Below are 105,484 nucleotides of genomic sequence, written 5' to 3'. Positions count from 1 at the left end.
CCATGCAGAGGATGGCTTAGTGTTCCAGGCAGAGGCACAAAAGCCTTGGAGAGCTGTAGTAAGAGGCGCCCCGCGGGCCACTTCTACATCACAATCACTCCCTTCTCCTTTGCTTTCACCAACTTTCTATTTGGTTTTTGTTTTGTTTTGTTTCGTTTTGAAACAAACAGCCATCAAAATATCTTCATTTCAAAGCCAAACCATTTTTCAAGACTTGACTCAAATTCTACCCATTGTGCATTCTTTTTTTTTTAAAGACTTTTTAAATAAGCACCTCTGGGCGCTTATTTTGTGCCGACTCTGGGGATACAAAGATGAGGACAATTCTATCCCTCTTAAGTTACAGGCACCTCAAACTCAGCAAAATCAAACTCTTGGTTCTCCTCTAAACCCACTCCTCCCTTGGTGTTCCCCGTTTCAGTAAAGGCACCAGTCTTCATCCAGGTGTCCAGAGTCTGTGTTGATTCTTCTCTCTTGCAGCCCACATCCAGTCCTATTGACCTTACTTTCAAAACTCTATCCTGAACCTACTCTTCTTACCACCCCTGGCACTACCATCCCACTTCAAGCCACATCACCTTTCTTCCGGACCCCTGCAACCACTTCCCCTTCCAACCTGTTCTCCAAAGAGCAGCGAGGGTGATCTTTCTAAAGAGCAAATCTGAATTCAGTGCTCTACTGAGAACCGTTGAAAAGATGTCTGTGCCTTCACCATGAACTCCAAGCCCCTTGCCCTGACCTACCAGATCTGAGTGATTTGGCCCCTGCCCACTCTCCACCCCATCCTGCCCCACTGCCCCTTGCTCTCTGGGCTCCAGCCTCGCTGGCCTTTGTTCTGTTTTTCTAAAACCCTCCTTAAAAGAGCTGTGCCCCCCTCTGCCTCAGGGCCTTTACTAAAGACCACTTCCTCGCAGAAGTCTCTCTGACTCCCACTCCAGCTCTATGCTGTTCTCCTTGCTTTAGGTACTTTTCCTGGAGAGCATCTAGAAGAGTCTGTAATTATGTGTGTGTGTGTAAGATTTTTGTGACTGATATCTGTTTCCCACCAGACCAAGCCGCTAAGGAAAAGGACTTTGTTTTTCCACCATCAAATCTCACCACTTTGTACAATGCCTGGTTCATTGGAAGTACTCACTGAATATTCCTGGAATATTATTTATGGAAAGAACAGATAAATGAAGCCACACGGATTCCACTTTGTATAACAGTTAAGCATTCAGGCTCTGGAGTCACACAGATCCAGGTTCAAACCTAGATTCTGCTTCCCTTGTAGCTGTGTGACTTAGGGTGAGTTGCTTGACCTCTCTGAATCTTAGTCTTCAGCTGCAAAAGGAGATACTGATACGAGCTACTATACAGGGCCGTTGGGAGAAATAAATTTCAACAATGCAGGTAAAGTGCTTGGCACATTTAAGTGGTTAGTGATGCTAGCAGGTATTATTATAGCACATCATAGGTGTATACCATGTGTTTGTTGGATTTAAATCTTTAGGACCATGTAGGAGCTCAGACTGGAGTAACTGCAGAGACTGCCCTGAAAATGTGCCAGAGAGGAGGCTGGAAAGGACCATCCCTGGAAAGAGGCCTGGGACGCAAGGTCTTTGGGGGAGAGATTGAGGAGCCTACTTCTGGGGCCAAAACCTCCTCACAGGTCAAAGTCCGGTCCAGGTCCTGGTTGATCCTCATTTATTTCTTTCTTTAAAAAATACTATTCCTACTCTTTGACATAAATCACAGCAAGATTTTTTTTGATCCACCTCCTAGAGTAATGGAGACAAAAACAAAAAAGAACAAATGGGACCTAATGAAACTTAAGTTTTTGCAAAGCAAAGGAAACTACAAACTAGATGAAAAGACAACCCTCAGAATGGTAGAAAATATTTGCAAATGAATCAACAGACAAAGGATTAATCTCCAAAATATATAAACAGCTCATGCAGCTCAATATTAAAAAAACAAACAACCCAAGCAAAAAATGGGCAGAAGACCTAAATAGACATTTCTTCAAAGAAGACGTACAGATGGCCAAGAAGCACATGAAAAGCTGCTCAACATCACTAATTATTAGAGAAATGCAAATCAAAACTATACTGAGGTATCACCTCACACCAGTCAGAACGGGCATCATCAAAAAATCCACAAACAACAAATGCTGGAGAGGGTGTGGAGAAAAGGGGACCCTCCTGCACTGTTGGTGGGAATGTAAATTGACGCAGCCACTATGGAGAACAGTATGGAGGTTCCTTAAAAAACTAAAAATAGAATTACCATATGATCCAGCAATCCCACTACTGGGCATATACCCAGAGAAAACCATAATTCAAAAAGACACACGCACCCCAATGTTCACTGCAGCACTATTTACAATAGCCAGGACATGGAAGCAACCTAAATGCCCATTGACAGACGAATGGATAAAGAAGATGTGGTACATATATACAATGGAATATTAGTCAGTGATAAAAAGGAACAAAATTGGGTCATCTGTGGAGATGTGGATGGAGCTAGTCTGTCATACAGAGTGAAGTAAGTCAGAAAGAGAAAAACAAATATTGTATATTAACACATATATGTGGAACCTAGAAAAATGGTACAGATGAACCAGTATGCAGGGCAGAAATAGACACACAGATGTAGAGAACAAACATATGGACGCCAAGGGGAGTGGTGGTGGTGTGATGAATTGGGAGATTGGGATTGACATATATACACAAATATGTATAAAATAGATAACTAATAAAAGCCTACTGTGTAAAAAATAAATAAAATAAAATTCAAAAAATATATTATTCCTTGGGAAATCTCCATATGAGCCATTCTTACCGTTAGTGTGGGGCATGGGGAGAAAAGCAGTTCATTAGGGAGAGAGTGGAGTTTGCTTCAATGGATGCAGACCCCTTCCTAGTTAAGGAGGTTGGGGGTGTGGGAAGACCCTCTAGGAGCTGACTCAGGGTGTGTACTCAGGGTAAGACTGAAAGGAAGGGCCTCGGAGGAGCTGGGAGTAGAGATTCTAAGGATGAGTATTCTGGCAGCCCAGCCATAATCCCACCCAACAGATTTACTTCCTGCCTCAGGGCCAGGTCAAACACCTCCCGTTTTATCCTTTTAGCAAACCTTCATTGAGTCCCTACTTTGGGCTGGGAGGCAAGTGAGACAGGGTCCTTGCCAGTGGAGGAGACAGATGAATCAAACAATAATTATAATGTCAATTTGCATTTCATTTCTGCACCACAGCCTACATAATATCTTCGGTATTTTTTTTCCTATCTTAGTATGTGAACAGCTGAAGAAGAAAGAGTAATAATTTCAGCACAGTGCTATGGTTACTGGACCAACAACACAGCTGGATGTGAGGCTGTCTGGCCGAGGGTGGGGGAGGTAGGGGCCAAAAGAGGATTCCTCAAGGACTTGTCCTGGGTGAGGTGTGCTAGGAAGGGCATCCATGCATGTGCGACCACAGCCTGGTGTGTTTGTTTACCACGGACACATCTTTATGAAAAAAGTACACGTCAGAGGGAGAGAAACTAGAAAATGCGTTTAAAACAGGGAGCATCAAGGGGCAGGCCCTGGGGCGAGCTGGAGGGCCTCACCCATGTTTATGAGGGGCACGCTCCTGGGGCGTCCTCTGCCTTAGAGAGATACAACTCTTTTCCTCATTATCCTGCCAAGGAGCTGGCTGCACCCCCCCACAATATCCAGTCCCAGTCAGCAGCCCTGCTCCAGGTCAAAACCACCTGAGCCAGGGCAGAATGACAGAGCTGGTGGACACCTTAGGGAAGTCACTGAATCCCGGCCTCAAAATGTCCCGCCTCAGTGCAGAGACCAGAGGCCGTGGGAATGTGGCCTCAACCTTCACGAATCTGACAACCCAATTGCGGAGCAACAGACCAGGCACCTCTTCTACTGGGGCCCCTAACCATTCCTGGGCAGCCTGGGAAGGCTTCCTGGAAGAGGTGACATCCTGGGCCTCAGGAGGCCTGGGGCTAGAGGGCAGTCAGCGAGGTGGTGGGGTGAGAAGTTTCCAGGCAAAGGGAGGGCACGATGTGTGAAAAGAAAAGATGGGAGAGAGAGAGAACTGGGAACCTGAGGGAACTACACTACCACGTGGTTGGACCTTATTGCTCTGGAGTGACAGGATGCCAGATCCAGCAGGACCTTGTAGCCTTATAAGAAATTGGATTACATTTAGATGAGAATAAAATGGTTCTAAGGAGGGTTGACAGGATCAGATTTTCACTTTGGAAGATTTGCTGTTTGGAGAATGTATTGGAGGACCACCAAGGGAGAGGGCAGTAATCTGTCCTACCTGTGGGTGGAGGACCCCCATTTGTCCTGGAGTTTTCAGAACTTTTTTCTGTCTATGACCTTCTCGGCCCCAACTGTTAGCATGGAGAAAAGTAGTATGGAGATTCCCTTTTTACAGCTGAGGTCCAGAAAGGCGTGTGTGTTGGGGTGCGGGTGGGGGATTGCTGCAAACAAACAAACAAAAAACCCAAACAGAGAGCATCATCACCTGGAAAACTCACTGCTAACATTTTAGTGTATATCCTTGCCAGTGCTTCTCTCATTTACAAAGGCCTTAAGGAACTGTCAAAATACAAATCCTGATTCAATAGGTCTGGGGTGGGGCCTGAGATTCAGTTTCTAAAATGCTCCCAGGTGATGCAGATACTGATGGTCTCCATATTCACTTGAGCAAGGCTGTAGACTTTATTTATGTGTGTGTGTATATTTGGGGTTGTTTCTAACTTTTCAGTATTATAAACAATGCTGCCATGAATCTTTGCCCAGAGATTTTTAAAATATTTGCACGGTCGTTTCCTTTATATACATTCTTAAATGTGTATCACTGGGTCACAGGTAAAGTATATTTTAAGGCTTTTGATAGATATTCCGAGTATTCCCCCCAAAGGGTAGAACCAGATTATATCCCCACTAGCAATATACGAGTGCTCAGATCCCCACATCATATTAACACATAACTTTTGCCAAATTGATAGTCGCACAATAGTACCTCAGTGTTCTTTCAATTTGCACTTTGATTAATAGAGAGACTGAGTATCTTCCCCAGTTTTACTGGAATTTGTGTATCTTCTTTTGTAAATTGCCTATTTGTGTCCATGCCCGTTTTCCTATTAGGGTGTTTACTTTTGTTCTTATTGATTTGAAAGCTTTGGATTTAACCCCTTGATTGTTACAAAGGTTTAGCATGGTGTGCTTAAGAAACCACGGTATTTAGGGGCTTCCCAGGTGGCCCAGCAATTAAGAATCTGCCTGCCAATGCAGGGGACATGGGTTCGAGCCCTGGTCCGGGAAGATCCCATATGCCACGGAGCAACTAAGCCCGTGCACCACAACTACTGAGCCTGCGCTCTAGAGCCTGCAAGCCACAACTACTGAGCCTGCATGCCACAACTACTGAAGCCCACGCCTAGAGCCCATGCTCCGCAACGAGAGAAGCCACCGCAATGAGAAGTCCCCGCTCGCCACAACCAGAGAAAAGCCCACGCGCAACAACGAAGACTCAACGCAGCCAAAAATAAAAATAAATAAAATTAATAAATTTATAAAAGAAAGAAAAAGAAACCACGGTATTTAGATAAACCTCGAGAACAGGATTCAAGGAGAGATGAGCCAACTGTTGAAGGAAAGCATCACGGTCTGAAGTGCCAGGCTGTGGCCCCTGGGGATGCTAAGAGGCTGCATTGTATGCGTTATAGCCCTCATTCTAGAAGCTGGGATGGCTGCACACGTCAGACAGCATGTCCTCCCTCTCAGCAGGGCTGGATGAGCAAGTCTACTTCTGATCCCAAACTTTCGGCTTCATTTAGACTCCAACTAGCTTTTCTTTCTTTTACGTTAACATATATTCTTCAGATACATCGCTGTCAATTTTATCTGCAACCAAAATCGAGGATGGAATTTTCAAAAAATACTATCTAGTGGAAGAAAAACAGGGAACTAGCACTAATTAGTTTTAACAGAAAAATATAATGATGGGGGACTAGCTGTATCCGGTAGGAAAACAAAGCCACAAAAGTTAAATGAGTAGTTCTGGCTTTGACTAGACAGACAGATGAATGAAACAGACTTGAGGCCCAGAAGTAGATTCTGTACTTATAATAACTTCATATGTGATTAAAAAGGAGGCATTACAAATCAGTACAGGGAGAAAGGTGATCTAAACAAATAATTATTGGGGGGAAAAACCAGTTTAGATACTCACATTAACCATACACAAAAGTATTTTCAAACATAAAAATTCCAAAGATAGTAAGCAGATGAACTCAGATTGATGGAGAAATCAGGGCTGAGAAAACCACAGCCCAAGATCCTTGAGTCAGGGGTCATTCTTCCCAAGAGAAGCCTGGACTGGGTTTAAGTTCAGAATTTACAAATAAAAAATCGAAGTGGGAGACCAGGCAAACATCAGGGTAACTTGATAAAGAAACCCATTAGCAAAACATCAACAGTGTCATATAACCCTCCTCCTTCAACAACTGTTTCATACAGAACTAGAAACAGTATCTTTAAAAGTTTCTGGGGACAATTTTTTTTTTTTTAATAAAGAAGCCCTTGCTAGACAAAGTTAAAACTGAGAGTGAATGTAAGACAAAGATATTGTGAGGAATACAAAAATCAGAAAGTTTATAATCCTATGAGAAAAACTTTTGTGAGAGGTACTCCACCAAAGTAAAGAAAAAGGCTCAACACGCTGTGTAAGAAACTGTGGCAGTTGAGTGTCCTCCAGGAGGGAAGGAAATAAAGAAAAAAGCAGAGAAAGATTTATTTGAAATTGAACCTATTTATAGGTTCTCGATGTTAGGATGAAAGACTTAATTATACTAACAGATCAGAAAATATTGTAAGCCTTGACAATGTGAAATAAAAAATGGTACTTGGACGAGAGAGAATCAAGGAAAGTGAGCTAACGTTCTCGTTCCTCATAGAGGGCAATCAGTAGGATGCTGCTTAGGGTGATAAATCAGGAAATAAATGTTTAAATATATTGTTTAAAGTAATGAGGGAGTTCCCAAAGAATTAAAAGTAATAATATATGTAAGAAAATCAGGAGCAACAGGTGGGAGTTCACATAAATTGACCAAATTCCACAGGTTTTACTGTGAGGACTCACCAGGTATATCTACTAAAGGTGCAACTTTAGTTGAAGGTGCAACTCTTCAACTGTTTGAAGATGTACTGCTTACACCCGAAAAACTAAAATCAGAAGCTCCAGGAGGGACTTCCCTGGTGGTCCAGCCGTTAAGACTTCACGTTCCCACTGCAGGCAGCCAGGGTTCAATCCCTGGTCAGGGAACTAGATCCCGCATGCTAAAGATCCCACATGCTGCAACTAAAGATCCCACATGCTGCAACTAAGACCCGGTGCAGCCAAATAAATAAATATTAAAAAAAAAAAAGAAAGAAAAAAAAAGAACTCCAGGAAATGAAACTGGAGTTGAGGGAAGAGGGAGGAAAGCATAACGTTTTTATTTTTTTGAAAGCATAACTTTTGTATCCTTTAAGACTGTTTGAATTATTTTTATTAAAGAAGATGTGTGCATCCACTTTTTCTTTAATAAAAAACGATATCGATAACCATTTAAAAAATTATGGCACATCTATAACAGAAGAGTATGTAGCAGTTTAAAAAATGTTAAAAAAACGAACATGTTTAAGTCCCCAATATACTTAAATGAAAAGGGCAATTTGCAGAAAGATATGAACAATACGACTATAGTTGTATAAAAAATAGTTTATATACACGTTTGCATATTCATAGAAAACACACAGAAGAATACAGACTAAATTGGGACTCCCTCCAGGGAGTTGGGGGGCAGGGAGAGGATGGGGACTTTAATGTTTTATACTTCTATGTGGAAGATTTTTGTTGTTTTCAAAAATGAATTATTGGTGGTACCATTTTAAAACTTTGTTCTATTAAAAATTAGAGTAATATTAATTCTTTACAGATTATTTGGAAAATTATGAAGAAAATATATCGCCCGACCTCACAACTCTTGGTGTATTTCCTTCCAAATATTTTTTTTCTCTGTGCATCTGACTCTGTCTCTAGCTATGGGCAAGTAGCAGTGGGGAAAGAGCCCTGGAGTCAGGCAGATCCACCAATTCCAGTTGGGAGCCTGGAGTAAGTTACTCAGCCCTCACGCACAGCTTCCGCATCTTGGTAAATGACAACTTCATCCTTCCAGTTGCTCAGGCTGAAACTGTGGGGTCAACCTTGACTCCTTTCTCTCATCCAGTCCAGAAGCAAATCCTCTTAGTTCTGCCTCTAAGACAGAACCAGTATCTGCTGGCCACTGCTCACCATGCCTGGATTTCCGCCAAAGTCCTCCCATTGGCCTACAAGCTGTCCCATTTCCTCTCCGACCTCATCTCCCGCTGCTCTCTCACGTCCTGCTCACAGTGTCATGGGCACACCCGCCTCAACCCATCAGGCACGTTCCCACCCAGGGCCTCCGCCCCAGGTGCTCCTTCAGCCTGGATGCTCATCTCGAAGTTTAGGCAAAATCCCTCACCAGCTTCAATTCTTTCCTCAAATTCCATCTTTTCAATGATGCTTCCTCTGGCCACCCTGATTAGTAACAAAACCTTCCCCATGTGCCTGTTCTAGTTCCCCCCCCACCTCGTGACACACCACTTTCTAACAAACTATATATGCATTTATTATTTTTTGTGTGCATCACATTTCCTCCGGCTAGAGTATAAACATTACAAGGGCAGGAGTCTTTGCACTGAAGTGACTCACCCTTCCCAAAGGCTCAAGTATTTGTTGAATGAGTGGATGAGACCTGATTTCTCTCATCTACAAAACAGGCATAATAGGACCCACCCCACACATTGTTTTGATGATTCCATGAAAAATATGTATTTCAAATATCTGGCACAGCAGGGTCACCTACCCTCATTTAGGATGTGGCTCCTCAAAGAACCACTAAGGACCAGGTTAGCCAGCTAGAGAGGTGTGGAGGGGGAGATGCTCCAGAATAGCTCATGTGAAGCTCTGGAGCTGAGAGAGTGCTGAGGCAAGCACCAAGAGTAGACCGGGGGAGAGTGGGAGGGAGGGAGACGCAAGAGGGAAGACATATGGGAACATATGTATATGTATAGCTGATTCACTTTGTTATAAAGCAGAAACTAACACACCATTGTAAAGCAATTATACCCCAATAAAGATGTTTAAAAAAAAAAAAAAAATGACTGTAGCGATCTCATAATAGCAAAAAAAAAAAAAAAAAAAAAAAAGTAGACCGGGTCATGACTGGAAAGGCGGGGGCCAAGGGTGAGGAGGAATGGTAAGGCTGCAGAGGCTGGGTCCTGCAGCCTCGGAAACCTGTGGAGTCTGGGCCGATTCTGAGGCCCTGGCAGGGTCTCCTCAGGACAGTGCCATGGTCACATCTGCCAACAGAATCACTCTGGTTGCAGTGCTGAGGATGGGCTGGCTGGAGCAAGGCCTGGGGGCAGGCAGACCAGGGAGCAGGCATGGCTGCAGGAGAGGGTGGTCCTGGGAATGCAGAGGACGGAACAGGTGCAGAAGAGGCCAAATGGGCAGGGTTTGGCGATTAGCTGGATGTGGGGGTGAGGGAGGAAGGGATGCCTGATTGGGGACCGGTGGATGGGGAGCCTTGGAGGAGTGGGTTGGGAGGAGGGGGGTGGTGACAGCCTAGGGGAGGGGGGCAGACACCAGCCGGCGGAAAGGGCAGGGACTCTGGAGCAGGCATAACCAGGTGCGTGTGGGTCCCAGCACCGGCGCTTACCTGCCCTGTGGTCTGCCTGCCTGGTGCAGTTTGTATGCTGTCGCTCAAGTGATAATCTGATAGCTACCCTCACTTGCAAATGTTTAATGGCTCATTTTTTCACGAAGAAATATTTATTCAAATTTAATATCATCAAGTAATGCAATGATGGTGTTGTTTTTCTCAACAAAGAGACATATGCCCGGCAGTGAGCTAGGAGCTAGGGAAGCCAAGAAGAGCCCCGATCCCAGGCCTTGGTCACTCAGGGCCCCCAGGGAGACAGCTGGCAACACTAGAGTGCAGTGAGGGCCTCGAAGGAGGCGGCAGAGCGCAGTACAGTGGCATGTCACCCAGCAGGGACACCTGCATCCCGTTCTCAATCACCTCAAACCCGTCAGCTGCCTCCAGCCTACCTCTGGCCTTATGTCTTCCTACCCGGATCATGTGCGTTCCTTGTAGTTTCTCGTATTTGTTGGTCTGTTTCATGCTTCCAAGCCCTTGTACAGGTTGCTCTCTCCATTGGAAATGCTGTTCCCATCTTTTGAAAGTAGCCCCTACTCACCCTATGAAACACTCAGAAGCCAGCTTACGTCACCTCCTCCAGGAAGCCTTCCCTGATCCTGCCGCAGGGTGAGGTGCTGCCTCAGTGCACCCACAGCACCTGTGTGTTGGGCTCATCGTGGCACTCTCTATAGTCTGGTCACTGCTGACTACATGTATTTTTCTTCCTCACTTGTTCTGGGTTTTGCTTGTCTTCTGTCCCCAGAAGTTCCATATGGTTTGACAACCTGGTAGGACTTATCTGATCACCAGTGGAGAGACCACTGCAGATGTTGCTGTGTGTCCAGGGGCCAGACGGCCACACTGTATCCAGTACCCACATTGCAAGAATTACCAGAGTCCTCACTAACCAATTTCCATACCTTCTCGGCCTCCACTGCCACAGTGCCATCCTTCTCCTTATGGCAGGGGAGGAAGAGAGGGAGGAGGTGACGGAAGGGGATGTGTGTGGTCTGGGGAGTCCTGGTACCCACCATGTGGCGACCCAGAACATGGTGGGGGTGAGGAGAGGCAGGGGTTGTGCTTCTGGCCCGGGGAGTCGCAGCCCATGGTAGGTGCTCCTTCCACGCACTGTGGCTCAGTCTTCAGGCTCCCATCAGAAAGTGGGCACCAGGCCAGGAGCCCGTCTTCTCACAGGTCCTCAGGACAGCCTCGCTGTCTCCTGAGGAGCAGGAAATCGGCAGAACCTACCCCTAGGGACTGACTTAGAGAGCCCAGACTCTGGTTCCGCAAAGAGCCGAGACAGAGGCCCGGTTTGTAAGAAATCTGATTATTCAAATTTATTACCATCAAGAATTATGCAATGATGCTGTAGTTTTCTTAACAAATAGAAAACAGACTGTGTACAACAGTGAACTCTACAGCACTAGCATCCACAAGGTAAAAATGAATGTCTCATTCAACATTACCAACCCTGGATTGTTGATCCTGACCACCTACTTAGATCTGGGGACATCTGCCTCAGAGTCCCTCGGCTAAAACAGCTATGCACCCTTCCCGCCCCCACTTACCTACCTAGATAGTGCTGCCCAGAGGAAGAGGCCGCTCCCTGCCCCTCAGCAAGCCGAGATAATAAGGATTGAGTATAGTACCACTGAGAGAAGTCCAGTAGTCTTGCCACATTGGTTTAGGAGGGCATCTTTGAAGGAGTGGAAAAGAGCGATTCTCAGGGGCTTTGAAAACAGCTGCAAACCAGGGAGGGGAGTCATCTGGCCCCTGCTCCGAGGACAGATGTGTGCTATGAGGCCCACTGGCATGCACCTGAAGGGCCAGCTGCACCCCTGCTTGGCCCAGAGGTGTGTGGGGCATGGCACACACCCTGACTGGTGCCCATCACCTTGGCCACACGGCCAGACCCACAGCCTACCAACACCACGCCATCCCACAATGCTGGGGACAAAAAGCAAGGCTCTGCGGACCCAGAGGGAATCCCAGGCACTCAGAGCCGCCTCCCCTCTCAGGGGTTTGAAGCAGAGGCCAGGGGATGACTCTTTTTTTCTTGTGTTTTTTTTTTGTTTGGATTTTTTTGTCTGTTTTTTGTCTTTGCTTTATCTTTAAACTTTGCAAACGATGGTGATGAGGAATGCCTTTCCAGGCTCCCCCAGACACGTCTGTGGTTCTGGGCTGTGAATGTTAAACACACACTGGAATAGACGACTGGGGATGAGTGCTTCCTACCTCCGCCCCGCCCACCACTGTCTATGGGGCCCAAAATAAGGCTCTTACGGAAAAACAAAACAGAAATTAAACCAAAAAAAAAAAAAAACTGTTTCCCTGCATTTGGCTAAAACAGGATCTTGTCTGAAGGGCTGGAAGAGCAGCTGGATCAGCGATGCCTCTGCGCAGGCTGGCGGCCCCAGCTCCACACACACGAGGAAGGCACACCCCATCCTTCAGCAGTGAAAGTCGTACCAAGAAAGGGTCCAGAGCGAATTCAAAAGAGAACACAAGCTACACCGCAACCCCATTCTGCAGTTAAGAACTTGCAAAAGGAAAAGTCAGAGGGAAGAGGCTAGAATCCCTGTCTACCCCACTTAAAGTATAAAAAAAGGAGGCTTTGCTCCCATCCCCCCCACGAGAAGAAGCATGAGAAACGCGGCAGCGGAACAGAGAGCTCGCAGGGGTTCCGGGGCGGGCCTGGTGGACAGAGACGTGGCCTCAGTGCACGCCTGCCGGCCCACCCCCTCGCCCAGGGCAGTTCTGGGCTCTCCGTTCGGTGTGGCAATGTTCCTGAAACGCTGTGATCCCGGTGGGCTGTGCTCTGCCAGCAGCAGCACCTGTGCAGGAGGGCTGGATGATGGTCGGTATGGCTCAGAGGAGCTGGGTCCCCTCCGGAGCCCCCAGGTGGGGGCAGCGGAGGAGAGGGGGGCGGTGGTTACGTTGCATAGTGGTCAAAGCTGCCGAGGTACTCCAGGGCCGCGCGGTAGCACAGCTGGTACTGGTCCTGCCGGGACAGGGGTCTGGTCAGCGCAGACAGCGATGGAGGATACCCCGACACACAGCCAAGGGCACTCACACTGCAGCCAGTGGGTCATGGACTTAGCCTCTGCCTCTGCTGGCCAGCAGCAGGGGCCAGATCCAGACATCTGCCCAGGCTTCCCCCGGCCACCCCCACTCTGCCCCTAGATCGTGTACCCTGTAAGGACCGACACGTGCAACCCCAGCTGGGAGCCACGCACAACACTGGCGTCCAGTGCACAGCTGCCAAGCGGGGAACCCGTCCGGCTCAGCCTTCCCCAGCATGTGTCTGTGAGGAGCTGGCTTTGGCATGGCCAGTGGCCTGCATACCTCCGTCTGCACCATGGCTGGGCGCTGTGTGCGCAGGGTCTTCACGGTCTGGAACATGTCGACCACGCCCTCGTAGCGCATCCGCTCCAGGACGATGCTCAGCGTGATGAACACCCCGGTGCGGCCGACACCGGCACTGCCCAGGGACAGTGCTGGGTCAGGGCTCCTGCCCCTGAACCCCCAGCCCCCCACACGCCCAGACCTCCATGGGGTCGGCCCCACCTGCAGTGCACCGTGATGGGCCCATCCTGCCCGAACTGCTCCTTGGTCTTGTGCACCTGCCCGATGAAGTCGATGAAGCCCTCGCCCGTCTTGGGCACGCCCTGCTCTGGCCAGTCTGTGAACTGGAACTGCCGGATCGTCCTTGACTGCCCATCCTGGGAGAGGTGGCAGAGGCCGGGGTCAGGGCTGGAGCTTCAGGCGGCAGCCCCCCAGGGCAGGCGGACAGTGCGGTAGCACAGGTAAGCACCCTGAGGTCGTTACACCGAGGCCACCCTGGGAAATGGGCTTGCACGCCCACAGCTCACCTTCGATTCCTGCAGCTGGAGCTGGGGCACCACAAAGGCAGCCCCACCACAGGGGCTCCGGCAGCGTTACAGACAAGCTTTCGTACAAATATACACACTCCCCTGTCCACTCACCCTGGCATCTGTGACCTTGAATTCACGCAGGATATACTGGGGCATGTTGTACTCAGCCATCGGGTCAACGACAAAGTACTGGTAGCGAGCAGAGCGCTCTGCGGGCCAGTACTGGTGGCACTTCTCCTGTGGACAGAGGGCCCGGCCCCATGGTCAGGTGGGGAAAGAGTGGGGAGGGGAGCTCCGGGTTTCAGAGGTTTCGGGGACAGGATGCCACAGGTGGTGATAATGGGGTCTGAGGCTACGCTGACAGGGCCGGGAGAGGAAGGACACGATAGAGAAGGGGTGGCTGGCGTGCTCACCCTGCCCATCTCCCGAAGCCTGGTAAGCATGACGATGATGGTGGAGTTGTGCTCCCACAGCATGCGCCAGAAGTCCTCGGTGCTCTCCGCCAGAGGCCCCTGTGTGGCTATGTAGGCCTTCTGCTGTCTGGGGTGGACATAAGACTGGACATGCTGGAGGTGCTGCTGTCCCCCGAGTCTCCCCATGGCTGCCTAGTCCCTTGGGGCCCCGCTCAGATCACCCCTCCTCCAGGAAGCCCACCCTGGTCTTCCAGGCTGGCCCTACTCTGTTGCGCCTCCAGCCGGCCAGGAGCAGGCCTGGCTACCCGTGGGCGTGGTGGGCAGTCACAAGTGTGCTGACCTATAGCCATCCAGGAAGCTGGCGTTGATGTAGTCGGAGCCCTCCACGCCGCGGATGGGTTGCAGACACACACGGGTCAGTTCGTAGGGCATGATGTTCACCAGGCGGTTCTTGAACTTGTTGCAGGGCAGGTTGGCACTGATGAAGCGGGATGTGTGGGCCTTGGAGCTGGCCAGCAACTAGCGAGAGGGAGAGGCTGGTCAGGCCTGGCTTCCTGAAGGACGGTCCCCGGGACCCAGTCCAGGCCCTGGAGCCAGGCAGGCCCAGCCCTGAGCCCACCTTGAACTCCAGCTCCATGGCGGTCACACTTTCCCCAGGAGGTACTTGGCCCAGCTTCTGGATGTGGGCATAGAGGTTGCGAGCAGGCACCTCCGTGTGTCCACACGTGGCGGCCTCCAGCAGGGCCTCATGGATGAACACGTACTGGTCCTCGGTCTGCACCATGTAGTTGCGCTGTGACCGCATGCACGTCACGTGGCCGTAGATGTCCACCGTCTTCTCATGCTTCATCCGCTCCAGCATGGCGTCGATGACGATGAAGCAGCCCGTGCGGCCCACGCCCGCACTGCAGGACACGGACTCAGCCTGGGCAGGGGCCCACCCCGCCTCTGCCCCACCCCCCGGTGGCGTGGCACTCCCTCACCTGCAGTGCACCACCATGGGCCCGGCGTCCAGCGGGTTGCAGGCCTTGACCCGCCGCAGGAAGGCCAGGATGGGGGTCGGGTACTCGGGAACTCCGTGGTCTGGCCAGGCCATGAACTGGAACTGACGCAGCTCCCGCTTCTCACTGGAGCCACTCTGGGGAGGAGAGCGGGGAGGGACGGTGTGACCAGGGAGTGTACCCTCTACAGACTCAGGGCAGGATGCCCCAATGCTGAGGCCAGACCCCGGCTTTCCAACGGGACTCAGAAGCCACACGGGGCAGCCTGAAGGAGCTCGGGTGCTGCTTCCATCCATGCCGCCCATGGCACCGGCTGTCATGGTGCGCTCACACCTCCAAGCCCCGACCTCCAACACCGGGCTCCCACTCGCCCCCTTCCCCGCCAGCACACCACGTTCAGACCATTGTCCTCATAGGTCCCGGCCGGGGGACAAGCACGGGGGCAGGACCATACCTTGTGGAGCGCAAAGGTGCGCACAGTGTAGGTGGCCAGCTCCACTGTGTCCAGCAGGGTCACCTGGATGAGGCCGTAGGTCTCGGTGCCACGGGGTGGCCAGTACTGATCGCACTTCACCTGCAGAGGGACAGCAGGGCAGGGTGTCTGGAGGTACCCAAAGGCTCAGGCGGGCAGAAGCAGGGTGGGAGGTCTAGCCCTCAGCCCCGAGCTCTCAGATCCATTATGCCACCCCTCACCAAACCCTATCATGGTCTCACGATACGCCTCCACCCCTGCCCTCACCAGGGGAACGAGGGACGTAATTGAAAATTGTTTATTCATGACCAGATTTCACCAGGCACATTTTCTGCCAAATTTACCCATAACGTTTATGCACCATTTTCAAGCTCTGTAAATTTTACGTTCCAGTCAACGCTTTGCTGTGCATAAACAGATAACAGCAGCTCTTTCCACTAATTAACTTAGGAGACGTGTTAATGCCCCAGCTACACTCCAGCATCTGGGGAACATGCGAACATCCCAGAAACATGCCAGCAACTGGGGAGCATTATTAACATTCTTGGAAAATGACAGCATCTGGGGCAACATAGTAACATGCTGGGAACCCACTAGTATATGGGGAACATGCCACATCCCAGGAACGTCCAGCAGCTGGGAAACGAAGACACCCCAGGAAAACAACAGCACTTGGCAAGTCCCTTGAGGAGCTTCTTCCCACAGGGATGGGAAAAGGTGTCTGAAGTCACCTGGTGGCTGAGTATCCGCTGCCACCCTCCTCCCCCGCCCTGGGCAGGGCTCTGCACAGCCTTACCCGGGACTTTTCCTCCAGCCGTGTCATCATGACCACAGTGGCTGTACGCTGCTCCCACACCATCCTCCAGAAATCGCCCATGGTCTCAGGCAGCGGGCCCTGCGTGGCAATGTAGGCATTCTGCTTGCGGTAGCCATCGATGTAGTTGGCGTTGATGTAGTCACTCCCCGGGACACCTATGAACAGGCAGGAAGGGACATGGGAGAGCATTATCCTGGGGCCTCCAACCCAGTCCATCCATACCTCCTCGGTGCACCCTGGGACCTGTGGGCCTCTCCTGGAGGATGAAATGTCCCCCAGCGAGGAGGAGATCAAGGGGATGGGAGGGGGGCCCCGCCCTCGGCTCACCATCAATGGAGGTAAGGATGACTCGAGAGTGGTCGTAGGCAATGACGTTGGCGTAGCGGTTCTTGGGCTTGTTCACCTCCAGGTTTGAATTCTCCCACGTGAACTGCTGTCCAGGGTCAATTGACTGCAGGGAATGGAGGAGGCAGGTGGAGTGGGGCAAGAGCTGACTACCTAGTGCCTCCAGGGAGACCCAGCCTTCCAGGTGGTGTCCACATCCGGCCTTCACTCCCGGTTCACAGCCAGCCGCTCTACTGCATGGTGCCGGTGAAGGCGGAGCACCAGCTCCCCTGGCCACGGAGCGAAGAGGCTGGCACGGCACCCATCAGCAAGGCGATGGACCGAAGACTCCTCTGACCGAGGTACCACAAATCCCCTCGCCCAGGAGAGTGGTCCGGGGTGGGGTGGGGACTAGGGAAGTCCCTCAAGCCCTGAATCCAGCTAATGAATGAGTGCAGAAGCAACGGCGGCCAGCTGCGCACGACCCAGTGCTGCTGGGGCTCTGGCCAATGCTGCACGGCCTCGCCCAGCTCTCCTCTTCCCTCTCTGGCTGTTCCTTCCCATAGGCAGGACGCAGTGCTCCTCCGGAGTTCATTCCTGGGCCCTCTTTGCACTCTCCAGCCCTTCCTGGGTGAGTTCACTTGTTCTCAGGACCTTACGCCCACATGCTGGAGCTGCCGTAACCCCAGCCGGAGCCCGGAGTCTCCCCTGAGCTCCCAGTCTGAATAGCCAGCAGCCCCTTGGACATCCCACCTGGACATCCCACACTCCTTCGGTCTCAACCCTTGCCAAGCTGAGCTCATCAGCTCCCCCTGCAAACCCGGCTCTGCTGCTGGGGCTCCATCTCAGTGAAGGGCACTGTCCTCATTTACCCCAAAGCCCCGGCCACAACCTGCAAGTCGTCCTCAAAACTCCTCTGTGCCCCATCCCATCGCTCCCAGCCCCTCAGCTCTCTCCAACCTGCTGCCAGGGCCTCAGCCAGGCCACCTGTGCTCAGACTTGGCATCTCCCTGCCTCTTCGCTTGGCCCCACTCCGTCCTGCAGCCGGAAAAGTCCTTATAAAATGCAGATCTGTGATCAATTCCCTGCTTAATGTCTCCCATGGCTCCTCATCGCCTCAGATGATAATAGTCACAGCTGAGGCTCAGCGAAAACTTACCATGTGCTTGGCACTGCTCTCAACACTCTGCGTGTGTTCCCTCATCTAATCCTCCCACGAAATAGGTTCTATTACCACCCTCCTTTTACAGACGAATACCACCCGAAGTTCTCAGCATAGCACACCGTGTCCTCCAGGTTTTGGCGCCAGCCTGTTACTCTCCACGGGTCAGCGAGCACTGCTTCCGTGAGACCCCAGCACACCCCACCCCTAGCCTGCTTGCTTCGGTGCTGTCGGCCGGCCGACCTTCTCCGCACGTCTGCATGTTTAACCCCAGGGTATGAGGTCACATTCAGTGTCTCTCATCTGTCGGCACTTGTCTCCCCGCCGGCTGAGCTCCCTGTGGGCACTTGCCTCCACACCCCCAAAACCCAGCACAGGCTAAGTGCCTGACGATGCCAGATGAGCGACTGGCTGACCGCTAAAGGTAACACAGCTATGGGATCCTGGCTGCAGGAAAGCTCTCGGCAGGCCGGGTGGCCAGAGGAGGCTTCCTGGAGGAGGAGGCTGTGGTGAGGAAAGCGCAGACTGGAGCAGAGAAGAGGCAGAAGGTGCACGGGGGACACCGAGTCTAGTCTGGACAGTGAGCCGCAGAGCCCCATGGGAGGAAGGGTGGTGTGGGACGTGGGACTGGATGAGTGTGGGCGGGAGACCAGGCCAGGTAAGGAGCTGGAGGCAGGGAGCCCCCGCTTAGCGGCTCTGTCCCCCCCATGGCGGGGCTGTGCAGAGCAGGCCCCCAGTGGGCGCTCTGCAGGGAGAAGTGGCACGCCTCCCTCGCGGCACAGGTGATCATCAGTTCCCCGGCCAAGCTCAATTTCCTCTGTGGAAACCTGGCTCACAGCCCTTGAAGGGGAGCCCTGGTGCCCACGATAGCAGCCCAGCTGAGGGTGGACACCTGACTGGAGCGGGGCGGGCTCACAGGCAGGGTGGAGCCAGCCCGTCAATCACCCATCCATCCACCCGCCATCCTGTGCCAGCGCTGCGCTTCGGGAGGAGCGGGGAGGTTGGAGGGGCCGAGTGGGGCAGAGGTGGAAGATGCCTTAACAACACCTCCGCCGTGCTCCTTAGAGGAGGTGGGGCTCTCCTTATCACCTCCTTGACACCCCTTTCACTAGCAAAGCACCTCCCCAGCCCGGCGCCTGGAAGCCCTGACTCTGGGCAGGAGCAGTGCTCTGAAGTCTGAGCCCCCATTAGATAGGGTCCAGGCCAGAGTGAAGGGAGTACCTGGAGGGCCCTGAGCAGGAGGGTTTGTGCAGCCCAAGTGGCAAGATTCAGGCCCCCCAGCTCCCCATCTCTGTGATCTGTACTCTGAGAACACCCGTGAGCACATGCATGTGCAGGGTACAGGCTGACAGACACATTCCACTACTCATCAGCTGTGTGACCTTGGGCAAGTCACTTCCCCTCCTCTAAGCCTCAGCTTCCTCATCTGTAAGATGGGATAACACCAGTATCCGTTTCACAGGGTGTGGGGAGGGCAGGATGGTATGCAAAGTACCTAGCCTAGAGCTGGCCTGCAGGAAGCTCTCCATAAATGCCAGCTGTTATTACTGAGCTGGGTGTGTGTGTGTGTGTGTGTGTGTGTGTGTGTGTGTGTGTGTGTGTGCAGGAAGCTCTCCATAAATGCCAGCTGTTATTACTGAGCTGGGTGTGTGTGTGTGTGTGTGTGTGAGACAGAGAGAGGGAGAGAGAGAGAGAGACCTGTCTGCCTCTGTTAGCATCAGGGCATGTGACTGAGTGTCCTGACCCGGGGATCTGGAAGGGCCTCTGTCAGGCCCAGAACCTGAGACCTGAGGAGTTGAGTTCCCTGCTGGCCACTGCTGACCCCTCCAGTGTGTGTTCTGGAGAAGCCTGGAGCCCGAGGCAGGAAAGGAGCCAGTCTGGGGCCAGGCACATGGTGGGGGATGTGAAGCGGGGGTGAGGGGAGAAGTCTCACCTCGTATTCCTGGGAGAACTTGAGGCCGTCGTTGGCTTTGAGGCGCTCGATGTTGTCCGCCAGGTCGGTGATAGGGATGGGCGGGTGGTCTCGCATACCTGGAAGCAGGGCACACACAGGCAGAATTAGCGTGAGGCCTGAGAGGGGTGGTGGAGACAGCCCCAATGCATGTATGTGCACATGTGGACACGTGTGACCATGGAGCACTCGTCACTGGTGGCATGGAGACGGCGGCACATGCGGCGACAGGGATGGCGGGGCACACAGTGGCTGGGGGTGGGGGCGGGAGAGGACAGAGGTGGAAGGGTGTGTGGTGTGAGCACGAGTGAGCATGTCCGTGTGACACGGTGCTGAGTGGCGGGTTCTCCACAGGCATGGGAGGCCTCCCCGCTCCCAGGCCGGGGCCGGAAGCCCAGGTGGAAGGCAGTGGACAGGATGGGGCTGGGCTGCTTCAGCCTGCACCCCGCCTGCGGGTCCTGCCTCTGGACAGCGCTCCTGCCCTCACTGGCGCCAGTCACCATGGGAGGCTGGGTGATGTCCCTGTCCCAGCACCCAGCATGTGGATGGAGTGATCATGATGTACATGGCAGAGACGTGGAAGAACTCGGAGGGAGAAGCAAAGGGGAGGAGGGAGATGTGGGGAAAGGGAGGCAGGGAGACAGGAGAGGAGTCGGACTGAGACCGGAGAGGGGTCGGACTGAGACGGGAAAGGGGTCGGACTGAGACCGGAGAGGGGTCGGACTGAGACCGGAGGCGAGAGGCAGAGACAGAGTGGCGGGAAGGAAAACAGGGCGGGAAGAAGGGGGCAAGGTGGGGAGAGAGCGGGATGGACAAAGAAAAGATGGGGCAGTGAGAAGGTAGAGAAAAGAGAGGAAGAACTCAAGGAAGGAGGGCGGCGATGGGTGAGAGAAGTAGAGGAAACACACAGAAGCCAGAGTGGGCCCCAAACACGGGAACGCAGAAAACTAACTTGAGATATTCGGGCAACTGGGGACACTGGAACCTGCAGAGAGAAAGAACAAAAACAGGGGGGCAAGAGAAGGAAACCCGTTAACCTCTGGTTACACTGCTGCTGAGCACCGTGCGGGGCGGGGGGCTCGCAGGGGCAGTCCCACCGCAGCCCCCTCTGCCCCCCGAGGAGCAGATGCATCTCCCACCCAGAGCCTGGCGGTCTCAGGGGCCTCCTTCTATGATGGAAGTCTAGGTCCAAGCCAACCTCGTGCCCTCTGGTATCAAAGTTTGACCCTGACTATTTCCAGATGAACTGGCAAAAGGGAAGTGTGCTTTCAGAGAGAGAGATGAGGCACGTGCGGTGAGAAACAGAAGGGTGAGTCCATACGAGGATGTGCAGATGGGGACGGTATCACTCTCTCAGCTTTTCTGTGCGTTTGAAGCACTTTCAGAAGAAGAGTTAAATTATGAGAGAAAATAATAAACATTTGCTGAACGAAAAAACCGAGAAGGAAACCCTCAGCCGTGGACAGTGCTGCCATCGCCGCCACCCCTTCTGGTCACCGGTTCCCTCCCAGACCACCCCTGTGCACAGACACCTCTCCCCGCCAGCAGTCCTGTTCCCTGATCTCGGCACCTCGGGTGACCCTCACTGTGCCCCTCCCCACGGTCCGCCCGGAGCCACAGCCTCCTGTCCTTTTGGACCCCCATCCCTTTTAACACCACCTCTGACTGCCTGTGCTCCACCCCGCCTCCTCCTCTCAGATCCCTGCCCTTTCCCCCGGGCCCTGCAGCCACAAGGATCCAGACCCCAGCAGGGCCTTCACGCCCACTTGCTCATTCCCCACTCACTGCGCCTCAGCCCACGGAAATGCTCCTGCCCCCAGGACCCGCCCACCACACGCTCTCCAAGGTCCCAACTGCCGGAGCCAAAGGCCTCTGCCTGGGTCCTCCTTGCACAGCCCTCCCCATCTGGCCTCTGGGACACTCCTCTCCCCGAGTTCTCTCTCCCTCTGGCTCCTCCTCCTTGGCTATCCTTCACCCATCCTTCCTCAACATTTCACCTCCTTCCCTGGCTGCCCTTCATCTGCTCTCTTCCCCTGCCCCCTCTTCCTGGGAGAGCCCATCTATTTGCAGGCGTTGACCACTGCGTGCTCCTTGGCATGCCCCACGCCCGTGGTTCCAGCCAGGATGTTGGTGCGGAGGTCTCCCTGGACCCTCCCACCCCAATGCTCAGCCAGCAACCACAGAGGCATCCTGGGACCCCTGCCCCCATTTCCTCACCCCACATGGAATCAAGCCTGAGCCCTGCTGCTTAGGTCTCGCTCATGTCTCCCCACTGCCACCCGCCTCGTCCAGGTCCTCAGCACCTTCTCAACGGCCTGCCTCCCCAAGTTCTCCCCTTCCAATCTGCCTTCCACATGGCAAACAGAGCTATGTTTCTACAGCACAATTCTGACCCTGTTGCTGCCCTGCTGAAAACCTTTAATGCCTCCCTGGAACCCTCAAGACAAAGTCCAAACCCCTTAGCCTGGCGTGCAGGTCCCTCTGTGACGGGACCTCGGCCTAGCCCTCCAGACTCATCTCTGGGCTCTCAACAACCCCAGCTCCAGTGCCGCAGGACACAGTGCCTGAAAGCTGCTTCCCCACATGCTACTGCCATAGAAGCGAGTTCCCTCCGTTCCCTCCCACCCCCTCCCTGCCCGACTAAGGCCCACACGGCTTGGCATCCCTCTCAGAGGAGGCTTCTCTGCCCTCCAGGCCCCGGCTTTGATTCCTTGAAGATCTGATCACATCTGGTTGCAACAGCCTGCTAAGTCAGCCTGGCTCTCTCTCTTTCAGGAAACGTGCCCTTGGAACTCAGTCAGCATGTTGTCAGGGAGCCCAGGCCACAGGATGAGAGCCGAAAACCTCAGGTGAGCTCACAGCTGACTGCAGTGTCAACCATAAGACATGAGAATGAATGAGTCTCCAGAATTCTGGGGTCAGCAGACTTTTCTATAAAAGGCCAGCTAGTAAATATTTTTGGCTTTGTGGACATATGGTGTCTATCACACCTACTTAGCTCTACTTTGTAGTATGAAAACAGCCACAGACAATACATAAATGAATGGGCGTGGCTGCGTTCCAATAAAACTTTATTTGCAGAAACAGATGGTGGGCTGCATCTGGCCTCGGGCCATAGTCTGCTGACCCCTGGTCTGAACGATTCTGGCTCCCAGCTTTTGAGTCTTTCGGCCGAGGGCCCAGACATTCTGGAATAGAGACAAGCTGCTCCTGCTACACTCCCGTCTGAATTTCTGACTCAGGAAGACGGTGACAATAGTACATAATTGTTGTTTTCAGCCACGAAGTTTTGCGGTAATTTAACACGCGGCAATGAGCAGCTCGTGTACACACAAACCCTGTGTGTCGTAGTTCACTCATTCATTCAGCTGCCTTGTGTTTGTTTCACAGGCGCTCAACAAGAATCCACCGTGGGAGAGGAAGAAGACAGTTCCTGGCTCCACAGAGCTCTGTCACTGAGGCAGTTCCAGCCCAGGGTGGGAGGTGTCACGATGGAAGCAGCATCTGGGAGCCGAGGAACGACCCTGCCCACAGGGAAGAGGTCTGAGCTGTGTCTGCTGGGGCACAGGGAGGGAGTGACAGCTCAGGTAGAAGGGGCAGCCAGAGAGCCCCGTAACAGTGGCGGGGAAGGAAAGGCAGGCACCAGGTCCTGTGCGGGGTCTCTGTACTCGCACAGAATATCTGCGGCCAGCCACCAGAAGGGCCAGATGTGGGCACCCCATCCCGCCACAAGGGTCCGATGGGCCGTTTCCCACTAACAAACCTCTCGTGTGCAGGGACCAGAGCACGGGTGCAGAGGCTGGCCACCCCGGGGCTGGGATGTGGCTCTGTGTGGGTCCCGGGCCCATACTTGGAGGGCGTGACCGAAGACGAGGTCGGGTCTGAGCAGCTAGCTGCCCCCCACCCCCAGAGGCTCCCGGGCCCTGGGGTGCCTGTCCAGCTCTTGATACAGGGGTTCCTCGGTCACTTCATCAAAGTGGATGGGTACAGGGAGAAGGGCAGAAGGGAGGAACAGGAAATGGGGGCCAGGGTGAGGCCAGGGTCCCTCGGTGGAGACCGGCAGGCTTGGGTGGGGCAGGCAGGCAGGCCGAGGGAGCCACCCTACCTGGGGTCTGGTAGTTGAGCCGCCGCATCTCCACGGGGTCGGAGGAGTGGGCCAGCAAGGAGTCCTTCAGCCCAATTGACTGCTCATCCTTGGACGATGGGGAGTGGGTCCTTTTCCTGGAGAGGCAGAAGGGCGGTTGGTGAGAACTGAGGTCCAGGTGGAGAACAGAGATGCATGGCATAGCCTGCCACCACAGAGGCCCTGTGTCCACGGCCCTGCTCCTGCCACCCCAGCCTGGGGTCTCTGAGTGCAGGGGAGCCAGGGCCGGAGCAGCTTCACGTGAGAGGACACAGGGCGGAGGGTGCGGAGACAGCCGGAATAGGGGGTGGACAGAGGGCCAGCCCAGTGAGAAAGGAAGGGGCCGCAGAGGCTGTGGCTCCTTCCCGTAAAGGGCAGGTCACTGCCGGGCAGTAGCTGTTGTCTGCAAGGGCCCCACGGCTGAGGCAACAGGAGCCACCAGGAGGAAACATGCAAACGACACCTAAGATATGCAAACATCACAGAGAGCTGGGCCTCAGCTATCTGGCTCTCGGTACAAGGGTAGAGGTGCAGAGCAGCAGGGGAGGGACGGGGAAGACGTCCCCCTAGCTGGGCAGAGTCCTCCCTTGCTGGCCTCGGCTCCCCGGGCTACAGGGACAGGATGAGAGACAGACTGCAATGTCCAGCTGCTGGCAAGTATCCAGGGGCCGCTTCTGCTCGGTGGACACAGGTGTGCTTGGGGAAGAAACTTACGCGAGTGTGCATGAGTGTGCAGTACACACTTCCCCGCTGCCCTGCAGCCAGTGCTCTTTGCACACAGGCCAGACTCTGTCCCCTGCAGCGCTCAGGTAACCTCAGAGACCTGGGAGCCTGGGGGAAGGCTCTGGTGAGCTCAGAGTCTGTGCCTGCAGGGGAAGTGGTGGAGGTCTGTGCTTTGCCTGTGCCCGGAAAAGGGGCATCCCCTGTGCGGAGCACCAGTCGAGAGAGTGACAGAGCCTGTCCCATCGCCTGCCAAGCTGACCAGACAGCCGCAGGCCAGGAGGCTTCTGGCCCAAGCAGCGCCCCTCCCTGCTGGGCCCGCAGTGTGCATGGGGATAAGAAGTGAAGGGGGAAGCGTGTGAAGAGAGAAGGAAGGACTCCTACCTTTCTTGTTTACTAGGTCCCGAAAGACAGGCAAGGACAGAAGAAAGGAACGGTCACTGTTTCCGCCAAGCACTCAGACCCTCTCACGACATGGGGGACACTGCGGACCCATCTATGGCACCCATGTGGCATTCACGGGGAGGGGTTGCCTCTCCTGGCAGACACCAGGACCCAGAGGCAGTGGGGGGAGGATGAATGGGTGTGTGGAACCCTCCTCAGGTTCCCCACCCATGGGTCTCCAGGCCCTGAACCAGGCGAGACTGTCCCTATTCACCCTGGGAGGAAGGAGCTAACTTCAGGAAGGAGGCACCAGGTCCAGGTCAAGGGTCAGGGGCAGGGGCAGGGAGAGATGGGGTACTGGGGACAGGAACTCGTGTGTGAACATGTTCAGACATACGGACCAACAAGCGTTCACCGACAGCCTTGCGCTGGGTGCTGGAAACAGGCCCAGCGCCGTTCCCGTGGAAGAACCACTGGACGACAGTGGGGGACAGTGTGGCGAAGGGGTATAGGAGGGGCCCGGCAGAGCCTCGTGGGCACCAGAGCCTGGAAAGTAGTCTTGAAGGATGAGATGGCAGTTGCCCGGGCAGGGGGAAGGAGAGCGGCAGAGCGGAGGGGCTCAGCCCGGGCTGGCCGGGAGCTGCACTGGTTCAGTGACGATGTCGGGATGTCGGCAGGGGCCAGACCGACCAGGCATTTGATGGACCTCAGGCTACAGAGATCGGACTATAAAACTCTTCAGTTAAAACTGAGAAGTGTTAAGCTGAGGGTGACAAACTAAATCTTTGGAAACACCTTTCAGGCTGGGAGGAGGATGGAGAGGAAGGGGAGACTCCAAGATCAGGACACTGCAGCTACCCGAGAGAGGACTGAGGCGTGCCGTGCGCACGTGCGTTACCTCGTGGGGAGCCTACGGTGGGGAGCGGGGAGCAGGTCCAGTGATATCCAGGGCAGGACTCACGGGAGACCGGGTGGAGGGAGAGAGAGGAGGGGAGAGGGTGACACTCAGGTTTCCGGTTGGTAACTTGGTGGATGGGCCCGTCCCCTGTGATGGGGACCCTGGGGGAGGGCTGTGGGAAGGGTCAAGACACCCTGAGTCTGGGACAGCTGCAGGTGCTATGGTCACAGCAGGCACTCAATAAACGTCTGCCAAGTGAATGTCCACGGGCACACGGCCCTGGAGCTGGGTCTGGACCTCTCAAGGCCCGAGCAGGAGATCCAGGCAGGGAGTCATCTAGGGATGGTGGCAGAGGGGGTGCTGAAGGGAGGAGACCAGGAGAAGGCCGTGTCTTGAAGCTGAGAGACACACAGGCTCACATTCACTGAAAACACAGAGACGGACACACAGACATGCCCGGGGATGCACGTGAACAAGCCCGCTGTGAAGCTGAGGCTGCTCATCGCACCTGGGCCACACCCATGGGTGTGCACACGCACTGCTTCTGCTCTCCTGGCTTCCCACCGAGCCCAGGGGTGCGCCCTGGGGCGCAGGCCAGTGTGGCTGCCCCAGGCCTGTATGCACCCGGCCAGGGAGCGCCTGAGAGTCCGAGGGCAGGTGGCCGTCCACCAGAGCACTCACCTCTTGAACAGGAGAATGGCGATGACAATGAGAATGATGAGGATGACTGCCAGGACGGGGCCCGTCACCCACAGCATCTCGGGCTCCTCCTGCTGCTGGGCTGGTGTCACCTGGACCACGATCTCGTCGGAGTAGGGGCTGGAGGCATAGCGCTTCTGTGGCCCAGTGGAGGAACAGCACAGGTGGTGAGCCCGGGTGAGATCTCCCACCCTCTGCCCCGCCAACCTGGAGAATGGGCTCTGGGCCTGGTCTCCCAGAACTAAGAGGCTGACCTGGGCCTGGTCAGCTGACTGGGTCCCTAGGGCTAGGTTGGGTCTGGCGTTCTGGGTCTTAGGGGTTAGGGCCTTGAGACCCCAGTGCAGGCATGGGGCCCCTGGGGTGTTTGAGACTGGCCTGGGGTGTGTGTGGTCAGGGCTTGGGCCTTAGGCAGACCTGGTCCACGGGTTCCTTCAGGGAGGCAAGCACAAAGCACTGGTAGCTCAGGTCTGGAGACAGCGGCCGGTTGTAGAAGCCCCGGTAGCTCTTCTTGTCCCCCAGGGTGAAAGTCTCAGGGAGCACGTCCACCTGAGCGGCCACGTATGGCTTCAGCCGCTCTGCCTGCCGCCGCTGCCGCAGCTCCCCACCGCCCTGCTCGATGGCCTCCAGAAGCTGACAGAGCAGAGGACGGGAGTCACGCAGGGGCCTTGGAGCACATGCTCCTGGGCCCGGGGCCTGGGACATAACCCCCTGAGGTTAGGCTCACCTTCCACGTAAGGGGCTCAAGGACTCAGAGTCCTCGGAGAATCATGCTGAATGCCAGACAAGGCAATGCCCCTCCTCCTAGCCAGCCTGATAAGAAGGGGCCCTCTGGGTAACCTGCCCCAGCCTAACCTGAGAGGGCTGGCTGCACACCACTGCGAGAAGAGGACGGCAGATTCCAAACATGCTGGGGCTCCACTCTAGCCCCTCTGCGGCCTCCAGACCCTGCGGACCCCGACGCCTACAGGGCCCAGGATTCTCTAGATCTGAGAGATGTCTCTGCCACTTCCCACCCCAGGGGATCCTCCTCAAACCCCTTTGGGGGAAGTCTCTGTAAGCCCTCCAGGAGTTCTCTGAAAGCGCCCAGCTCAGCATCTGTCTCCCTAGAGATGAGGGCAGGCTGCCAATCAGAGAGTGACTCCAGTTTGGGGGGGGGGGGCGTGGTCCCTGGGGCCACAGCCAATAACCTCAATGGGACTGTCATCAGTGCTACCCTTTCTGGTCCCCAGGCACCTCGTCCAGCTCCAGCTCCTCGGGCGTGCTCCATCGCGGTGCCAGCACACTCCCTCCTACACGGTCAATGGGCACCACCATGATGTAGAACCACCTGGGCGGGCAGAGGGGGGAATCGGGACCGTCATCGCCTGCGCTCGCATGGCCAGCCCTGCCCTCCCCCCGAGGCCTCGTCCGCACACCTGACGAGCGAGGGGTCCTGCACGTGGGGCATGGAGAGAGTGAAGCGGCCGTCCGCTGTGTAGGCAGAGGCAGGCAGCGGCTTGTGCGGCAGGAGGTCGGGGGCTGTGCGAATGGACACGAGGTGCTGCAGGCCCCCCGCACTGCTGCCACGGTTCGTCAGCACGAACGAGTACTCTGTGTTCGGCTGCAGGTCTGCAACCAGCTTGCGCATCGAGTGCCCATCCACCTCCACGCTCTGCCCGTTGTACAGAATCTGCGCGGGACGGGGGCAGGCGGCACGTCTGAGTGAGGCTTCCCATCACGGGCCTGCGGGGCAGAGCACGCACCCACGCCCCACCGGGATCCGGCATGACAAACACACGCGCAGAGGCCGGGACTGCGACGAGGGACTGCAGCAGTGTGTGTGTGCCAGGTGCGGCTGACTTCACCCACCTTGAAGGGTACAGCTGACTTGTAGGAGTCAGGGACCTCCCAGCTGAGCAGCACAGATGTCTTCATTGCAGCCTCCACACGGAAGTTCTTGGCAAACACTGTTGGGATATAAGGAGGGAGTCAGCTCTGGCTGTGTAGCTGGGGTGGATGGACCTCAAGGTTTCCTGGCCAGGAAGAGACACCGCGCGGGGGCCCAGGGGGTTAGGAAAGGCTGCAGAGGACCAGGCACCCCCCACTCCCGCCAGCTTCAACCGCACACAGTTCAGCTCCCAGCCCCGGCTCTTCCTCGCAGTGAGTACCGAGCGGGGCAGACGCCACAGGACCCGTGGGCAGGATCTCCAGAAGTGCTTGGGTGAAGCTGGAGCTTACAGACACCAGGTCAGTGACCACAGGTCAGTGGGACTCAGTCAGAAGCACAAGGCCGCACACCAGAGCACAGTGGGCTGTGGTCACTAGAGGTCAGGGGGTCATGGCCCCAGGAGATTAGTGTTGCATACCCAAGAGTGGTGATGCAGTCAAAAGATATCAGTGGGTCAAGGTCACGAGAGACTGGAGAGTCACGCAGCAGAGGTCAGTAGGTCAAGGACAGCAGAGGTCAGGGGTCACACACCGAGAACGTGGCACCCCTTCACTAGAGGTTAGTGGTCATGGACATGAGAGACTGGAGTGTCACACACCAGAGGTTGGTGGATCACAGCTGCCAGAGGTCAGTGGGCCAAGGAGAGCAGAGGTCCCCAGGCGCAGCCACGTGCGCACAGCACACACCTTGCTCCACGGGCATGGTCCGGGACTGGATGCTGGGGCTGAGCGGGCCGGCGCCTTTGCTGGTGCGTGCACGGACCTTGACGTCGTAAGTGGTGTCTGGCTTGAGGCCGGAGAGCGTCAGGTGGGTGTCGGCAGTGATGTTGTGCAGCTCCTGCTGGCTGTTGATGTCACGGTACACCACGGTATAGTTGGTGATGCGCCCGTTCCTCTCCGCCAGCACCGGGGGCTCCCAGGTCAGTTCCGTGGTAGATGTGGTCAGCCCTACCACGCGCAGGTTTTGGGGGAAACCGCTGGGAGCATCCTCGGGGGTCGTGATCTCCTTCTCGAACTCCTCGCCTGGGCCGGCCCGGTTCTTGGCAGCAAGCCGGAAGATGTAGGTGGCCCCTCTGTGCAGGCCAGTGACCGTAAAGTGCTGGTCGTCCTTGCCAAAATCGATGGTGTTGGGCCGCGCCTCGTCGGCCCGGTGGTACTGCAGCCGGTAGCCCAGCAGCTCCCCAGGCAGCTCCTTGGGTGGGTGCCACTGGAGCAGCGCGGTGTTCATGGCCGTGGTGCTGACCATCATGGTGGGCCGGCCTGGGACTGAACAACCACGCACTGGGCTCTGGCCCTGCCCCCCCCCTTGGCCCCCCCTCAGCTCCGTCCCCGACCCCTCACTCACCTGCTCCCGTGGTCGTGACAATTTTGGGCTTGCTGCGGGCACCGTCCCCCTTGGTGGTGTAGGCGGCGACGGTAATGGAGTAGGTGGTCTCCGGGGTCAGGCCGCTGATGGTGGTTTCCTAAGGCAGGAGGAAGGGCCCATTCCCATCACGGGAGAGCAAGGAGGGACCAGAGCAGGCCAGCCACCTCAGGACGTTAGCCGGCGGGGCCCCCCAGGGCACACAGGGCCAGAGGTCCCCGGAGAGGGGGCTGTGAGCTGCTGGACTCTGCAGAAGGCAGGACAGGCAGGTGGATGTGTGCCCAGGAGGACCCAGCCCATGCCGGGAGCACCAAGCCTAAGGCAGACAGTCCGCTCATTCTTCCTTTCAGACAAGAACAAAGTACCACACTGTTCCTTCGCTCCATTGTACCATGAATGACACCTCGTGAGGTCTGGGCGCGTGTGCCGCACAGAGCACACAGCCGCGCATGCACAGAGCACCTTGCGTGGCTCTCGGCACACACATGCATGCAGCCTACAGCTCCTCCTGCACCAGCAGGCGGAGGGCCACCTGTAGATACTAACGCGTGTGCACGCACACCACAGAGCGAGGTGGAGGGGTGGGCCGGGGTGCCATCCTGCAGGACCAAGTCGGGACCCCTCCTGTTCCCCTCTAGGCACTGGCTCTGTGAGCACCTTACGCCCTGCAATGCTTCCTGAGCCAGGGAGGGGAGACGAGGAGGACAGAGAAACCCCACCCTGGGCAGCACACTGCCCCCAGCAATGCCTGAGAAGTCAGCCAGGGCAGCGTCCCCCTGCCTTGGCAGGCCTTGCCCACACGCCCATCTCCAGCCAAGGCATCATTTCTGGACATGCCGAGAAACACCACGGGAGGCCAAGCCACACCACACAGAGGGAAAAGTGGGGAAAAGGGAGGGGAGCACCACGCAGTGGGAACAGAGCTGTCACCACCAACCCTGGTGTCCCTCCAGCTCTGAGCCTCGGGTGGGGCCACCGCAGCTGCCACCAACCTCTCGCAGGTCCCCTCCTGCCCTGGCTGGAGGGTCTCCCAGGGCTGGGGCTCCGGAAGACACCGATGCTGGAACCCAGCCCCCAGACTCCCTTCCCAGCCTGGGCCTGGAGCAGGTGATTTTTCACTCCAGGGATCAATAAGGCCTAACGATCGGGATCGGATTTAACTCCATCTCCATCTGGCTAGAGCAGGGGCCAGGCGCTGGTCGATCTTGAACACAGGCCTGAAATTGCCCCTCGACAGGTGAGAAGTAAGGATTAGAGGATATGCCAATCACTGCTCAGCTCGGGGCTCGTGCCTAAGCGCCAGTTTTCTCTGGACGTGGCTGGTGCCCTGTGGAGCTCGGCGGCTCAGGCTGGGAGGAAAGGCGGGGGAGGGGGAGTGTCCCACGAGCCCAGCCTGACCCAGGTCTTGCCCGCGCTCGCACACCTCTTACTTACATAGTCCTCGGACTCCTCTGGCCGCCACTGACCGCGGGAGAGGGAGAGAAAGGGAGACAGGATGTGAAGGACTCTGGCTCTGATGGGGCCTGGCCAGGGAGGGCAGATGGCGGGCACGGGCCTCTGAAGTGCCCTGGGGGGTGGCAACCCAGGACCACTCCCCATTCAAGGATCCCAGCCCCTGCCCCACGAGCCCAAATGTGTGTGGGCCCACCTGTGGGCACCAGGGCTGAGGAGGTGAGACCTGGAAAGCGGAGGGCCAGAGCGAGAGGGCTCCCTGACACTGAGGGGTCGTAGGGCGCCACCTGGAGGTACTTCGAGGGAAAGGCTGCCAGACTTGAGGGGTGGGCTCCACAGCTCAGGCAGAGGGGAGAGAAGACGCCGAGGGCAGTACATCTGTTTTGCCGGGGCCAGTCCTGGCCTAGGCTTGCCAACCAACCTGGTATGATTATTCACAATGTCTCCTCTCACTCTCAAAAGTATCCCAGTTGGGAAGACAGATTACCAGTGGCCCTAGGCAAGGAGGGTTGCCCTAGGAACAGCAGGAGCTATACCGTGGCTGGAAGGGGCCCAGGCAGGATGGCCAGCAAGATGGTAAGGGCCGTGAGTGCCAGCTCAGAGCCTGGACCCTGCCCCACAGGCAAAGGGGAAGCCCTCAGACCCCTGTTCCTTCCTGGGATGCTTGAAAATCAAGGTAGGAAGGCATATTTCTGGGCTGGCGCTGCTGCTCATTCTTGGTACATTCTTCTTCAGGCCATGGTGCATGTAGGTTTACTAGCTGGACAGGTAGAGGGAGGGAGGTTCTGTGGCACTGGAGGGCTGGCGGCTGGCAGCTGTCCAGCACAGCACAGGGAGATGGTCCATGCCATCCCCAGGATAGACGTGCCATGGGGTCCTCCGGCCCAGCGACCCTCACAGTGCTGGTCTGGTCTCTGTCCAATGGCCCCAGTGCCTCTGTTCTGGGAAGCTCTCTTGTAAAGTCCTTGCGAGCAGTGTGGGACAAGTATGGGAGGAGGCCATCAACTGTCCCTCCTGGCCACGGCCACTTTCTAGGGTGTGGCTGGGCCCAGCGCTGCTCTAGGTTCCTTGCCTGGGGTATCCTGCCATGTCCAAACCAGGCCTGGGAATGGAGGTGCTCACGAGGAGGAGAGTGAGAGAGAAGAACGGAAAGACAGAGGCTGAAGCAAAACAGAGGGAGAGAGGATGGAAGGGATTAGAGGACAGGAAAGAGAAGAGAACGAGACAGACAAAAACACTCTCAGGGAGAGGGAGAGAGAGGAAGGAAAAACAGACCATGGGAAAGGGACAAAATGAATGGATAAAGAAGATGTGGCACATACACACAATGGAGTATTACTCAGCCATAAAAAGCAACGAAATTGAGTTATCTGTAGTGAGGTGGATGGACCTAGAGTCTGTCATACAGAGTGAAGTAAGTCAGAAAGAGAAAAACAAATACCATATGCTAATGCGTATATATGGAATCTAAAAAAAAAAAAAAAAGGTACTGATGAACCTAGTGGCAGGGCAGGAATAAAGACGTAGACATAAATAATGGACTTGAGGACACGGGGTTGGGGGGAAGGGGGACCTGGGGTGAAGTGAGAGTGGCATGGACATACACACACTACCAAATGTAAAACAGATAGCTAATGGGAAGCAGCCGCATAGCACAGGGAGATCAGCTCGGTGCTTTGTGTCCACCTAGAGGGGTGGGATAGGGAGGGTGAGAGGGAGGCTCAAGAGGGAGGGGATATGGAGATATCTGTACGCATATGGCTGACTCACTCTGTTGTACAACAGAAACTAACACAGCGTTGTGAAGCAACTAAACTCCAATAAAGTTGTATTAAAATAAAAAAGGAGACGGGAGGTGGAGTCAGAGACCTGGAAAAACAGACAAGCTTGAGATGGAGACACACATGACAGGAGACAGGTCTGGCCACACAGCGGTGGAGGCACGCCCCCCACGGTTCTTTCAGAACTGACAGGGCCTGGACTGAGCAGATGGTGCTGTGGGGAAGGACAGGCCGTGGTGTCCTTGACCAGGTGCTCGGGGGACAGCTGGGCCCTGTGGCCAGGCTGGGGACCGGGCCCCATCTGCTCTTCTCCTAGCTTGGAGCAGAACAGTCCACTCCCGGCGGAGCTGCAAGGGCAGGCCCTCCGCCTTCACTCGGCTTCCCTAGAGGCCGGGCTCGTGTTTACCTCCTGTCACAGGTTGTTTGTGGCCAAGAGGACAGTGTCCCTCATCCTATGGCCCAGCTCCCTCCAAACCACTTAGGACCAGAAGGGGGCACCCGAAGTGAAGTGGCTTCTTTGGAACCCCACTGGCTGCAGCTGTGCTGCTGGCCCCCTGGGGCAGGAGGGGCCAGAAGGAGCTCATTCCCAGGATGTTTCTGGGTGGGTGTGTCTGCTGAGACTCCAGGAAGAGCCCTCAGCCTGCCCCAGGAATGCAGGAGGGTCCAAAAGCCCACTTCCTCCACCCCATTCCCTCAGCACCAGGCAGGCCAGAGGAGGAAGAGGGCACCCTCTGGGCAGTGGGCTGAGTCCAGCCGGAGAGACAAAGGCCCTCGTCTGCCTGTGGGTAAGTTCACCTCTAAGCGCAGCATGTAGAACACAGGATACGTGCTTGCACCTATCCTGGACAGGCGGGGGAATCAGGCTCTACCCCGCCACGGCCCCGATTCTGGATGGAAAGCCCTTGAGCACAGACACACCAGGTATTGTGAATCTTCGGCAGAATATTTTGGGTGGTAACTCGTGGTAGCAATTACAGCCCTTTCCCAGGAATCCTGAGACCAGGCTTCTTATCTGAGCTCAGCCACCCCTTATTGGGAAATTCAGGCCCCCTCGCCTAACCTCCCAGTACCCCAGGTTTTCCATCTGGGTAGCCAACCAGTGCTGAGAATAGCCCAGGGACTTCAGCCCAAGCTCACGGGCAAAATCCTCCTCCTCTGAGGACAAAGGGCACAGAGTGAGGTGTGCCACTGGGCGCAGGCCCAGCCCTCGAGAGCAAACATCAGGGGCTGTGCCATCCCCCTGCGTACCAGCCACAGAGCAACATCCCAGCCCGGCCATTCACAGAACTCTGCAATGCCACGGGCCAAGTCGGGGGAGATGACCACCCGGCTGGGGGAGCTGCCGAGGAGGAAAGTACATCTCGACAGCCCAGCCCGACGGCGAATGCACTTTCCGAAAACCACAAAGGAGGGCTGGAGGGGGCTGAGGCCTGGGTCTGTGCAGACAGTCCTCCTCACTGCTAGTGCTGGTGGCTGAGCCACAGCAGTGGCTGCCAGGCTGGGACTGTCACCAGGGCAGATGGGGCTGGCCGAGCCCGGACTGGCACAGCTCAGGCAGACCTAAGACAAGAGGAGGGAGTGTTCCGGGCACCTGGCCCTAACCTCCTGGTCTCAGCGCTTTCCTAGCCCGATAACAGCAGGGTGTCTTGGTGTCACAGTCCCTCTGAGGGCAGGTAGGGGAGGGGAGCAAACCTGGGTTCCAAAGAGCGAGTGGAATATTCTGGTCTCGCCCACCCGCCCACCTCCCGGTGTCACACCTGGGCCTCGGCCAGCATGACGTCCTGGATGATGGGTGGGCCGCGGGGCTCGCCATTCTCTAGCCGCACATAGGTGACCTGGTAGCCGCGGATCTGACCGTGCTGCTTGCTGGGGACGGGCAGCTTCCAGGAGACGCGCACGGCAGTGGAGTTCAGCGGCTCCACCTCCACCTTCCGTGGCGGCCCGCTGGGCACTGGGGACCAGGTGGAGAAGGAAGTTAGGTGCGTGGTATGGATCCGGGCACAGCATGCTCCAGGGCCTTGCCTTCGCACCCCACTGCCCCAGGAAAGGCCCTGATGCGGTTTCCTTAGACTGTCTGCCCTGGAGAGGAACGTGGAGGGCTCCCTCTGCCTGGCATGGGGAAGAGCCCGGGACCCTGTGACCCCTCTGGCCCAGGGCTGCCTCACTTGGTGGGGAGGGCTGAGGTGGGGAACAGGTGGAGGCGGGGCACCAGGCCTTCGACCACCCCAAGTCAGCACAACCTGGACTATCTCCTGGGCCCCACATCACGCCAACGTCTAGAGAGGCAGAGCCTCAGTGACTCTCCTGAGTGATTCTACTAGCCTCCCCAGTCCTCCTCCTTTCAAATCTTGGGTGGGCTGCCTCTTCGGCCTTAGCCTTTTAAGGCTCCAGCTGCCTTAAGGAAGCCCCGCAGCTGGGATTTGGGCACAGGTTGTCCCACAAGCTACACCTCCCTAGCTGGGGCCATTAAGCCTGCACTGGGAAGACAGCAAGTCCTTCTGGGCTTCCGGGAGGCCAAGGCCCTGGGAGCCCGGCGCGGGGGTCCAGCGGCACGGCGGCCCCCGCCCCCGCCTGCCCTCGGCGCTGCCTACCGTCCTCGTCGGTGCGCACCAGCACCGGGCTGCTCTCGGGGCCGGGGCCCACATCCGTGTGCGCCCGCACCCACACCCGGTATTCCGTCCACTTCTCCAGGCCCACCAGGTCCCAGCTGGAGTGCTCGCGGCCGATGCCGCCCACCACGTGCCGCTCGCGGTCCTCGCCGTCCACCGCCTCGTAGGCCACCGAGTACTGGGTGATGACGCCGTTGCGGCTGTCGGCTGGCGGTGGGACCCAACTTACCCGGACCGTGGTGGAGCCCACGCTCACGCACGTCACCTTCTGGGGAGGGGCGGAGGGGGCTGGGGAAGACAAATGGGGGGAAGCAGGCAGATGGAGGGTGGGGGTCAGAGACATGGCGACCAGTCACAGAGGACGGGAAACTCACCCAGGCAGGCTACTCCCCAGGTGCGTCATGGCTATCCCAGGGCCCCTCCAGGCAGGCTACCACCGCCACTGCCGCCAGACAGCCCGGCTCCCTCTGGAGCATAGGCTCTTCTCTCTCTCTCTCTCTCTCTCTCTCTCTCACACACACACACACACACACACACGCACACACAGCTCTAACACAGCATCTCACACACATACACTGTCTCACAACGCACAGGGCATCAGACACACACAAGCACGGGGCCACGCCACCCTCACTCCTGGTCACACCCACAACCACACACGGAGACCCTCCCCAGCTGCTGTGCTCACAGCTCTCGCTCTTCCCGGGACAAGTGACCTGATGGCTCTTCTGGTGCGAGGCTGCCTCGACAGGGTGTCTGCGGCTGAGCCACAGGAAACCACAGAGACTGGAGGCCCCCAGGCAGTTTGAAGGGAAAGTGCCCATTGGAGGGGCTCTCACTCATCAGGCTCCTTGCGTGTCAGGAGGTGGGTCTGTGCCCTCCTCGTTCCCAGTGATGTTTCCGGCTCCTATGCCCACTGAGGACTCTGCTGCCATCACCCGGGCTTTCTCATCTCGAGTTCTGCCACCGCCTCCTGCTCAGGTGACTCCAGCAGCCCCTCGATCCACTGGCTCCCAAGCCCCTCATCTTCAGAGCTTTCTCCTCCCCTGCGCTGCTGTGGTCCTGCCCCAGATGCGGCCACTCTCTCTAAAACTGTGGCCTCCGATACCCCCTCGCAGGCCCTCACCTCTTGGCCCAGCTCAGCGGCTCAGGGCCCCCAGCACTGCACCTGCTCTTCCCCCCCGGGGACCTCGTCCATTGACCTTCCTCCTTACTGCCCTCGATACTTACCAACACCCCAAATTCCCCTCTCTGAGCTCCTGCCCAGCCCGTCCCAAGCTCTGAATGAACCCACCCCCCATCTCCTCCAAGGTGGCATGGGGGTGGGTAGAAAAAGCCACCAAGGCAGGTTGGCACTCTGTGAGCACCCCATGGCCTCCCCCGGGCCGTCCATGCTGCCGGCCGGTCTCTGCTCTCTGCCCGGCTCCCTCTGCCACTTAATACAAAGTACCTTCCACCTCCTCCACGCTCCTCAAACCTCCAGCTCCTGTCGCCTCCCTTCGTCTCAGCAAGTGACCCCATCTCCTACTTTGCAGAGAAAACCTTAGCCTCCCAACAGCAGCTCCTCCGTCTCTTGCTACCAAACCCACCAGCCTGCATCGGCTCCGAGTCTCCCCTTCCCTCCCCTGGGAAGGGAGAGGGGTGCCCTCCCGTCCAAGGCCAATCTCTCCCATCGCCCGTGCTCTGCCCTCTTCCCCACCCCGAGCCTCCAACTGTCTCTCTCTTTTCCATATTTCTTACTTCTCCTCGTTGACACATTCCCAAGAGCATTTAAATACGCTCAAGATTTCCCCATCTTAAAAGACGCATCCCATCATCAGCCCCAGAGCTTCCCCCCACTGACTGCACCGGCCACAGTGTTCCCTCCCCCCAGCTAAGCTCTCTGTCTCTACTTCCTCAGCCCTCATACACGCTTCGTGGAACTCCAGTCAGCTTCGGCCCCTCATGCCAGGTCCACCCTCCACACTCCTAGACCTAGAGGACACGCCTGCGTCCCTCTGGCCCTGATCGCTCAGCAGCAGCATCTGGTCTCCTTCTTGGAAACCCTCTTCTTCCAGCCTCCAAGACCCCCCTCTCCTGGATTTCCTCCCACCTCTGGTCCTCCTTCCCACAGTCCCCCTCCAGCCCCGGGCCAGGACTCCAGCAGCCTGCCAAGCATCAGCACCTGGAGGGCACACAGCAGTCTGAGCTTGGGGGGCTTAGAACCAGGTGCGCCCCTCGCACCTGCTTCTGTCCCGTTTCCCGTCCTAGGGAGCGGCACCGCTCTCCTCCCAAGTCTCCACACCACGTACAAGGCTTCACCCCACGTGTCCCTCTCTCTCAGTCCCCCACACCTAACCCAGCCCCAAGTCTGGCCAGCGGCATCCCAGAGAGCTTTCAGATCCACCCCGTCACCTCGCCCGAGCCGTCGTCTCTTGCCTAGACTGATGCACCACCTCTTCACTGGTCTCCGGTGTCCTGTCGGGCTGGCCCGTGCGTTTGCACGCGGTAGGCAGGCAGCCCTCCTGCCTGTCCTGTGTCCCCGAGGCCCTGAATGCTGTGGTCCGGCGGCTGCTCCAGCCACATTGGCCAGTTGCTCGTCCCTGACCACAACCAAGTGCCTTCCTGCTTCTTGGTCTTTTGCACCTGCTGACCCCCTGCATGGGGCTTCTGGGTCACCCAAGGAAGCCCTCCTCGACCCTTCACATCAGATGAGGTTCCTGTCACATCACCTCTCCGCTGTCTCCCCTGCAGCACTTCACACAAAGATAATGAAAAGCTCATTGGATAGCTGTGGGTTTAATATCTGTCTTCCCCACCAGACTAGGACCGCCTTGGGCAGAGGCTGTGTCAGGGTTGTGCTGCTGGCCCTGCAGTGTGCGTGGGCCCCTAACAGGAGCATGGCAGGTGCTCACGGAATGAATCTATGAACGTCGGGTCACACATGGCACATTCACACAGTCCCGTGTGACATGGACAGCCTCAGAAGACCATCACGTGTCATCACATGTGCTCACTGTCTCAATGCCACGATCCCAACCAGCCACACACACACGGCCCCCTTATCACATACAGCCTCACAGACAGTGGCCCACTGTGGCCACGTGACCAGACAGCCTGTGGGCTCACGGTCTGCCACTGGGACAGCTGCAGGGATCCCGGACACCCCGAGACACACTCGCTGGACCCCACACAGACCCGACCACAGTGACATACACGTTCAGGTGCTGCAGCTGGCTGCTCGAACGTGCACACACCCACGGCATCAGGGTCCCACTCACACGGGAACGCAGGAACACACCGCGCCACAAAGTAGGCTCACACATGGCCTCACGACAGTCCAACACACGGGTGGCCACACAGTCCCAACGCGGGTCACACGGTCTCATCTGTCCTGCGTGCAGCTGGCTCAGTGTGATTGCGTGGCTCACACAGATTCCCATGGAGGCGGGGGGGCAAGAGGTAGGAATATGGGTAACAGGGAGATGAGATGTGGGGATATGGGGAGGGAAGACGCCCACCAAAGCTGGTCTGGGACACAGTGAGCACAGCGGTCCCTCCACTGAGGGTGGCCCAGGGGGCTAGTGTGACCAGCACAGACCGGGTGGTAAGAGGAGACGAATCAGAGACATAGAACTTACCTGGGCGGGGGTGGGGCTGAGGGAGGGCAGGAGTCGGGCAGGGAGCAGCGAGGGCAGCAGCCGCCTGGATGCAGACTAGAGGGCACTTACCTGCCCCTCACTGGGGGTCCAGACTGAGCCCAGGGCCCAGCAGATCTGACCACCCACCTGGTCGAAGGGAAGGGGTATGTGTGTGTCCGTGTCCCGCCCAGCCGTAGCAGACAGTGGCCCCGGGAGACACTCACTGGATTGTGCCGTGCGAGCCTCAACGGTGGGGGTGAACACGCCCACCCCCATCTCGGAGCGGGCAGCCAGCTGGAAGCGGTACAGGGTGTCGGGCTTCAGGTCCTCTACAGTGTAGGAGGACGTGGGGTCGAAGGTCACCTTGTGCTGGAAGAGCAAGGAGCACTCACCGACTGCCCTGACCTGAAAGGCCACTCAGAGGTCACCCCCAACGTGGGCTGACGCTGATCCCTGGGGACCCACCGTGGCTGCAGGGCTGGCTCCCTGCCACGTGGCCACCTGGACCGCGCAAGGGCACCTCACCGACAACATGGCCATGGGAACACCAGGGACACGTGGCCCCAGGGAACCTTAGGGCTCTACTGGAGCCACATGAGCCACAGAGCCTACGAGACCCAGGACAGACCTAGGACCTTTGTCCCTGGCACAGGGGTGACAAAGACTACAGAACCACACAGGCCACGTGGGCCCCGGAGCCTCAAGGGGCTGTGCCCACACAACCACAGAAATCGAGAAGAGCCTGCCTGGGTGAGCCCACCACAGATCGCCAGGGACCAGGCGGAGCCCTGCCACCTCTGGCCCTGCTGAGCGCTCACCTGCTGGCCCGCGTCCTCCGCCGCCCAGTACACCAGCTCGTACTTGATGATCCGCTCCTGCGGGGGCAGCAGCCACGAGAGCTGGATCCTGGTGTCGGAGTCCGCGTCGGCCTGGAAGTCCGCGGGCTGGGCGGGCACTGCAACACCCCGTGCCCGGCGCCGTCAGCCTCGCCAGTCACCCCGAGGGCAGGGGCACCCGGGGGAAGGAGGCAGGGGAAGTCAGGGTCTCACCCCCACGCCCACCCCGCCTTCCCCAGTGGCCGTGTGGGCGGACACGGGCCCCAAGCTCATGGCTGAGGGAGGAGGCGCCGCCCAGCCCTGTCCACCCCGAGTCTGCCCGGCCGGCCGGCGCCTACCTCCCTGCTGTGTCTTGACCTGGATGGTGGGGCTGGGGGGGCCGTCACCCACGGCGGTGAAGGCCAGCACGCGCAGGCTGTAGGTGATGCCGGGCAGCAGGCTGCCCACGGTGGTGAGGAGCCCGGCGTCCGTGTTGTGTTTGTGCCAGGCGCTCAGGGGGCGGCGGGAGTCGGGGGTGTAGTAGACACGGTAGCCCCGCACCAGGCCGTTGGGCTCCTCAGGCGGCTCCCACTGCACCAGCATGGTGCTGGCGCTCAGCATTCGCGCCTGCACGCGGCGCGGGGGGCTGGAGGGCGCCTGCTCCCCCGTGCGCGCCCGCACGGCCTCGCTGGGGGGCCCGCGCCCGATGCTGTTCACCGCCAGCACGCGGAAGGCGTACTCCGAGAAGGGGCTGAGGCCGCCGATGCTGTAGCGGGTGGTGGCCACGCCGTCCACCTCCTGGAAGGGGCCCTCTGCACCCGCCGGACGGTACTGGATGCCGTAGTAGGACACGGGCTCTGAGTTCCCAGAGTCCCAGGTCAGGGTGACACTGGTGGCAGTTGTCTCTGTCACCACAAGGTCAATCGGAGGCTTCGGCAGAGCTGGGGACAAAGTGGAAAGCTCAGGGCTTCCTGAGGTCATGACTCTAGGAGCCAACCCTGCCCTTGGGATTCATCCAACCGGAGTGTGGTTGAGCCCCACAGCCCACCCTGAAGAATGGCCTGGAAGGCCCTTGGTGACCTCTGAGTTCACTTAGTGGGGGCTGGTGGCCTTGGGTCATTCACTGTCTACCCAAGTCACTCCTAGGACTCCCTGGATCCTCACATCAGCCCTGGTAACTCATCTAACAAACAGACCCAGAGGGGGCCTGCCCACGCCCCATGCAGATGGGAGGCACACAGGCTGGGGAGCAGAGATCTCTGCCTCTGCAGCATGTCTGGGCTCCTCCACTGGCAAGAATGTGTAACAGGGGCTGGGAGAGGGACTTCCTTAGGGAATGGCCCTGGATTTGAGAAGGAGTGACGGGCTACTGGCCCCACAGACCACGTGGCTTGGCTCAAACTGAAGGTGAGGTCCCAGGTCCACAACCAATCACTCAACAAATAATACTGAGTGCCGACTCTGTGCCAGGCACTGTGCTAGGGCTGAGGACACACTGTCACACGGTCACGTCCCTGCCTCGTGGGGTTTACACTCCAGCGTTAAGAGAGAAACGATCAGTGAGTTGATAATCACGGTTCTGGTACGGGGAAAGACAGCAGAAAGCAGGGTGCTGAGATGGAGAAAACTCCAGGGGTGTTCCTGGATGGGGTGATCGGGAAAAGATTCACAGAACTGAGACCTGGAGAGTGAGATGGAGCCAGCGACGGCAAGGGAGGGGTGCGGGCATGGCGAAACTGAGGACTGTCAGCCTGCTCGGTTCATGGCAGTGAGGATCCTGGTCTTTATCCTAAAAGCAGCCGGAAGCCACTGGAAGGTGCTTCTCCCTTTCTTTAAAGGGGGTAACGTGATCCTGCTTTTTTTACCTTTTGAAAAAGACGATTCCAGCTGCAGAATGGGGGTGTGTTGGAAGGGAGAGTGGAAGCAGGACACCCCAAGGAGTCTGCTCTACATGCGCCTGTCCCAGGGCTCCGGGCGGGGAGAACCCACCCTCCTTCTACTGTTTCCCATCCTTCTTGCCAGGAGGCTGGTAAAGCCGAGGGCCTGGTGCTATGCAGTGGTTAGAGTGGTGTGCGGTGGAATCAGACGCCCAGGGTTCAAGTCCCTGCTCCATCATTTACCTCCGTGTGACCCTGCACCTCAGTTTCCTAACTTAAAAAATAAAATTGGGACAATGAGAGCACCTATCTCCAAGCGTGACACCACCTGAACAAAATAATCTTTGCTTACTAACCAGCACAGCGTCTGCCCCCAGGGACCTAACACCAGTTAGCTATAAGGATTAAGATAATTTCTGACAGAAGCCCCTCCCTCCACCAACTAAGGGCCAGGAGGACCCCGAGGCCGGGCACCAGGAGAGCAACGACCCTCAGCCCTGCCTGTGCCTCGGCAGCCACACTCGCCTGCCACGTCCCCTGCTACAGGGAAGGCCACGGGCCACGGCAGGCACACCAGTGGCACTCACCTTTCACGGTGACCTGGGCCGTGGCCTCAATCATGCCCAGCGAGGAGATGGCCACGCAGGTGTAGTTGGCGGAGCGCACCACGTTGCTGAGCTCCAGCACGTTGCGGCCGACTGGCATCTCATCCTCCTTGGTGAGCTCCTCGGCCCCCATCATCCACTTCACATAAGGCATGGGTGCACCCACGGCGACGCATGTCAGGTTCACGCTGCCGCCCGGCATCACCTCCTGGCTGCTGGGAGGGATGGAGAAACGAGGAGCCACGCGGCGCACTGCGGGAGGAGGGAGAGAGGCACTCACAGCCGGGGCAGGACACGTGGGGGGATGCAAGCGCAGGGGCCCCTCATCCAGGAAGCCCCTCTCATCAGAGCCAAGCCCACCTCAGAGACAGGAGGGGCGGAGTCCCTGGGTCCCGGCTGACCACCTCCCACCCCGCTCTCAGGGACTGTCTGGAACACGAGAGATTCCACAACCAAGCTCCCATTATACAGCCTAGGAAACTGAGGCCCAGGGTCACACAGGGATACACTGCAAGGCCTTGTCAGGGCCACATCCCAGGTCGCCTTCCAGTGCCCGCCCCTACCTGCTCCTGACCCCCCAGGGGTCTCCAGAGGGGCTAGCTGGGGCACTAGTGAAAGAGATCCAGGCACCCCAGGGTGGAGGGTCCTCAGAGCATGAGTGGGGCAGGGCAGAGGGTCAGCCTGGAAGTGACACGGCCACCCTCTCTCGAGCCACTGCCTCCACCTCCAGACCACGGTCCCAGGGGAAGAGATGAGGGCAGTGGCATGACCACCTGCCAGGACCTCAGCCATGCTCAAGGCACAGCCTGAGAACCCAGGAGTAGGGGCGGCCTCCAGGAGGGACTGGGCAGGGGTTTGGGTTCGGGGCGGGCCAGGGACGTGGTCCGCGGGCAGGATGGGCATGACGATGGCAGTAACATGATGAGGGTGCCAAGCAGACGGCCTTCAGCACCAATGAACGAGGATCTCAAGGGGGAGGGTGGCTGTGCCTGGCCACGACCTCCGGCCTTGGGCTCCCCGGGTCAGAAGCTGTTCTGAGCCTCTCAGTTCAAGGTGCAGCCAGGACCCCCCCACCCCCCTGCCAAAGTCGCGAGCTCGGCACAGACTTCCGGAACATGCAGAGGGAGGGAAGGCAGGCAAGACCTAGCCGTGGGCAGGCATGCTTGGCATGCAGGCGGGGCATGCAGCTGGTGGGCAGAGGCTGGGGTGTGTCCTTCCTGGGCAGCCCTACACACGGGGCTGGAGAAGGCAGGCAGCGAGCCTAAGAGGCCAGAGGGGACCACTCCGAGTGTGGGTCTCTGAGGGCCCTTGCTGGGGAGCCCAGGCATGCGGAGGACCCATGGTGCTACATTGAGAGCACCTCTACCACAAGTGCCAGACTGCTGCTCGCACGGCCCCAAAGCACAGAATCAGAGCTCGAAGTAACTGCAGACACCACCTGGCCCGACCTATGACCTCGCTACACAGGGGTCAAAGTGGCAGCCCACAGACCAGACGTCCAGCAGATCACCAGGTCCTGCTAATGCACCACCTAAAGTATCTTTCAAACGCTAATTTCTCCGCAAGTCCACAGGTGACTGCCACCTCCAAAGTCCAAGCCACCATCCTTCCCTGGATTCCTGTACCAGGTTCTCCTCTGCTCCTCCTGCCTTGCTGGCGCCCTCTGGGCCCCCGATCCCATAACTGGCCCTCCACAAACAGCTGGCACAAATCCAAACCTGCTCATATCACCCCCATGTTAAAATCTCCCGCGTGGCGTTTTAAAGGACTCCTCAGCCCAGACTATACCTTCCTCAGCCCCTGCCTCGACTCCAAGGCCTCCAGACAGAACCGAAGCACTGCCAGTGCCCCAGCGGGCCGGGCATGACCACCACCAGGGGCTGGGTCTACTTCCCTCTGTGCCCCAGGTTCACTGGGCTCTCAGCGCGTCCCGTGGGTGTCTAGCGTTCTGCCTCCCCCTAGAACTGGCATCCTCATCTTAGGAGAACCATCTCGGCCCCCACTCTCAGTTCTTGGGGTACATGACCCAGATCTGGCTAACAAGAAAGAGACTTCGGACTGCTGTGAAAACTATTAGACGAATGCCCAACCAAACCGTTCAAATATCTGGATCCAGGCCTGCCTGACACCAAATCTGCTTCTACGTCTTTAGTTTTTTAAGACAAAGGTTTCCTTGCTGCGATTACGCTGATAGTAGTGGGCTTCTGTCAGCTGTCCTAAAGCTGGGAGTCTACACTGAATGACAGCAGCACGTCACAGGTCTCTACCTGTGCTGCAGTGCTGTGCAGCGGGGAACGGGTGGATCCCGGGTACGTGGTTGGCAGGAAGAAGCCACGACAAAGAGCCTCCTCTGAGCACTCGCCGCAGATGGCACAAGGGTGAGGCTGCGAGGCACGCACATGGTGCAGGCACTCCCTGGGCTCTGGCACTGAGCCCGGGGGGCAGGCCACGGAGGAGAGGCAGGGCTGCCGGTGAAGGCACAGCCCTGCCTCGAGCAGAAAGGTACAGCGGTCTTGACTAAGTGAAGACTCTCCTCTCGGCCAGTGGCTGCCCCGCCTCCTCCTTGTTCATAGGCATCCAAATGGGTCTGGGGGAAGGAGACCACTGTTGAGCACCTCCTATGTGCTGCAGGTTTCCACACTGTGGATGCTAGCACCTCCCAGTTACAGACGGGGGGAACTGACTGAAGACTGACACTTTGGGGAGTAGGTCTGTGGGATGAAAAAGCTCGCGTCCCTTTGAGACCCGGCTCACAGGGCTGAAAAGAGAGACCTAGGAGGCTCCACAAAGAAGGTCCTGGGTCAGCCGAGGCTGCCAGGGGAAGACACTTTCCAGCTGACATGAGGATGGGCCTTGAGCCTGTGTCAGGTCACAGCTGCAAGCCTGACTGTGGTCAGTGGCAGAATCTTGGGACCTGATCAGGTCCCTGGACATAAGGACAAAGAGCCCCAGGAGAAGGAAGTAGGTCCTTGGCCGATAAACCTTGGGTCCCAAGCTAGCAGTGCAGGAAACTGACTGGGCTTTAACTCAAATAGTCCCGGAGAACGGGGTTTTCTGTGCTACTGCCAGGAAACGGAGGCCCTTTGGGAACTAACATCGAGAAGAGTTTTTATTTTGTTTATTTATTAATTTATTTATTGCGGTACGTGGGCCTCTCACTGCTGTGGCCTCTCCCGTTGCGGATGGAGCACAGGCTCCGGACACGCAGGCTCAGCGGCCATGGCTCAAGGGCCCACCCACTCGGCGGCATGTGGGATCTTCCTGGACGGGCACGAACCCGTGTCCCCTGCATCGGCAGGCAGACTCTCAACCACTGCGCTACCAGGGAAGCCCTGTTTTTATTTTAATTTTCCCCCTCCTAGATGCAGGTGGAAGGGAGAAGCCCAGGGGCTAAGGTGAGTGAGAGGTCAGATGTGACCCTTGGGGTCACCCCTAGCACCACGCAAGGGCCTCAAGCCTAGGGACTCCTGGAAGGCACACCCTGGCAGGGTGCCACCCTTCATGCTTTCACAGGGATACACAGCCACACACGAGGAGCCTGGACGCGGTTTCCCACAGCTGACTCATCTTCCCCACAGTGTGAGAGAGGTCAGGGTAGGTCCACAGAGGGAGGGTGGGGGCAACAGAGGTGAGAGACTACCTCCTGGGACCCCAAGTGACCATGCGGGCCCGCATCTGGGACCTGCCTGGATGGCCACCCCCATCCCAAGATCCAGGGGTGACTGGCGTCTCCCTGCAACAGTCCCACCGCCACTCCTCCCGCTGTCACAGACACAAGGCCTCCCAAAGGGGCAGGACTCGCCAGGGACTCGGTCTATTGACAGAAGCAACAGCAGGGAAGGAAAAACCAGAGCCGGGGAAAAATGCACTTAGGGTCTAATCTTGAGCTCCAACAATGCCGGTCTATCACCGTTCCCTGTGCATCCTCAGAGCTGACATTTTATAGACAATTTCCAAAACAGGGCCTTGCCATTGCTGGATTATATTCCAGCTGTAACTTTTAAGTCTAATAATTGGAGCTGACAACCCGCTATGACAGGGCGGAGTGGCACCTGGAGGCATCAGCATTCAGTGGGGTGACAGCCTAACCGCGGGGGCAGGCAGCCCCGCAATCTGCATTTACTCACGGAAATCTCTCTGATGAAAATAACACAGCGTTCAGGAGGGGATAAGGGGCAGGATCCACTGTATCAAGATAAAATAACTCTTTAATAAATAACCTTGTGGCTGCCGCAGAGCAGTAATTAAATGCCGGCATACTCGGCACACAGTTTTAAGTAAAGCTGGAAAAATGTTAAGATGGAATTATCAGCGCCAAACAAATTACCAGCCGGGCAAATCCCCCTGGAATATTTAGAAACTCATTTATGCCTTCCCATTAAAGATTTGTGTACATGCTTATTTTGGTGGGACCACAGACGGAGAGAAGAAGGGACAAGGGACTAGGAGGGTGGGGGAAGGGATGCAGGGGTAGGCGGCTGCAGGCTGGGCTCTCTCTGCTGATGACTGTTTTCTGAACCGACCCGGCAGATCTGCCTGGTCAGCGAAATGGTGTAACTGAAATGCCCCAGAGCTCAGGAGTGCATATGGATGGATATGGGGCTGATATCTGAGCCGAGGCCACAGCCCTCCTCCCGACTGGCTCCCTCTCCCTCGCGGAGGAAACTCAAGCCGCAGAGAGAATGCAACAGGGGACCAGGTGGCCCGGGTCTGCTCCCTGGGGCTTAGCCCAAAGCCCAGGAGACAGGAGGACCTCCTCTGACCACTCAGACCATGTGACACAGGACCGCTAGCCCTTACTGCTGGTCCCAGGACTGGAGGAGGTAGGGGCCTGGCCCCGGGGATGTGAGACTGCTCTGGAATGGGCTGCTGGAGTCTCTAAGAAGCGCTCCCCAAACTGCGGCTGGGCCAGGGCCTCTTGCAGGCTCCCACGTGGGCCTCCCTAAATGGAAGTTGACCGTTCAGTCAGGTGTGAGCTCCTGCCCTGAATGCCTAGCACCCAGCATGGGACTGAGGAAGTGCCAGCTGTCTGGGGGGCTTGGGCAGAGAGAAGGGCCTGGGGCAGGTGGGAAGACCCTCATTTGGATCTGATCAGAGACGGAAAAGACAAGTCCCTGGGGGACTTACTCAGTGAGCCAAGATGGCGCCCCCCCCACCCAGCGCCCCGGACCCTAAACTCAGTAGGCAGACCAGGGCTGTTGCCCATCCAGCCTGGCAGAGGGGCTCAAGGACAGCACAGACTCTGTAGGGCTCTCGCCCTGTGCTGCAGGATCTTGAGGGGCGAGCTCGTTCCCCTTAGCCCTCGCCCTTCATCTTCCCAGCGGTTTCGACTGAGCTTGGACAAACGTGGATTTTAGGTGAGGGGGACTGTGGAAGGCTCCACAGGTATGTGTAAAGCCCTACAGCTCTTACTGCTCCCACAACCACTCCTGAGCTCCACCTGGAGCAGAGAGCTGGCCTGGCCTGGGCACAAAGGCAGGGACCAGTCTTGGGCCATGCACCATGCCCACCTGACCTCTCCAGCAGGGGAGCCCAGCTAAGGGGACATGCAGACACGTGGGGTGTCAGGGACCCAAGCAGCAGAAACATGCGGGGCAGGGGGGCCTGCCCACCCACCACTGGTCCTGCCCGCCTGCCGCCCAAACAGTGGAGCGCAGAGCCCAATGGGCGGGCAGGCCTGACTGGGGCCTGAGGAGCTGACCGAGCCCGCCGTTCCCTATGGACGGGAGCATCCCGTCGATGGGCGAACTGTAGATGGATAAGAAGTGAAAAGGACCAACCTTCTCGCTGATCTGAGAGATGAGAGTTTGGGTTGATGGCAGAGTGCGATGAGGATGAGGAGGAAATAAAAAAAGACAAGGAGAAACACAGAGAGTAAAAACAGGCCAACCTTCATCTGCCCACACAGCACGGAAACGAGACAAGACTCTCGTGCCCCACGCACACGCATGTGCCCACAGGTGCGCGCGGACCACGCCGCTCACAAAAGACTCAGGACTCATGGAGGACACGGCGGACAGGGCTGCGTCCCGCTGGCAGGCACTAGGTGCCAAGGGTGGGACAGGGAGGGGCGGGAGCGGGGCACAGGCAGGCCCCCATGCCTCACGCGCACCTCAAGGCTCGGACAGACCCAGTGAGCTGGGTTCTGGGGTCAGGGCCCACCCAGCCCACAAACCCACCAAGGCGCATGGGCCACTAGAACCCCGCCACCTTGAGGCAGCCCCACGCTGTGTGGCACCAGAGCGTGAACTGCTGGTCTGGGAGCCTGTAGGGAGAAAGGCCGTGGAGCCACCGCCCTGCTTAGAGACAGCTGTGGCCCAGCGGCCAGGTCCCTGCAGAGAAGGGGGAAGGGTGGGGGCAGGTAGGCCAGGCTCTGTGGGAGGCGTGGCTCCTCCCCGGTGCCTGGCAGCTGTGTGTCCTAAGAGCTGGAGGAGAGAGACGCTGTGGATGGAAGGAGAGAGTGAGTCACTGGGGGAGGGAGTCGGACGGACGGAGAGAGGTTGGTCCACCCAGCAGGCCTGGGCCGACTACACTGTGGGTGGCGCTGCAGGCAATTGTGAGCAAAGTCAGACGAAACTGGGTGATGAAGGCCCAACACTGCTATCCCCACAGCAGGAGCACCTCCGGACTGTGTGCCCGGCACTGGGCCAGGAGCATTACATGCACGGTCCCATGAAATGCAGCAACTTAAGGTCTCAGAGAGACAATGGGAACCCCAAGTCTGGGGGACAGAGGGACGTGAGGTGGACACTGAAGCCAAATCTGAGGAGGAGACACGGCCTCAGGCCCCGTGGGCACGGCAGATGGCAGTCAGAGACGGATGGAGACGACAGCCAGCGCGAGGCTGTCCATCCAGAGCAGTGTTTCTTAACGGCGGGGGGGCGGAGGATTCCCCCAAGCGACACTGGGCAAGCTCTGGAGACACTGTGAGTTGTGACAAGGGGGCGGTACGGGCACCTAGTGGGTCAGTAAACATCCCACAACGCCCAGGACAGCCCCACACAGCTAAGGGTTACTGGGCCCCAAATGTCAATGGAGCTGGAATCCACACTGAACCGGATGCTGAGGTTCCTGATGGCTGGAGCCCAGTGGGGGCCTCCCAGTGGCTGCCGCTTGGCTGCGAGGCAGCGGGGCACAGGCCAGTGGGCAGGCCAGCACTGGGGGCTTCTCCATGCATGGACCACCCACAAGCAGGGTTCAGGATACAGAATTCGTGGCCAGCACCGCAGAGGCTGTGCCAGAGGGGCTGGGGTTGATGGGCCCTCAGCACTGCTGGGGGCAGAAAGCAGGGGCTTTACCAGGACCGTGATGAGGAGGGGGTGGACCCCAGAGGCCAGGGTCCTAGGAGCAGGGCTTTCTAGGTGTCTAGAAGTCCACAGTAAGGCCTGTCCTGGAGCTACAGGGCAAACTGCTCTCTGCAAAGCAGGGCAGGCACAGATTCAGGTGGGGCCTGGTTATGAGGCAGGTCCTACGGACAGACTTAGAACAGGCCCTTAGACACCAGGGCCCACAGGAATGTGTGTGTGTGTGCATGTGTCAGAGAGAGGGAGAGACAAGGCAAGTGGGGTTGGGATACCCTATTTCAGAATCCCTAGCAAGTGGGGCTAGAACTAAAGGAACCCCTACATTCCCTGCCCAAAAGGCCTGTGGAAATGGGCCCAGGAAGGCAGTTCAGGAAGACCTGGTGGAAGGGGGGATGGGCCAGAGTCCTGCCTGAGCTCACCACGTGTAGACAGTGGGGTCCCCACAGAGAAGGGTAAGAGGGGCTGCAGGTAAGAGCCTCCCGGTCGGTGCCTGAGCCACCAGCTACAGCAGCAGCCGAGCTCAGCTCATCCAAAGAGACCCACTGTCCTGCCTCAGGGCTAAGGCTGGTGTGATGGTGACTTTGGAGAACTCTGCCCAGCCAAGACGACGATGCCCAGTCCATCCACCTTGGGTCTGGGCCTTCTCCTGCCTCAGGACGGCCTCTGCACCTCTGCCCCAGGAAATGTGCCCATCTGACCGCACCCGTGCAGCTTGCTTGGCATACACAGCGGCTCTGCCGCGCCCCTCCTCTCCCTGGTGCAGCCACACGCAGTGAGGGACTTTGTTGCCGAGGCCCGGAGCCTCCACGTTCTTGAGGTTATGGTCTTTGGGAAGAAGTGCTTGGTCAGGCCCACGCAGCAGGGGGAGTGGTCTGGGTGGGAGGAGGCAGGTCTTTGAGGAGGGTTGACCCAGCTGCTCCTCTCAGAGGGGACGCGTCAGGGCCCTGTGCGCCGGTCAGAGCTCTGCCTGAAGCAGGGTGGGGGAAGGCTGTGCAACTTACAACACTCCTCTCGGCCATCTGGGTGGCTTGCACGCTCCTGGCCTCCATGCCCTGACGCCGCTCCTTAAGACAGGCCCTGGGCCAGCCCAGGGGAGCCTCGGAGAGCAGAACGGCTGCGAAGGGGACCGGTGGGGACCTCCCGTCCCATGCCCCTAATTCCGATGAGGCATCAACCAGTCTCTGAAGCACAATTTGCCCATCACCTGTGGCCTCTCGGGATCTTGTGCCCTGACACATCACAGCCCCTCAATAAGCACGTGGGTTGATGGCTTAATTCTCTCTGCCCTGTCTGACCATGTGGCCCCGAAGGGTGGGACAGGCCGCTGCCATTGCCGTGCCCCAGGCTTGGCCCTGGGCGGACAGGCAGACGACACCCTTTGCGAAGTTGCAGTATGCACTCAGCATGGTGAAATCATCACTGCAAGGAAACTGCATCCACTTTCCTTCACAGATCCCCGGAGTGGAGACGGTTTCACTTTAATGATGCCCATCTGTGCGGGAGGGTTAAGCGGGGGGGGGGGATGGCAGGGGTAGGAGGGGCGCCTAGGGCCCCTCCTGGACACCGTGCACACAAAACCCAGTGTTCTCAGGAAGGGGTAGGTGGCCAGCTTTGGTTCCCCTGGGGCTGTGAGCATAACAGACTGAACAGGCCAAAACAGTCCCCAGACCCTCTCTGCTGGGTACCCGGACTTGCAAAAGTGTGGGATCCACGAAGTCCCAGCAAGGAACACCTAAAACACACTAGATGCTCACCCGTAGGGGCTCAAAGCTGCCTTGGCCTGACCCCCTACACAGGGTCCTGGCTGATGACAAAGCACAGCTGGCTCCTCCTCCAGGAAGGTCCCAGGCAAACCTGGTCAGAAGGCAGGTACACCTGGCCCGGAGCCCACCCTGCTGGGGTGGGCAGGACACACTCAAGGAAGACCAGGCAGGTGTGTACACGTTCACACACACACGTGTGCCTGCTCTCTCTCTCTCTCACACACACACACACACACACACACACACACACATGCACGTCTGCTCGGAAGGCTCTAGACTCCCACGGGGCTCTGGGCCCATGAGGCAGGACCTACAAGAGATACAAATGCTCCCAAGAGTGTCTGTTTCCCAAAGGGCCTGCGGGAGGAAGGCAAAGTCGGGGCGGATGTTAGGAGCTTGCCCAGTGGGAGCTGCTGCTGCTACGGCTGCTGCAGAAAGAGGTGGAAAGGAGGAGAGACTGGGCCCACGGCAGCCCGCTAAGTCCACACCAAGGCTCGGGGCAGCAGGCCCGGCGAGGGCAGCTCAGCTCCGTAGAATCAGGGCTGGGCACCGCCTGAGTCCTTACCTCGCACATACAGGTTGGCGGGGGCCGAGTAGCGTGTGCCTGCGGAGTTGGTCGCCACACACTCGTACTTGCCTTGGTCCGACTCCTCGCTGCTCTCAATCTGCAAGGCACCTGTGGGGACACAAAGACAACGGTCAAGCCTGCGACCCGAGGAGGGGTCTCGATAGCATCTGAGGCTTGTGTTGACCAGATGTTGCAGACATCAGGGCCACACCCCGGCACTAGTGCTGCCTCCGGGAAGCTCTCCCTGACAAGCCCGGAGGCCTCCTGGCTGGAACGGAGGGTCGTGCTCTGGAGCACAATCCCACCCCACGCGCGGTCCACCGGTTGGGCCTGCTGGCTCGCCCAGGGGCTCCACCCCATCCCCCATCTCCACTGAGTGTCTGCCATACTCTGGCTGGTACTGGAGCCTGTTTGCCAATGAGCATCCCCATCAGAGCACTGTGGAGCCAGGCGTGGGTGGGACAGCCTGTAGACCGGCTGGCCTGGGACCTCTAAGCGTGCAATGCCCTCCTCGGCAAGACCTGAGACTCTGCCGCCCACCAGAACCCACAGGAAAGAAGGGGTGGCCCTGTGGGCCCGGTGCCCAGCAGCCGTTGCTCCCAGCACCCCCCATCCCCCCCTCCCCCCCATCAGCCCCACCCATTCCGGCTCCTCTCCTCAGCCTGGTCCTGCTAAAGTGCTTCGACCCACCACGGCTCCTGCATAATTCAGGAGGCTAATGGAGGATGCAGCTCGCACTCGGGCCAGCGCCCTGAAGGGCTGCTTTGGCCACAGACGGACAGACAGGAGCCGGGACTGGGGGTGCCGCTGAAAAGGACGCTCACAGAGGGTGGAGGAAAGGGCTGGGGCCAGTCCTGCCAGGTCCAGGCCAGGGAGGCCGAGGTGAAGGCGGGGTGGGAGAAGGGGGTGAAACCGGCCGACATGGCCACCTCCAGCCCTGGCAGTAAACGCCTGAGAACTCTGCTGGTGAGAGCACACCGGGCAAACCGTCTGTGACAGGGAACACCCCGAGGGACCAGCAACGCCCGCTCCCTGGAACAAGCCGACGGACAATCACACCCACACAGGACGGTCCAATGGACAGTTAACAACCCCACAGGACACAGCCTGACAAAAACCACTGCCTGCACAGACCTACCCCTCCCAGAGCCCAGGCCAGCTGACAGTCACGCCCACACAGGACACACACAGAACTGCCTGACCCCACCTGACCTGACCTGACCAGAGCCACTAGAAGAGTTCCAGGCCACGCTCTCATGGCTCAGGCCCCAGGGGAAGGGCCACTGCGTCTGAACTACAGCCCCTTCACCACCCGACACCCCTCTTCCACCACCCAGACCTGGGGCAGCAGGAGGGGCGTGAACATCCAAGGGGCTAGGAGCTGGAGGTGGGGAGAGGGCTGCCCAGGCTGGGCCCTGATACTAAGGGAAAATGGGCTGGCCTGCTCTGTGGTCCTGGGCAGCCCTCCCCACCAGCATCAGGGAGTGTGAGGGCCCAGGGCCTGTGCCGAATACCCATCTCCTGTGAGAACAGCAGCGATGGGCACTCAACGGGTCATGTTTATGGGATGGATGGACGTTGTCACAGAAAATGTTCATTCAAGCAGGTGGGGCTCAGGGCCCTGGCCAGAGGGAGGGGGGCTATATCAAGGTCAGCTCAGCTGGGGGTAGCGGGAGTCCTGGCTGGTGCCACAGGCGGGAGCAGGGAGTGGTACCTGGGTGGGATCCCTGCTGGGGGAGGAGGCTCCCCTGCACTGAGAGCCAGGACTGGTCAAGGGACCCAACACAGATCCTCAGCCTACTGCACAAAGAAACCCCCAAATCTGGAACCAAGACCAAGACCCAGCAGCGGGGGCACTGACGAGTCAGTACAGGCTGAGAGGATGGGCGGGGGGATCCGGAGGCTGAGTCCTGTCCTCAGCGGGTGATGGACAAGATGCACCACAGGGGAGCAGCTGCTCCACCCAGCCACATCTTCTGTTCCAAGAGCAGCCTGGCCCTAAACTCTGAGGGTCTAGATGTGCCCAAGAATACTGAATAAAAGCATCATGGAAGCAATCATTTTACAGGGTGCCTGCTCTGGGCCAGACACTGCCCAAACCCTCTTCCTCTCCTCTAATCCTCACGACCCCATGAGGAAGGTGGGGCCCTGGCCCTGACTTAAGAGGAAACAGACTTCTGAGAGACAAATTGAGTTTTTAAAGGAGTTGAGGTGAGTCAAACTCGAACCGGACCTCTGAGTACAGTCCGGGCTTGGAATCGCAGAATGTAGGGTCCTGCTGCATGAAAGCAGCTGGGGCCGATAGGTCAGGGGATCAGGCTACCTAGGGTCCTGTTTATTTCTGGTGTCATCCCAGCCCCTACGTTAAAGTCTCAACTGTGCGTCCCTCCTAGCGTTTGCTGGGCTGGGGGATCTACAGGGGGATCCTCATTCTACTACAGGGCTGGGATGTTAAGGGGGAAGTTAGTAATAATTGAGGGCCCAAGACAAAGAAGGTTCTCAAGAGGGAAGGCAAGGCTTGGTCGTGCTCCTCCACCTCATGGGAAGACTTTCTGTCTCTGGCCAGCCTTGAGGACCAGGGCCTGGCTTCCCTGCAGGAGTCAACAGAGCCCCTTCTGTGCGGCTGGCCTAGAAGGCCTGGGCAGTTGGGCTTCCAGCCCCAAAACAGGGATGAGCCGAGTATCTCCACAACCCAGACTTGCAATGGATGAGTCACAGGAGGGGATGGCTGAGAGTGGATGTGTGTGGTGGCCGGTGGTGCTGAAGGGGCTGGAGCTGGAGATGAGGAGGCTGGAGAGGTCGGGATGGGGGATGCGGGAGGTGACGGACGGGACTGGACGGGATGGAGTGGTGGTGACGGCGGTGGCGGCGAGGCGTGGTGTGGTGAGATGCACGGACAGCATTCTTACCTCTGATTGGTGAACCACCTGGCGAGGTAATTTGAATGCAAATAAGATCAGAGAGAAGCATTAGTACAAAAGGAAGGAAAGCCAAATCAGATAAAATAAAACATGAGAGAGGGCCTTAAATATACAGAGAAGTTGAGGCGTGGCTTAGGTGTGAGCAAGCACCAGGCTGCGTGTAGGCAAAGCTGTGTTCCCCGGGTCGCCGGCACGGCTCTGGGGAGGGGGAGGCTGAGGCTGGGCCGGCAGGGCTGGGGGTGCCAGGAATCAGGGTGGTGAGTCAGGGCTCCTGCAGACTCCACCGGCTGAGCTCAGTGGAAGGTCAAGGTGAAGAGAAGAGGCAATAACCCCACCCTGCAGGGCTCTCCAGATTCCACAGGTGAGTAGGATTTCAAAACAGAGCACTTACCCAAAGCAGGGCATTTAAGCAGACCAAAGAAAGGGCTAAAGGGAGAGCTCACCTCAGGCTATCACCAGACCAGCCCTCCACAAACACACACACCAGCCCCCTACTCACCACCCGGTGGCAGACCCCTGTAAAGCCACCTGACCTTGCTAAAGACCTTGCTAAAACGCGACTGACGGCACAGTCCTCCCACCCGATTGGTGAGAGCCAGGGGCCATTCCCCGCCCCCGCCCCTTGCCTGTTCATTGCCTTGTAACCCTGGGAATCAGCAGCCTCTAGGCTGCTCACCCTGCAAATGCCTATTGTGGGGCAATTATGAGGTCTGGACACGCTCCCTTCCCAACAGGGACCCATCCGGAGGAGTGAGGGGCCTGTGGGCAGGCCCAGGTCAGCCCCATCCACCCTGCCCTTCTCTGCCCACTTCTGGGGAGGGAAGTGTGCAGGGAAACAAACACTGGTTACTACCTCATCGAACCTGAAGACACCCACTTAGGAGGAATTATCCACCTGCGCAAGAATGAGGAAACAGAAGCTGAGGAACATTAAGTGCCCAAAGCCGAGGGTCACACAGCTTATGAGGTGGCAGGAACTAACCAGGTCTGGCTCACAGCCTTCCCACTGGACACAGAGGCTGGAGACAAGGCCAAGGCAGCTGCTGGGACCTGGGCTGGGTGCAAGGCACGCAGAGGCTGTCCAGGAAGACCCATCATCACCGTGATCCTCCAAGCGTGGTCCACGGATCTTCAGTGTCCCCAGAGGCCCCTTCGGGGGGTCCGCAAGGTCAAAGCCATTTTCATAATACTGAGAAGCTTTTTGCCTTTTCCACCCTAGTTCGCTCATGAACATACAGTGGAGTTTCCCAGAGGCTTCAGGACATGTGATAGCACAACAGACCCAAAGCAGATGCAGGTATGAGAATCCAGCTGTCTTCTATTAAACCCCAAATTAAAGAGATTTGTAAAAGTGTAAAACAGGGGCACTCTTCTCACTAAATGCTTTTGTTTCACGAAATATGATTATTTTCCATTAAAAAATATTGTTTACGTTAACATGTAATGGGATTTTTAATTATTTTAAAGTGGATTAATAAATATTTAAAATCTTCTCAGTCTTAACATCTAATCTGGCAAATACTGATAAATAAAACCCACACAAACAAAAGCTCTTGGAGGTCCTCTGATATTTACAATCAGGGGTCCCGAGACCAAAAAGTCCACACGGCTGATCAACTCCTACAGTCCAGGCCTGACCTGGTATGGGGAGGGGAACTGGGAGAGGGAGGGGTGGCAGCGTAGATGCTCCAGGACTGGGACACCCTAGCTTCCGGCCTCAGCTCTTCTGAAACCTAGCCTGTTGTGTGACAAGTCTCTGGGCCTCTCCGAAAAGTCGTTTCCCCACCAAACGGAAAAAATCTGCCTTTTCGATTTCCCGAGATGGGTGTGGGAGACTGGAGGGTCCCCCGGATTTCACATTGCCCCTGAGGGGTGCCAGTGTGTTCAGACAAGAGGGACCATCACTGAGAGCGGCCCTCCTGGCAGACCGGCTGATGGTGGGACGGAGGAGGGGCTACAGCCCTCAGGCCCACCGCAGAGTCCCATCCGCTGGGACATCCCGGCGTCCTCTTCCCGCACCCGATGCCGGCGTCCCGGCTCAGGTGTCAGGGTGAGCAGTGGACAGGGTGGGCAAGTGGTCCTCCAGGGTAATGGGGATGGCAGCGTGCACACGCAGGCGCTGGGAGGAGCGGAGCACAGGCGGTGTCCCGCAGGGGCCCGTCCAGGCTTGGCAGAGTGCAGGGCCAACAGCAGTGGCTTGGAGCCCCACTTGGAGGTCAGCCCCCTCGCTGCTCCAGTGATGCTGCCCGCTCCTGACTTCCACTCTCCCTGAGCTTGTGCCCATTCCTCCAGGGCCCACACCAGGCCTCAAGTTAAAATCCTCCCAGAGGCTCAGGCTGTGGCGGCAGGTGACATCACTTCGGAGAAGAAGGCGCCTGTCGAGCAGGATTCGTGCCTGGGCCGCGCACGCCGCCAGCTGCCCTCCTCTCCAGCTCTTCACGCCCTGGTGACACGTGCTGGGGCTCGGCCCGCAGATGCCTGAGGAGTTCTGGGTACTGGTCAGGGCGGGCCTGAGGTCCGGGGAGGACGAGACTATGGCGCTCTGGGGCCCTAGCAGGGTCCAGCTGCTCCCCAGGCTCCAGGTTAGTCAGATGTGACAGAAGCCCCCTGGATGCCGTCCCGGGGGAGCTCCCTGGCCTCGGATCTCCACGTGACCCGGGGTGGGTGACTCCCTAACTCAGCTGTAAAGTAGGCATGATAATCACAAACTGTCCTACTTCTCAGGGTTGCAGGAGAATCAAGTGCAACCAAAGGCAGGAAAGCACTTTGTAAGCTGTTGGTGACACGTTAACTGTGAGGCCCTTGTAAAAGCCGAGCGCTCAGGGGCCCGATTCCACTCCAACAGGCATGTCAGATGTGCATGGCACAGCCCCAGCACACTTCTCAATGGTACAGGACAGGGGCAGCAGCTATTGGGTCAAGGGTCAGGGCCCGGGGTCAGGCAGTGATGGAGACAGTCCTGTCAGTTATTGCGGAGGTGGGATGACTGAGGCCCCTCAGGTGCCATCCCAGGAGTTGGACGCTGGGCCCACTACCCTTAGGTTACAGCTTCCAGGAGGCAGGAAAGGTCAAACAAGAAAGCAGGGGGAATGAATGTTAGTCTGAAAGGACAGGGCCCAAAGGTCACGTTCAGGAAATCATTCATCCTAAGGGCTCAGAGATGCCTGTCCTATGGCGGGGCTTGTGCTGGCCACTTGCAGGGCCCTCACAGACGGGAGCCAATCCCAGGCCCTCCCTGCAGAGTGCCCAGCCGAAGTGAGCAGAGCTGGAGCCAGACGGTGACAACACAAAGCAGGGTGAATCCTGAAGGAGCAGGTCTCAGGCAGAGAAGGGGAGCTTCACGTTCCAGTGAACGTGAGCAGAGGGCAAGGATGTGGTCGGGGGCTCAGTGCAAGTCGGGGAGTGGCCGGAGCTACGAAGAGCCCCATTCGCGGAACCCTCATCATACGCCAGTCGACTACAGCTCTCACTGCCTTTGTCTCACTTAATCCTCACTGTAACTCTTTTTTAAAGGGGAGAAAACCGAAGCTCAAAGTTAAATCACCTATGCGAGGCCAAAGAGCTAGTGAGTGCAGCCGGGACCCGGTGAGATGAGCTGGGGGAGATGACAGCGGGGTATGAGATGAACCGGAGATGGGAGCTGGGGGAGGGCGAGAAGGGCTCTGGGTGCCTTGTTCAGGAGTGTGCACCTGACCATGGAGGCAATGAGACGCCGCTGGGCTTGTCAGAGCACAGAGGGTGCGGGCAGAAAACTCCGCCAGTGCTGCGGGATGGATTCAAGGGGAGAGTCTGGAGGCAGGGAGAGCAGTGTTTGGTGACCTGGGATACGGCCAAGGCAGCAGAAGGAGAAAAGGGGACCAACTGAGAACCATGTGGGAGACAAATCAAGAGGGTCTGGTGGTTCCTTACATGGAGTAGGAGTGGCAGTGTGTCCTAGGTTTCAGGTTAGAGGGGCTGCCACTCAACAGAGAGAGGGTCAGGGGGAGAAGGGCACCGCTGTTTGGCAAGGAAGTTACCACCCTTCACAGTCAGGGTGACACCCAGAAGGCAGATGGGTGTTCTAGTCTAGAACTCCAGCAAGACGTCTGGGTTAGACAGAACTGGGAATCTCAGGAGTGGAGGTAAATGGTACCTGAAGCTATAAGGGTGGGCGAGCTGGCGGGGGAACGGCTGTGTCTATGGGACAAGAGCAGGGTTCACAGGCTCCCCAGCTGGAGGGACGAGCAGGAGGGGCTGCTGGGCAGACAGAGAAGGGGCACTCGGAGAAGTAAGAGGAAAGCCAGGGAGACAGAGGAGAGAGTGGCTAAGAGGGAGGGAGGGTGCTGGCGGCTGCTGAGAGGCTGAGGAGGCCGGCGAGCAGCATCCACTGGAGTCCTGGGCGGGAGCTGACTCACAGGGCCGTGAATGGGTGCCACCGGGCCCGGCACACAGCAAGCAATACATAAATACTTAACGAACGAACATGCGAGACAGCGTGCCTTCCCAGAACTGCTGCCACAGTCAGTGCCGTTCCGGGCAGAGGCCAGGCCTGCGGGGAGGACCATCTGGCTGCTTGGGGAGCCTGCCTGGGGGCTGTGGGGAAACGCAGAGGAGCTGAACCATGGCGGTCACCGTGCCGCGCTGGGCAGTGGCCGCAAACGCTGGTGGACCGTTTCCTGCCTTGATTATAGCTGTTTTAATTAACTGCGCTACAGCTGCCTCCATCTTGTTGAGTTTAAAATTAAATTAAATGAGCTAACACTTCACAGGCTGTCTCAAGTGGCCGAGGCTGGGGCCAGAATCCTGCCCCTGCTGGGTGGCTTATCCCTCACTCCTCCCCTGGGCACCACAGGGGTGCCCACCTGGCAGAAGTTGGTGAGGAGCGGCTGGCAGCCCAGGGAGTGGCGGGGCACCTCTGCAGCCTGCAGGGCCCTGAAAGGGGCACAGTCATGTCCTCCTTTGCGGTGTCGACACCGGAGGTGATGGGCAACGGGGGCTCTGGCTGGTGCTGCCCGAGCCATCCTGCCTGAGCCCGCCACCCCACAGCTAGCAGGAGGGCTCCTGGACCAAGGTCTATCGGGGCAGCCCATGCTGGCAGGAGACGCGGAATTGCAGCTAAGCGGATTCCAAGGCTCCTCTCCCGCCTGCTCTGTTCCCACAAAAACTGAATCAATTATCCTGGCGGGAGCCTCGCAGGCAGATCGATCGACGGGGCGACACCTCCTGCCCGGTCAAGGCGGCATCCTTGCTCGCGGGGCTCCAAGCTGGCTCGACTGAGACATCCAGAGGAGACAGGTGGCCCTGGTGGCCGAGGGATGGCAGCACCTCCCCCTGGCTCCAAGCCTCTGAGGTCCAGCCTTTTGAAGCCTGATGAACCAGGCATCTTTGGCCTCTTTCCCTGCCGTCTGAAGTAGCAAAGAGAAGCATCACCCAGGCCCCCCTCAGGCCAGGCTCCAGGGAAGGTGAAGGATGAGCGCCCACGGAGCACCTTCGCAGAGCCCAGCGCCAGGCTGGGAACAACACTCGTGCCTCAAGGAGCAGAGCTGGACTGAAGTCTGGAGTCTGACAATCCCGGGAAGGTGAAAGAATCACAGCTGACCAGCCCTCGCTGCCAAGCTTTCTTCCTGGGTGGGCCAGGTGGGCCTATAGCAGGATCTGGCCCGTCCACTGGGCGCCCTCTGCTCAGCCCCAGGCTGAGGCCTCCCGTGGCTCCCAGGCACCCAGGCCCAAGAGGGGAGGCTGCGCTGGGTTCCGGCCCCTTGACCCTCGCCCTCTGCTCACCTGAACGCAGCTGCTTGATGCGGCCGTTGCTCGCGGCGGGGTCCACAGGGAGGAAGTCCTTGAACCAAGAGATCTCAGGGTCTGGATTCCCACCTGCTGCGCACAGCATGGTGGCCGTGCGGGCCTTCTCCACCACCTTCAGCTGAGGCCCCATGTCAATGGAGGGGAAGCCGGGGGGCAGCTGTTCCTCTGCAGATGAAGAGCAGACGTGCACGTCAGGGCTGGCACTGCCTGCCCACGAGGACCACCCCAAGACTCCCAGGGTGGCTGGGATCGACTTATCTCTGCCCTGACTTCTAAGCATGAAGCCTGCCCTGGCATGAGGAACCAGAGTCCCGAGCCCCACTGCCCAGCCCTGCCCTTCACAGGGCCAGGGAGCTGCCGTGGGGCCCACCCTGCCCTGTCAGGAAGTCTCCGGGTCTGAGAAGCAATGCCTCGGACTGCAGACATGAGCACTTATCTCTCCGGGGCCTGGCAAAATGAGGATTGAGGCTCTACTGGCCACAGCAGAAAGTGCTCCACGGATGCTGGGCCGTAGGGGGCCCAGGGCTCACACAGTGGCATCACGAGCCACAGCTCAAGCCAAAGGTGCCCCGTGCTGTTCAGCCCCCGCTCCCTCTCCTGCACGTGCAGTGTCCCCTCCACTGCCTGTATCCAGCCTTCAGCTCCACCACGTGGCAGAGCCCCACGTCATAGCCTGGGTTCTGGCCCCAACTCTGGGCGCCCTCTGCCCTACCAATGACCCACCTTCGACCCCCGGTCCTGACCCTGACCCTCCTCCCTCCCTCAGTCCTGACCCTGGAAGCCATGGTCAGGCCTGGGGACCATGTCTGAGCACATGGAGGCTAAAGAGATAAAAACGCCCTGTGAGGATACCAAACGCTGAGGAGGGGGGCAAAACGCCACGGCTGCCTTCTCCCGGCTTGCCAGGGGGTGAGGGCTCACTTCCATGAGAGCAACAGGCATGGACCACAGCAGCACACCCCTACTCTCACTACACGTGGACTCGCGCATCAGCCCTGAGGGGCCAGGGATGGGGCAAGGCTGCCCACTCTGCACCCCTGGGATCACACACTGGGCTGGTAGCACAGGCTCTGGATGAGTACAGACCAAGTGGAGCTCCCACCTCCATCACTCACTAGCTCTGTGACCTGGGAGTGTTACTAATCCTCTCCCTTTATCCATTTTAACCTATAAACAGGGTTCAAGTGCCCTCCTTGTAGAGCCGTTGTGAAGACTACATGCAATGATACACATAAGGTGCTGAAGAGTGCCTGACAAAGAATCCGAACCCAATGGCTATTGGTTGACGTTATTATTATAACCAGCAAGGACTGGGCCACTGGGGGCAGACAGGTACCAAGACTTGGGCCTGGGGCTCCCTCTCCCGTCCTGGGCTGGCGAGGGGTGCTCCCTTCCAGGAGCAAACCACAGACTGAGTGTGAGAAGTTGGCAAAGCCTCTCTGCCAGTGTGGATGCCAGGCACACCCAATGCGGGCAGGGGAACCCTGTTCTCTGTCAGTCGCCTGGCAGGGGGGCGGGGCTAAATGGTGGGGGAGACCGGGAGGCCAGCACCGCTCCCGTCTCCCTCCTGCAGGCCCAGCACAAGACGAGCCTGGGGGGATGTTTGCTGAGGTCAGGCTCCTGTGCCAGGGGAAAGACAAGCGGGATCCTCAGAAGGGAGGAAAGCAGAGGTTGGTGGGGCTGCTCCCCCCAGAGACCCAGAGGGACTGGCTGGTGGGCAGGCAGGAGAGGAAGCTGGAGGAGCCTCAGCAGGCAGGGGCAAGACACCGCTCTATCTGCTGCCACATCCCAGGGGGCGCTCTGCCGAGGCTCCAGCTGCCTGGGGCATCCCTAAGGGACTGTGGCCCTGTCAGGAGAAGTGGGGGGTCTCGGGCTGGGGAGCAGTAGGACTCCCAGCACGGTCTCACCTCCCAGCTTCTCCCGGTAACTGGCAGAACACTTCCCCACCCGCAGCCCTATAAGTTCCAGACATGAGCCCAGCGTGTCCTTGGCTGTAAATATGATCCCACAGCGTCCTGACTTTTAGCTCTGATTTTTAAAAGGACAACGGTAACAGTGGCAAGGAAAGGGAGGATGGAAATGGAGGAGGACTTGGGATGCACCAAGCAGGGGAACAGCCTCCTTTGGTCCTGCCGTCACTTGCTTTTCCAGGAAGGCCCGGGCAGGGCTCCGTCCACGTCCACCCTCCCTGCCCTCCCCAACAGCCAGGGGACACTCAGGGCTGCTGGAGCCATCCTAGCCCACTGCGGCACCAGTCTAGCTCTTCCCAGACCTCAATCCTACCTGCTCAGCCCTCCAGAGCAGTGGAGGAGAGAGGGGGGCAGGGCCTGCCGGGGCAGGGCCTGCCAGAGTCAGGGCCCAGGAGTCAGCTCGCCTTCATCTCTGCCCACAAGGTGCTGCTCAAGGAGAAGGGAAGAAGTACAAACACCTGCAGCCCTGCGTCCTGGGAAGATACGCTGAATGCCTAACAGGGGGAAAGTCTTTGGGATTTGTGCCAAATTAAGGACAATTAATTTTCCTCCCTCAATTATCGTGCCCTCAGTGGTTCTGTCCTTGGCTCAGATCATCCCTCAGGCACAAACCGGCGTGTGTGAAGAGCTGTCCATAAAACGGCGGGACCCCAAAGCCAGTCCCTCGTGCCAACTAGGCTTCCAGGCACAAGTCAGAAGGCTGCAGTTCTGCACCTTGGGGAAGGGAAGCGTGTGTCACAGGAGGACTCCAGCCCCTCGGGAATGACCTGCTGTTGGCTCTTCCTTCTATGCTCACCCGCGGGGGCCTCCGGCACATTCAGATATAGCCAAGGACAGCAGCCATAACTGACGCCCACGTCTTTCTGGACAAACTGAGCACTGGGCAGGATGGTGTAAACTGACCCACCATCAGACTGTGACATTTATCCTCTTCACCCCCCCCTCCCCTCCCCACCCCCCGCCCAGGAACCACAGGAGCTTGGGGCCACTGTAGCCTGAACCACTCAGGCTAAGGACCAGGGCAAATTCCTCAGGCTGACGTTGCATGATCACTCCAAACCCATCAACAACTGGGAAAGCAGAGGTCCAGATATGAGGGATAAAGGTTAGGTTTATGGAGCATTTACTAGTTCCGGGTACCGCGTTGAAATGCTTTACAAAATGATTTTACCGAAACTATGTAAGGTACGTGAGCAAATGGGGGTGTAGAGATATCTAGGAACCTGCCCAAGGTCACAGAGTTAAGTCCAGGTGGGGCTGGCACGAGACCAGGGGGTGGGACTCCACGCCTGTCAGGTTAGGGGAGCCGGCTCCGGAAGGGCTCAGGGGAGTCCTGGGGGAGCCAGCCACCATCCTGCCCCCGTACCACGCCCTCTGCCGGCTGGGCTTCAGGCCCGCCGCTCTGCTGCAGACCCCTGCAGCCACGCCGCAGCGTTTTTATTTACTGCAAAACGAACACGACTGTCCCCCACACAAGGCCACCCCCGGGAATGCACCCACGTTCCAACACACGCATATACGGGTCACGCCGAATCCTCTCAAAACCCGTCCTGAGGGCGGAGGGGCTGCGGAGCGCCAGGAGAGGAAGGGTCCCTCCCGCTTCCAGGCCGCTGGTAACTATGGCAACGGCAGAGACTCCGCGCCGCGGCGGAAAGGCGGCACATGCCGTGTCCACGCGGGGCGCGCATCTCCGGTCCGAGCCGCTGCCCCCCATCTCGCCCCCGCCTGGGTGGAGTCACGGCGCCCCTTCTCAGGCCCCCACTCCCCAACCCCAGGAAGCCCAGCTTCTTTCACGCTCAACCGACGCGTAGCTGGGGGCTGCCCCCTTAGCGCGCACAGCGCCGGGAGGTCCCTACACCTGCCTCGCAGTCTCAGTGTCAGACTTCCGCAGTGCCTGTGCCTCTGGGGCGAGATCTATCAATCCTCTGATAAAAGGGTCCCCGCGAAGGAAAGAGAAACCCATAGGGACTTTAGGGGACCGTAGAGGTACTGGGGAGCCTCTACAACCGTTTGTGGATTCTGCCTGCATGCACATGTAGGGCGCACACATTCCTAGTGCCTGCCCGCACAGATCTGTGTACCTGTGGTGGGTACACACGTGTGCATGAATTGCGATGGTCTTTAGATACTGCAGTGGGAACCCTGACCCCTTCTTCCCTGCTATCCCCACTGGGCAGAGGAAGGTGACAGGGTGTGGGGGGCTGGGGGATGGGTGTTGGGAGCCTAAGGCTCAGAGACGGGCAAGAGCTTGGCTGAGGTCCCCACAGCAGCAGTGGAGCGGGATCAGTTCAACTCCACAGCTCACCTGCTATCTTGGTGGCTTCCTGAAGGAGGAGGGAGATGCAAGAGTAGGAAACACTTGAACAGGAGAGGTAGGGAGAGCTTCCTGGTGGAAGGGAGGGAGGGGCTGCCTGAGTGAGGGCAGTGGTCCGGGGAGACAGTGGGAAGGTGAGGCTGCTTGGAGCTAAGGCCTGATGGATGCGGCTGGGGCGGAGGTGGACAGGGGCTCAGCCTAGGCTGGCTGCAATGACTGGGGGAGGGGGCTGCTGAGGCCCCCTACAAAGCACACACAGGTCTCTTTGTCCAGCTCAGCCTGGGATGCCTGAGGCGGAGTCTGGGCCAGAGGGAGGGGGCTGCACCAGGGAAGCGGACAGATGGGGACGCCTTGCGGGGTCCCGGAGCGGGCGGCACCGTCTGTCAGCACGAACTTCTCACCCGCGTTTACCCAGCTTCCTGGCGGCTCTGTGCGCACGCAGGCACACACAGGCACACACATACACAGGCTCCCTGGGGTGGCACCGTCTGTAGGCCTGAACCCCTCCCCTGTGCCTGAGTGTTAGGCCTGGCCTCACCCCTTCTCTGAACGTAGATACCTAGATACATGCACCACCAGGGACCCACAGAGATATATGTGGAGAAAGAGACAGGTGCAAAAATAGAAACCTACATGTGCGTGCAGAGGGGCACCTGCAGTGACAAGCACCTGTGGAAACAGACTCACGCAACCAGATCCAGAGGGAGAGTGCGCAGAGACGCAGAAACACACATGTGCAGACATGCAAAGATAACACGTATGCTGACACACGTGTCCCTGGAGACGCATGCAGGGACAGAGCCAGGAAACGCAGACAGGGACGCATGAGGGGACCTCGCGGGTGGCAGGGCTGCTGGTTCCCCCAGCCCTCCTGGCACTCTAAGGAAACCAAGGCTGCCTCGGGCCCTGTCCCTGAGGCAGCTCCATCCTTAGCAAGGTCAGGGCCAAGACACCCCCTAGCAGGTGGGAAGGGCTCCTCAGACCCACAGGTTCCCACACTCTCCCAGAGAGCCCCACCCCACCCCCAGACTTCCAGGCAGTAAGGGGGGCCTGGGGAGCTTTGGGCTCCCTTCGCAGCTTTCAGGCTTGATTTTCAGCTTTTTCTAAGAGAAAACTCCCACCTCTTTTAGCACTCAGATTTCATCAAACTTGGCATCTTAAAAGCCTGTTTTGTTTTTGAGTCTGAGCTGTTTGGGGCCTGTCGGCAGCATAAGCTAGCCGAGAACAGCCAAGCAGCCGAGGCCTCCCCCTTGCGGTCCCCCACCTCCAGGGCTTCCCTGGCACCTCACAGGGCTCTACACAACCTGGTTGGTGAGGCCTCCCAGCCACACACACCCAGGTGAACCTGGGCACTGTCCCCAGGCCCATACCCTTTCCACATTCCAGCTTCTGGGCCCTGATCCACAGCGAACTCTTCCTGGGGTCCCCACCTCAGTCCTACTCCAGGACGACTCTTTTGATCCCTTTACTCCCCTAGGTTCAGGCCCAGTCCCTCCAGACCACTGAGAGCCTCCCACTCACTCCTCAGGTCCCTGCAGCCCAGCTGCCATCCCCATGGCTTCCTGCCAGCGTGCTCACCAAGGTCAACCATGACTCCATGGAGCTAAGTCCAAAAGACACGTCTCATCGTTCATCCTGCCTGACCTCTCGACAGCACCCCTCCCTGCTCCTTCCAGATGCTTTTCTCTTGACTTCCTCGGTCTCACCCCTACCTCTCAGACACCTCCTCGCCAGATTCCTATGCAAACTCCCCTCCCAACATGGAAAGCTAGCGTCTGGGGCTCCATCCGGGCCCTCTTCCTCCCCCTTGACTCTGGCTCCGTAGGATTTGCCATTTCTCCACCCTCAGAACTGCATCTCCAGATGTCCCTCAGAGTGCCAGTCCTCCTTGACACCCCTACCTCCAATGCCTGCGCACACGCGATACAACGGATTTCTAAGTGGACTCATCAACTTGCCCCTCAAACCAGGTCCTCCTCCCATACCTGAACCTTAGAAAATAGTACTGCCATCTACCTGGCCCAGAGCCAGCAACCCCAAGTCTCCCACCTCCCCAGTCCCACAGGTGGCCAGGCAGGCCACCACTCTCTCTAAACTGCATAAAACCCAGCCTCCCTTCCTTCCCTACCCACTGCCTGGGTTTGGGCCACTACCACCTCTTGCCTGGGCTGCAGTGCTGCCCTGGCCTCTCACTGGTGTCCCTGTACCCCACTCTGTACCCCCAGGGACCTTTCTGAAGCATAAATTTTATCAAGTCATTCCCCTGATTAAAATCCTCTTTCCCCTGGCAACCAGAGAGAGGGGGCACCTCACCAGGGATGGGGAAAGGACACACACAGGGGCATTTAAAACCTCCGACTTGGCTAGCTGTCCCCGGAGGTGCTGGCTCCGCTGTGGTCCTGAGGCTGGGGGAGATGGCAGTGGGCGAGGGAGCCATGGGCACAGCAGGGCCATGTAAGCACCCGTGACCACAGGGGTGGGAGGGGCAGGCTAGGCACAGGGAACGTGTCCACTGTCTGTGGCTAACAGAAGAGGCAGGCGTACTGCCCACCCAAGTGGACCCATTCAGAAGGGAGTCTGCTTGGACCTTGAACACAAATCAGAACTAGAAAAAAATGGGGGATCCCAGGTACCAAGAAACCCAGAGCCTGATCTTCTAGACCCTCCTGGCAGTGCCCACCTAACTGACACCTCTCCCACCCCCATGCCTGGGGCCCAGATCTCTCCAGGAAATGGTTGCAGAGCCTCGTATCTGCATGGTTCTGAATGCGACTACAGTCACAATGGGGCTGGGGGTGGGGGTGGAAGGACAGGTCACAGATCCCACAGTCACTGGGCCAGAAGCACTTAGGTCACACCTCAGCTGCGAGAGGAGGAGCAGAAGCTGGCCTGGGTTCTAGGTGCTGGGGCTCCTTCTACACCTTCCATGGATGCAAATCAGGGAGGCGACAGACCCAGCTTCCTCAAAACAAGCCCATGACCTAGACACGTATGCAGGCAACAGGAAGGGGGCACCTCTTGCCACCTAAGGAGTCATCCTCTGCCTGGTAGCCCTTCACCCAAACTCCCCACCCTCCTAAGTCAGGCCTGGGCCAGGGAGAGATGACTCCATGGGAAAATGCCCACCCACCCTGAAAACACAAGCTTCTGTACCGGCCCCGCTCCAGGTTCAGCCAGCCCAGGACCGCAGGACAGGGTCATATGTTGCTCATCAGCCCTCACGTCCCTGGGGCTGTTTCCAAAGGGGCTGTGGGTAGGTGGGTGGGGTTCAAGAGGGCCTCCATCATCCTACAGTCCCAAAACCAGGGTGAGAACCGCTGAGGAGCCTGGGGGTCCCAGCCCAGCACAGACTGCCCGCCTACCCCAGTCACGACCCCACATGCCTGACAGCTGGCCTCCCGCAGGGCCTATCCAGAATGAAGGGGGCAAGGCCAGGCACTCCATGCGGGCACCTAGATTCCTGTGTGGCCTGAGCGGTGTGGTCCTGGCCAGTCAGCAGACATCAAGGCCAGGTGGGAACAGGTGAAAGGGAGCCTGGGCTCGATGAGGGGAGGGGAGGAAGAGGAGAGAGTCCCAAGGTCTGGGCAGGATCCCTATCTGGGGGCCCCTCCCTTCTGGCCTGGCTGCAGAGGAACTGCTGAGGAGCAGTTCTCAGAGGCACTGAGAACAGCTCAGCCTAACCACTCTGCCCCACGTCCATCTCTGTCCAGCTGTCCTGGCTGACCGACAGCTCCGAGCAGGGATCCTGTGGGGTCCAGGAGACAATGAGGCCAGACACAGCATCTCTGGCCTCCCACAGCACGAGACCGACCGCACACACTCAGCCCAGGCTGCTTGCTGCACACCCCTCCCCTCGCCGCAGACACAGGCCATAAGGTATACACCACCTGCTGTACACACCACACCCCCCACACACTGCCTGATGTGTGTACGCACAAGCACGTGTGCATGCACGCGCGCGCACACACACACGCAACCGGACGCACGCCCCCTGCTTTATATACAACCCATAAGGCGCACACAGCCCCTAAGACTGTAACACCACACCACACACCCCACACATACTGCCTTACAGACAGCACAAAGGGCACTCACCACACACAGGGTGCACGCTACCTGCTGTAGCCATGACCACGAGGCAAATGCTGCCTCCTGAACTCGGGGGCCCCAGAGCCAGGTGCCCACCACAAAGTCAGAAACGGCTTATCCCTGCTCCTCGGCCTCTTCCCTCCTCCTTGCCCCCCTTTCCCTTCTCCTCCTCCTTCTTGGCCCTTCCCGAACCTGCCCAAGTCACCAGGGCCCTGACCACACCTCTGCTGTCTGGCCTCCTCTGGGGCTTTCCTGACCACAGTACCAGTACCGCCCGGCTGGAACCCACTGCCCAAGTGAATCCACAACCTCCAGACTGAGCTCCAGGACCCTCCCGGCTTCCCCACACCCTGGAGGGAAAGGCCAGGAAGCAAGGCCCTTCTCCCCTCCCCCTCCACTCCCCCTCCCTCGCGAGGGAGAATGTCAGATTCCCTGTCTCAGTGGCGGCAGCGGGCGGGTTGGAGGGGGAGTGATTCAGCCTCAAGAGTGCGGCGTGAGAAGAGCTTTTCCTGCCATTACCCGGCGAGGGAGAGACTGGTGTGCTAATGGCTTCAATTACCACTCAGACAGGAACACTGGGCGGCTTACCCCCAGCCAGCTTGTGCTGGGTACCCCCACCCGGTACCCAGCGGGGCCTAGGGGGCGGGGAGCAGCCGGCTGGGCATCACAGGGCAGTCGGGACTCACTGGGACTGGCAGTCCTGCCCAGAGAGCTGGCTGCAAAGGCCACGAAGTGGGAGGGGTGTGGGGTGCTCTCGGAGTGTGAGGGGAGCTGGGCACAGCACAGAGCAAGGCAGGGCAGGGCGCTTGGCGTGGACTCGTAGGCCTGGGAGGCAGCAACCCCTCACCTGAGCCAAGTCACCCTAGAGAGCCCTGGGCCACTCCCCTGAAGAGCCCAGTGTGTGGTGAGCCACATGCAGTTTATGATGCGGGTAAGGGACTCAACCTTTATTCCCAGGCCCCAAGCCGGCTTCATCCTCTCCCCAGCCCTCCTCCCAGGAGTGACCCTGGCTGTCTTCTGGCCGCAGCCCACAGCTGTAGTCACACCATACTTTCACCCAACTCCTACACACACCCAGCTTCCCTGGCCAGCACAGGAGGCCTGGCGCGGGAGGGCGGGGCTGCTTTCCTCTGGCCCCGCCCCCTGGCACCTTTGAGGCCTCCCACTCCCCTCCTTTCTGCCATGCCCAGAGCCAGACGGTCAAGGTTATGCAGACCAACATGGTAAGTCAGCATTTCATCTTGCGGGTGCTGTGTTTCAGGAGCAGCAGGGGCTCATTCAGGCCCACAGCTCCATCTCGGCTGGGCCAGGCGCCCGGGTAGGGCCCTACACGCTTCCCAACCTCATAAGACACCTCCCACACCGAGAAGCACAAACAGACCCCAGACCCCTGCTAGAGAAACCCTCATCCAAGAAGGCCCCTCTAGAAGGACAGACCCCTGCAAGTCTGAACCCCCTCACCTCAGCTCCTGCAAGACCACCCCAATCCTCCTCAACCCTTTAAAAGATAAAGCTGCCCAGGGCAGAGGTGGGGATAGGACAGTGCCAACAGAGGACTTGCGGAGAGCAAGGGCCAAAACTGGGGTGTAGGGGCTTTGGGGGGACTTTTCTTCCAACACTAATAAGAAGGCTCTCTTTCCCTTAATATGAGGGCCTGAGAGATGCCCTCTGGGGTGGGAGCCACAGTCTGGCCCTTCAGCCACCTCCCAAATGCCAGGGCAAGGCAAATGGCTCGCGCTGGGGCAGACAGCAACAGGAGGGAGGGTAGTGCTGAAATACCTGTCCTGAGGTCATAAGTGGGGAAACTGAGGTCAGGGGTGGCAGGGAGCACCCTGAAAGCACTCAATCATCAGGGATCTTGGCCCAGGGCCTGTCCTCTGGGCCCCTGCCCCCCACAGGAATGGATGGTGGGGGCTGCATCACCCAGATGACGCCAGGCAGCAGAGACGCCAGGTCCAGCCAGCTCACACATCTGGGCCTTGGGATGTGCTGCTTCTAGCCCAGTAGCAGCTACCATTCATGCTGGAATCCGGCAAGGTGCTTAGCTCCTATTCAATCCTCCCAACCGGCTTGGGTGGCAAGTACTATGTCCCTATTTACAGATCGAGCAAATGAGGCTCAGAGGCATGGTTACTTGCCTGAGGTCACAAGGTGAGAGAGTAAGTGGTCGAGAGGCCCTGCTCTTAATCACTGTCCTCCACTGCCCCTCTAAGCTGGAGGGCCCTGCCCCGCCTCGCAGCAGACACACAGTCACAAGGGAGTTACTGAATGGACGTGCGTGTGAACACATAAAGCCACAATGTAAAAATGGCCAATACGAAAAGATGTTCAACTGCTCTGTAATCAAAGAAATGCAAATTAAATTGAGATGCCATTTTTTGCCTATTAACTTGGCAAAGACTTTTTAAAATGATAATTCCCACTGCTGGTGAGGATAAGCAGAAAAGAGGCCCCTCTTATGCCCTGTTTTGGTGGGAGTGTAAACCGACACAGTCTCCTGGAAATACTGAAAAGGCTTAAAATCGCATGTGCCCTTTGATCTAGCAATTCCACTTCCATGCATCTAGAATAAGGAAATAATCAGGAAGGTGAACACATCTTATCTGCAAGGAAGCGTATAGCACCTTATTTATAAAAGCAAAAAACTGGAAACAACATATGTGTCCAACAATAAGGGAGTGGCTAAATAAATTAGGGTACTTGCATGTGACACTTACCCACAGCCATTAAAAATAATGATGCAGAAAAAAATGGCAAGGAAGATGTTCATGAAATGATTTTTTTAAAAGCAGTCCACAAATCACTGAGCAGAATGTAATCCTGTTTTTGTTACATATATCATGCATGCACAGAAAATGGACTGTAAGGAAATAACCAAAAGTTAATAGTAGAGGTAAGATAAACAGGCGATTTTTATTTTTTCCCATGTGATATTTTATACTTACCAAATATTCAACAGTGAACAGGTATTGTTACTGTAATTTTTTTTTAAAAAGCAACAATCAATGCCATATTTTGAAAATATAGGCAGACATATTCAGACTGATGACTCCATCATGGCTGCGGGGGGGGCGGGCGATCGTGTCACTCTCTATTTGTGGCTTCCTATGTCCCCAGGAAAGTGTTCATTTCTCAACCTGGTCTTGTGTCATCTGCTCTCCAGTCTCTCCAGGCTCATGCTGAATTACTCTTCCCCGTTTCTCTGTGTCCTCCAGTGACCCCCCCCACCCTAAAACCAAACGGAACCACTCAGAGTCCCTTGAAAGCACCATTCTCTCCTGCCTCTGGGCCTGGCACATGCCGATGCTACTCCCCTGCCGAGGCCCCCAAGCCAACTCCCACTTGTCCCCAGGACTCAGACCACAGCTCCCTTCTACGCTGCATCCTGCCCCCAGTCCCCTGGGCCACACCCGCAGGACTCATTGGAGACTGAAGTCTCAAGGGCAGGACCCGGGTCAGATAACTCGCAGGACACAAGGCAGCGCTAGGGAGTGTTTGTGAATGAACGGAGGAGCCTCGGAGTGAGAGAAGCCATTCAAGTCCACCTACAGAGCCCCAGCCTCCAGCCTAGGGCCCTTGCTCCTAACAGTGACTGGGAACACACCTCTCTGAAGCCTACTGCCAGGTTCCACATGAAAATCACATCCACTGCCACGAGTCATGTACCCCAAGCGATATGTAGCTGCAGCCCCACACCTCAAGTCAGTCCCCAGACCCACCGAGCAACATCCCGGCTCTGCAGAACACAAAGACACGAGGCACACAGCGGGCTTTGGCACAAGCCAAAAATCCAGTGACCGTCCCTGCCCACCACTGACCTTTGCTGACCCCAGGATGGCCAGTAGTTTTCCTTTCCATAAAAACACCCCAGCCCACGGTGGGGACGGGCCTGGCTGGCTGGCTCATCCCTGCATCAGTCTCCACACCCACCAGGCCCCATCCCTCCCCAGCACGTACCTTCGAGCACTGAGAGCTTGGCACTAGTGTTGATCTCTCCCAGACTGTTGGTGGCCGTGCACTCATAGATGGCTTCATCTCGCTGCACCCGCAATGGCTGGATTCGCAGCACGGACCCTGCCCCGTCGTCAAACTCAATTACCTGCCGCAGGACAGACACGTGGTCACAGCCTGCTCAGGACACAGAAGCCTGCTCAGGGTCAGCCATCCTCTCACTGCCAAAAGGCCCCCAAGGAGGGAGACCAAGAGCAGGTGAGGTAGGACCAGACCCCAGAATAAGCAGACCTGGAGCCCTGCCTGCCCCTTCCCACCCGAGACTGTACCTCGAAGCGCTGGGAGCTGACTTTCTTCCCCTTCTTCATCCATGTGATGCGCGGCTTGGGTTCCCCTGTGGCTTGGCACACGAAGGAGGCCACCCCTCCTGACAGCCCAGTCTGGTCCTCAGGGACCTTAATGAAGACAGGTTTGCCTGGAGAGATAGAGACACCAAGTCATCATGGCACAGTCACCGCCGACATGGCCTCTACCACAGGGGGCAGGCATGGGGTGGGGGGCAAGAAAGATCTATAGAGGAAATAACAGTAGCGACGCCTAACCCTTATGCAGTGCTTCTCATGTGCCAGGCACTCTTCAAAGAGCTGTGAGCACATGAGCTGGGTGCTACACTCATCTGTGCTTATAGCGAAGGAAGTCAAGACACTCAGAGGTTAAGGGATTTGCCTGACATGACAGCTGGTTAGTGGCAGAGCCAAGATTTGAACCAGGCGACTGAGTCTGGAGTCCATACGTTAACTGCTACACTCTTCTGTCTCCCATCCCCCCATCAATTCCAAGCTCTAGGACAAAGGCATGCTGAGAGCTGCTGGGAGCAGCCCTAGCATCTCCCCTGGACGCGTCCCTCCCCAACTGCTCTCCACCAGGGTGATGGTACCTCCATCCACCACAAGGCTCAAGCCAGAAACCGTGACTCCACCTCTCCCCGGCCCCCACACACCAGCAGTCCTGAAGGCCTACACATTCCACCTCCTAAGTATCTCTGGATGTCTTCCCAGGTGAACGCTGTCCTGTAAATCTGCCCTCCCCACCCGGCTCCCATTGGCTGGGTAATCGCCTTCCGATGGCCTGGACGTCTCCCCAGAGTGTCCACAAAGAGGCAGGGGGAGGGGGAGAAGGGAGGGGGCTTGGACACTGTACTGCCATGCCCACCCATGTCACCTTGATACACACACCAGGGCCAACCTGGAATCCCACCACCCAGGGTCACAAGACCCTGGAAACCCGGCCTTCATTGAGATGTAGAAATGCCTTGCTAATCCTGATAGCGGATCCATTTCCTATTAATCAGACCAATGAACAGCTCCAGGAAGGCTGATACCATGACAAATGACATTTCAGACCACCTGCTCGGTGCCGATGAGCCCAGGCCTGGTCTAGTCTCTGGAACAAAAACATGTTTGTTCAATGATGATAATCCCACTCTGCACCAGGTACTTTATCTCATTTAGTCCTTCACCATTGTTAACCCCAGTTTAGAGGCACAGAGAGGTCGAGTCACTAGCCCAAGGTCACACATCCAATTAGCGGCACAACTGAGATTTGAATTCAAGCCTATATGACTCCAAGACACCTGCCAGAAACAGTTCACACTGATATAGTTGGGGGCCTTGTCAAGAGCAGAGTCAGTGGGGTGGCAGGGGCCAAAGCCAGACCAAAGAAGGTCAAGGAGCAAGAGGTGAAAAAGTGGAAAGCAGAGTAAAGTGACTACTTAAAAAAGATTGGGGACTTCCCTGGTGGTGCAGTGGTTAAGAACCCACCTACCAATGCAGGGGGACACAGATTCGATCCCTGGTCCGGGAAGATCCCCACATGCTGCGGAGCGACTAAGCCTGTGCGCCACAACTACTGAGCCTGCGCTCTAGAGCCCACGAGCCACAACTACTGAGCCTGTGCACCTAGAGCCTGTGCTCCACAACAAGAGAAGCCACTGCAATGAGAAGCCCATTGCGCACTGCAATGAAGAGTAGCCCCTGCTCGCCCGCAACTAGAGAAAGTCCACACAGCAACAAAGACCCAACACGGTCAAAAAAAAAAAAAAAGAAGATTGGCTGTGATGGGGAAGATAAAGAGAAGATGGCACCTGGAGGACGGATTGAAGGGAGGTTTTTACATTCTTGTTTCTTTTTTTTTTTTTAAGGTTTATTTATTTAATTTATTTTTGGCTGTGTTGGGTCTTAGTTGCGGCACACGGGATCTTTGTTGAGGCGTGCGGGATCTTCGTTGTGGTGTGTGGGGGCTTCTGTCTGGTTGTGGCGTGCGGGTTTTCTCTCACTAGTTGTGGCGCACAGGCTCCAGGGCACGCGAGCTCTGTAACTGTGTCACGGGGGCGTAGCTGCCCCACGGCATGTGGGAATCTTAGTTCCCTGACCAGGGATAGAACCCGCGTCCACTGCAGTGCAAGGTGGATTCTTTGTCACTGGACCACCAAGGAAATTCCTAGTCTTGTTTCTCTTTTTCCTAAAATGTGAAAGATAATATTTATTTATTTATTTAATGCTGATGGGAAGGAGCCAGCAGAGGGAGAAGGTGCTGATCCAGTGGAGAGAAGAGGGACAGCAGATGGGGCAGAAGGAAGGGTCTGGGGGACCACCAGGGTCGGGAGTGACAGCTGCAGGTACAGAGAGCTGGGAGGGCTCAGCCTTGCAGGGAGCAGGGAGGGGCCCATCTTACCCAGCAGCCCAGGGTCCAGTGGGCTCTGGAGGTTTTATGTAATTGTTAAGAAAGTCACTCACCATCTCTGAGCCTCATCTGCAAAATGGTGCCAGTGATAGGGATCTGTGCAGACGAAATGTGATGATGTCTGCAGGCTGCATGCACAGGCTGGACACGTGGTGGACCTTGCCTGTGGGCAGCCATCACCCTCAGCATCAGTAGTATTATCACCCCCGTTTTACAGATGGGGAAATGGAGGCCCAGAAGGTTAAACAACAGACAAATCACAGACTGATCTGGAGTAGAGCTAGGGTTTGATCCAGGATTCCAAATCCTAAGCACATCTTACAGCACCCAGGGCCTCCCTGGGGGAAGGAGATGCGGGGACCTACCTGACTGCTCTTGGAATACCCAGAGCGGGTGAGGGCAGCGTTATTGGGGAAACACACAAACCTGCTGGGGACCCGAGGGGTACGGGGACATCACAAAGGTTCAGGAAGCCTCAGTTTGCCTCACCCTTGCCCCGACTGCCCTCTGAAGGGGGTTCCGGACTCTCCCAGTCTGCAATTGTCTGCAGAGCCTGTCCTCTCAGTGAGATCCTCTCAGATAGGACGCCCCTGCCCGACTTGGGGGTGGGGAAGAGTCTCCTGCCCACCTCCCTGCACATTGCACGCCCCTCCCCCACACCTCCAGACAGCAGCTCCCTGCTCTCCTTCTGCACTGCCATCACCCTCTCTCAACTGGACACTCCACCAACCTAACCAGCTGCGTCCCTAGTCTCTATTCAGCAGCCAGAGTGAAGCAGCAGCCTCTTCCCTGATCAAAACCCTCCAAAAGCCTCCCAAGATTTAAATCCCAAGATTTAAACTCCTGTCATGATGGAGTTCAGACCTGGAGCCCTGCCAGGTCTCGTCCACTGGATAAACAATGCCCGCTGCGCCTCAGGGCCTTTGCATAAGCCGTTCCTTCTGCCACAAACCTCTTAGACTACCTCTTTACCCACTACCTCCTATTCACCTTTCTGATCTCAATTTAAACATTATTTCCTCAGAAAACCTTCCTTGGTCCCCCTGCTGTGGCCCCCACCTCCACTAGCTCAGTTCTGGGTTTTAGGCTCTCTGGAGACTCCCGCCGCCTCTCTCACAGCACTGCTCATGGTTTGTTATGTACACGTGTGAGGTTATTACTTTCTCCACACTTTGGAGGAGTATTTAATTCATGGCTGCTTCCCGACAGAGAACAATAACCCTGAGTAGGGCAGATACCACGCCTGCCTTGCTTCTCCCCCGTCCCAGCGCCCGACCCCATTCCTGGTACAGGGGGGTGGGGCGGGCAAGTGAAGGTGACCTGACCACAAAGGAAGGCCTGCAGAGGATGGAGACCTCGGCCCCTCACACACCACACTGGGGAGCCCCTGCTGCCCGCTGGGGAGAGAAGCCCTGGGTGAAACTCCTGCCTCAACGTGTCAGCTGCAGAAACCAGAGGCTGGAACCTGCTGAACCAGAATGGCCGGGTGAGTGTGCCTGGGGGCAGGGCCTCCACGCCAAACAAAGAACCAGAAGCTGGGGAGGCAGCCAGGTATGGGGGGGGGCGGTGTGGGGTGGGGGGGGAGAGAGAGGAAGGGGAAGGCCTGAGTACAGGAGAGGCTGGATGGCGCCAAGGCCTGGGGCCATCAAGGAGGTGGACCCCACCACCTGCCCCAGAGGCTGGAGAGGGGCCAGAGCCCTGCCCAGCCCACCCACCCACCAGGCTCTGGCAAGACTGGCAGCACGCGGGCCCGGGCAGCCCAGGGGGCAGGACCTCCCCTCCAACAGACCAGCCCCTCATTTCCCTCAGCCCACTCACCCCCACGGGTGGGCATCTCTCTTCCCACAGCCCTGCCAAGCCCTCGCCTCTCTTCACCAGGCGGACTTTCGGGGAGCACAAACCCTGTGCTGACATTTGTCTCCCCGCTCCCTTCCCCACACTCACTCCTGCTAACTTCTCCAGGCTTTCTTGACTTTTTCAAAAAAAAAAAACAGCACCTGCCACAGGCCAAGCACCGTGCAGGACACAGCTCAGGCCCCGTGGCCGCATCACCCACCCAGGTCTGTGGGTACCCCCTTGCCTTCGTGTGTGCCCTGCCCCTCTTGTGCACCCTACTCTCAAGCCTGTGGGAGCCTGCTCTGCGTCCCGCAGCCCGCGGGCCACAGTGACCAGTCAGGTCCCCAGGCAGGCAGACAAAATCAGGTGACTTGACCATTCGCCCAGTACAGACCCAGAGCTAGTGTTCGGGGAGGGTCTGAACAGAACTTCTGAAGACCACATGTCCGGAGGGGCTTTTTGCCCCACCAGGATGTGGGCCCACCCCCCTCCCCTAGCACATGGAGGTCGGGCGCTGCACAGGTCTTTGGGCAGCAGCCCCCAGGGGCATGCCCTGGACTCGCACAGGTAGCTGAGCCTATGCAAAGTGGGAGGGAGTGGCCTAAGAAAGGAATCAAGTGGGCTGGCCTGGGCGGGGGTTGGGGTGGGGGGCCCCCCACACCTCCCAGGGTCCAGCCAAGCGGAGCCACCTATTTTGCACCTTCCCTGCAGAGTGCACATACACGCAGCAGCAAGGGGTGGTGAGGCAGGGGAGGGAGGCGGGTTTCCCAGGCCCTGAACAGTCTGATGAGCTGGGGACTCATTAATGCTGGCTCCTGTGACCACTCCTGGCATCCCCAGGAGGGAAGCCCGCTCAGAGACAACCCTGGTTTCCCAGGGGACACACTGGGAGCCCCAGGTCATGGCCTAGGATGGAGGGAGCACATACTAAGTGCCAGGTGCCTTGAACATGTGACCTCGGTTAACCTTTCCAGGTAGAAGTGATTATCCTCATTGTGCAATAGGAAAACAGGCCCCGAGAGAGAAAGCAACCTGCCGGAAGTTCCATGGAGGGCAGAGTCTAGCTGGGCCACCAGGTCCTGCCTCCCCAAGGATGAGGAGGAGGGCACCGCAGAACTGCGTGCAGCACCCTGCCATGTTCCAGCTCCCCAGGCTGGGTGGGGGCGGTGATACGACAGATACATCCTCAGCTACTTAGGCCTCTGCCCCTACCTACACTCCTAGCCATCAGGCATCCTGCTCTGGGCTCCTGTGATTCCAAGTAACTGGACTGTGCTAAGCTGTGTGGGGACAAAAGGGAGATGGTCCTCATCATGGTTCTCCCATGGGCTCCAGGGAGAAGCCCAGGCCCGTTCCTGCTTCTTCCCCCTAATCTCATCTCATCAGGCAATGGCCCCCATTAGCAAACACCCACTCAACCTTCAGGGCTCCTGTTTTCTAGGAAGCCCCCTACACCTCCCCCCGCAACGATGCTTAGGTCACTACCTCTGTGTCAGCACCACCCCAGCACAGTGGACACTGTAGTAACCCACACTGCGGGCTCCGAAGGCAGCACACAGCGGATCAGCAGAAACCTCTTCCTGCTCAGGACCACCTCTGGCCCCACGAGCCTCCCTCGTGAGAAGCCACGAGCCCCAGCTGGGGGAGCCGCCGAGCCCCACATGCCCAGGTCCCCATCAGAGCTGACTCGGCATTGACGCCGGGGCCTCTGGGCTAAGCCTTGGCAGCTGCTTCTCCGCCCCCCCCTTCCCTGCACTCCCCTCAGAGGCCAGGGCCCCCATTCATTTGTCTCGTTAAGAGGCCTATAGAAACACATTTGTCCGCTCTGCGCTCCACTGCTCCAGTCGTCAATTCTCTGGGGCGCCTGCCCTACCTTTTGCAGCAGCTCTGTCCACGTTGACTACTCGCCCCAGCTAGCAGTCTCGCAGGCCCAGCCCAAGCCTGGCCATGACGCGGGGGACAGATCCAAACGTATGTGCAGTGCTCCTGGGGTCAGGTCATCACAGCCCCCAGCCCATGCCCCTCTCCTGTGGCTCTCTGCCTGGAAGCAGAGCCCAACTCACCTAGTTCGGCATCTCCAGCTGGTTCCTACCTTCAAGACCCTGGTCTTTGGTCCTTAAGGGACCAGCACGGAGGCTCTTGGCCTCTGCTCTAAAAATTGTTCCGCCCTGCCCCCTGAGTCCTACTAGGGGTTCAGGCCTGACTCCACCCCTACACTCACTCATCTACCACACTCCAGGCCCTGAACTGGACACTGGTCTGACCCCTCAGGACACACAGTCCAATGGGACAGACAGACCTGAAGCAGTCACAGGTGCCCAGGGGAGCAGCACATCATGACCCAGGCTCCTAGAGGAGGTGATGGCTCCAGGTGAGTGGGAACTCATCAGGTGAAGGGGATGGGGAAGAGGGTTCCTATCAGAGGAAACAGAAGGAACAGAGGCCTGGGAGCACGGGAGCAACCGAGAAGTCAGCACGGCGGGGGCGTGGGGTGGGGCAGGTGAAGGATGAGGTTGGCAGAGGCTTAAAGATGCAGGGCCTGGACCCCAAGGCTTGATCCTAAAGGCGACAGGGGAAGAGAGCGAGGGATTTTAAAATGAGGGGCGACATGATCAGGCTTTCATTTTGCAACATGACTCCTACCATGGAACAGAGACTGGATGGTGAGGACAGAGACTGGAGACAGGGAAGCCACTAGGAGGCTGCTGCTGCAAAAGCCCCGGCAAGAGCCGAGCATGGCTTGGGTGAGGGCAGCAGAGACAGAGGTGGATGCATTCCAAAGATATTCAGAAGGGAGAAACAGCGGCACTTGGTGATGGATTAGATGTGGGTATGAGAGAGCGAGGAGGCTGGGAGGAGGCCCAGGTTTCTGACTTGGGTGGCTGGGTGGGTGGGAAAGCCATTCACCAGGAGAGAGAACACAGAAAGACGGGTACGTCTGGGAGGATGAGGGTGAGGGTACAGGTTCCAGCATGTTAGGTCTGAGTAGGAGGGAAGACAGTTATGCTCCCAGGATGTATTGTCTCCAAAAGCCCAGCCGGGTGGTCCTCCCTCTGCTCTCAAGCTCCCATTTGAAGGGCCTAAGAGCGTCCAGAGTGAGGGTGGGGGAGCAAGGCCAGGACTTCAGTGTCCAAGGGCTGGCTCTCACAAGCCTTCGCCTCCGTGCCATTGTCATCTACCCAGTGACTTCTACCCCAGCCTGGCCCTGCAGGCTCAAGCTCTCTCCCAGCAGCCCCAACCGAGCTGGAGATCGCCCGCACCCCCTAATCTTCCCCGTTCCTGCTAGCCCAGCCCTCTCATCACCCGCACCTCAAGGCTCCCATTACCCCTCACCCTGCGCCCCAGGAGGAATGCCCTCTCCTTCTCCTTGCTCTACTGGCCCCACCCAACCTGGAGGACAAAGGGCGGGGCGCTCCAGTCCCACCTCCTCCAGGATCTGGTCCTGAATAATTAATGAGCCATTAAGAGAAAGGGTTTGGGTGGGGCAAGAAGAGAGCTCTGCTCCCAGACACAGGGAGAGCAGGGTGGGGGAACCCTATGGCCTGCTGACCCCTGCGCTGACCCCCAGGTTGGCCCTTTGCCACCTCTGGGCTCCGGACAGGATGGGAACAGCTCTGTTCCCCAGGGACCTTGGCTCCGACCTCGACCCTCCCCCTCAGTGTGCAGATTGGCTAAATCTGCCCTGTGCCCCGCCTCCCACCGGTAACCAAGCAGTGGTAACCATGGCAACGGGGCGGGCTGCGGCCAGTCTTGTAGTGCCAGGCAGGGGGAAGGGCGGCAGGAAAGGGACCAAAGTTCGTAGTTGGATCTGGGCAGGGGACAATCCCATCTCCCCCCATACACAGAGAGGGGCGCTGGAGCCCAGCTTCCTGTGGCCAAGTGCAATCTTCCCCCATTCTCAGGGCTGAGGGCTGGGGGAGGGGGATGCCCCTCTGCCTTGAAGTGGGGAGGGGAAGGAAGTGCTCAGTGTCTACACACAGGTCTGGCCCAGGGGAAGGGCTATGGTGGCTCGCCTTCCCATCTTTCCCTGGACCTGTGGACACCTCTGGCATCCCACTCACATGTCCATTACATGTTCCTGCGTGCAGCCCCCCATTCCCACACCAACACTGACATGGCCCACACTGTGCCTTCTGCACAGGTCCACAGCGGTGGACACAGTGCATGCCTGAGCACATCACTAATGACCACAAGAATCCTGGACATGTCTCACCTCCACCCCATAAACAGGGTCACACTCAGGCACCCCCCACCCTGGAGCACCTTAAGAGACATGCGGGATTCCACAGGATGCTCCAAGGAAGAACGGGGCTGGAGTATTACTTGGAGGGGGGTGGTCTCCAAGTGGGGGGGTCTCTCTAGGACAGAAGGTCTGGAGGTGTATCTAGCCATCCTGTCTCTCCTAGTGACTGGCCTCATCCCCACTTCCAGAGTCCTGCTGGGAGGAATGCACCTTTCCATCTGGGAGATCCCATGCCTTGAGAGGTCAGACTTACTGTCGCCATGGGCACCCGCCACCAAACCAAGCATCACGAGTGCGGGCACGAGGGGCACCATCGTCCTCCCTGAGGCTGGCTCAGGGGCCATCCAGGGCTCCAGCACCACAGCCAGCTACAGTCCAGGACAGTCAACCTGTGACAGAGAGAAGGGCAGAGCCAATTAGCTGGTACCCACCAATATCTTATTGCCCACATGCCACCTCCTGGCCCCCACTCACCACCAAGACCACCACTCATCGTCGTTGACCACCCAGAGCCTAGTTCAACAGATACCCACCCCTTGGACTGTGCGATGACCACCCAGACCTTCCGACCCCTGTGAAAACCCAGGCTCCTTATCGATCCCCTAGTGACTCCAAGGATAACCCACCAGTCACACTGTAGGAAGAGGGTACAAGAGGCCCCCAGGTCATTCTCTAAACCCAAGTAGGAGGCAGGGACTACTGAGACCAGAGGATGTATAGGGATGTTCCGTTGCAGACCTAGAATTTCCAACTTGCCTCCATAAGAGGACTGGGACAGGGAAACGGGGTCCCAGAGACACAGAGACACACAGGTGGAGACAGAGACCAAACAAAGCAAGACCGAGACGGAATAGTCAGCAGACCCACAGAGGCCAGGGACTCCAGAGTCCCTGGGGTCTCCTGTTGCCCCTCCTCTCCCCAGCAGAGCCCGCAGGCTGGGCACAAGCCTCAGAGCACAGCCTTGGTCGTGGCAGACAAGATCCAGGTATCAGAGGCTTGGAGCCAAAGCCACAACCTGTCCGGGCTCACCAGGACATGCTCTGGACAAGTTGCACCCGCCCCGCCTGGTTACCCTCATCCTACCCAATTCCCATGGCACCTTCCCAGTCCTGGCCACTAGGGAAACCACAGGGAGGCCCTAGTGGCCAGGACTGGGGGTGCTGGACCCTAAGAGTCGACCTCACACCTCCTCGGCCCTTGCCCCAGTGGCCCAGAGCACATCAAGGGGTGGGGTGCCCTTGCTCACAACTGCCATCCGGGCCGAGCCAGGAACCTGGGCATGGGGAAGACCATGTGGGATTGCCTGAATGCCCCCAGGCCTTTGCTTACAGGGCTCCTCAGCTAGGTGTGCCCCCGCCGCCCACTCCACCCAGCACCAATGTGGAGCCCTCAGCATGGCCACACCATACGGTACACATACACTGCTATCACTCTCCAGCCCCGGTGGCGAGCTCCCAAGGGTCTCTCTCCCATGGCTCCCTTTCAGGGGGCTTCTGGGGATCTGTGCCAGTGCCCACCAGCTCTGCTTACACCTTGCTCTGGGCCAGGGGCTGGTGCACAAAGCCCCTCATTAATGCTCTGGAGACACAACAGGGCACAGAAGGGGAGTGAGTGACGGTGAACACACCTGGGGGCCCCACAGTGGTACCTACGGATTCTGGTGGGAGGGTGGGGATCAGACCCAGGTGCCTGCTAACCCACAACGGTAAGAATATTTGCAAGGAGGTGACAGGGCTGGTGAACAGGAAGAGGCTGGCCTCAAAGATGGCTCTGCTCCTCCCTGGAAATCAGACCCGTCTCAGCTGGGACAGTCGAAGGTCATAAGATCAGAGGGCAGGAGGTGAGCAAAGGTGCTGGGACAAAGCAGGTACAACTGTGAAGTGAGGTAGGGGCTGAACACAAAGGGGAAAGGGTGGGAGATGTCCCTTGTCCCAGGATCTCACCGAAAGTCTGAGACAGGCTAAGCAACAAAAGCAAGCACACTGAAGCAGCATGGTGGGCATCCAGCCCTAGTTACACCATGCCTGGGCTTCCGCTCAGTGCGGCGAGACCAGGAGAGAGGAAGTCCCCAGCACCATGCCCCATACGGCCAACTTGGGACGGAGGACATGCATCACTAAGGCCCCGTCTGTCTGGGCTTTGTCATCACGGCACTGTCGTGCAGCAGTGCGACCAACAATAGAATTCAACTTCCCAGCAGCCATCAGGTGGTGAACTGCCTGGCCAGGGTGTCATGGGGGTATGGCCCCTTGATACAACCATCCTGCAGCTCCTGGTACACATATCAGCGGTGTGTTATACCAAAGGACAGAGGCAGAGGGGACTAGTACAGACATCACAGGGTGCAACGATACGGTATTCACAGAGGTTTCACTCCCAGGTACAAGCAGTCAGGGTGTGAACCCTCCACCCAGTGCAGACAACATGGGGGCATGACCCTCAGGAACACACACCATGGGGGACCTAGCTCCCTGGTATGGACGTAAAGGGGATGAAGCTACAGAGAAGAGACATTAGGGAGGTACAACTGCACAGCACAGTCACCATGGGGTGAAACTCCCCAGTACAATGGTCACTGAGGCGTAATCCCCTGTAGCTGCCTCGGTACGGTAATCAGGGCAGTGCAACTCCCAGGGAGAGGCATCACGGAAGCGTAGCAGTCCTGTCCAGACATCATGTGAGTGTAGACAGACATCATGGGGGTGCAGCTGCCCGATGGACGTTATAGGGGTACGTTATCATAGAGGAATAACCCTGTTATACACATCATGGGGTGTCAGTCCCCGGTACAGCCATCAAGGGGGTGTTAATTCCAGAGCAGACATCATGTGGATGAGATTCTGCCCACGGGCGTCAGAGAAACTGGGCTTGCCTCTGGTAACCCCACCCCCACTGTAACAAAAACAAGTGGCCGTGACTTGGGGACCCCAGGGTCCTCCTGTGTATCTGGGTCTGGAGTGCCTAGGATACTGTTCAGATGCAGAAAGTAGGACAGACAGAGGTGAAGAAGTTGAAAACAACGACATTCCCTCCCCGAGAGCTCTTCCCGGCGGTCCATGGACACGAGGACACCCAGAGAGACGGGGAGACGCGGGGACACACAGACAGGGACACGTTCTCAGGGAACTACTCAGGCAACCACAGAGCTGTCCGGGCCCGGGCCTCTCCCTCACCAGCTCCTGGTGTGAGCAAGCTGCCTCCGCCCCAGACTCTGGGCACGCAGCCTGCCCCAGTATCAGGCGGCACAGGCCACTCCCAGCTCCAGGGCCCCGCATAGGAGGAGTCCTGGCTCCTGGGTCTGGCCTCCGTCTAGACGCTGGCCCTGCCCCCACCCCAGAGTGCTCAGGGTCACCTGTGGGGAGGTGGCGGGAGGGGAGCAGGGAGGTGGACCGACGCTAGCCTTGCTGGGGTAGCTGAGAACCTTCTGAATTCAGTGCGACAGCGTTAAGGGCAGAGCGTCCACTTCCGCCCACGGCTGGGTGAGTCTGGGCTCTCCACAGCCGAGATGAAAATACGGCCTGAGCACTTGCACACTCGCTCGCCTTTGGATTGCACCGCGGACCATCGGTTCTACCAACTGACGCACTCGGGCAGGAAAACAGCTCCATGCTGAATGATATTGTACAATATCATCAAATGTCATTTTTCTACACTCAGCATGGTTTTAATATACCCTTTTTCTTTGCTACATCAGTGTAAAGCTGCCGACTGCCCTTTCTTGGGAAGAGCTGTCCTTTATTCTGAAATTACGTCCTTGGTGTTAAAATGTCCTTTCTTGTAGGAAGTGATGGTGATAGCAGATACCAGTTGTTGTTTTTTTTATAATGTCCTTACTTGGCAAGATAAAAAATTTTGCCAACCCCATGTCTGGCCCCCAAGTACTTTTGGAAACTGTACTGGTTTGTGAAACTGAAGAGCCTGGGAATCACTGCTCTGAGGGAAAAGGAAGGAGCAGGCCCCACACCAAGCCACAGGATTCGAATACAAACGTCACAGAAAGGCCTGTTACACAGAGGCTAGGTCACCGCCATGTGGCCCACCCAACCACCCCTGCCAGCCTCAGCGGGGGGCCCCCCAGGAGAGACCATGTGACGCCAAACATGCGGGGGGTGGTTCCCTGGCTGGAGAACATCTGGGATCATTCTGAGGCCTCCTCATGAATATGAAAACACAAATTGATTTGTTTCCCTTGGGCACGTGTTATTACTCACAAATATTAATTAGTCTCCAAATACCACCTGTTCCTATAGCCTCCTCCCTGCTTCCTCCCCAGGCCAGGACTCTGGCTCTCAGGAGGCTGGGGCCCCAAAATGGGCATCAGCAGAAGGAGGGGTATCCGGGGCCCCAAGGAGCGGCCGGCGAAGGGGAGAGGCCAGCGCTTGGGGCAGAGGAGCGGGAGAGCAGGCAGAGCCCCGAGCTGTTCATCTTCTAACCGGTGGGCAGCTAACCCTTTTGTCACGTCCCGGACACTTCACCACGTGGCACTGCAGCAGTGGCCGGGGAAGCGGAAACAGGGCTTGTTACACTTGGGAAGGGAAAACCAACATGTTTCCAACTCTCACCAAACCAACCACCAGATTACGACGGGAATAAATCAGTCTCAGCCGTGACCCCAGCTCTGGGAAGGGAGGCTGCGGCAGGCTGCCTTTGCTCCTCCAGCCAGTTGGCCAGAGTCTGTGGGCACAGCCAGGATCTGCCCACCCTCCCTCCCTCTCGAAGCTGGGACCTTACTTACCCTCTGGCAGCCCTCAGCTCTTTGGTCTCCCCTGCAAGAGGACGAGGAGCTTAGGAAGAGCATCCCAGAGTCTTGGGGGTGGGGCACAAGCTCCAGCAGAGGCTTAGCTCTGGGGACAGAAGACCAAGGGAGCCAGCAGAGGCACCTTCCTACAGCTAAAACCCCTAAGCCACCAGCCGTCCAGCCTCCTTCCTCTGGAGAGTGGAGCCTCCCTTGGGTTAATGTTCACCAACGTGGCTGCGTCTAGGCCTCTGCACCCACTCTTCTCTCTGTTGTAAAGAATGCCTCGTCCTGGCCTCAGCCACCTACTCACCCACCAGAACTCAGCTCCCGTGGCCTGTCACTGTGAATCTTCCCTGCGTGGCCCTCCCCAGTTTCCCAGGCTTGTACAGCACAGTGAAGGCGGCAAGAAGTGGTGCGCAACAGTGCTTCTCGACCCAGGGTGATTCTGCCCTGCTATGGGACATTAGGCGATGTCTGGAGACAGTTCTGACTGTCCCACGGGGATGGGGGAGTAGGTGCTACAGGCACAGTAGGAAGAAGCGAGAGATGATGCTAGACATCCTACAATAACGGGCCAGGCCCTACAACAAAGGGTTATCTGGTCCAAAATGTCAACAATACTGAGGTTGAGAAACCCTGATGCAGACGGCAAGATCCTTTGCCCATGTCACCTAAGGCCTGCTGCCCTGGTCCCTGCCCCAGAACTCAGTCCCTATGGGTACCCTGGGCCCCAACACCCCAGGTAGGCTTGACATATATTAGCCGTACCTAGGCCTCGGGATCTCACAGCGCCTTCCCCTCCCCCTCCAAGTCAGTCTTGCCTCCAGAGCTGGGCCGTACAGCACACCCCACCCCTACCCCTTCAACAGGCCATCAGCAAGTGGCCTCCCCAGAGGACAAAGGGCTCCAATTTCAGGCACCTTTTATGGTGAGACTGGGCTCCCAGGAAGGTCAGACTCATCATCTGAGGACAGCCAGGTGAAAGGTATCTCCACACCCACCCTCCCCATCTGACCTTTCCAACCTGTGACGCAGCCTTCCTGCCGCACCTTGGACATAGCCCCATAGCTCACCTCACCATGCACGGGGTCTGGCCCCTCCAGACCCTCCAACACATGCTCATTTCCCTTCCACGCCCAGACCAGACCCATCTCTTCCACAGCCCTCTTCGCCAGCCATCATGCAGAACTGTCCAGTGGGCCCTGAGCCAGAAGGCAGGGTGATGAACAAGACAGTCATGGGCTCTGTCTTCAAGGAGCTTACAGAGGATGGCCCAACCAGAACGCATCCTCCCCAATCCCACTCCTTCTCCAGGTCCCCATCTCCGTGACAAGCACCACCATGATCAACCACCCAAGCCAGCCAGGCCTCCTCAAATTCTCCCTTTTCCTCATCGCACGTATGTCACTGGTCAATACGTTTGAATCTGCCCTGGCTCCACCCCAACCACTGCCGTGTTAGGAAGACGTCATCAGCGCCCATGTCTCCGGTGGGCTTCCTGCCCCTGGTCACTCCCTTCCAGCCCATCCTGCAAACAAACAAAGGCCCCCTTTCAGCTTACAAAAATGCATATCTGATCAAGCCCCTCAGCTCTGTTTGCTTCTTTATCCCCCAGGAGACATGCAGATAATGTTTCATGAATGAACAAGCGAATGGGCAACGGGTAGATGAATGTGTGGACGTTGCTTCTCTGCTTAAGAACCCTCAGTGCCTTCACACCACCCTCAGGAGAGTCTACAGTCTTTAGCCTGACAACCAAGGCCCAGCACACTCTGACTCCAACCTAACTCCCCAACCTCATTCCCTGTAACTCCAACCCACACGTTCTGTGCTTCTAGCAGAGAGAAAGAAGTGGACCTCAAAGAGACAAAGAAGGATGGGCCCAGATCCTGTGAGTACCTTGCTCTTTCTACCGCAACCTACAGTTGAATGGAACAGTCTTTTCTACAGAAACATGGTGAATGGGAAGCATAGAGATCCTGGTGTAAGTCCTAGAATGTTACCCGGAAGCCTATTTCACACCTACAGCAGCTCACGAGCTGTATATCATTCCCCACCCACCTCCGTCACCCACTCTGGCCAGAAACCCGGGAGCCATCCTCGACACCTCCCCTCCCTCACGCCCCACATTCAACCCTTCACCACGTCCTGTCTACTTGGCTTCCCTAAATAACACTCAAATCCCTTCTCTCCACCTCCATCACCGCCTTCCTGGTCCAGGCCTCCATCACCTCTCTGCCACACGCACACTGGCTCACGTCACGCCCCTAGTGACAACCCTTCCACAGCTCTCCACCGGCCTAAGTCAAAATCCAAGCTTCGGGCTTCCCTGGTGGTGCAGTGGTTAAGAATCCGCCTGCCACTGCACGGGACACGGGTTCGAGCGCTGGTCTGGGAAGATCCCACATGTCACGGAACAACTAAGCCTGCGTGCCACACAACTAAAGCCTGAGCGCTGCACAACTACTGAAGCTTGCACGCCTAGAGCCCGTGCTCCTCAACAGGAGAAGCCACTGCAATGAGAAGCCTGCGCACCGCAACAAAGACGCGGCAACCAGAGAAAAGCCTGCGCACAGCAACGAAGACCCAACGCAGCCAAAAATAAATAAATAAAATTAAGTAAATTAAAAAAAAAAAAAATCCAAGCTTCTTGGCCTGGCCCTCGGCACCCCTGCCCGGCCACAACCTGGGGGACACTCACCAGGGCTCTGACTGCTCACGCCCGTCACTCTTGGACAACCAGCACTGAGGGCAGGGCACTGGGGCCTCCGCTCCTTCCTGGAAAGAGAGAAAAGGATAAGGAAACGTTAAGAATTTCATTACAGCAGAGCAGGTATTGACACAGAAAGATGTTCAAAATTTGCTGTTTACAAAGGGGGAAGAAAAAGCAGGTTATGGAACTGTTCCTGCAGGACGAGCCCCATTTAGAAAAATGCCCATCTCTTCACTTCATTTACTCACTTCTTCCATACTCCTGAGCACCTACTACGTGCCAGGCTTTCTGCCAGGCACCCTGCATATAGCCGTGAACAACACAGACCAAGTCCCTGACGTCAGCAGAAAAACTTGTGTCCAAACTCCTCAGCACCACCCTCCAGCACGGCAGTCGGCGCCACCCACCTCTGCAGCCCAACCTGGCCACGCTCCCTCTCACCAGCCAGCCAGCCAGCCGGCCTGCCCGAAAACTTCCTCTTCTGGTCCTCAAATGTGCCATCCTCATGCAGTCTCTCAGCCTTGCCCGGGCCCTATGCCACTGCCTGGACCGCACTCCTCACCTCTTCTAGCCAGTGACCCCTCGGATCTCAGAGCCAACAGCATTTTCCAGGATGTCCTGGACTACACGCCTGGACCTTGCCTTGGAGTGGTGACCACGACGTGATTGATATGATCTAGTTATTTACACAACTACCGAGTGGCCGCTGAGTCACAGCCGTAAGCTCAGCGCGTGCCGGCTCACCTCCGTGTCCCCAGCACCCAGCAGAGCGCCGGCACACAGTAGGTGCTCCATCAAGGTGTGCTGACTGAGCAGACGAACGCGCAAATGAGCTCGCAGAAAACAGCCCAGCCTGGGGGGACCGCGCCACACCCGCGCAGCCTTCAAAGAAGCTTCACACGCAATATTTATTTTTGCCTCTCTGCTGCTCTATAATCTTTAAAATGAAGGTGTGCCACCGGACGCCTCCTCCGCTGGCACACGCAGGGCGACAGAGCCCGGCACCTTCCTTCCAGGACAATTACTGAGCTCCCACCAGCGTGGGCCCCGTCCTGAGTCGGGGCAGGGGTCGGACACACCCACACCCTCTCACCTGGCACCTGGGAACCAGCCTCGCTTGAGACCGACCGCGTCTGCAACACAGGGGAGGTCCTCGTGCCTGAGCATGGCCAGGACAGGCCTGGCCAACCCACGACCACCCGCGCTGACCCTGCAGCCCACACCCTCCCCGGCCTCCATCACCCCTCCCCCCACAGCTCACAACCCAGGCCTCAGGATGGCCGCTGGCTTCCGCCTCCCAGCCCCCCAGCTTCTCCGCAAAGTTCCCTGTGGCCTCCCCACTCCCAGCACACAGGCTGCCGGGCGGGTCTGGCCAGACAAACCAGCTTCCGTGTCCCAAACTCAAAGGCCCGTTTGTCCGGCGACGCCTGCCGGGGCCTCACAGGGCCAGATGTGAGGCTGTCAGCTCTACCGTTGCTCAGGGACCCTGGGGCAGAGGGGCAGAGTCTGAGGTAGAGAAGGGGGAGGGTCCCCCAAGCCAGTTGCCCTCCTGCCACGCCTGAGGCCACACCAGGAGCACTGGGCTTGGCACCTGGACCCAAGCTGAGCAGAAGCCACACCTGGATAGAGGGATGTGCCCCAGATGGCCTGGAGGTGGGTCAGGGAACAGACATAATAGGCACAGAACCCTGCACCTGGAAAGACCCTACAGCACAAAGAGGATTCTAGAAGAGCCAGATCAGCACCTGGAACCACCAGTGTCCCAAATAACCCAGGAGGGCAATCAGAACCACCTGTCAGAGTCACCAGCAGCAGCTCCCAGAAGCACCCCAGACACAGCAACAATCAGGGCTGCCGGGTGTGCCCAGGAGACCAACCAGAAAGCTACTCATGAACGGCCTGACCGGTACCGGACCCAAGTTAGGAATCACTGCTTGGCACCCACAAAGGCCTCATAAGGGGTGAGGTTGGCAGCCATGACCAAGATCAGGTAAGCAGGCCTTGGCACCAAGCCGGAGCTGGCCCCTGGCAGGGCTCTCCATCATTTGCCAAGCCTGGAACCTGGCCTGACAGCGGGACGAGGAGTAAGCTGAAATCTAGAGGAGCACAGACGCCCCTCTAGAGCAGCCCCCAGGCAGCCCTGGTAGCTGCACCAGAACAGTCCCCAGAAACAGCTAAAACACTGCCGAGGAGCCCAAACCATTGTTCTCAGATCTGGAGGTTGCAGACACAGAGTCTGGGTGCATCCGGACCTCAGAGGCAGACACCCCACTAGAGGGCCCAGGGTGGGTAGGAGGGGACAGGGAACCCAACACAACAAAGCTGCTCCTTCTCAGAATCCCCTTCCACCCACTCCCAATGCGGGGTCTCTTCCCCAGGGCTTCAACCTCTAGTCTTCTCACACCAGCCCACCTGAAGGTCAAATACACCTGAGCAACACACACAATCCCAGCGATGACATGAGGGCTGAGGGCTGGGCACTTAGGTTAGGTTAGCCAGCTAACCAAGCTCAGAATCGCAGCTACTTGAGGTGAGCAGGTGTCCAAACCTTAGCAATGTCTAGTTTTGAAAGCCGCTCCCACTGAGATTCTGATGGGGATGGGTTTGCACCTCGCTCTTTGAGGATTATTACAATAACAACGGCTAACACTGAGACGGCAGTGCCTATCAGATGCCAGGCCCTATTCTAAGAACGTTCTGCACATTAACTTCAGTCCTCACAACAACCCTGTGAGACACGGAATTCTGTTATACCCACCTGACAAGTGGGAAAACTGATTTAGAGATGTTAAGCCTCTTGCTCCAGGTCACGCTGCTATTAAGCGGCGTTGAACCCAGCGGTCTGAAACTAGAGTCTGCGCTCCTCACCACTGAGGCTGTCTTCTCTTGAACACAGCTCTACACCCTCTCGTATAACTCTCCATCCTTCCTCTGGCGCAGACCTCTCTCCCCAACTCCAGATCCTCACACACAACCACCTCCTAAAAGTCCCCCACCCGACCCTCAAATGCTCCAAGCATCTCAAAAATAACATGTCCAACCCTGAGCTCATTCATTATCTGTGCCCCAAATCTACCTCTCATCCTCAAGTCCCCGGCTCAGTAAAGGCCTCACCCACTCACTCCCAGGAACCTGGACCCCTTCCTCTTCCTCACCCCCACATCCAATAAATCATCCTGCCCTAATAAATGTGCCTTCTAAATGGCTCCATGCTACCAAGCCACAATTCTCTCTCACCTGACTTACTTGTACCCTTCTCCTCACTGGGTATCCTGTCTCCATTTACTTCCCGTAGCCACAGAATCCTCTTCCAGAAGCATGAATCTGATCATAGCACGTTCCACACCACACACACACACACACACACACACACACACACACACACTCTCAAGCTTTAATTCTTTGATATCTCCCTTTTGTGTTCTCACAGTAAAGTTACAGTAACTTAACAGGGCAACAGAGATCCTCTGTGATTTGCCGTATCTCTGAACATGCCACTAGTGATAAGATCTCTGAGTGTTTAGTCATACTGCCTAGAGTGCCCTTTCTTCAATTGGAAAACTCCTATTCATCCCTCAAAACGCAATTCAGATAGCCCGTTTTCTTGGTCTTCTTTGAGACTCATCTCTCCTTGACCTCTGAACTCTCCCCTGCCTCGTGGTGAACTCCCCCAATCTTGTAACCTCAGCTCAGAATTGCGGCTGCTTTAGGTGAGCTGTTGCTGAGCTCAACCTCAGCAGCTCCTAAGGGGTGGGCTGCCTCTTCTACACAGTTGTTAGTTCCACAGGAAGCACGACAGCCTGGCTGAAAGTGCCTAGACCAAAGTCTGGCACACACTCGGCAATCAATAAGAGGTTACTGAATTGCTCTGCCTTCCCATGATGCAATCTGTTCCCTCCGGGACCATAAGCTCCTCAAGGGCAGGGCCCTGGCTGCAAGCTTGGCCCAAGAACAGGGCAGTGTCAGTCACATGGGAAGCGACCGCCACTGCTGCTGATACACTGCCATACAGTCCCCTTAGATTCTCACAACAGCCTTGGGAACTGGCCAGGGTTGGATTACCTCTCCCATTTTACAAGGGGTGAAACTGAGACTCAGGGAGGAAGGGATCTCCTCAAGTTCTCAAACTGGAAAATGAAGGGGCTGTAGTATGTGTCACAGCCTCTGTAGGAAGAGGTCTGGGCCCCATCTCCCTCTGACTAAGGGCCCTCAGTACTGGACTCCTACATTTAGGACTGATGGGAGAAAGAGTGGAGGGAGCGCAGACAGCCAAGGCCAGCATTTTGCTACACATCAGTAACAATTCCCAAGAAAAGTAGCGAGTCTACTCTTACAGCAACCGCCCCACCCCCCCACCCCAACCGGTTCACCAGCACCCAAATCCAGCCTCCTCTCCTAGAAGCCCTGGACACCACACCCACCCTCACTACATGCACAAGGTTGACAGGAGAGGAGGCCAGGAGCTGCAGGCGGAAGGAGGGAGGAAGGAATTGTATGAAAACAACTTCCTTGTTAAAGGAAATAAAAAAGGGAAGAGGAAGAGCAAGTGGAAAAGAACACAGAACTACAGAGACATTTCAAATGTCTCTGAGCAAGCAAAAATGTGCGAGAAAGTGTGTGCACACGATTCCCTGGTGGCACAGTGGTTAAGAATCCACCTGCCAATGCAGGGGACATGAGTTTGAGCCCTGGTCCGGGACGATCCCACATGCCGTGGAGCAACTAAGCCCGTGCGCCACAACTACTGAGCCCGTGCGCCACAGCTACTGAAGCCCGCGCGCCACAGCTACTGAAGCCCGCACGCCTAGAACCCGTGCTCCACAACAAGAGAAGCCACCACAAGGAGAAGCCCACGCACCGCAACGAAGAGTAGCCCCCACTCGCCACAACTAGAGAAAGCCCGCGCACAGCAACGAAGACCCAACGCAGCCAAAAATAAATAAATAAACGTATTAAAAAAAAAAAAGAAAAGAATGCATGAGACTGCAAGTGTGCACGCACCCTCCCTGGACTGTGCATAGGGGTGCAGTGAGAGCACACGCAAGCACACAGACCGGTAAATGGGTGTGCAAGCACAGCAGATTTCTGAGCTCTGGCTGCCATGCAGGCCCAAGTGTGCAAGTGTGAGGGCACTCAGGAGACAAGTGGATGTGGAGTGGGGGTGAGGGGTGGGAGGGTGAGCTGAGTGTGGAAATGAGAGGGCTGTGAGTGTGTGGCCTGGGCCTGGGGCTGCGGATGTGGAAGGCTGCGCCTGGGGAGGTACACCTGCTTCTTCTTGAAGCCCTGGGCTCATTCATATAATCAGTGAAAAACGGGGATTTTCCTGCCTCCTGAAGCAGGTGCTGATAAGGAGCCAAGCATAGAATTTCCCGAGATTTTCTGACAGAACCCTGCTCTGGATCCCAATGGATCCCTCATGCCTCTCAAAGGATCCCTTAGCAGATCTCCTTCCTTCTCAGGGGATCCCTCACCATTGAGGATCCCCCTGGAAGCATCAGCCGTTGATCCTTCTCCAGGCCTCACACCCCAACGCACTTCTCGGGATTCTCTGGCCAGATCCCGCACCAGGTCACTCTGGATCCCTGCCCCCATCTGCTCAGGAGCCGAAGTGGAGCCTTCATCACCAGCACGCAGCAGTCCATCCTCCCAGGCCTGCCCCGCTGCCCCCAGGGGAATCCAGAGGACGACCACCTCCTCCCTCCCCTCCTGCCAGCAGCCTCCCTTCCTTTTCACAGCTCAGACGGGTACCAGGCTCCCACCCACCAACCTGCTCCAACTCGGGGCCCTGCACTGGGGGTGGGGGGGTGTTGGAAACGGAAGAAAAACTAGCCCCTCCCCCACCCTGGGTGGAAGAACCAGAGGGGCAGCATTCCAGAGAAACGGTGAGGAGGCCAGCCAGCCAGCAGAGGGGCGGCAGAGACTCCAGTCAGTGGGAGACAGAGACACCAAGAGACCAACGAGAGACACGACAGAGACCCGGGAAGGGAGGCCCAGGGATGGGGGAGGGAGCACAGAGAGACCTGGGAAGAGAGAAAAGACACCCGGGGAGAGCACAGAGAGACCCGGGGAGAGAACACAGAGACCTGGCAAAGAGCACAGAGAGCCGGGAGAAAGAACACAGAGACCCAGGGAGAGAGAACAGGGAGACCCCGAGACAGTCGCAGCCAGCTGAGAGACTCCGGGATTACTGGGGCGGGGGGGGGGGGGGTGGTGGGGATAAGGCTGGGAGGCCGTGACACAGGGAGACAGAGATACAGAGACGTGGAAGGGCACAGAGACACACCGACACACGGAGGGAAACGGAGAAAGAAGCTGAGACAGGATCGTGGGCCAGCGATGAGGACCGCGGCACACACCAGGACGGGACGGGACGCGGGGCGGCGACTGAGTGAACTTTCCGGAGCGGGTCCGAGTGGACACGTCCTCACGGGACAGATCGCTCCAGGGCCTTCGGGTCGTGGCACCCGGGTGGGGGCGGGGACAGCCCAGCCCGGCCCCTCCCTCCCCAGCCCACGCCGGCGACCCCGCGGGGTGGGGATTCCAAACTCACGCCCCGCGCACCCCGGGACCGCACGTGCGCCCGAGCAGCGAGCGAGACGGGGCCGCGGCGGCTGCGGATCCCCCGCCGGCTGGGAGGGGGCGCCTGTGAGGCGGGGGCGCGGCCTGGACCCGCCCGGAGCTGGGGTGGCTGAGGGAGGTCGAGGGCCGCCCCCGGAGCGCGTCCGCGCCGGTAGTAGGGGGAGACGAGGCGGGACCCAGGAAGGGAAGCACGGATGCAAAAGGGAAACTTTGCGCTGGGTGGGGGGGCGCGGGCTGCGGCTCAGGTGCGGCGGGAGGGAGGGGGAAAGGGGTAGGAAGGGAAAGGCGGCGAGGGGCGGCGGGGAGCTAGCCAGCCGGCGGCGGGGTGGGGGGGGCGCGTCTGCCGCGGGGTAACGCGGGGAGGAGCCGCCGGGCTTGGGGGGAGGCTTAGCCGAGGCTGCGGGCGCGGCAGGTGGGGGCGCGGCCCGGCCTAATCGGCACCCCCAGCCCCCCGGGACCGCCCCCAGCTCCGTTCGGCGGACGCGGAGAGAGGGCGGGGGAGTGGGAAAGGACGGATGCGGAGGGGACTGGAAGGGGGCCCGGGGGTCACTCACCGCCTATCCAGGGGCCGTCGGTCCGCATGTCCCCCCCAAGCCGCTGGGGCCGCTGCTCCCGCTCCTCTTCTGCCGCCGCCGCCGCCACCGAATCCTACTCCCGCCACAGCCACCCGAGCTGGAGCCGGAGCCGGAGCCGGAGCCGCCGCCTCTGCCGCCGCCGCCGCCACCGCTCCCGTCGCTCCCGCGCCAGCTCCAGCCGCGCGCCCGCGCCCGCGCCCCTGCCCCTGCCGTGCGCGTCCCCGGCGCCGCCCCTCCCCTCGTGCACTCTCGCTCGTAGAGCTGCTGAGACGCGTAGGCCCGACGAGGCCTCAACCCAACCCCGAGCCTAAACCGACGCGGGCTCCAGTACCGAGCCGGAACCCCAAAATGAGCATGGACAGACCCAAACTCCCATACGAAGTCCGGATCCAGTTAGAGGCTCCCTATCCAAATATGAACCTGATACTACTCTAGGATCCCATTCCCTCGATGTGAACCTGATACTGAGACCAGACCCACCCCCAAACTCAATAGTAAGTCCAAACCCCTAAATGTGCCCCGAAATTGGCTCAAGTAATAATTTCAATCCGAACCCCTATATTGACCTCAAATACCAATTCTGACTCTAAACCCCTTTATCACCTCTACTTGATAGTGACCCCATCACCAACCCTGGTCCTTAAATGGACCCCAGTACCAACGCTGAGCCCTGATCCCTGTATGAACTGTAAAGTCCAATGGCTCCCTTCTTATGGACCCCAGCACTCTTTTCTGAACCCCAAGCCTTACATAAACCTCTAATACTGCAGTCCTAATCCCAGGTCAACACCAACACCCTTTCTGAACTGGGATTGAGTCACCAGAAAAGGACCCTAATACAAATACCTCAAACCTCATCCATATGGGGGCCCATTTAAGACCCTACATTGACTCACCTCTAATGGTAATCTTGGAACCCAAGATTTATGAGAATGGCTTTGCAGAAACTCCACACAAATCCACTCAATCCCCATACTCACTCTCTACTTCTCTGACCCGATGTCAACCCCAGAGCCTGGCCAACACCTCAATATCTACACCAATTCCAACTGTGAACCTGAGTCACGTTGTGAGTTGGCCCCTGAGTTCAGGACTTGATAATGTCCCCCAAGCCTGATATAAACCTCAGTACTGAGTTTCTGACTCCTCATATCAAACTCAGATGCTGACCCTATAAATTTCTGGGCTAAACCAATAACTTACCTGAAGATTTATTCCAAGTCCTAACTCAGGAACTTGGTGAGCTCCAAACCAAGAGCCACACCTTGGCACCAAAGCCTCTGGCCCCAGACGTATCGTCCAGTCTGTGCCACACCAGCTGTCTCCTGCCTGCCCCCCTCATGAAAGACGGGGTGCCTACCCCTACTGCTCTAGGTAAGATGAGGACCCCTATGGGATCTCTGATCTATGGAGTCTCTGTGATACCACTGTGAGTCTGGAGGTTAGGTGAGAAAGTTTGGGAATTGTTGAGGCATCTGGACTTGGGGATCATAGTGTAATGTGCAGGGGAGGGGTAGAGATGGGGGCCTAGGGATCTGGGCTGAGGGGTCAAGTTCTGGTTATCACCTAATTCACTGCCTGCATTTGCCCTGGACTTGGATTTAGAAACGGTGCGTGTGCGCCCCCTGGTGCGTGAGAAGGGGATGGGACTGGCTCCAGTGATTCTGGGCAAACAATTAGATCCGGATTCCGGATGACAAACGGATCAAAAATGAACATTCCTAGTCCGTGGTTTTTTTATCCATTGGTAATTTTGGTGTACTGTGGAGGAGGCATTGCAAGTTTTGTGCATCTTTAGACGTTTTGGCCCGTTTTTCAGTATTGGAGTGGGTTTAGGCTTTCGGGGGGTGGGATTCTTCTAAATTTAAAAAAGTATGCTTTTTGGCCAGTGATACCTGCTCATTGCTGACTCGTGAAAACAGTTCCTCTTGGCTTCAATGGCCTACACTCTCCTCCCTGGCTACCGTTTCTCAATCTCTTTAACCATCTCCTGCTCCTCCCGAGGTCTATCCTAGGCCGTCCCTTCTTCCCCTCTGCCTCCTGTCCCTTGGACCATCTCTACCACCACCAACCAAATGCTGATGACTTCCAAATCTCTGTCTCCAGCGTGGGCCTTTCTTCTGAGCTCAGGACCCATATATCCAAGAGTCTTCTCTAGATCACTCCCCGGATGTTCGTCAGGTAAACTGAATTCACCCTCTCTCCTGCCCCAGATCTGCTGGCCTCCAGCAGTCCCATCTCAGGCAGCAACACCTCATTCACTCAGTCACTGGGCCAGAAACAGGGCATCTTCCCTCCTGCGCCCTCATCTAATGCAGCCTGCAAATCTTGAAATGTAAAAAGGGACTAGAGATCGTCCCAGAGGGAGATGGGCAGGAGTCGGGGATGGAGCGAGAAAGAGGGGGGGAGGGGAAGAGATGGGAGAGAGACAGAGGCAGAGAGCTTCTGACTTTTGGGTTTTGGTTCACACAAAATCAAGTTGGTCATAAAGTCTCTCACACATAAGTCATAAAAAACGCCCCTTAAGACTTACTCTGTGTTGAGTAGTGTCAGTACCCTGGAACCAATGGTACCTATTTAGAACCATCACTTCCTCCAGGGAGCCACCTCTAACCCCTGGCTGAGTTGAGGGCTTGCCTGCCCAAACTCTAAACACTGGGTGTCACCACCATCAGTATCTGTGTCTGTCCCCCCAGGCCCCACACCTTATAGGTTGTGGGTTCCTTGAGGGCAGGGCAGGAGGGATGAGCCTGCCTTGTCCACTGCCATATCCCAGGGCCAGTACTGGGCCCTGATACACCAAAGGTGCTCAGTACATATTTGTTAAAGGAATAAAAAGATAGCTTTTCCTCTTCTGTGCTCAGGGACCATCAGACATAAGTGACCAGGTGGGGAAAGCTTCCTGACCAAGCCTCAGAGCTCATCCACACCTGGGGCTTCTGTTGGCCTGGCATGCCCTGAGAGGGGCTTGTGGTGTTTGCTGACCTGTGTGCCTGCAGCCTGGGCCTCAGTGGGTCTGCAGCTCTGGCAGCCTAGTTCCCTCTGTCCAGCACTGCCTAATCTGTGACCTAAATACTTGGAAGGCCCGTGGGCTAGGGGCCTTACACTCCTATAGCTGAAGTCAGCAGACCCACTCACTGCTGGGCCAACCAGCCTCCTGCTTCAACCCTCACAGGGACAGAGGGTTCTCAGAATCTCAAGCCATTGGTCTCTAACCCCCTGCTCACCCACCTTTCAGTACCACGTGTGGTCAGGTGTTTGCTGAGGTGGGGCGTGCGATTGGCTGCAAGCAGGCTGCCCAGATCTCAGCATGCCCAGCACCTGGAACTGGACACAAGGCCGAAGTAAAGGGACCAGAGGCCCAGGCCCTAGGGCCACACAGACAAGAGCCTCAGGTGGCTGGGCCTGTGAATGCCTGAGAGCCGTGGAAAGAGAGGAGCCACGGCTCTGTCCAGACGGCCAAACTCTGAGCTCGGGGTCCATGTGGACTCGACCCGCTGCTCTGCTCCTGGGCCTAGCGGGGAGGGAGGGCCTTGTGCTCATCTGTGAAGGCCGAGTGCTACCACGTGGTAGATCTGTGTCTGTTGGGCTCCAGCCCCAGGGGGCAGGGTGAGGGGAGAGCCAGATGTCAGCTCCCACTCACTGTTTACCCTGTGTCCAGGTCCCAGGCCCACTGGACACTGCTCAAACTCATGACGTAAATACAACCCTTAGTCATCTCTTAGTTGGTCTAAATCAAATTAAATTCAGCTTGAGTCCCTGGCCCAGCAGATCTGTGAGAATTCCATATCACTCACAGCTCTCCTTCACCTCCCCTCCAATGGTCCAAGAACGCCAGGGGCTTGCACAGCCCCAAATTTGCTCAGTCTGTGCTCCTCTTTGCAGAGAAAGGCTGAGGTCTATTTCAGGCCGGCGCTGCCATTGCAGACATCAGTCGTCCCTGCTGTGGGGCTCCCACTATTTGTCCCCCACCTTCAGGGCCACTCCCCCATCCCTGGCTCTTTATGGGGGTCTCTCCGTAGACCCTCAAAGTTGCAGCCCTTAGACCTTGGCGTTTGCAGTCACACACAGCCATTTTCCTGGGGGGAGAGGGGTGCATGCCAGGGTGGGACGGGGAATGCCCGTCCTCCTGCCCGTCTCTTCCATGATGGAGAATCAACTCCCTAAGACGCGGTGATGTTCTCCCTCTCAGCCCGTCAGAAAGAACTCAGACGCCAGCACCGCAAAACAGTCTGTGTACCATCTCAGGTGTGGAGTGGGAGGAAAAAGGCCCAGACCCTAGAATGCTAATGCCTTTCACTCCTTCCTGGTGAGTCACTATGTGGGGGGCGGGGGGTGTGAATGAGATAGGAGTTAATGTCTCAATAGAACACTCTGCCTATGACTTCCCCTCAAGCTTCTCTGAGAAAACAGAGGCTAACGGGGAGGACATCTCCATCCCCCACTATCAAATCCACAAATCCACCCCATCTACTCCTTCCTCTCTCTCTCCCTCCTGAGATGTGCCCTGCCACGGCAGGGGCTGACCCCACCTGCCTCCTCTTTACTGTACCATTCCCATCGACTTGCAGTCATGCTCGAGTCTCTCCCATCCTAAAAAGTCCCCTCCCTGGACCCCACCGGCCTGTCCAGAGTGGGAGAGATGGAGCGTTTCTCTGTTCTCCTTCACAGCAAACCCAAGAGCTGTTGACACAGGGAGCCTCCCCCGTCCCGTCCCCTGTACACACTCAGTCCACTATGACACAGCTTTCGGGACCAACACCCCTCTGAAATTGCTCTTGACATGATGACTATTCACCTCCCTTTTGCCCAATCCAACGACCTTGCCTGTTTGCAGCTTAGTGGACCTCTCAGTGGCCTTTGCTACTTCAGTCCCTTCAGTGTCAGCACACACAGACCAGCTCCTGACCTCCTTGTCGAATCCCCATCTGCAGGCCACTGGGTCACCTGTTCACACCATCACCTGCTGGGCCTCGTCCCGTCCCTCACTGCACCACCTGCTCAGGTGACCTCAAGATGAGATAACTGTTGGGTCTCCTCAGACCTCTCCACCGTGGACCTCTCTGTGTTCTCCTAATGCATCTGCTCTCTCCTTCCATTGCTTTTCTTCTTGTCCCACCTGGATTTCAAGGCTTAACATTTTGATAACACTCTCGTCAGTACCCCAAGCCCCTCTGCCTCTCTGCCTTTTGATCATATCTGTCTGGCAAGCCCCCAGCGCCGGATGAGCCCTCCTGTCTGCATTCTTGAGCTGTGCTCAAACAGCCAAGGAACTCCACAGGTCAGAGTGATGTTCCCATAAATCATAGCTGCTGACTGCATATGGGCCCTCGACATATTTCTCCCGTCAGCTTGGAACCCCTTCTCTGCAGTGGCTGTTTTCAACCTTCGCCGTTTTCTCTTTAAGCCTCCAACCAGCCCATTTCCTCCTTGCTGGCAGATGTGACCTCGACTGCTCCTTTACAGGATTAAAGCCACAGACAGAAACCTGCGCACCCCCGCCCCCACCACCCAGTTTCCTACTAACTCAGTCACACATCTCCCTACACCTGCCCCCTCTTCTGCTGCCTCAGAGGAAGTACCCCTCCTCCTATCTCAGGCCAGGGCTGCTGCCCATCCTTGACTCCCTAGCCCCTGCGGCTTCTCTATCCATTATCCTCTCCCTCTCTGAGCTCTCCTTCCCACCAACCTGCCCCTGCAACCTTAACCCTGGCTCCCTCCCCCACTGTTGGCCGTTGGGCACTCCTGTCCACTCCAACATTCAGTCTTATATTGCTTTCATCTTCCACAACTTCCCCAAAACATGATATTTGAGCTAGGACCTCCATGTCTCAAAACTGGATGGGCATCTTTCCCAGTATTCATCTTATTAGACCTCCTGATTATTCAACTCCTAAAACATTAGCTTCTTTGACTCCCTTGACACCGTACCCTCCTGGTTTGTCTCTTAACTCCTTGGTCTCCTTCTCAGTCTTCTTTGCAGGGTCACGCTCCTCCCTTAAATGCTGGTGTTCCTCAAGCCCATTCCTAGGCCTTTCCCCCTCTCACTGTGGACCCTCCCTGGTGATCTTATCCATGCTATAGCTTCAGTTACCGTTCATCTGCTGCTGATTCACACCTTTATGTCTCCAGCCTGGAGAACTTCCTGTCTAAGCTCCAGACCAGCGGGAGCCTAGCCAATGGCTTCATCATCTCCACCTCCATTTCTCAGAGGACCTCAACCGCAACACATCTGAGACCTAACTCGTGGTCCTCATTCTCTCACCTTCCCAGCGTTCTCTTTCTCAGTGGATGGTACCATTGTCCATCTAACAGGCAAGCCAGAATCTTAGGAACCATCACCAAATCCTGTTAATTTTACCTCCAAAGCATCTCTCTAATCTCCTGTTACCTCTTACCTGGATTCCTACAGCGGCTCCTAATTGATCCTACTGTGTCTGCCCCATCCTTATCCAGTCTTATCACGTCACTCACTCCCCTTTCAAAACCTTCTAATGACTTCCCATTGCTCCTGGGATAAAAAGCCAACCCATTAACAAGTACTAAACGCCCTCCCCTTGCCTCCAGCACCAGTCCAGCATCAGGCTCCCCGCTCCCCACTGCTCAGTGCCCTCCAGCTGCACTGGCTTCCTTTCAATTCCTCAAACACACATATGTGACCCCACCCATCCCAACCACCAGGCCTTTGCACATTCTTTCTAGAAGACTTTTCTACTCCATCACTTCACTTTTTAATTCACTCTTCACTTTTCGCTCAAGCATCATTTCCTTGGGGCAACCTTCCCTGATGTCGGTCAGGGTTGTTTGTTACACATTCTTACTGTGTCCTGTTTCTTCCATATATAATTATATTACATACATATCTCTCTGAGCCCCTCACCCTGTGTGGGAGGTGGGTGGAGTCCATGGGGGTTCCAGGCCATGTGGGCATTGGGATTCATAAGCGTCGTGGGGGACTTCCCTGGTGGTCCAGTGGCTAAGGCTCTGTGCTCCCAAGGCAGGGGACCCGGGTTTGATCCCTGGTCAGGGAACTAGATACGACATGCCATAACTAAGAGTTCGCACGCCACAACTAAAGATCCCGCATGCCGCAAAGAAGATCCCGCACGTGGCAACTAAGGTCCCACGTGCCGCATCTAAGACCCAGTGCAGCCAAATAAATAAATAAATATAAAAAAAGTAAGTGTAGTGGGGGCTTCTGACCAGGGGCTTGGAGCTGCATAGGTGTATATCATGGACACCTCCATGTTTCCAGGGGCTCCCCACAAGCTGCCAATGACACTGGATGTCCCAGGCTGAACTGGCCCCAGTCAGGACAGACCAGTTGCGGGGCAGGCCGGCATTTGGAGACATACAGACCTGGTCTGAATTATACCTGTGGCACTTACTAGCCATCTGGTCTTGGGCAAATTACTTCTCTGCCTAAGCCTCACTTTCCTCTTCTGTAAAAAGGGGATACTACTTACTTTGCAGCGTTGTAAAACTGACATAAAATTGTGTTTGTAAAGAGCTTCATCTGCGCGTCACATCACAGGTTCTTGAAAATAGAAGGTATTTGATGATTATTAGAATTAGCATAATCAAGCCTCTAAGGGCATCGGTTTGGAGGACCATTTAAAAGCTAATCCCACTGGGTCCCATATCCTGGTAATCCTCAGCTACTGTCTGAATGAGAGCCAGCTTCATCATTCATCAACCTCCTTCTGCACTTCGTCCCCCCCTCATCCAACTTTTCACTGCTCCCTCCCCAGCCTTTCCCTGTAGCCCTCTGTATACCCTCAGCCTCTTCAGAAGTCCTTCCTCCAATTCCTGCCTCACTGAGGACCCAGCAACTATCTCCAGGGAAGCTGCCATTCTCCACAAGTGCAGAGTAAAGAGGCGGGGGCAGAGCCTTCCCTCTCACGAAAGCCACTCCCAGATCATATTCCTTCAGCCTCTCAGAAAAATTCCTGCTCATTTAAGGTTCACGCCATCTGGCTCTTGAAATTCATTGATTCAACCAAGATTTATTGAGTGCTTTTTCCTCTTTCTCTACTCTACCTTCTTTCTGAAAGGGCTTGGGTGACATTAAAAACATGTAATATAAGATGCTTGGTACATAGTAGGACTCTCTTATACTTGTGAATAAATGAATACATTTAAAAATGTTACATAGGGCTTCCCTGGTGGCGCAGTGGTTGAGAGTCTGCCTGCCGATGCAGCGGACGCGGGTTCGTGCCCCTGTCCGGGAAGATCCCACATGCCGCGGAGCGGCTGGGCCCGTGAACCATGGCCGCTGAGCCTGCGCGTCTGGAGCCTGTGCTCCGCAACAGGAGAGGCCACGACAGTGAGAGGCCCGCATACTGCAAAAAAACAAAACAAAACAAAAAGTTACATAGAAGTTCCCCTCTCCCCAATACCCCTTCAGAGGTTTCATCTAACATAAACAGACAAGTAGAAGGTTCAGTCTTAGACCTCCCTTGAGTTGTTCCATTAGAAGCTGGTGCACCGTTTTAAATGTTCTTCTAGGCTCTGCAGGGGATCACATCTCATAATGCTAGTAGTCACCACCTGGAGCCTGGGATGTAGATAACTCAAGAACACTTTGCTTCCTCCCCTTGAACCTCAACAAAGAGGTGGGAGGTGGAGCAAGCCCCCTGCCCCTTCACCACGGCACCGTTACATGAGGCTGAGTTGCCATATGTGACCTGCTCTAATGCAGGGAAGGGCAGCTTAAAAGAATTACAATTACAGCTGGGTAATAACT

The 105,484-nt window shown here is 57.2% G+C and overlaps 1 protein-coding gene across 6 annotated transcripts; it reads right to left on the bottom strand.

Moving 5' to 3' along the window:
• Positions 1-11,072: 11,072 nt before the first annotated feature.
• On the bottom strand, positions 11,073-96,873 carry PTPRF (protein tyrosine phosphatase receptor type F). Of its 6 annotated transcripts, XM_065894169.1 has the most exons (34): positions 82,387-82,477; positions 73,642-73,787; positions 73,319-73,460; positions 60,965-61,153; positions 55,193-55,210; positions 52,281-52,391; positions 48,429-48,440; positions 42,631-42,900; positions 40,526-41,107; positions 40,170-40,306; positions 39,576-39,720; positions 34,880-35,073; positions 31,324-31,350; positions 29,872-29,989; positions 28,449-28,546; positions 28,016-28,269; positions 27,834-27,927; positions 27,015-27,230; positions 26,583-26,737; positions 25,004-25,015; positions 23,882-23,997; positions 20,729-20,761; positions 19,759-19,856; positions 16,667-16,790; positions 16,319-16,494; positions 15,505-15,624; positions 15,033-15,187; positions 14,669-14,954; positions 14,390-14,568; positions 14,050-14,176; positions 13,748-13,873; positions 13,329-13,483; positions 13,107-13,242; positions 12,079-12,762 (listed from the first exon to the last, which is right to left on the bottom strand). In XM_065894169.1, exons 1-34 carry the CDS (start codon positions 82,475-82,477, stop codon positions 12,694-12,696), a joined length of 4,911 nt encoding a protein of 1,636 aa, XP_065750241.1. In that variant the 3' UTR covers positions 12,079-12,693. The 6 variants fall into 6 exon arrangements, with proteins under 6 accessions (XP_065750232.1, XP_065750241.1, XP_065750251.1 ...); XM_065894160.1 differs by lacking the exons at positions 20,729-20,761; positions 25,004-25,015; positions 31,324-31,350; positions 48,429-48,440; positions 55,193-55,210 and adding exons at positions 29,214-29,792; positions 35,714-36,019; positions 89,573-89,649; positions 96,718-96,873 and having other exon boundaries at positions 11,073-12,762; positions 82,387-82,522; XM_065894179.1 differs by lacking the exons at positions 25,004-25,015; positions 48,429-48,440.
• Between the last annotated feature and the right edge of the window lie 8,611 nt (positions 96,874-105,484).

This window comes from Phocoena phocoena, chromosome 1 (genome assembly GCF_963924675.1).
Source record: "Phocoena phocoena chromosome 1, mPhoPho1.1, whole genome shotgun sequence".
In the NCBI taxonomy this organism is placed as follows: domain Eukaryota; kingdom Metazoa; phylum Chordata; class Mammalia; order Artiodactyla; family Phocoenidae; genus Phocoena; species Phocoena phocoena.
This window is presented reverse-complemented; position numbering and strand designations above follow the sequence as displayed.

Bases quoted from the DNA above. Each gene is read 5' to 3' on its own strand.
- PTPRF (XM_065894152.1), bottom strand. From the start codon at position 82,477: ATGGCCCCTGAGCCAGCCTCAGGGAGGACGATGGTGCCCCTCGTGCCC. The intron at 28,547-29,213 runs GTGTGTGCTGTG...ATATCCCAACAG, and splicing joins GACCATGCCCGTGGAGCAAG to TGTTTGCCAAGAACTTCCGT. The intron at 12,763-13,106 runs GTATGCAGGCCA...CTGTCCCGGCAG, and splicing joins CAGCCATGGTGCAGACGGAG to GACCAGTACCAGCTGTGCTA.